Genomic DNA, 144,179 nt, shown 5'->3' with positions numbered 1-144,179 from the left:
ACAATAGAGTAGTTCAGCAAAACCACATTGCGGCTCCTTGCTTAGAGAGAGGCAGAGCACCTTTGGTGGTTCCCTGCTTGGAACACTAGACGTGCTGGGAGGTGGGTGGAGTTCATAATATATATATATATATATATATATAAGAGCGGGACAGTTCCAGGATAAGTGGTTCAGTAGGTCAGTCTGACAGGAGGTCAGTGAGAGAGGAAGCCACTCGGGAGGAGTGGGGATCCCTGGAAGCGGGATGGAGGAAGGAGTGCTGCAGCTGTCTCAGAGACCTGAGCCAGCTGGCACGGGAAAGGAAAGAAGGACATTGAACTGAAGCCTGAGCTTCCGTAGAAGGGAAAAGACAAGCACGGAACGTAGGAGTAAAAGGGAACACAGAGGACGTGGGTTAGAGGAAGAACCCAGCCTAGAAGTTCTAAGCGCAAGGCTGGGACCCGGTCCCCGAGGTTGTATGGACACTAATGGTTCTGCAGCAGACACCGGTGGAGTAGTGGGCTGTAAATGCACTACTCCCATCTAAGATTTGGGGCACAACAGCAACTGAATAGAGAGCCAGGACTCTGGAGAAGGGAGTCCCCGAGAGAGGCTACAGCTGTCTGCCATACAAGTAGAGTTGTTAAGAACATCTGACAGGAGGAACTCGAGAGTACATCGGTACTGGAGCTCTTCACACCTTAAGGCGCAATAGAGGAGTTGTTCAGGAGAGGTACATGTTGGCGGAGTGTTGGAGAGGAGAATCCTGACTTGCCCGGGAGGTTGATTGAGTCTCTGCCCCAGAGGACATGGCACGGAGGCAAGCACCAGTGTGTGCCATGGACTGTGAGTAAAGCTTTGGAACTGCAAGCCCTGGTGTCTTCCATTCATTTGTGCGCTAACACCGTCAGCACCGCTACATCTGGGTACCAGCATTCCTCTCACCTCCTGCGCCTATTCTCATCTATTGCCATTGCACTGCACTGGGGTTACAACTTCACCTGTGGGGAGCTATACCATCTATGCTGCAACACACCGTCAGCCCCAGAGGATCTGCACGCAGCGTTGGCTTAACATCTTGCTTGCCAAACACCACAGGTGGCGTCACGAACTATCACATAAACTATATCACAAACCACCACGGACCGGGTCACAGCTGCCGTGACACATCCCACTGACACCGGCCCGGTACCGAGTACCCCACAGCCCTGAGAGGGCGACCCAGATGCCTTTGCCCAAAAAGCTCTACTTTTGTCTCATCTGACCAGAGAACATTCTTCCAAAACGTTTTAGGCTTTTTCAGGTAAGTTTTGGCAAACTCCAGACTGGCTTTTTATGTCTCGGGGTAAGAAGTGGGGTCTTCCTGGGTCTCCTACCATACAGTCCCTTTTCATTCAGACGCCGACGGAAAGTACGGGTGACACTGTTGTACCCTCGGACTGCAGGGCAGCTTGAACTTGTTTGGATGTTAGTCGAGGTTCTTTATCCAACATACGCACAATCTTGCGTTGAAATCTCTTGTCAATTTTTCTTTTCCGTCCACATCTAGGGAGGTTAGCCACAGTGCCATGGGCTTTAAACTTCTTGATGACACTGCGCACGGTAGACACAGGAACATTCAGGTCTTTGGAGATGGACTTGTAGCCTTGAGATTGCTCATGCTTCCTCACAATTTGGTTTCTCAAGTCCTCAGACAGTTCTTTGGTCTTCTTTCTTTTCTCCATGCTCAATGTGGTACACACAAAGACACAGGACAGAGGTTGAGTCAACTTTAATCCATGTCAACTGGCTGCAAGTGTGATTTAGTTATTGCCAACACCTGTTAGGTGCCACAGGTAAGTTACAGGTGCTGTTAATTACACAAATTAGAGAAACATCACATGATTTTTCGAACAGTGCCAGTACTTTTGTCCACCCTCTTTTTTATGTTTGGTGTGGAATTATATCCATGTCAACTGGCTGCAAGTGTGATTTAGTTATTGCCAACACCTGTTAGGTGCCACAGGTAAGTTACAGGTGCTGTTAATTACACAAATTGGAGAAGCATCACATGATTTTTCGAACAGTGCCAGTACTTTTGTCCACCCTCTTTTCTATGTTTGGTGTGGAATTATATCCAATTTGGCTTTAAGACAATTCTTTTTGTGTTTTTTCATTTAAGACAAATTAAATGAAGATAATAATACCAAAGAATTTGTGTTTGCAATCATTTTCAGGAAGAAACTGCGTATTATCTGACAAAATTGCAGGGGTGTCAATACTTTTGGCCACAACTGTAAATACAGCTCAAAAAAATAAAGGGACCATTAAACTACCACATCGTAGATATCACTGAATTAAATATTCCAGTTGCTAATCTTTATTCATTACATAGAGGAATGCGTTGAGAACAATAAAACATAAAAATTATAAATATAAATCAAAAGTAATATTCCATGGAGGTCGGGATTTGGAATCATACTCAAAATCAAACTGAAAAATGAAATTACAGGCTGATTCAACTTCAGTGGAAATGCCTCATGACAAGGAAAAGATGCTCAGTATTGTATGTGGCCTCCACGTGCCTGTATGACCCCCCTACAACATCTGGGCATTCTCCTAATAAAGCAGTGGATGTTCTTCTGAGGGATCTCCTACTAGATCTGGATTAAAGCATCAGTCAACTCCTTGGCAGTTTGTGGTGCAACGTGGCATTGGTGGATGGAACGAGACCTGATGTCCCAGTTGTGCTCAATTGGATGCAGGTGTGGGGAATGGGCAGGACAGTGCATAGCATCAATGCCTTAATCATGCAGGGACTGCTGACACACTTCAGCCACATGAGGCCTAGCATTTTCATGGATCGCAAGGAACGCAGAGCCCATTGCACCTGCATATGGTCTCACAATGGGTCTGAGGATATCATGCCGGTACCTAATGGCAGTCAGGGTGTCTCTGGCACATGGAGGGGTTTGAGGCCATCCAAAGAAATGCCTCCCCACACCATTACTGACCCACTGCCAAACCGATCATGCTGGAGGATGTTGCAGGCAGAAAAACGTTCTCCACAGCGTCTCCAGACTCTGTCATGTCTGTCACATGTGTTCAGTGTGAACCTGCTCTCATCCGTGAAAAGCACAAGGCGTCAATGTCGAATCTGAAAATCATGGTGTTATATATATAATAATTGTTCTCTGACAAATGCCAATCACTCTGCACGGTATTGGGCAGTAAGCACAACACACACTTGAGGAGGTCGGGCCCTCATACCACCCTCATGGAGTTTGTTTCTGACTGACCAGATACATGGATGTTGGTGACCTGCTGGAGGTCATTTTGCAGGGCTCTGGCACTGCTACTCCTGTTCTTCCTTGCACAAAGGAGGAGGTAGCGGTCTTGCTGGGTTATTGCCCTCCTACAGCTCCCTCCTCGTCTTCTGGTGTACTGGACTGTCTCCTGGTATCTGCTTCATGCTCTGGACTCTGTGCTGACAGACACAGGTACCCTTCTTGCCACAGCTCACATTGATGTGCCCTTCTGGATGAGCTGCACTGTCTGAGCAACCTCTGTTGATTTTAGGCACCACCTCGTACAGTACAGTACCTCTAGGGGTGAGAGCAATGAAAAATAATGCAAAAGTGACCAAAAAGGATGAGAACAGAGAAATGGTCTGTGGTCACCCCTGCAGAACCACTTCTTTCAAGGGGTTGTCTTGCTAATTACCGATCATTTCTACTCATTGTCTGTTCTATTTGCACAACAGCAGGATAAATTGATACACAATCGTTGTTACTTCATAACTGGACAGGTTGATTTCACAGAAGTGTGATTGACTTGGAGTTACACTGTGTTGTTTGAGTGTTCCCTTTATTTTTTTTTGAGCAGTGTATGTACACACATGAGCACACATAGCCAGTATGTATTTATCTATGTCATTAGTAGTTGAATATGGCCCCAACAATCAGCTCCTCGGCTTCACTTCTCACTGACAGTTGGATTTATTCCTGCAACATCAGAGTTAGATAATGATGATAAGACATCTTGCAGTTGCATTTCAGCCTCTCTGCTCACCCATCTATAGTGCTGAATGGTAGCGGATTCATAATATCACAACCTGAGGTTACATGATTACTGGCCCCTTCCAGATCACTTGCAGTAGTAAGTGACCAGAGCGCTTATCAACATTTATTAAATCCTCATTCAAACGTCCATTTTAATTCTGCATACAAGAAAAAATCTGAGCGTTTTTCATCAATCCATCCGTATGTCCATTTTTACCATCACTGCCACATCCACTTCTGTAGTATGTAAAAAAAATCCAAGCTTCTGCCACTCTGTAGAAAACAGAGATCACTCAGGTGACAGATGGCATTGGTTTCTGTCCATTTTTTTTTTACTCATCCATTTATATGAATGAACAAGTTAAACAGGCTTGTGTTTTTTTTTCTTTATTTGTGGACCCTTGCCCTACAAAATAACATGAAAATGTGAACAACCCCATAGAAAAGGGCACACAATATATAAATGGGTTGTCTGTTCTTAGGGATCAAGTCTGCAATCACTAGATGTAAGGCTGTGTGCACACGCTGCGGATTAGGTGCGGATTCATCAGCGCGGATTTTGTAAAATCCGCAGGTGAAACCGCAGGTCAAAATACCTGCGGTTTTACCTGCGGATTGCTCTGCGGTTTTTCATCTCCTCAATGGAGGAGATGGCAAACCGCAGGAGAATCCGCAGAAAGAATTGACATGTCAATTCTTTCTGCGGATTGAAAACCGCAGATAATCCGCGCGGAAAATTCCGCACCGTCTGCACTGCGGTTTTTGATTCCCATAGGGAATCATGGTACTGTACACCGCAGCAAAAACTGCTGCGGGTCCGCAGCGGCCAAAACCGCTGCGGAACCGCAGCAAAATCCGCAGCGTGTGCACACAGCCTAAGCCTCACATTGTGCTGTGTGCTGTGAGGATTCTTCAGCGCCGGGAGCAGTGGGCGCGTGATTGCAGACATGTGATTTGCATAGACGCAGTCACGTGCAAACTAGACATGTGCGGTCTCACTCAATGCAAGTGAATTGCGTGACATCCGATACATCTAGTCAGAATGTGGACGGAAGTATGCAAATCACATACTTGAGATCACATGAACACTCGCTCGCTGCACCATAAAATCCTGACAACGTGCACTGTGCACGATATAAGAATTTCCAAGTCTGCAGTTGCAAAGAGTGACTGCAGACTTGTACCCTAAGGTCGGACCACATAGAGTGACTGTTAGGAACAGCGGAACGCACTAAATAAAAATAATAAAGTGCGTTCGCCGCTCGGGGTCCACCGTGCAGTAGGTGATATAACTGCTGCTAAGTGGTGGCAGGAGCAATATGGCGGAAATGCACACAGGGTTAAACTTCACCCAGGTGCGCAGAGCAATCTCAGTTAAACTCACAGAGATGCCAAAAGTACAAACACAAAAGGCTGAGCCTGTTGTAGTCACAGAACTCAGTAAAAAACGCACACACGGTATAAGGTCACAGGAGTAGCCCAAGACGGCGGCACTACATCCGCCTAGACCTACCGTGTGCGCGTCGTTGCAACTGCGAACGCAAAGGAGGCTGCTACTGCAGCGCGGCGTGGGCACTGCCGCTAAACGACAAAGGCGAGGCGCAAGCACAATGTTGGAGGCTAGCAGCTGTGGAAGCAGAGGAGCGCTGGCGCTGTTTCTAACTCAGTCCCTATCCACATGCGTAATATCAAAGGGAAGGGGTTTCAAATGAGTCCGTCACCAGAATCATGCATCCGTCTTCACACACACAGCAGCAAGTAAGTCTATACTAGCGCAGTTGGGTCGCCCTCCCAGGGCCGTGGGGTACTCGGTACCGGGCCGGAGTCAGGGGGAATGTGTCACAGCAGCGGTGACCCGGTCCGTGGCCCTGGGCGCCCAAAGATCAATGGGAGTTTGTAATGTAGTTTAAGTGGAATTGAATAGTTTGTGACGCCACCTGTGGTGTTCGACAAGTGAGATGTTAGGCCGACGCTGCATGCGGATCCTCTGGGGCTGGTGGTGTGCTGCAGCATAGATGGTGTAGCTCCCCACAGGTAAAGCTGTAGCCCCAGGGTCGTGTAGTTGCAATGGATGAGGAGAGGCGCAAGCAGTGTAAAGGATGGTACCCAGGTGTAGCGGTGCTGAGCGGGTTGGCGCAAGAATGAATGGAGGACACCGGGGCTTGTAGTTCCAAGGCTTTACTCACAGTCTGCGGTACACAAGGGTGCCTGCCTCCGGGCCGTGTCCTCCGGGTCAGAGACTCAGTCAACCTCCAGGCAAGATGGAACGCTCCCCTCCAACGCTCCGCCAACATGTACCTTTCTGAACGACTCCTCTATAGCGCCTTAAAGTGTGAAGATCTCCTAGTACTGAGTTACACTGGAGTTCCTCCTGACTGATGTTCCCAAGAACTCTACTCGTACGGCAGACAGCTGTAGCCTGCTTCGGGGACTCCCTTCTCCTGAGTCCCGGCTCTCTATCCAGTTGCTCTTGTGCCCCAAGTCTTAGATGGGAGTAGTGCATTTACAGTCAACTACTCCACCGGTGTCTGCTGCAGAACCATAAGTGTCCATACAACCTCGGGGACAGGGCCCCGGCCTTGCGCTGAGAACCTATTGGCAGGGCTCCTCTTCTAACCCACGTCCTCTCTGTTCTCCTTACTCCTTCGTTCCATACTTGTCTTTCTCTCTCTTATGGAAGCTTAGGTTTCAGTTCTACGTCTTTCTCCTTTTCCTTTCCCGTGCCAGCTGGCTCAGATCACTGAGGCAGCTGCAGCACTCCTTCCTCCATCCCTTCTTCCAGGGATCCTCACTCCTGTCTGAGTGACTTCCTACCCGACTGACCTTCTGTCAGACTGACCTGTCATCCTACACTTTCCCACTCTTTTATGTATCTTAACTCCACCCACCTCCCAGCACATCCATTTTTCCAAGCAGGGAACCACCAAAGGTGCTCTGCTACTCTCTAAGCACTGAGCCGCAATGTGGCTGTGCAGAACTACCTTGTTGCGTGGGGTGCGAGTGTTGGAGTGAGGAAAGGAGTTCCCACCTTACCTGGACGGTGGGGCACTACATCTTAGGAGAAGGTGCAGTACCTCTGTGGCGACTGAGCCTCAGAGCGCCACACATGGCGGAACAGCCATGCACGCCTTTTATAGCAGCCAGGACCTTCTGCACGTTTCCAGATCTCTGAGATGGACCAATGACAACTGGAGTGGGACCTGAGCACATGACTCCCGATCTCCAATGGGAGAGCGTCCCATGAGCATGCCCAGTAAGAGAACAGAAGGACTTAGCCTCAGGAGAGATTTGCTGCAAGGCAATCTCCTCTGCAGTGAATAAATAGGAGGAGAGTGCAGAATGTGAGGATCTGGATCCCTGCTGAGTAAACGCAGAAATCCGACTCCTAACATTACCCCCCCTCCTAGGGCCTCCCCCTCTCTGAGCCTTACGATCCACCAGCTTGTGCCCATAAGTGGCATATGCCTCAGACTCGTCCGCAGGCAAGTATGATGTCCCGGTAGGTGACAGAGAGACCCGGGACACGTGGAAGGCCTCAGGGGTGGCAAGATCGCCAGGTTTGAGAAGGGACCTGTGGGAGACAGCGGGAGCGGAAGTTAAAGTGGAATGCCACCGTGTGTCGGCAGGCATCTCCGCTCTTCGCTTAAGGAGGCTATTCCGAGTACACAAAATGCGCAGGCCCGAATATATTTTTTAACATCCCGAGCCCTGTGCGGCCACCAGTAAGACCCTGCCATTAGTTTTGTGGTCTGCATATAGCCACAGTGACCACCCCTCCTGGACGTGTGTGCCCAGGCAAGAGCCTTCGGCCGAAGGTGGGGAGGAACAAGGGTCTTACCCGGCGGTACAGAATTTGGCCGTTGCGGGGCACTGTTGTTCTGAGACACCACGTGTAGACAAATATGACCGCAACTGGATTCTTGTGCCGGACACGCCTGAAGAACGGCGCGAGACACCTCCATGGGCTCTGGGGGTGGAACCTCTGGCTCGGGTAGTTCCAGAGGCTCAAAAAAATTGGGAGCCGGAGTAACCTTCCGTTTGGATTGAGAACGCTCCATACCGCGCTCCGGAAAACAAAGGTCAATGCGGGTGGAAATGGCAATCAGCTCTTCCAAACTGGCAGGAACCTCTCTAATGGAGAGAGCATCTTTAACGTGCTCCGCCAAACCTCTCCAAAACACAGGGATGAGGGCTTTATCGGACCACTCCAACTCGGAAGCCAGTGTCTGAAAACGGATGGCATACTGACTAACCGAGAGAGCACCCTGAGTCAAAGCAAGAAGCTGAAGAGAGGTATCGTGCGTGACCCGTGGACCGAGGAAGACCTGCTTAATAGCTGTTAGAAAGTGAGCAGCGGTCTGGACCTCTGGGTCACCACGCTCCCATAGTTGCGTAGCCCACTCCAACCCCACCTTGGCCCATTCCGTAGGGAATCGCGCAGCCAGTAACTCCAGCTGAATGGAGCACTGGCTGATGAAACCCCTACAGGAGGCGCCATCGCCAGAAAATTTATCGGGCAACGGGAGGCGGGTAACTGTCGGCGCGGGGGAAGACGTGGACATACGGGAAACCACGTCTGTGATTGCCTTTACAGCAGCTTCGGTGAATTGTGCAGCTGAGAGAGCCCTCTCAAGAGTGGCCAGCCGGCCCTCAAGCTACCGAATACACTGTAACAGTTGCTGCTGTTCTGCCATCACTAGCCAGACCCTGGCGCTAGTATAATGTTAGGAACGGCGGAACGCACTAAATAAAAATAATAATAATAAAGTGCGTAGGCCGCTCGGGGTCCACGTGCAGTAGGTGATATAACCTCTGCTAAGTGGTGGCAGGAGCAATATGGCGGAAATGCACACAGGGTTAAACTTCACCCAGGTGCGCAGAGCAATCTCAGTTAAACTCACAGAGATGCCAAAAGTACAAGCACAAATGGCTGAGCCTGTTGTAGTCACAGTACTCAGTAAAAAACGCACACACGGTATAAGGTCACAGGGGTAGCCCAAGATGGCAGCACTACGTCCGTCTAGACCTACCGTGTGCGCGGCGTTGTAACTGCAAGCGCAAAGGAGGCTGCTACTGCAGCGCGGCGTGGGTACTGCCGCTAAATGACAAATAATAATAATAATAAATTTTATTTCTATAGCGCCGACATATTCCGCAGCACTTTTACATTTCAGAGGGGACTTGTACAGACAATAGACATTACAGCATAACAATAATCACATAGATCATAACAGATACCAAGAGGAATGAGGGCCCTGCTCGCAAGCTTACAGTCTATGAGGAAAAAAGGGAGACACAAAAGGTGGGTGGTAACAGTTGCCCTGATTGTATGGACCAGCCATAATGTTAAATGTGTAACAGTACAGATGTAGAGGGCTAATGGATGCATAAAGCATGTGGGAACATAATGCGGGGAACCTGGTTATGGTAAAAACTTTTGGCTGTGCCACATATACATGTTAGGAGTCAGATTTCTACCTCTTCTATGTTGAAATCTGGACCCTTACATTCTGCAGTCTCCTGCGTTGCTGCAGCGGAGGGTGCCCTGCGGCAACTCTCTCCAGAGGCTAAGTCCTCTGTTCCCTCAACTGAGCATGCTCACGGGACGAGCTCCCATTGGAGTTCGGGAGTCAGGTGCTCAGGTCCTGTGTCGAATCCTAATGGCTCCTCTTGGAGCCTTGGAGATTTCCGGAAGGTTCCGTTTGGTATAAAAAGTGCGCATGACTGTTCCGCCATGCGCTAGTATTTCATACTTGCTGCTGTATGTATGTTGATGGATGCTTGGACTGGCGACTGACTTATTAAGAAACCCCTTCCCTCTGATATTACGATTGTGTGAGTGTTTGGGATCTGGCCAGTAGCAGCGCCTGCGCCAGCGCGCTTATGCTCCATCTACCTCAGCATCTAGCATCCAGCATCGCGCTTGCAATATAGCGGTGCCTTATTTGCGGCTCAGTTCACGCCGCGCTGCAGTTGCACTACTGCCGGGCGTTCGCGATTGCGACGCCACGCACCTTATTTTATGGTAGGTCTAGATGGAGTAGTCCTGCTGTCTAAGGCTACTCCTGTGACTCTTAATACCGTGTCTGCCTCGCTGAGAGTCTGTGACCTTGAACAGACTCAGCGTTTTGTATTTGCTTTTTGCCTGCAGCTCTGTGAGCACAACAGAGCTTGCCTCAGTGCACATAGGGTGCAGTTCAACCCTGTGCATATTTCCGCCATAGTGCTCTGCCTCTCTTAGCAGCGGTTTTTCCATCCACCGCACGGTGGACCCTGAGTGGCGAAGGCACTTTATTTATTTTTTATTTAGTGTCTTCCGCCACTCCTAACAGTACATTAGATTAGGTTAATGTGTTGAGGCGGTAGGCCAGTCTGAATAAATGCATTTTCAGGGCACGCTTAAAATTCTGGGGATTGGGGACTAATCGTATTGACCTGGGAAGTGCATTCCAAAGAATTGGCGCAGCACGTGTATAGTCTTGGAGACGGGAGTGGGAGGTTCTGATTATTGAGGATGCTAACCTCAGGTCATCAGCAGAACGGAGTGCGCGGGTAGGATGGTATACTGAAACAAGGGAGGAGATGTAGGGTGGTGCTGAGCCATGAAGAGCTTTATGGGTGAGGGTAATAAGTTTGTACTGGATTCTGGAGTGGATGGGTAGCCAGTGTAATGACTGGCGCAAGGTAGAGGCATCGGTGTAACGATTGGTGAGGAATATGATCCTGGCAGCAGCATTCAAGACAGATTGGAGGGGGGAGAGTTTGGTAAGAGGGAGACCGATTAGAAGGGAGTTACAATAGTCGAGACGAGAATGAATAAGAGAAACAGTCAGAGTTTTTGCGGAGTCAAAAGTAAGAAAAGATCGAATTCTAGAAATGTTTTTGAGGTGTAGATAACAAGAGCGAGCCAGTGATTGTATGTGGGGGACAAAGGAAAGCTCGGAGTCAAGTATGACCCCAAGACAGCGGGCATGTTGCTGGGGAGTAATAGTGGAACCACACATGGAAATGGCAATGTCGGGTATAGGTACATTAGTAGCGGGAGGAAACACAAGCAGTTCAGTGTTTGACAGGTTCAGTTTCAGATATAGTGAGGACATGATGTTAGTCACAGCGTTTAGACAATCGCCGGTGTTTTCTAGAAAGGCTGGCGTGATGTCAGGAGAAGAAGCATATAATTGGGTGTCGTCAGCATAGAGATGGTACTGGAAACCAAATCTACTGATTGTTTGACCAATAGGGGCAGTATACAGAGAGAAGAGGAGGGGGCCTAGGACTGATCCTTGAGGAACCCCTACAGTAAGGGGAAGATGAGAGGAGGAGGAGCCAGCAAAAGATACAGTAAAGGAGCGGTCAGAGAGATAGCAGGAGAACCAGGAGAGAACGGTGTCCTTGAGGCCAATGGACATTTGTGAGGAGGAGCTGATGATCCACAGTGTCGAATGCTGCAGAGAGATCCAAGAGAATTAGCATGGAGTAATGACCATTTGATTTACCTGTTAGTAGATCATTAGAGACTTTAGTGAGGGCAGTTTCAGTAGAGTGTAAAGAGCGGAAACTGGATTGGAGAGGGTCGAGAAGAGAGTTATCAAAGAGATAGCGGATAAGACGGGAGTGGACTAGGCGTTCCAGGAGTTTAGAGATGAAGGGAAGATTAGAGACAGGTCTATAGTTAGCGGCACATTTTTGGTCAAGGGATGGTTTTTTAAGTAGTGGATGTATGACGGCATGCTTAAATGAGGAGGGAAAGATACCAGAAGAGAGAGAGGTTAAATATTTTAGTTAGGTGAGGTGTGACAGCAGGGGAAAGGGGCTGGAGTAGATGTGACGGAAATGGGTCACTGGTGCAAGTGGTTGGGCGAGAAGATGCAAGGAGCCTGCTTACTTCTTCTTCTGTGACTGGTTCAAAATCAGAGAGTGAGCTAGATGCAGTGGGGGAGGGAGGACAGTGCATGGTATGAGGTGATTGGGAGATAATTTCCTGTCGGATCTGGTCAATTTTTTCTTTGAAGTAATTGGCCAGATCGTCAGCTCGAAGCTCCGTGGTTGGGGCCTGTACTCTTAGGTTGAGTAGAGAATGAAAAGTTTCAAAGAGACGTTTAGGGTTATTGGACAGTGAAGTGGTGAGGGTGTTAGAATCATAGAATCGTAGAGTTGGAAGGGACCTCCTGGGCCATCTGGTCCAACCCCCTGCTCAAAGCAGGATTCGCTAAATCATCCCAGTCAGATGTCTGTCCAGCCTCTGTTTGAAGACTTCCATTGAAGGAGAACTCACCACTTCTCGTGGCAGCCTGTTCCACTCATTGATCACTCTAACTGTCAAAAAGTTTTTTCTAATATCTAATCTGTGTCTCTTCCCATTCAGTTTCATCCCATTGCTTCTAGTCTTTCCTTGTGCAAATGAGAATAAAGTTGATCCTTCTACAATGTGACAGCCCTTTAGATATTTGTAGACAGCTATTAAGTCTCCTCTCAGTCTTCTCTTTTGCAAACTAAACATTCCCAAATCCTGCAACCTTTCCTCATAAGACAGGGTTTGCAGACCGGTCACCATTCTGGTCGCTCTTTTCTGAACTTGCTCCAGTTTGTTGATGTCTTTTTTAAAATGTGGTGCCCAAAACTGGACACAATATTCCAGATGAGGTCTGACCAAAGAGGAGTAGAGGGAAATAATGACTTCACGTGATCTAGACTGTATGCTTCTGTTAATACATCCTAGAATTGCATTTGCCTTTTTTGCTGCTGCATCACACTGTTGACTCATATTCAGTCTGTGATCTATTAGTATACCCAAGTCTTTTTCACATGTGCTGTCACTTAGCCCTATTCCTCCCATTCTATATATGCTTTTTTCATTTTTATTGCCCAGATGTAGTACTTTGCATTTCTCCCTGTTAAAAACCATTCTGTTAGTTGCTGCCCACTTCTCCAGTTTATTTAAATCTTTTTGAATCCTCTCTCTCTCTTCTCTAGTATTAGCTATCCCTCCTAGCTTTGTGTCATCAGCAAATTTAATCAGTTTACCCTCAATTCCTTCATCTAAATCGTTGATAAAGATGTTGAACAATACAGGGCCCAGGACAGAGCCCTGTGGTACCCCACTTGAGACATTCTTCCAACTGGATGTGCAGCCATTTACGACCACTCTTTGGGTCCGATCACTAAGCCAGTTATGAATCCACCTAACAGTTGCCTTGTCCATTCCATACTTAGTCATTTTTTCAATAAGGATTGTATGAGAGACTTTGTCAAATGCTTTGCTGAAGTCAAGATATACTATATCTACAGCATTTCCTTGATCCACCCAATCAGTGATACCGTCATAGAAGGAAATTAAGTTAGTCTGACATGACTTATTAGTTAGAAACCCATGCTGACTCTGTTTAATCACTTCATTCTTATCCAGGTATTGACATACATGTTGTTTAATAATTTGTTCAAAGATCTTTCCTGGTATAGAAGTCAGACTCACCGGCCTATAGTTGCCTGGGTCCACCTTCTTCCCCTTTTTGAAGATAGGAACAACATTTGCTCTTCTCCAGTCTTCTGGCACTTCTCCTGTTCTCCAAGAATTTTCAAAGATTATGGAGAGGGGTTCAAAAATTTCTTCTGCTATCTCCTTCAGTACTCTGGGGTGTAATTCATCTGGACCTGGAGACTTGAATTCATTTAGGTTAGCTAAGTGTTTCCTCACTATCTTTCTGTTTATAGATATCCTGGATTCTTCTATTCCCTTAATAGGACAGTGAATAACAGTTGATGTTGCATTTCCTTTCTGAGAGAAAACAGATGCAAAATAGGAATTTAAAAGTTCAGCCTTCTCAACATCCTGTCTTACCATTTCATCATTTTCATCCTGTAAAAATCCTATAGCATCTTTGACTTTTCTTTTACTTTTGACATATCCCCAAAATCCTTTATTATTGCTTTTGACATCTCTTGCAAGCCTCAGTTCATTTTCAGCTTTAGCTAATCTGATTTGTGCCCTGCAGGTTCTGCAGACAGCATTATATTCTTCTTTAGATATGCCTCCCTCTTTCCATTTTATAAACATTTTTTTCTTCCTTTTTAGCATGTGCTTAAGTTCTGTGTTCATCCATCCTGGTTTCCTTAAATGCTTCCTATTCTTCCCTCTTTTCGGAATTGTTTACAACTGTGCTTTGAGAATTTCATTTTTCAAGATTTCCCATCCTTCCTGGACATTTTTGTCTTTAAGGATATCCAGCCATTGGATCCCTCCAATTCTCTTTCTGAATCCCTTAAAATCTGCCTTTCTGAAATCTAACCTTGACGTCAGAGTCTTCACAGGTCTTCCACCTCTAGTTATCCAAAATTCTAAAATAGCATGGTCGCTACCTCCTAGGGTCCCAGCCACTTTTACCTCCTCAACCATTTCCTCCCTGTTTATAAGGATTAGATCCAAGGTAGCAGTTCCCCTTGTTTTCTCCCCTACCTTTTGGAAGATAAAGTTGTCAGCAAGAGAGGATAAGAATTTCCTTGACCTGTTAGTTTTGCCTGAGAGAGATTCCCAACAAATGTCTGGATAGTTGAAATCTCCCATGACAACTATGTCATATTTTTTGGAGAACTTGGCCATCTGATGCATAAAGAGTTCATCTATATCTTCGGCTTGCACAGGCGGCCTGTAGTAAATGCCTACAATGGTGTCCTTTCCATTGTTCCGTCCTTGTATTCTTACCCAAACAGTTTCCACAGAACTCCCAGTCTCTGAAGCTTCAATCTCTGTGCAGATATACGCGTTTCGAACATACAATGCGACACCCCCTCCTCGTTTATCAAGTCTGTTTCTTGCAAATAAGTTGTATCCTTCTAGTCTTGTATTCCAATCATGTGTATTGTCCCACCAAGTTTCAGTGATTCCAATTACATCATATTTCTTTTCCTGTGTTAGTAGTTCCAATTCTCCTTGTTTGTTGCCCATGCTTTGTGCATTAGTATAGAAACATTTTAGTTTGTGATTGGTTTCTCTTTCTCCAATATTTTTATTAATTAGATTCTTTCGTCTTTGTTCTTCCTTTCCACTTCTAATAGCAGAGTTCTCAATAGCATTTGTCAGGTGTATGGCTTTTTCTGGTCTTTTGCTTCCCTTCCCATGTTGTTCTAGTTTAAAGCTCTCCTTACAAGTGTAGCAAGGCGACTTCCAAATACATGCTTTCCAGTCTTCGTAAGGTGCACCCCATCTCTAGCAAGTAGTCCATCGTATAAGTAGTTCACTCCGTGATCCAGAAATCCAAATCGTTGCTGACGGCACCATCGACGTAGCCAGGTCGATGTTGAAATAGGTTTGTTTTGTGAGGTGAAGGGCAGTGTTGTATGTTCGAAGCATAAACTTATAATGGATGAAATCTTCAGGTAGGTTGGATTTTCTCCACAGACGGTCGGTGCACCTGGAGCACCGCTGCAGGAAACGTGTTTGCAGGGTGTGCCAGGTGTTATGAATGAGTCACCGAAGGAGGAAAAAACAAAAATACAAGCTAAGTCCAGAAAACCGGAGAGGTTGGTAGCTATCGGATTGCAGACCCCTGATCCTATTCACCACAACTAACAGTAGCTGTGGGGGGGTTCCTACGGTGCCCTAGACCCCTCGTTCACAGCCAGAGAACTAAATAAGCCTAAAGAAAGAAAGGGGAAATCTAAACTGCCCCAGAGCAGACCCCAAAGCAATAGACAGCCCCCAACATGTATTATCGGTGAAAAGCAGATGAAAACACAAACACAGACAGAAAGACAGGTTGAGCAAACGATGGGGCCCAACTAACTAAATAGGAAAGGACAGAAAAGATGCTGACTGCAATCTGCAAAAAACCCTGCCAAAAATGTCCCAACCGTCTGATAGGGAAAAAGGCCCTGAAGTCGCTAGACTTCAAAATCACTATATCAGCACTCAGGTATATTCTGAAAACAGAGCAAAGAGATAAACTGATCAGAGACAAAAATGGAGCTCAGCCCATCCCAACAAAGGCAGGCTGAACACAAAACACGAAGCAAACAGACAAAATCTCATGGAAAAAGAGAGCAAAAACTTAGCTTTCAGTAGACAGGACTAACTGGTTTGCAAGAGCTCAGAGCAGAAAGGATCACCAGCACCCCTGTAGGGCGTCGGCTGCCTTATATCCACTCAGTGATTCCGGGTGTCCAATCAGGCTCCACCTGTTCAGATGACAGGTTCTTCTCAACCCAATCAATTTCACTACCTCTCTTCACCAGCAGAGGGAGTTCATCAGACATCAACGGTGAAGGGGAAAATGAACTCACAACAGCCAGGGTTGTCGCAGTCTGTGTTGTGGTGTTCTATGTATAGGAAGAGCAAATTCATCCAGGGCACTTTGAAGTGTTTCATTGTAATGCTTCAATGCAGAATCAGGACATGAGAGGGAGGAGATAGGGTCCAATGAAGACTGCAAGTTCTTCATAAGTTTCTGGGTGTTAATGGCCTGTATGTTTCTATAAATATGGACAGTGGGGGTGACCTGAGCAGCCTGGCAGTTCTTGATAGAGAATGAAAGAAGGTTGTGGTCAGAGAGCGGGAGAGGGGAGTTTGCAAAATCATCCACTGCACAAAGCCAAGAGAAGACCAAGTCGAGGGAGTTTCCGTCTTCATGCGTTGGAGAATTAGTAAGCTGCAAAAGGCCAAATGAGGAGGTTAGAGATAAAAGGTGAGTTGCAGATGGGGAGAGGGGAAGAGCAATGGGGATGTTGAAATCGCCCATGATGATGGTAGGGATGTCACAGGAGAGAAAATGTGGAAGCCAAGTGGCAAAATGATCCAGGAACTGATGGGAGGGGCCGGGAGGACGATATACCACCGCCACTCGCATGGAGAAGGGGGTATAGAGTCTGACGGCATGGACCTCAAAAGAAGAGAAGACAAGTGAGGGTACTTGAGGGATAACCTGAAAGGTACATTTTGATGATAGGAGCAGACCAACGCCTCCACCTGCTCTATTGTCTAATCTTGGAGTATGAGAGAAGTGTAGTCCACCATATGAAAGAGCAGCAGCAGCGGAAGTGTCTGACTGCTGGATCCAGGTTTCAGTAAGAGCCAGGAAGTTAAGAGAATAAGAAAGGAAAAAGTCATGAATGAAGGAGAGTTTGTTACACACTGAGTGAGAATTCCAAAGGGCACAATTAATAGAGACAGATGGCAGGCAGGGAATATTGATAAGATTAGAGGGGTTTCTGAGTGTAGCAGTTGGGGGGTTTGACTTTCTATAACATGGGGGACCAGGGTTGGGAGCAATGTCTCCTGCGACTAGGAGAAGGAGGATAGAAAGAGTGAGCAGATGGTTAAGTGATTTGTGAGAGCGTCTCTGATGTTGAATGGTGGGACTGAATGGATCTGTGCTGTGTAGCAATGTGAAAAGAGCGTGAGTGCTATACATAGGAGAGGAAAGGAGTAAGGGGCCAATATGGATGAAGTGTAGAGAGTTAATACCAGGGCGGTGGATATGTGTAAATGCAGCGGCCAAGATATAAATTAGACAAATGCATATGGTAAATATTTGGGGTTGCCCAAATGTACAGGGAATAGATTTATTTATTTGTCTTACCTATCTCCTGCCCTGTCTAACTGCCATGTTATAACTGCCAGCATACTTTGATTACATGTACATAAATGCCCCCCCGCATAAATGCCTTCCCCAGGCTAGATCTGAATTTCTAGAAGGCCACTTCTAAGATCTTCCTTTTTCTTTTTTCTCTCCTTACTCCTTAGCAATCAATCAAACTAAGTTACGACAGCAGGACACAATAAATGTATTTAGCAGATAAACAAGTGTCCAGGCCTACATGGATCATAATCCTCTTTGAAAAGTTACTTGACCTCAATAGCATAAGGGGACAAGCAGGGTGAGTTGAAATAACTATATACCATTATATATGCTGCAAAGATGAATGATAGAGGTTGGACACATGCAGGATTCAGTGAAGTTGCTGGACAAAGGCAAGGCGTAAGAGCAATGTCAGACGCTAGCAGCTGTGGAAGCAGAGGAGCGCTGGCGCTGTTTCTTTCTCAGTCCCTATCCACATGCGTAATATCAAAGGGAAGGGGTTTCAAATGAGTCAGTCACCAGAATCATGCATCCGTCTTCACTAGGGTGACCGGATCTCATATGGGGGGGAAAAAATGTCAGAATCTTGTTCGTCTGGACCCCACAAAACGATTCCCCTTTCCAGATATTGAGAGAGCCAAAATTTGAGCTCGATCAAACGACGTTAACCCGTGCCGCTCGTCGCTCAAAGTTTGAAAAAATCCAAATTGAGGTATTTTAAGATTTAGGTATTTTGCATAGTCTGTTAGACTATAAAGAATGTGACAACAGCATTGCAGAAATAGCCCTGACCAAATTTTCGAACCATTTGTGGTATTTGAATGCAGAGTTGGTGGGATTATCGTTTTTTGAGCAATTTATTAGCCATTAACAACTTTTCATTGTCTGTAATGGTGGGATCAAAAAACGATAATCCCACCAACTCTGCATTCAAATACCACAAATGGTTCGAAAATTTGGTCAGGGCTATTTCTGCAATGTTGTTGTCACATTCTTTATAGTCTAACAGACTATGCAAAATACCTAAATCTTAAAATACCTCAATTTGGATTTTTTCAAACTTTGAGCGACGAGCGGCACGGGTTAACGTCGTTTGATCGAGCTCAAATTTTGGCTATCTCAATATCTGGAAAGGGGAATCGTTTTGTGGGGTCCAGACGGACAAAATTGCGACATCGATTTTTTGCGGTCACCCTAGTCTTCACACACAGCAGCAAGTAAGTCTATACTAGCGCATGCACGCTTCCAGATCTCTGAGATGGACCAATGAGAACTGGAGCGGGACCTGAACACATGACTCCCGATTTCCAATGGGAGATCGTCCCATGAGCATGCCCAGTAAGAGAACAGAAGGACTTAGCCTCAGGAGAGATTTGCTGCAAGGCAATCTCCTCTGCAATCTCCTCTGCAGTGGATAAATAGGAGGAGAGTGCAGAATGTGAGGATCTGAATCCCTGCTGAGTAAACGCAGAAATCCAACTCCTAACAGTGACTGAAGACTTGTACCTTAAGGTTGGACGACATAGAGTGACTACAAACTTGTACCCCACAGTCGGACCACATAGAGTGACTGCAGACTTGTACCCCACGGTCAGACCACAGAGTGACTGCAGACTTGTACCCCACAGTCAGACAACATAGAGTGAATGCAGAATTGTACCCTAAGGTTGCACCACATAGTGACTGAAGACATGTACCCCACGGTCAGACCACATAAAGTGACTGCAGACTTGTATCCCATGGTCAGACCATAGAGTGACTGTGGGTCGCCCTCCCAGGGCTGCGGGGTACTCGGTACCGGGCCAGTATCAGTGGGATGTGTCACAGTGGCGGTGACCCGAACCATGGCCCTGGGTGCCCCAAGTAATAGGAAGATGTGAATGGTTTGAATGTTATTAAATGAATAGTTCGTGACGTCACCTGTGGTGTTCGGCAAGGGAGGTGTTAAACCGACGCTGCAGACAGATCCTCTGGGACAGATGGTGTAGTGCAGCAAGGATGGTATAGCCCTCCACAGGCAGGGCTGTTGTCCCAGGGCAGTGTAGATGTGGAGACACTTAGATGGTGTAGTGTTTGACGCAGGTGGATGTAGCAGTGCCAGGCGGACGGACGCAGTAAGGAATGGAGGACACCAGGGTATGTAGTTCCAAAGCTTTACTCACAGTCTGTAGTGCCCGCTTCTGTGCCGTGTCCTCCGGGTCAGGGACTCAGTCAACCTCCAGGCAAGATGGAATGCTCCCTTCCACATTCCTCCAACTTATGTGCCTTTCCTGAATGTCTCCTCTAAAGCACGTTAAGTGTGAAGATCTCCTAGTACTGTGTTACACTGGAGTTCCTCCTGACAGATGTTCCCAAGAACTCTACTTGCACGGCAGACAGCTGTAGCTTACTTCGGGGACTCTCTACTCCTAAGTCCCGGCTCTCTATCCGTGTTGCTGTTGTGCCCTCAAGTCTTAGATGGGAGTAGTGCATTTACAGCCCACTACTCCACCGGTGTCTGCTGCAGAACCATTAGTGTCCATACAACCTCGGGGACCGGGCCCCGGCCTTGCGCTTAGAACTTCTAGGCAGGGTTCTTCCTCTAACCCACGTCCTCTGTGTTCCCTTTTACTCCTACGTTCCGTGCTTGTCTTTTCCCTTCTATGGAAGCTCAGGCTTCAGTTCAATGTCCTTCTCATTCTTTCCTTTCCCGTGCCAGCTGGCTCAGGTCACTGAGGCAGCTGCAGCACTCCTTCCTCCATCCCTCTTCCAGGGATCCCCACTCCTCCCGAGTGGCTTCCTCTCTCACTGACCTCCTGTCATACTGACCTACTGAACCACTTATCCTGGAACTGTCCCGCTCTTATATATATATTCTGAACTCCACCCACCTCCCAGCACGTCTAGTGTTCCAAGCAGCGAACCACCAAAGGTGCTCTGCCTCTCTCTAAGCAAGGAGCCGCAATGTGGTTTTGCTGAACTACTCTATTGTGTGGGGTGCGAGTGTTGGCGAGTGGTCAGGAGCCTCCAACTTACCTGGACGGTGGGGCACCACACCTTAGGAGAAGGTGCAGTACCTCTGTGGCGACTGAGCCTCAGGGGCACCACATACCCCCCCATTAAACACAGCATGTCCGCGGGCTGCAAGGCAAACAAAGTTGACAGTACAGGAACATAGAAATTTTTTTATAATGCTGAACAAACATTTCTTATACTAAACTTCCCAATGTGAGAGGCACTCATTCTTGAACGTTACCAACAATTATTAATTAACTATCTAAATTTCTAAGTCAAAAGTGCAATTTTTCCATATAATACTTTATTCAAAGTGCTATTATCTGTTACTCTCTATCACTTCAGTATTCTTCATCAACACATTTCTTTTCACTCTCTAGTGCACATTTTCTACTTTCGCTCAACTCTGAGTGATAACCGTGATGCAACATATACATTTCAATTCTTTATTCAAATCTATCATCTCTGTATCAAAACTTTTCTAATTCTATATAAAAGCCATTTCCTAGTTACCAATACTCTTATAAAACACATCATCATCAAATACTTCACATTAAAACTTTTCAATAATTCTTGTAAGTGCTGGACACCGCTCCCAGCCGGGATCTCTTGCAGTGTCCTTTGATTGGAGTCATGCTCCAAATGAGGTAGACTTAATCTTCGCAAAGTGTCTATATGTAAATCCAAAAGAGGGCACCTAAAGAGGTGCAACTATTTACACACACAGTTTTTGGATCACTCCAAGTTCATGATCGCTCAGTTCAAGTGTAAAGGCTGCCAATAAACAGGGCAACTCTGGAAAAACAAAAACAAACCATGATGGTCAAAAATAGAACAAAAGGCACAACGGTGCAAATAAACCCTCCTGGGTAACGAGAGTTACTAGTACAGGCTGTCATGATCCAGCATGGATCTGACAGTTTAAATGGATAAGGCCGGTTTCACATTTGCGCTTTATAGCGCAGCGACGGCCTGCGCACGGCCGCCGCTAAGCCCTGCCCCCTGCCCGCCCCATCCGGTTATCGCCGCCTACTAGCGCACATGGACGCTTGCGATCTGCGCACCCTATCTTTAGCATAGGGTGCGCAGATCGTGCGCTGGCCGTGCGCTAGCAGGATTTTGCCGTGCGCTGCGCACTTTTGAAGGCGCGCCCGTGTGCGCTGAACGCAGCATGTTGCATTTCAGCGTGCACGGCGCACCATCAAAAGTGCGCAGCGCACAGCAAAATCCTGCTAGCGCACGGCCAGCGCACGATCTGCGCACCCTATGCTAACGATAGGGTGCGCAGATCGCAAGCGTCCATGTGCGCTAGTAGGCGGCGATGACCGGATGGGGCGGGCAGGGAACCGGCAGGGGGCGGGGCTTAGCGGCGGCCGTGCGCAGGCCGTCGCTGCGCTATAAAGCGCAAATGTGAAACCGGCCTAAGTGAACTTTTTTTCCTTTGGCTAGGTGCCAAAGTGATGTGACTGCCCCCGGTGGCCATTAGAATTATTACACGTGGTGTCGTTCATTCTAAGTTGCCCCGGTGGTGGTGAGTGGTAGTGCACTTTAGTTTCTTTGGTTTAGTGCACGTAATTATAAATCAGGTGTGAGGCTCTTTAAAAGAGAGCCAGGTGTGTTCAATCACTGTTGGTGATATTGTGTGTTAGTCATTCACAAGGAAGCCTGGGTGAATGAAGGAGCTGAACATGAGTCCTGCGCAGCCCAGCCAGAGGGGACGAGTGGCAGCTAGGTGGTCTGCAAGAAGGGCTGGCATGGCGTGGTGGAGTCACAGTTTATGGTGTCGGCAGGAGGTGTTTGCATGGCTTGGTGGAGTGGCGACGATGGCGAGAGTTGCACTCAGCATGCTTGACTTTTTGGGCAGAAGCTGAACTCATCATTGGGACTCTGTTACTGGACTGCTGCAATTGGTGGTGGACTCTGCTCCAAGGCTGCACTATGGGGATGGATCCGATTATGGTGATGGATCCGGGTGGAGGAGAAGATGCACACAGGTGGTGGGCTCTGTTGCTAGGAGCGTATGCAACAGAGCAAAGCTAAGTGGTGTTTCCCGTTTTGTCATCTTTCCTCATGTGTGTTTTAGTGCAGTGGTGGGATTAGTTTCCGCATCGACCAATTCCCTAGTGAGGGTTTAGGTACAGGGCGAGCTAGGGTTTTTAGGTTCCTGTTGCGCGCCCGGTGAGGAACCGGCATAGGGAACGTTAGGAGTGCAGGGACACTGGCTCATGGGAGCTCAGGAGGTCTCCACTTCCCTATTCCCTATCGCAGGGCCCACCATTGTTAATGTTACCCAGGTTTCCCTTTATTATTTAAATTCACCTTACTGGAGGCGGGGTTTCCAGATAACGTGTAATACCTAAATTCGCCAGTTGGAGGCGGCGTATCCAGCTGCACATTTTATTATTTAAATTCGCCCCACTGGAGGCGCTGTATCCAGGGTCACGGGTGTCTTATGGGTTCGCCTTGCGGTACTCGCTGCATCCAGACACACGTGACCGTGACACAGGCAACTAATGCTGATCCCCTCCTGGGGTTCTGGAAGCTGCTAATTGGGAACTGCTACCAGATGTAATACTTTGGGTGTCTTCATCCTGTTGCTGGTTGCTTGTTAATTCCAGAGCTCCGGTGCGTGGCCTAGCACCGAGGGATGCCGCAGCTTGTTGGCTCTGATAGGCGACTACGTGGGGATTCGGCAGCCAAGGGATCCCGAGGTCACTATTCCAAAGCGACCTAGACGCATCCAATTCCCGAAGATGCCGAATTGTGCGTGCCTGTTCCAGCCGTACCCTTCTCAGTAGGGACCTCCTCCACCTCCCCATCTCCGACAGTACAGTGCCCCCAGCTGACTCTTCCAACTGCCCTATTTCGAGTTCCCGCAAGCCTGCCTCTGACAACGTGAAGTCGGAGGGCAACCCATTAGGAGGGCCGGGGTATATACCTGGTACCTCCTGGCGATGCGGTCCCTACTCCGGTGCAGGCATAGTGGCAGTGGACGTTGCTTGGTGGAACACCGGGGACGGCGGTGGAGCTAACGGCGTCTCCGGGTCCGCGGGGGTCTCTGTAGGGACCTACGCAGCCGCATCAGGTCCGGACGGGGACTTCTCTTCCGCTGCTTCAGCTCCCTGTGCCGTGAACAACTCCTCCGGTAGTAGCGGCAGGGAGGGAACAAAGTACGCTGCCGATGACATGGCAGCGGTTCTAGGCTCCACAGGGTCTGCCTGGAAGAGGTCCGGTGCAGCAGCGGCGGGTACCAATGTCGCGGGTACTGCAGGTGTAGGACCCTCTTGGGCGCGCTGCAGATTCAAGGTCCATAGCGTTTCCTGCCTCAGTTGCAGGCGGTGCGTCAGCTGGGCAATTTCGTCCTCCAGCTGCTGACGGTTCATCTCTGCTACCGGATTGGAGCCTTCAGCCATGGCGCCGGGGAGATCCACTTCCCCGCGATCCGCAGGCCTCTTTCCCTCTCTCTCCAAGATGGCGCTCTGGCGTTCTTCTCCCTCCTCTCTCGGCCCCTTTCCTGCCACTGGCTTCTGCCCCTCCTTCCGGGGGGCGGCGTCTTCTTCCAGCGCCTCCATACCAAGCCAGTATATGAACCCCTCGGGGGGTGGGCCATGTTGCTGTTACATAGTAATTCAGGCAGGGGAGGCCCAAGACTGTTCGCGGTCTTTTCCTAGGACCTCCCATCTCGTCACGCCCTTCTTCTCCACGCCAACGGCCATTTTTATTGTTCATTTCACAGTCTATTAAATTGGGTCTTCTGCACATTCTAAAAAGTTTTAAGTCCAACAAATCCTAGGCGCACAGAACCCGATGGCATCGGGTCTCGTCATCCTGTTCGTGACGCCAAGTTGGGTCGCCCTCCCAGGGCTGCGGGGTACTCGGTACTGGGCCGGTATCCGTGGGATGTGTCACAGTGGTGGTGACCCGGACCGTGGCCCTGGGCGCCCCAAGTAATAGGAAGATGTGAATGGTTTGAATGTTATTAAATGAATAGTTTGTGACGCCACCTGTGGTGTTCGGCAAGGTAGGTGTTAAGCCGACGCTGCAGACAGATCCTCTCGGACAGATGGTGTGGTGCAGCAATGATGTTATAGTCCTCCACAGGCAGGGCTGTTGTCCCAGGTCAGTGTAGATGTGGAGACACTTAGATGGTGTAGTGTCCGACGCAGGGGATGTAGCAGTGCCAGGCAGACAGACGCAGGAAGAAACGGAGGACACCAGGGCATGTAGTTCCAAAGCTTTACTCACAGTCTGTAGTGCCCGCTTCTGTGCCGTGTCCTCCGGGTCAGGGACTCAGTCAACCTCCAGGCAAGATGGAATGCTCCCTTCCACACTCCGCCAACTTATGTGCCTTTCCTCTATAGCGCCTTAAGTGTGAAGATCTCCTAGTACTGTGTTACACTGGAGTTCCTCCTGACAGATGTTCCCAAGAACTCTACTTGCACGGCAGACAGCTGTAGCCTGCTTCGGGGACTCTCTACTCCTATGTCCCGGCTCTCTATCCGTGTTGCTGTTGTGCCCTCAAGTCTTAGATGGGTGTAGTGCATTTACAGCCAACTACTCCACCGGTGTCTGCTGCAGAACCATAAGTGTCCATACAACCTCGGGGACCGGGCCCCAGCCTTGCGCTGAGAACCTATAGGCAGGGTTCCTCTTCCGACCCACAACTCCTCTCTGTTCTCTCTACTCCTCTTTCCTATGGAAGCTTAGGTTGCAGTTCTACGTCTTTCTCCTTCTGTTCCTTTCCCGTGCCAGCTGGCTCAGATCACTGAGGCAGCTGCAGCACTCCTTCTTCTCTCCCTCTTCTAGGGATCTCCTTCCTCTCAGACCCGTCCTCAGACTCTCCTGACTGACTGTCCAGACTCCCCTCAGACTGACCTCCAAACTGATCTGTAATTCTAAACCTTCCCAACCTTTTATATGGATCTCAACTCCACCCACCTCCCAGCATATCCAGTGTTCCATGCAGGGAACCACCAAGGCACTCCTAATGTCTAGGAGGAGAGAGACACCTCAATGTGGTTGTGCAGAACTACCCTGTCGTGTGGGGTGCGAGTGTTGGAGTGTGGAAAGAAGTTCCCAACCTACCTAGTTGGTGGGGCACTACACCTTAGGAGAAGCTGCAGTACCTCTGTGGCGACTGAGCCTCAGGGGCGCCACACATCAACATAGAGTTTACAGGAGAAAAAAAGAGGCATGCAAAGAAAAAAACACGGTCCCTACAGTCAAACATGGCGGAGGTTCCCTAATGTTTTGGGGTTGCTTTGCTGCCTCTGGCACTGGACTGCTTGACCGGGTGCATGGCAATATGAAGTCTGAAGACTACCAACAAATTTTGCAGCATAATGTAGGGCCCAGTGTGAGAAAGCTGGGTCTCCCTCAGAGGTCATGGGTCTTCCAGCAGGACAATGACCCAAAACACACTTCAAAAAGCACTATAAAATGGTTTGAGAGAAAGCACTGGAGACTTCATTGGCCAGCAATGAGTCCAGACCTGAATCCCATAGAACACCTGTGGAGATATCTAAAAATGGCAGTTTGGAGAAGGCACCGTTCTAATATCAGGGACCTGGAGCAGTTTGCCAAAGAAGAATGGTCTAAAATTCCGGCAGAGCATTGTAAGAAACTCATTGATGGCTACCGGAAGCGGTTGGTCTCAGTTATTTTGGCTAAAGATTGTGCAACCAAGTATTAGGCTGAGGGTGCCAATACTTTTGTCTGGCCCATTTTTTGAGTTTTGTGTGAAATGATCAATGTTTTGCTTCATTCTCTTTTATGTTTTTTCATTTAAGACAAATTAAATGAAGATAATAATACCAAAGAATTTGTGTTTGCAATCATTTTCAGGAAGAAACTGAGTATTATCTGACAAAATTGCAGGGGTGTCAATACTTTTTGCCACAACTGTATATATATATATATATACACACACACACACACATTGTATATATCCATATAACCATGTTATATATGGGGATGGACGCAGTACCGTTCAATAGTGTCGATCAGAAATTAAACAATGGCATTGTCATGCTCGCCATGTCTGTTATGTCCGCCATGTCTGTTTTGCCTGATGACCCTGGAGCGGTGTGCATGCGCATCTCATGTCTGCTATCCTGCTTGTTCCCTAGAGCAGTGTGCACACTCACCTCATGTCTGCTGAGCTGCAAGATGCCTGCGTTTCTGCTTTGCCTTCTGCAATCATCTCGTCATGTCTGAAACCCTGATCATGTGTCTTTCCTAGGATCCTGCACTGTCTGGTTCTGCAATCATCTCGTCATGTCTGAAACCTTGATCGTGTGACAATTCCTAAGATCCTGCACTGTCTGGTTCTGTGATCATCTCATCATGTCTGAAACCCTGATCATGTGACTGCGCTCTGTAATCCTGGAGCATCTGAACTAGGAAGTTCTCCCCTGGTCCTGACCCGGAAGAGGAGGTGCTACGCCCTATATTAGACCGCCCCTTCCTATGCTCAGGGACTGAGTCTTGTGTGGTGTCCCTGCATGGCTGCTTGGTCTGTGGGGCGCTCCCTCTATTCTGTGCCCTTGCACTCTGCTCTGTCGTGCGTCTCTGCACACGCTCCGTGCTCATACTCCATCTCTTGTCCCGTGCCTTGTCTTATGTTTGTCTGTTGTGCCATCTTCGTCCTTATCCTGCTTGGACTTGTAGTCCTTCTGTTATTCTCTGCCTTGCCTGTTTTCGCTATGCCTTGTTTCGTACCTTGCCTTGCTCTGCCTTGTTCCTCCCTATGGTCTTAGTCTTTGCTTGCTCTGCCTCGCTCTCTCCTATGGTGCTCTGTAGTGCTCCCTGGCACACGCACCATTCCTCCTCTCTTTCCGTTTGTGCTCTTTTCCATGTCTAGTCCCAAGGCTCTGCCTTGGCCCGGCTCTGGGATTCGGCCTACGCTCCGCTGCTAGACTCTTTCCTATTATGCTCTCTTGCACGTTCCTAGGCTAGTCCCAAGGTTCTCCCTTGGCCCGGCTCTGGGTTTTGGCCTATGCTCCGCTGCTAGCTCTGTTCTTGCTCTGACCTGATTCCGTGTTTCTGCCTATGCTTCCGTCCCTGGTTCCGTACTCTGCCTAAGCTCTGCCTTGTTTCTCGTCTTGTCTTCCCTTGCTCTGTTTCTTCGTGTGCCCTTTGCATGCGCCTGGCCTTCCTAGCCTCCTGTTTGTGCCTCAGCCGTGCCCGCCCTAGCCGTGCCCGCCTGCTTGTGCCTCAGCCATGCTCGTCGGTCAGTGACAGCTGTGTCGCCTGCCATGCCTCAGCCGGGTTCGCTGGAGTCTTGCCCGGCTGTCAGTGCCGCAGCCCGATCAGCTAGCCAGTGCCCCAGCCGTGCCCTCTGTGCTCCCTTGCACTTCACGCTGTTTCCGCACTGTGCTCTGCGTGCTCTCTAAAGCACGCGCAGGCCCTCGCCTGCCCATGGCATACCTCCCCGTGCTTCTGTAAAAGTACGCGCAGGCCTTGCCATGTCCCCTGTCATGCCCTCTTGCACGCACGGGCCCTAACCTTGTCCTGGAACCCTGGCCCTGGCGTGCCTCTCTGCACGCGCTGGACTCTGCCTCGCCTGACCCTGGCATGCCTCTCTGCACGCGCAGGACTCTGTCTAGTACCTTGTGCCTTGGCGTGTCGCTACACACGCACTCTGTCTTACCTTGTGCTTTGGCGTGTCTCTACACAAGCAGCCTGTCTCGTTTTGTGAACCCTGGCGTGTCCCCTACAAACGCACCTAGCCTTGCACCTAGCCTTGGACCTTGGTGTGTTCCCTAGCACTCACCATGCCTGGATATCTGACGTGCCTCCTTGCCTGGACCCCGGTTTGCCTGCCGGATTCCCGGAACCTGCCGATCGCTGCCAGAGATCGTAAGCTGGATGACTGCGGCCTGATGTCCGCAGCCTGATGCCTTGATCATGTCGATCGTTGCCAGCGGTCCGGAGTCCGATGCCATTGTGCCTTTACCTGTACCTAGGTGTGCCACCTGGCACGTACCATGCTATGGACCTTAGCGTGCCAAAGCACTTTGCACGTTTTGCTTGTTCTCACGTTTTTACACTGAATGTGATCCTGAAGATCTTAATGAAGATACCTTGCACTTACCTCTTGTCTTGTTTCCTGCCTGTCCCTGGTCGTCAGACACTCCCGTAGTGTCCCCCTGAGCCGGCCGTCTGGTCCCAGCAGTCGTGGTGGCTCACCCCCTTGGTCTTGCCCCTGACACTCCCTGTACAGGGGGTGGGTTCTCACTAGGTCAGCTCGCCCTAGGTGGGTGGGTGCCACGGCCCAGAGGGTCCACTCTAAAAAGGAAAATGGGCTCAGCAGAAGCTGAGTCCGTCACAGGCATGTTCCCAGATAGATAAAATACAGCAGAATTTTCAGTGCAGATTTGCACTCTTAAATACTAGTAAAATGGATGAGATTTTAAGAAATGTCATCTATGCACCGCAGAAAAAAAATATTATTACGTACGTTAGTATATTTCATGGTCCACAGAAACAGCCTCAATGCCAGGTCTGGAGGCTGGTCTCATGGACATAAGGCCGTAAGTCCAGATCAAGAAACCAGCCTCCAGACTAGACATTGTGGGGTGAATATACAGACTGTGAAAAATGGTGTGAACTCAGCCTTAAATGGTTTGTCCAGGCCTTATATACTGCACATATATCTAAATCAGTAGGGGCCTAGTGTGGGAGGAACGGCCCCCGTCGAGTGTTTGGGCCGGAAACAGAGGAGCCGTCATCTGGGTTCCGGGGGAACCGTTCCCGCGGGACAGGATTCGAGGACGGACCGTTGTAACAGACAGATGGGCTGGGGAGGAACCGGTAAAAAGGAGGCGGGGAATTCCCCAGACAATGAGTCAGCAGACCGGGACAGAGACAGCAGGACAGCGTGGGAGCGACTGCCAGCTAGAGCGACTCACCAGTGCCAGGGAGGACGCCCACTGAGGATTCCAGAGGGACGGTATCCGGAGAACTGTCCGAGACTTGTTGCCCCGCTCCAGCCCTCGGCCACTGCGGCCCCAGTACAGCTCACGGCCGCTGTCGCCACCTCTCTGCCCGCGGCTGCGGCCTGCCCGCGGCCGCCTCTCCTGAGGCCGCAGCCTGTTCCCTGCTACCCGCGGCCGCCCTGCTCTCACCAGTGGCCGCGGCCAGCACCGCGCCATCGGCGGCCACCACTATCCCGCTCCGGTCCGCAGCAGGGGCCGGGCCTCTGCTGATCGCGGACTCCCCACCTCAGCCGTTAGCTGCGCAGGTGGCCTGTGACTCGCCACCATACATCGCTGCCGCCTGCTCCGGTCCGGGAGTTGCGGCCCATCCGTCCAAGGACTCCGCCGGGGCCTGTGGGACTCCAGTGTCCTTAGCGTGCCGGAGAGCGCGAAGACTTCGTCAACGTCTCAGCAACTGGGCCCAGCAACTACTCCGCCGAAGGACCTCCAGCCCGAACGGCGAGGGACGTCTGGACAGCTAAGTAGACTCTAGACTTAAGGATCCGTAGTTGGCCATACCGCGGCCCTATAGTGACCGGCTGTTGCCGGGAGTAGTCTTGTTCCACACAACTGTGCTTGCTTTAAAGCCCCTGCGTGGGCAACCTGTGTTACCCCTGTTTCGGTGATCAGGCCGTGACTGAGGAAAGTTCCCTCAAGTCTCATAAACGTTATTATAAAAAGCACCGGAGTTGTCTCGTGACTCGACACTGCATCCTGCATACCTGCTAGCACTACACTGAAACCAGGCATCCCTGGTCACTACATTGTATACAGAGCTGTGGTGCTCAAGAATCAAAAAAAATACATAATAATAGCAATATAGACTCCTCTCAGGATGCAACACATATGATATCCATTAGATATCACATTGTGATCTGGCAGATTCCTGTTAAGTGGCAGTAATAATATTTCGGCACTAGATGTCACTATGGAACATCTAAGGAATGTCATATCCTCCTACTACTAGAAAGGTTGTATATGCAATATAACTTCTTTCTTCTTCTCCACCAAGTATCCCCCCACCCCTCTAAAAAAAAAACAGAAAATTTAGAAAACAGCATTTTACACGCAAAATGACCTTACAGAGGCATGACAGTCACAATATCAGTTCAAAAGGAGTAAAAGGAGAGGAGACACTGCAATCAAGCACAAAAATGTGACTGGCTATATGACTCTCCAGGTCAGTACGATTACAATGATACCCAATTTACAAGTTATTTTAAATATTTAAGTGGTTAAAAAAATCAGAACCTTTTAACAGATTCAGACATATAAATAGCTATTTTTTTTTTCTTTAAATCTGACCTCCCTGGGATTTCAACCTCCAACCTGTATCATTGGAGGAAGCATCAAAATGCACATGCCACAGGATGCACTAACAAACCAGGGAATTTTCTGTAGTTGAAGGTGCATCACATTCCACTTCCTTACAGGCAGATTGTACTGGCACATAGAGATAAATCTCCATATATCAGTGCATTTCTATGTCCCTGTAGTCTAGAGATAAAATAAAATTCAGAGATTTTATTTCTTCCTATAAAATTACTAAATAAAAATAATGAAAAAGATTACAACAATTACATTTTCAATACAGGTGTGGGTCGCCCCGTCCCAGGGCTGTGGGGTACTCGGTACCAGGCCGGTGTCAGGGGAATGTGTCACAGCGGCGGTGACCCGGTCCGTGGCCCTGGGCGCCCAAATTAATGGTAGTTTGTAGTTAATGTAATTTAAGTGGAATAGAATAGTTCATGACGCCACCTGTGGTGTTTGGCAAGCAAGATGTTAAGCCAACGCTGCGTGCAGATCCTCTGGGGCTGATGGTGTGCAGCAGCATAGATGGTGTAGCTCCCCACAGCTGAAGCTGTAACCCCAGGACAGAGTAGTTGCAATAGATGAGAATAGGCGCAGGTGGTGTGAGGAATGTTGGTACCCAGATGTAGCGGTGCTGGCGGTGTTGGTGCACAATTGAATGGAGGACACCAGGGCTTGTAGTTCCAAAGCTTTACTCACAGTTCGTGGTACACACTGGTGCCTGCCTCCGTGCCGTGTCCTCCGGGGCAGAGACTCAATCAACCTCCCGGGCAAGTCAGGATTCTCCTCTCCAACACTCCGCCAACCTGAACAACTCCTCTATTGCGCCTTTTAGTGTGAAGAGCTCCAGTACCGTGGTACTCTGAAGTTCCTCCTGTCAGATGTTCCTAACAACTCTACAAGTATGACTGACAGCTGTAGCCTCTCTCCGGGACTCCCTTCTCCGGAGTCCTGGCTCTCTATTCAGTTGCTGTTGTGCCCCAAGTGTTAGATGGGAGTAGTGCATTTACAGCCAACTACTCCACCGGTGTCTGCTGCAGAACCATAAGTGTCCATACAACCTCAGAGACCGGGCCCCGGCCTTGCGCTGAGAACCTATAGGCAGGGTTCCTCTTCCAACCCACAACTCCTCTCTGTTCTCCTACTCCTTCGTTCCGCGCTGTTCCTTCTCTCTCTTATGGAAGCTTAGGTAGCAGTTCTTCGTCTTTCTCCTTCTGTTCCTTTCCCGTGCCAGCTGGCTCAGATCACTGAGGCAGCTGCAGCACTCCTTCCTCTCTCTCGGACCCGTCCTCAGACTCTCCTGACTGACTGACCTGTAATTCTAAACCTTCCCAACCTTTTATATGTCTCAACTCCACCCACCTCCCAGCACATCTCGTGTTACGAGCAAGGAACCACGAAAGGTGCTCTGCTACCCTCTAAGCATGGAGCCGCAATGTGGTCAGTGCTGAACTATCCTGTGTGTGGGGTGTAGGTGTTGGAGCGTGGAAAGGAGTTCCCAACTTACCTAGTTGGTGGGGCACTACACCTTAGGAGAAGGTGCAGTACCTCTGTGGCGACTGAGCCTCGGGGCGCCACATACCCCCCGTTAAACACAGCACGTCTGCGGGCTGCAAGACAACAAAGTTGACAGCAAAGAAACATACAAAAATTTTGTAATGCATAACAAACTTTTCTTATACTAATCTTCCTAGTATAGGAGGTATTCAGCTTGAACGTTACAAACAATTCTATCTTAAATTCTATTTAAAATGTTTAATTCTAAGTGCAATTCTCAATTCAAAGTGCTATCCTCTGTAACACATTTTTCTCTCATTTTCCTCTCTTTCTCTAGACGCAAGACGCTGACCGCAAGTACCTGGTCCGTCACCTGTCTACTTTCAATTCTTTATTCACATCACTCATCTCTAGATCAGACATTCCTAATTCTTCTATAAAAGCCATTTCTCAGTTATTAACACTCTTATAAAACACATTATCAAATACCGTATTTTTCGCTTTATAAGACGCTCCGGATTATAAGACGCACCCCAAATTTTGAGGAGAAAAATAGGAAAAAAACTTTTTATAATAAAATGGTGGTGCATCCTATAATCCATGCGTCTTATTGCTTACCAGGGGTGGTGATGGAGGAGGCCGGAGTGGAACATTGCTGCTGGGATGAGGGGGTGTTTTGATGTGCAGCGTGCCACTGCCGGTGTCTGATACTGCCGCCGCCCTCTGTCCCCTCATGCTTGCCACCAACGCCATTCTCTGTCCCCCGATGCCTGCTTGCCACCACCGCCGCATTCTGTCCCCCAGTGCTTGCCACCACTGCCGCGTTCTGTCCCCCGGTTCTTACCGCCGCTCTCTGTTCCCCGGTTCTTACCGCCACCGCCGCACTCCTGTCCCCCGGTGTTTGCCACCATCGCCGCGCTCTGTCCCGTTCAGCGTGGGGGGTCTCTGCCGCTCCATGCCTGCTTTCCTGTGGCTTTCCAGTGCTGAAATCTCATCTCCCGAGATTTCAGTGCCGAGATGTCCATCTGCGCATGCGCGGCGGCCATTTTCCAGGAAGAAAGACACAGGAAAGCAGGCATGGAGTGGCAGAGACCCCCCACGCTGAACGGGACAGAGTGCGGCGGAAGAAACTACCGGGGGACAGGAGCGCAAGAACCGGCAGACAGCGCAGCGGCAGCATTAGGGCACAGAGTGCCGCGGCAAGTACCCTCAGCGGCAGCGCAAAGGTATATCCTCTTTGTAAGACGCACCCCCTTTTCCCCCTCAATTTTGGGGGAAAAAAAGTGCATCTTACGAAGCGGAAAATACGGTACTTCACAGTAAAACATTCAACAGTTATTCTTGTAAGTGCTGGACACCGCTCCCAGCCGGGTTCTCTTGCAGTGTCCTTTGAGGTAGACATCATCTTCGAAAAGTGTCCATGCAAAACATTATCTTCGCAAAGTGTCCTTTTATAAAACATCATCTTTGCAAAGTGTCTTTTATATGTAAAACCAAGAAAGGGCACCTAAAGAGGTGCAACTATTTACAATAAAAGTTTTTGGATCACTCCAAGTTCATGATCGCTAGTTCAAAATTGAGGAATGCTGCCATTGCAAAAACTAGGCAACAAAAGTGCTACCAGAAAAACAAAAACATGATGAACAAAAAGGCACAACTGGTGCAAACAAACCCTCCTGGGTAACTAGATTTACAGTAAATTCTTAGTGCTGGTCCCCTCCTGGGGTTCTGGAAGCCGAACTGGAACTGCTACCAGGTGCGAGGTGCTCATTTGCCATTCTCAAGTACTCCTCTTCCCAAGGTGTCAGATTGGGGACTTTTGGTTTAAGCTGCCGGGCTGGAGCTGATGTAAGGGCAGCCGGGTTTCCAGGAGCAGGTGTGGCAACTGTGGGTGGAGGGACAGCAGGCCGCTTCACATTATATCTCTCCAGAAACTCCTCCGGGATGCGGCGGATATTCAGGGAGTACCACCCCCTGAGTCCCTCATGCCGGGTGAATGTCACATACTCCCCAGGTTGCAGGTTCCTGTCAGGATGCCCCCTACTCAGATGGGGCTCCACGTCCCGCCGGTTAAAGAACAGGTCGCTGATTATTTTGGGGTCTGCAATGAACCCGAACCCCTTCTCTTGGTTCACGTTCAGAACCTGCCCCCAGCCAAGTGTATCCCGGGGTCCATAATGGCCAGCACGGGCCCTCTCCTTCCGGGCCAGGTCCGGGCCCCGCACAACCATCTTTCTCTGCTCCCTCTCCCGATATTCAGCTGCCAGCTGCAGGATGGTGGCCTGACAGCTGGCCCAGTTCTCCTCTTCTTCCCGCTCTTCCCGGGACCTGCTCTCACCCACGGCACTAGCATTCCGATCCCAGACCAGATCCAGGACGACTATAACAACCCTGCTGGCATCACTGCATGGCCTCCCATCCCCCGCACACCAACTTACTTTCTGCTTCAAGCCATGCTGTGAATTCTGTCTGTTGCCAGCTCTGTGCCTCTGCTCTCCATGTTTCCTGACTGTGTGTACAGGGGGGCGGCGCCTGAACTCTCTGGTTCTTATGCAGTCAGGGTGCACCTGTGTAATATGTCCCTTACCAATCACCTAGAGCCCTTGACTATTTAGTTTCGCCACACCCACTGACCTTTGCCTGTGCAATGTCTAAACTCAGTTAGCTCCTTGCTGCTGAGCTAGCCAGGCCCTGTCCTATGTCTTGCCTTCTCTGAAGGCTCTTACTGCGTATTCCTGTGTCTTGGTACCTTGCCTAGCATTTCTCTGTCCGCCTGCCAGGAGGCAGACTATCCTGGCCCTTGAGTCTTGTTCCCAGTGCCTTGTCTGTTCTCTGTCCACCTGCCAGGAGGCAGAATATCCTGGTCCTTGTGTCTTTGTCCCTGTGTCTCTGTCTGAACTCAGTCTTACCTCTGTCTGTCAGTCTCCTTGTTTGTGGTTCCTTCTCTGCCGTGTCTTTCCTTGAGTCCTCCCTGTCTGTGCATCTGCACCCTTGCAGCTCTATCTGTGCATCTGCACCCTTGCAGCTCTGTCTGCACGGCTCCCTAGCCGCTCTGCCTGCTCGGCTCCCTAGCCGCTCTGCCTGCTCGGCTCCCTAGCCGCTCTGCCTGCCTGGCTCCCTAGCTGCTCTGCCTGCTCGGCTCCCTAGCGGCTCTGCCTGTTCGGCTCCCTAGCCGCTCTGCCTGCTCGGCTCCCTAGCCGCTCTGCCTGCCCTGCTCCCTAGCCGCTCTGCCTGCCCGGCTCCCTTGGAGCCCAGCCTACTCCGCACTCCTGCGGCTCTGCCTACTCCACACTCCTGCGGCTCCGCCTACCTGCACCTCCTGTGTGAACAGGTCCAAACCTGTTCCTTCATATTCCACTCCTTCCTGCCTATATCCAAACCTGCACCTCCTGTGTGAACAGGTCCAAACCTGTTCTCTCATATACCACGCCCGCTTGCCCAGTGTCTCCAAGCCGTGCCTGCTTGCCCAGTGTCTCCAAGCCGTGCCCGCTTGCCCAGTGTCTCCAAGCCGTGCCCGCTTGCCCAGTGTCTGCAAGCTGTACCCGCTTGCCCAGTGTCTCCAAGCCGTGCCCGCTTGCCCAGTGTGTGAAGAGCTCCAGTACCGTGGTACTCTGAAGTTCCTCCTGTCAGATGTTCCTAACAACTCTACTTGTATGACAGACAGCTGTAGCCTCTCTCCGGGACTCCCTTCTCCAGAGTCCTGGCTCTCTATTCAGTTGCTGTTGTGCCCAAAATCTTAGATGGGAGTAGTGCATTTACAGCCAACTACTCCACCGGTGTCTGCTGCAGAACCATAAGTGTCCATACAAACTCGGGGACCGGGCCCCGGCCTTGCGCTGAGAACCTATAGGCAGGGTTCCTCTTCCAACCCACAACTCCTCTCTGTTCTCCTACTCCTTCGTTCCGCGCTGTTCCTTCTCTCTCTTATGGAAGCTTAGGTAGCAGTTCTTTGTCTTTCTCCTTCTGTTTCTTTCCCGTGCCAGCTGGCTCAGATCACTGAGGCAGCTGCAGCACTCCTTCCTCTCTCTCGGACCCGTCCTCAGACTCTCCTGACTGACTGACCTGTAATTCTAAACCTTCCCAACCTTTTATATGTCTCAACTCCACCCACCTCCCAGCACATCTCGTGTTACGAAGCAAGGAACCACGAAAGGTGCTCTGCTACCCTCTAAGCATGGAGCCGCAATGTGGTCAGTGCTGAACTATCCTGTGTGTGGGGTGCAGGTGTTGGAGCGTGGAAAGGAGTTCCCAACTTACCTAGTTGGTGGGGCACTACACCTTAGGAGAAGGTGCAGTACCTCTGTGGCGACTGAGCCTCAGGGGCGCCACATACCCCCCGTTAAACACAGCACGTCCGCTGGCTGCAAGGCAACAAAGTACGGTATACAGCAAAGAAACATACAAAAATTTTGTAATGCATAACAAACTTTTCTTATACTAATCTTCCTAGTATAGGAGGTACTCATCTTGAACGTTACAAACAATTCTATCTTAAATTCTATCTAAAATTTTTAATTCTAAGTGCAATTCTCAGTTCAAAGTGCTATTCTCTGTAACACATTTTCTCTCATTTTCCTGCTCTAGTACACATTTATTTTTCTACTTTCACTGTCTCTTCTAGACGCAAGACGCTGACCGCAAGTACCTGGTCCATCACCTGTCTACTTTTAATTCTTTTTTCATGTCACTCATCTCTAGATCAGACATTCCTAATTCTTCTATAAAAGCCATTTCTCAGTTAAAACAAATTATCAAATACTTCACAGTAAAACAATCAACAGTTATTCTTGTAAGGTGCTGGACACCGCTCCCAGCCGGGATCTCTTGCAGTGTCCTTTAAGGTAGATATCATCTTCGAAAAGTGTCCATGCAAAAACATTATCTTCGCAAAGAGTCTCTATATGTAAAACCAAGAAAGGGCACCTAAAGAGGCGCAACTATTTACAATAAAAGTTTTTGGATCACTCCAAGTTCATGATCGCTAGTTCAAATTGGGAAAACGCTGCCAATCAAACAGGGCAACCAAAGTGCTGCCAGAAAAACAAAAACATGATAGCAAAACTAGAAAAAGGCACAACTGGTGCAAACAAACCCTTCTGGGTAACGAGATTTTTTGGAAAAGTTTTTAGCGGCTACCAGATTCAAGGTAATCGTTGGCCATCCTCAGGTATTCTTCCTCCCAAGGCGTCAATCCAGGGATCTTTGGTTTGGGCTGCCGAACTGAAGGTGATGCAAGAGCAGCCTGGTTCCTAGGATCGGGTACCTGAGCAGTCTGAGTGGCAAAGGTGGGTGGAGGGGCATCAATAGGTCTCTTTGGCTTGTACCTTTCAATAAACTCCTCCGGAATACGGCGGATATTCAGGGCGTACCACCCCCGGAGTCCCTCATGCCAGGTGAAGGTCACATACTCCCCAGGCTGCAGATCTCTATCAGGATGCCCCCTCCTCAGATGGAGCTCCACGCCCTGCCGGTTAAAGAACAGGTCGCTGATTCTTTTGGGGTCCGCAATAAATCCAAACCCCTTCTCTCGGTTTACATTCAGCACCTGCCCCCATCCAGCTGCATCCCGGGGATCATGATGCCCAGCATGGGCCCTCTTCTTCCGGGCCAGATCCGGGCCCAGCACAGCCTTCTTTCTCTGCTCCCTCTCCCGATAATCCGCTTCCAGCTGTCGAATGGTGTCCCGACATCCGGCCCAATTCTCTTCTTCCTCCTGCTCTTCCTGGGACCTGCTCTCACCCACGGCACCAGCATCCCGGTCCCAAACCAGATCCAGGACGACCTGGCCAGCCGCTGCAACTGTGGTACACCCCAGGGCCTTCTCAGGTGAAGGAACATCCGACATACCTGGGGCCTCCTGGCGGTGCGGCCTCTGCTCCGGTGCAGGTGGTGATGAAGCGGATGGTGGCTCCGGATCCGCAGGGGTCTCTGCAGGGACCTGCGCAGCCGCGTCAGGTCCGGGCGGGAGCTCCGCTTCCACTCCCGGGTCCTCTGGTAACTCCTTCGGGCAGGCGGCACCTAGCCGTACAGTCAGGGTAGAAGTATAGATCAGCGCTGCCCGGGGACAGTCCGGTGTGGTAGCGGCAGGTACCGATGGAGAGGGTACCGCTGGTGTAGGCCCCGCCGGGGCGCGTTGCCGTCTCAGCTTCTCTAAGGCTTCCTTCCTCAGCTGCAGACTGGCTGTCAATTCAGCTATTTCAGCTTCTAGTTGCTGGCGGTTCATTCCGGAGTTCGGGTTGGAGCCGTCAGCCATGGCGCCAGGGAGATCCGTTTCCCCGCGCTCTGCAGGCCTCCTTCCCTCACTCTCCAAAATGGCGTTCCGGCGTTCTTCTTCCTGCCTCGGCCCCTTTCCCGCCACTGACTTCTGCCCCTCCTTCCGGGGGCGGCGTCTTCTTCCAGCGCCTCCATGCCAAGCCAGTATACGAACCTCTCGGGGGGTGAACCATGTCGCTGTCACATAGTAATTCAGACAGGGAAGGCCCAATACTCTTCGCGGTCTTTTCCTAGGACCTCCCATCTCTTCACGCCCTTCTTCTCCGCACCAGCGGCCATTTCTAATGTCCATTTTACAGTCTATTAAATTAGGTCTTCTGCACATTCTCAAAAGTTCAAAGTCTCACAAATTTCAGGCGGACAGAACCCGATGGCATCGGGTCTCATCATCCTGTTCGTGACGCCAAAATTGGGTCGCCCTCACACCCAGGGCAGCGGGGTACTCGGTACCGGGCCGGTGTCAGGGGGATGTGTCACAGCAGCAGTGACCCGGTCCGTGGCCCTGGGCACCCAATATCAATGGCGGTGATGTTAATAGTGTAATAGTTTATATGGATAGTTCGTGACGCCACTCGTGGTGTTTAGCAAGTAACTTGTTGAGCCAACGCTGCATGCAGATCCACTGAGACTGATGGTGTGGTGCAGCAAAGATGGTGTAGCTCCCCACAGGTGGAGCTGAAGTCCCAGGGCAGTGTAGGTGCAATGGATGAGGAGTGGCGCAGAATGGTATAGATGCTGGTACCCAGATGTAGCGGTGCTGAAGGTGTTAGCGGTGAATGAATGGAGGACACCAGGGCTTGTAGTTTCGAAGCTTAAGGCTGTGTTCACACACAGCGTTTTTTCAGCGGTTTTTACCGCAGTTTTCACTATAAAACCGCTATAAAACCGCTAAAATAAAGCTTCCCAGTCATTTCTATGCATTTTGCACTTTTTGTGCACATTGATGCGTTTTTTCACCGCGAAAAACCGCATCGCGGTAAAAAACGCAGCATGCTCATTAATTTTGCGGATTTTTCTGCGGTTTTGGCATCTTCCATGCGGTTTGAAACCGCTGCGGAAAAAAACGCATCAAAAACGCATCAAAACCGCGCAAAAAACGCCATGGAAAAATAGGTGCGGTTTCTGGGAAGGGATTCAGGTTTTTGAGCAGAAATTTTCTGCAACGTGTGCACTTAGCCTTACTCACAGTTCGTGGTACCCACTGGTGCCTGCCTCTGTGCCGTGTCCTCCGGGGTAGAGACTGAATCAACCTCCCGGGCAAATCAGGGTTCTCCTCTCCAACACTCCGCCAACATGTGCCTTTCCTGAACGACTCCTCTATTGTGCCTTTTAGTGTGAAGAACTCCAGTACCGTGGTTACTCTGAAGTTCCTCCTGTCAGATGTTCCTAGAACCTTACTTGTATGACAGACAGCTGTAGCCCGATCAGGGACCTCCTGGATCCCGGCTCTCTATCAATGTTGCTGTTGTGTCCCAAGTCTTAGATGGGAGTAGTGCATTTACAGCCAACTACTCCAGCGGTGTCTGCTGCAGAACCATAAGTGTCCATACAACCTCGGGGACCGGGCCCCGGCCTTGCGCTGAGAACCTATAGGCAGGGTTCCTCTTCCAACCCACAACTCCTCTCTGTTCTCCTACCCCTTCGTTCCACGCTGTTCCTTCTCTCTCTTATGGAAGCTTAGGTTGCAGTTCTACGTCTTTCTCCTTCTCTTCTCTTTCCCGTACCAGCTGGCTCAGATCACTGAGGCAGCTGCAGCACTCTTTCTAACCTGAACTCAAACTGAACTCAAAACTAACTTCAGAACTGAACTCCTCTCGCCTGACCTGTCAGAGTGACCTGCAATTCTAAACCTTCCCACTCTTTTATAGGGATCTCCACTCCACCCACCACACAGCACATCTCGTGTTACGAAGCAAGGAATCACCAGAGGTGCTCTGCTACCCTCTAAGCATGAGCCGCAATGTGATCAGTGCTGAACTATCCTGTGTGTGGGATGCAGGTGTGGAGTGAGGAAAGGAGTTCCCAACTTACCTAGGCGGTGGGGCACTACACCTTAGGAGAAGGTGCAGTACCTCTGTGGCGACTGAGCCTCAGGGGCGCCACACGTGGACGCGGGCGGGAGGATGTCAGGATCGCCGCGTCTGACAGGTAAGTAGCGACCCCTGCTGTGTCGCTGGTGAGATCTGCCTGTGTGGCAGCTCACTAGCGACCACTTAGCGATGCACCAGCGATCCATATCGTTGTCAGGATCGCTGGTGCATCGCTAAGTGTAACGGTACCCTAAAAGCGCCAACTCCTTTGGAATAGAAAAATACAGATTAGGCAATACAACACAATCCAATAGACCACAAAAATACTTACATTCTCTGGGCAAGAACCGGTCTCAAAAATGCCAGCATGCGGTGGTATTTATATTTTCTGATCCTTGCTCCAGAACCACTGGGAACCCGGGTCTCCTGACGAAGGTCCTTGTTGAAGCGATCCTTCATTGAACGCCGACGTGTTTTGACTTTGAGCACTGTAAAAAAAAAAATAAAAAAAAAATGTTTAGACAATGCACTTTTGGCCGGGATCACACAAGTGTGTGTGATGAGAGAAACTCTGCATTGTTTCGACGCATTACTTCCGCAAACAACCGTATAAGTTTCTAGGCGGCAAATTGACGCCTCCAAAATTTCAACATGTTGTGTATACCGCAACCAGCCGCAGACGACAAAACGACGCATGCGTCGTGTTTACCAAACCCAGCCACAGACGACATGTGATTGGATGCTTTTTGCCACGTTTGACGACGCGTGCGTCGTCAAACGTGGCAAAAAGCATCCAATCACATGTACCTGCGCCCCCAATGTTAAAGGTAGGAAAACAAGACGCATGCGGTAGAAAGGCTGCAGACACAACTGCAAATGTGAAAACAGCCTAACACGTATGTGTTTTATATGAACATGTGAAGGGGGCCTAACAGTGTTGGTGGAATATTTCAGGATTGGGGGCCCCATTTTGAATTTTGCCTAGGGCCCCATTTTGTCTAAAACCAGCCCTGGACCTGGACCTAGGGAAAGGGAGTAACACACTGGACCTGGAGAGAGGGAGTAAATAATAGGACCATGGGAGATGGAGTAAATCGCTGGACTTTTGGAAAGGGAGTAAAGATCTGGACCCGGGGAGAGGGAGTAACACCTGGACCTGGGGAGAGGGAGTAACACCTGGACCTGGGGAGAGGGAGTAACACCTGGACCTGGGGAGAGGGAGTAACATAATGGACCTGGGAGAGGGAGTAACACACTGGACCTGGGAAGAGGGAGTAAGGCCCTGGGTCTAGGGAAAGGAAGTAACACCTGGACCTGGGGAGTAAACTTGTGGAAAGGGAGTAAAGATCTGGACTTGGGGAGAGGGAATAACACCTGGACCTGGGGAGGGGATAGGGAATAACACCTGGACCTGGGGAGAGGGAGTAAATAACTGGACCTGGGGAGAGGGAGTAACACAGTGGACCTGTGGAAAGGGAGTGAAGATCTGGACCTGGGAAGAGGGAGTAAGGCTGTGAACCTAGGGAAAGGGAGGAACACACTGGACCTCGGGAGATTGGATAAAGCGCTGAACTTGTGGAAAGGGAGTAAAGATCTGGACCTGTTGAGAGGGTGTAACACATGGCCCCGGGGGAGAGGGAGTAAATAACAGGACCTTGGGAGATGGAGTAAAGTGCTGGACTTGTGGAAAGGGAGTAAAGATCTGGACCCGGGGAGAGGGATTTTCCAAAATAGAAAAGCCCGTTTATAGCGCATCTGTCATCAGATTTCACCAGGTAATTAAGGCTTGTTCACACATTGAGATGGAGGAGCGCAGTAATGCGGCTGAATCTGCACCAACATGCCGGTCGTCGCAGGTTGATTCCTAAGTCGCATACAGCTTTGCAGATAAAGAGTATTTTTCCACATGACTATTAGTTATAATGTGCAGGATATGTAGTACAAGCACTAAATGGGTTAAATACAGTATTCTGCAAGTGTCTGTGAAGGGAGGAGGAGAGGAGGCGTGGACTGAGGGATGCCAACACGTCTCCACGTGGCGCTGACACAGCTGGCTGACGGCTGCAGGTGAGAGCGAGAACCCCCCGAGGAAGAGGGAGAACCCTAAGAGGAGGCCGGGACGGCGCAGTTCACACAAGTAAGTTTATATACCGACCGCACATAACGGCACTTTTTTTTCAATCCACTCCCCCCCCCACCCAAAAAAAAAAAAAGTTTCTGCAAATATTATGATAATCGCCATCTTATACTTTACGGTAAAAGTTTTTAATGTGTTCAGATTGTAATCTTCAAAATTCAATGTCCAAAGATTTTTTTTGCATAAAGTCTGTTAAACAACAACCCAGAGCTCAACTTCCAGGACCGTTGTGAGTGTGACATACGGATACGAGAACGACAAAGGAATAAATAAATCCCGTAGATAATCGCAAATCCTGTTGTTTTTGGCTATTAAGGTTTGTTCACACGTTGCATTTCTGCAACAGAAAGAAAAACAAGCAGCAAACTAAATCAGATTTCTGAAATCTGATGCAGATTTTTTTTTTTAAACAGTTCCCCATCTGCAGCTTGTCAGTCATTTTTCAAGAGTTTTTTGCAAACAAATGGGGCAAAACACATCTAAAATCGTGCGAAACATGAGCCAAAAAAGCATGAAAAACACGAAAAAAGCATCAAAATGGGTTTATTTTACACCGAGTTTTTCCTGCCAAGTGACGCGTTTCTGGTGCAGAAATGTCTGCTGCAAAAACTCAATGCGTGCACGTATCCTTGGTGTTTCCTTTAGGCTATGTGCCCATGCTAGCGTTTTAAAATTGATAGAAAACCGGACTTCTTCCCAGAAAACGCAGGGTTTTTTTCCGCTCGTTCTTGATGCGTTTTTTTCCACGCGTCTCCTGGACTCATAGGAAACAGCTAAAAACGCGGACATAAGCGGAAAATAATGAGCATGTTGCGTTTTCAGCCGCTAAGCGTTTCCTATGCTGGAAAAAAAACGCATCAACTGGCACAAAAAGGCCAAAATGCCTTAAAATTAATGGGATGCTTCTTTTAAGCGTTTCTGAAGCGTCTGATCCGGCACAAACGCTTCAAAAACGCTTAAAAAAATCACAACGTGGGCATACAGCCTTACTTGCACTTCAGAAAGTAGCAGGCCAATTAATTCTCCTACCTGGCATCCTATACCTGATTCCGGAGCCTTCTTTCCAGGCCTTATCTGTACTACGTCACTCGAATATCACAGCACCTTCCAAAATGCAGAAATTGCCATATAATTTGAGTACATCCAAATGGGACTGATTTTTCTGCTGCCAAATTGGTCAGATTGTGGTGCAGAAATTCTGCAGATTTCACATTTCTGTGAAATTCACAGTAATAATCTGCAGGAAAAGTTGACACATTGCAGATTTTAAATCTACAGCGCAAGTCAATTCTTTGCAGCAGATTTTCTACGTAGATTTCATATGAGTTTTCTGCAAGCAAGGGTGCCTCAGAGTTCTCTGTAAGCAAGGGTGCAACAGAGAAAAAAATGTGTCTTGAATAAGTATTAGGCTATGTGCACACGCTGCAGATTCACCTGCGGGTTTTTCCGCGCTGATCCGCAGGTAAAGTGATCTGCGGTTTTCCAGCGTTTTGGTCTGCGGTTTTGCCCTGCGGTTTCACACCTCTACTATGTTAGAGGTGTGAAACCACTGCGGAATCCACCCAAACAATTGACATGCTGCGGTTTGTAAACCGCAGCAAAACCGCACGGAAAAAACCGCAGCGTGAGCACAGCGGTTTTGAAATGCCATTGGATAACATGATACTGTACCATGTCTGCGGAACTGCTGCGTTTCTGCAGGGCCAAAACCGCTGCGGAAACGCAGCAGAATCCGCAACGTGTGCACATAGCCTAAATGAGCTGAATGTATATCGTAGAGAGGAGCATTTAGCTGAAATCCTCCCCTTCTATGAGACAGAAAAAATATATATATAATTCCAAAGTGAGCTTCCGTTAGCTGGCTTGGCTTCCCTTGGCAAAAGACCCATGATAATTGGGGACCCTTGTTGGAGTCAGGGATGCATTCTCATATCAACATTGTTTTTCTTTTGCTCCTGTGCCTCTCCATTCCTGAGATATGGCCCTATCTGAAAATAGTCTTTTAGCCAAGTGGAAGTGGTCATTAGCATATCTAATAAGGACTACGCCCAATTGGATAACAAGACTAGACTTTACAAAAAAGTCACATTTTCTGCTAAAATGTTGCAAACTTTGGGGGGCGTGGCTAACAGCCGAAGGAGCAGGATGTGCTGATCAGAGCTCCTCTCATCCCAACTACAATCCAGCCATTTCTAAACCCCCTATAGCCCATCCACTCTCACTTGGGGCTGTGGTGACTTGGAGGAGACCCGTGGGGTGACCCCTGCCCGCTGCGGTCGCATCCAGGCCCGTGGATTGAGGCGGACGCCTGCGGCCTACTTGCAGGCCTGGGACCTGGCGGAGGTGCATCTGGCCCGCCGCTGACCTGGGAGCCCGGAGATTTCCTTCCCGTGACTGGAACCCTGACGACGGGGAGAAACAATCGCTTACCCCTCTCCATCCCCCAACTGGACTGCGGTGAGAGCCTGCGTGGGACCACTTGGTGAGCCAGGAGAGAACGCGGTGTCTTCTGAGGCCTGCACTTCCGGCGAGACCGCGACCTGGAGCGAGCGGCCCACCGGCAACGCTGATAGCGGGAAGCGCGGTTGTAGCGCTGAGGAGGTAACACTGGAGGGGGCACTAATAAGCTAATACCCGGAGACGGGTGACTCACTGGGGATACGGGGGTACCCGGAGATCCCCCCGGGCTATGCGTATATAATACAGCCCCTTGCGTGCCATAATACAGCCCCTTTACAACCTCCTTCTAAATAGCAGAAGCCCTATAGAGCTGATATAACCCTAATTTCAGCCAGATCCCAGGATTGGGGGACTATTTTCTCTCTGATTTTAATGCAGCAGAAAAGAGAAAGTAAAAATCTGTATGACTGGGTACTATATTCATCTCTGCCTCATGGTACATATAAAGGAATGGGGCTGCACCTGCTGACCGCTTAGTGCTACTGCACGAATTCTATTCCTTCAGTTTTTCATATGGTAAAAATCAAGTATATTTAATGTCCAAGCGGTGTCCATAGCTCATTTGTATAGATATAAAAGCACCGATATAGGATTGTACAAGCTCACATCAGAAATACGCTGGTGCATAGTTGTGGATTACAAAAATTCCCCCATAACCTGATAAAATTCAACACAGAGGACATGGGCGGCCCTGATAAACTATGATCATGGTGCACTAGGACCGCCACCACGGGCACAAACACGCACTCAAATGTATAATTAAACTCCATGATTTGAAATGCAGAACACAGGAGGTCTCTAAGCAATGCGTCCCAAAAAATCCACTGCATCTGAAATCAATACTCGATCGATCACACATTTACTGTCCCAACGTACAAAACCGGCAAGTCACATCATGTCAGCATCACAATCAACCTCATTGAGTTCTAGAAGTCCCCCTCAGAGGTCACAACAAACTGACCCGACTGTTTCAGCAAATATGATTTCAATGACAATGGAGGACCTACTGGCTACCATTCAGAAGACATTCCGAGCTGAACTTTCTTCTGCTGTGGACAATTTTACACAACAAATCCAAGATATTGCCCAAAGAACCAATGATCTAGAGAAAAGAATGGACAATACCATTACAGGAGCAAGATGCTAGAGTTGAATTCCTAGAGCTTAAATGTGAGGACTTGGAAAATCGCTCATGACGGGTTAATATTAGAATTAAGGGGCTACCAGAAAGCAATACTAATTTAATGGAAACTGCCTCGAACCTCTTCGGTGCTCTCCTACCTCGGACCCTGCCACTTTACGAATAACCAGAATTCATAGAGCATTGGGGGGACCTAAACCGGATGCTTCACCAAGGGACAATGTCCTTAAAATGCACCATGAAGAATCTAGAGACCTGATCCTGACTGCAGCTCGTAAAATACATAAGCTACCAGGGGTCCCAGATACTGTTTCTGTTTCCTGACATCTGCCCGGCGACTTTGCTGAGGAGAAGAGCCATGAAAGATATAACAATGGCTCTAATCAATGCAAACATCAAATATAGATGGGGATTCCCACATGCATTAATCTTCTCACATGGTAACACTACCTATTCGCCAAAAAATCAAGAAGAAGGTAAAAAGGCACCAGAAAAAGCGGCTATCCCGGTGCTGGATTCAGGAGCATTACCACAGAGACAAAGACCTCGCAGAAACTGGATTGAAGTCCGCCATGCAAGGCCCAGCAGACGACAGCACAACTGTTAATTTGCTACCTGAGGCCTTTGTAGAGGCATGTGCTAATATCGACCCAAAGAGTAGTTAAAAAAAAAGTCAAGACATTGTTCTGACGTTACTGTTAATTAACACCCGTTATAGAGAGTTTTAAAATATGTTATTTTCCTTCTGTTTTAGAGTGCTGTGCCCTTGGAGTATTCATGCTACTCCACCTTGGGATATTGCTGTCTCAGGTCCTACTGATAATGGACCGACACGCTTTAGCCCACAAACTGGTTATTGGTTGTAACTAGTGTTGAGCATTCCGATACCGCAAGTATCGGGTATCGGCCGATACTTGCTGTATCGGAATTCCGATACCGACTTCCGATATTTTTTCAATATCGGAAGTCGGCATCGGAATCGGAAGTTCAAAGTTGATTGACAGCCTGACGTCATCATGATGCGCGGTGTGTGCGCATCATGATGCGCCATCATTTCGGGCCTTCCGGGGGTCTCTGCCTGCCTGCCGGGGGGCTGTGCCGGCCTGCCGGTGGGCTGTGTGGACTGCCCGGGGTCTGTACCGGCCTGCCGGGGGGGCTGTGCCGGCCTGCCGGTAGTCTGTGCACCCTGTGGGGGTCTGTACCGGCCTGCCGGGGGGCTGTGCCGGCCTGCCGGTGGTCTGTGCACCCTGTGGGGGTCTGTACCGGCCTGCCGGGGGGCTGTGCCGGCCTGCCGGGGGGCTGTGCTGATGTCCGGGGGTCTGTGCAAGCATCGTCCGATGGGACTACAAGTCCCATCTGGCGATGCCTGCTACCATGACAGTGATTGACACATTAGCCAATGATGGGACAGTAGTAGTCCCATCATCCGGCTAATGTGTTAAATGTTAAAAAAAAAAATACTACATACATACTACATACATACTACATGCATGCTACATACATACTACATGCTACATACATACTACATACATACTACATGCATGCTACATACATACTACATGCTACATACATACTACATATATACTACATACATACTACATACATACTACATGCTACATACATACTACATATATACTACATGCATGCTACATACATACTACATGCTACATACATACTACATACATACTACATGCATACTACATGCTACATACATACTACATATATACTACATGCATGCTACATACATACTGCATGCTACATGCATGCTACATACATACTACATGCTACATACATACCACATATATACTACATACATACTACATACAATACATTCATACAATACATACATAGACATACAGTACATATAACATAGAGTAACATACTTACCAATACTTGTCACATTGTTCCCCGAAGCCATTGTCTTTTACGGAATAAATATTAACATAACAAACCACAAAAATACTCACCCACGATCCGAAGCAGTCCACGAGTGTGTCCCACGACGATCTTGGGTAGAGAACTGCAGCATCAGCTGTTGCTGCCGTTCTGTACGGGCTGCAGGAATCCAATGACGGAAGGTAGGTATCCTTCCGCACTGTATTCCTCCGCCACTTAAAAAAAAAAAAGTCCCTAGTCTCACTTTATGCCATTGCTGCGTGGGAATTTCTCAAAAGTGCGCAGCGCAGGTCAAAGCGCAACTAGCGCACGACCTGCGCACGATCTGCGCACCCTATGCTAAAGATAGGGTGCGCCGATCGCAGGCGCCGCTGTGCGCTAGGAGGCGGCGATACAAGCAAGGGGCGGGCACGCCGGGCAGAGAGCCGGCTCGGGGGCGGAGCTACCCCCAGCCGTGCGTGCGCTTAAAAAGCGCTAATGTGAAACCACCCTAAACGCACTCCCCCAAAAGAAATTCATGAAACGCTGGTTTTTGTTCATTTTGCGTCCCAAAAATCGGAATAAAAAGCGATCAAAAAATGTCACGTGCCCAAAAATGGTACCAATAAAAACGTCAACTCGTCCCGCAAAAAATAAGACCTCACATGACTCGGTGGGTCAAAATACAGAAAAATTATAGCTCTCAATATGTGGTGATGCAAAAACTATTTTTACAATAAAAAGCGTCTTTTAGCGTGCGACAGCTGCCAAACATAAAAGCCGCCATAAATAGTAAATCAAACCCCCCGTTATCACCCCCTTAGTTAGGGAAAAATAATAAAATAAAAAAAATGTATTTATTTCCATTTTTCCATTAGGGCTAGGGTTGGGGTTAGGGTTAGGGCTAGGGTTAGGGTTAGGGATAGGGCTGAGATTAGGGTTAGGGGTGTGTTGGGGTTCGGGTTGGAGTTAGAATTGGGGGTTTCCACTGTTTGGGCACATCAGGGGCTCTCCAAATGCAACATTGCGTCTGATCTCAATTCCAGCCAATTCTGAGTTGAAAAAGTCAAATGGTGCTCCTTCCCTTCCAAGCTCTGCCATGCTCCCAAACAGTGTTTTACCCCCACATGTAGGGTATCAGCCTACTCAGGACAAATTGCAAAACAATTTTTGGGGTCCAATTTCTCCTGTTACCCTTAGGAAAATAAAAAATTGGGGGCAAAAATATCATTTTTGTGGAAAAAAATGATTTTTTTATTTTCACGTCCGAGCATTATAAACTTCTGTGAAGCACTTGGCGGTTCAAAGTGCTCACCACACATCTAGATAAGTTCCGTGGGGGGTCTAGTGTCCAAAATGGGGTCACTTGTGGGGAGTTTCAATAGTTTAGGTACATCAGGGGCTCTCCAAACGCACATGACACCCGCAGACCATTCCATCAAAGTCTGCATTCCAAAACGTCACTGCTTCCCTTCCGAGCCCCGACGTGTGTCCATACAGTAGTTTTCTCCCACATGTGGGGCGTCAGCGTACTCATGACAAATTGCAAAACAACTTTTGGGGTCCAATTTCTCCTGTTACCCTTGGGAAAATAAAAAAATTGGGGACTAATTGATCATGTTTGTGGAAAAAATACGATTTTTTTATTTTCATGCCCTGGCATTATAAACTTCTGTGAAGCCCTTGGGGGTTCAAAGTGCTCACCTCACATCTAGATAAGTTCCTTAGGGAGTCTAGTTTTCAAAATGGGGTAATTTGTGGGGGGTTTCCACTGTTTAGGTACATTAGGGGCTCTCCAAAGGCAACATGACACCCGCAGAACATTCCCTCAAAGTCTGCATTCCAAAACGTCACTGCTTCCCTTCCGAGCCCCGACGTGTGTCCATACAGTAGTTTTCTCCCACATGTGGGGCGTCAGCGTACTCAGGACAAATTGGACAACAACTTTTGGGGTCCAATTTCTCCTGTTACCCTTGGGAAAATAAAAAAATTGGGGACTAATTGATCATGTTTGTGGAAAAAATACGATTTTTTTATTTTCATGCCCTGTCATTATAAACTTCTGTGAAGCACTGGGAGGTTCAAAGTGCTCACCACACATCTAGATAAGTTCCTTGGGGGGTCTAGTTTCCAAAATGGTGTCATTTGTGGGGGGATTCCACTGTTTAGGTACATCAGGGGTTTTCCAATCGCGACATGGTGTCTGATCTCAATTCCAGCCAAAAACGTCAAATGGCGCTGCTTCCCTTCCGAGCTCTGCCATACTCCCAAATAGTGGTTTACCCCCACATGCGGGGTATCAGCGTACTCAGGACAAATTGCACAATAACTTTTAGGGTCCTGTTACCCTTGGAAAAATAAGAATTGAGGGTGAAAAGATCATTTTTGTGGAAAAAATATGATTTTTTAATTGTACGGCTGTATGTTATAAACTTCTGTGAAGCCCTTGGGGGTTCAAAGTTCTCACCACACATCTAGATAAGTTCCTTAGGGGGTCTAGTTTCCAAAATGGTGTCATTTGTGGGGGGTTTCCACTGTTTTGGTACATCAGGGGTTTTCCAATCGCGACATGGTGTCTGATCTCAATTCCAGCCAAAAACGTCAAATGGCGCTGCTTCCCTTCCAAGCTCTGCCATGCGCCCAAATAGTGGTTTACCCCCACATGTGGGGTATCAGCGTACTCAGGACAAATTGCACAATAACTTTTACGGTCCTGTTACCCTTGGGAAAATAAAAATTGGGGTGAAAAGATCATTTTTGTGGAAAAAAATATGATTTTTTAATTGTACCGCTGTACGTTATAAACTTCTGTAAAGCCCTTGTGGGTTCAAAGTTCTCACTACATATCTAGATAAGTTCCTTGGGGGGTCTAGTTTCCAAAATGGGGTCACTTGTAGGGGGTTTCCACTGTTTAGGTACATCAGGGACTCTCCAAACGTGACATGGCGTCCGATCTGAATTCCAGCCAATTTTGCATTGAAAAAGTCAAACGGCGCTCCTTCCATTCTGAGCTCTGCCATGCGCCGAAACAGTCGTTCCCCCCCCCACAAATCAGGTATCAGCGTACTCAGGACAAATTGCACAATAACTTTTGCAGTCCAATTTCTCCTGTTACCCTTGGTAAAATAAAAAAAAATTGAACCTGAAGTATTTTTTTTGTGAAAAAAAGTTAGATGTTCATTTTTTTTTAAATATTCAAAAAAATTCCTGTGACGCACCTAAAGGGTTAATAAACTTCTTGAATGTGGTTTTGAGCACCTTAAGGGGTGCAGTTTTTAGAATGGTGTCACTTTTGGGTATTTTCTATCATATAGACCCCTCAAAGTGGCTTCAAATGTGATGTGGTCCTAAAAATAAAATGGTGTTGTAAAAATGAGAAATCGCTGGTCAACTTTTAACCCTTATAACTTCCTAACAAAAAAAAATTTTGGTTCCAAATTTGTGCTGATGTAAAGTAAACATGGGGGAAATGTTAGTTATCAAGTTTTTTGTGTGCCGTATCTCTGTGATTTAAGGGCATAAAAATTCAAAGTTGGAAAATTGCGAAATTTTCCAAATTTTTGCCAAATTTCCATTTTTTTCACAAATAAACGCAAGTTATTTGAATGAAATTTTACCACTAACATGAAGTACAATATGTCACGAGAAAACAATGTCAGAATCACCAGGATCCATGGAAGCGTTCCAGAGTTATGACCTCATAAAGGTACAGTGGTCAGAATTGTAAAAATTGGCCCGGTCATGAACGTGCAAACCACCCTTGGGGGTGAAGGGGTTAAAGACACAGAGGGCAGATATATAATCCTCTGGGGTAAGGTGCAGGAGAAACTAGCTTGCTTGGTTAGTTATTACGCACCCACAAGACCATTGAATCAATTGCAAGCTCACTGAACTTCGTTCCATACAACAATATCATATGGGGGGAGATTTCAACTTGACCATAGATGCAACACTTGACAGCTCTAATAATAAGAGATCTGACATATCACAGAAAGAAAAACTGTACTTAAAGCTATTCTCCAAGCTCATAACTTGGTTGATACATGGAGAGAAACTCACCGAAAAACAAGAGGTTATACCTACTTTTCTAGAGTCTACCGTTCATATTCCAGGATAGACTGGATTATTACTAACTCAGAAAATATACATTCACTGTCGTACTCTAGACATATCCCCTCTTCATGGTCTGACCATGATAGTGTACTCTATGTGTTTAAATTTGACCTAGCAACCTCGCGACTCTATAAATGGAGATTAAACGGATCCTTATTATCGGACCCCCAAACGAGATCATTAGTTGAACGCGAACTTAAAACCTTCTTTCTCTCGAACATTACTCCTGATGTGTCTGTGGGTAACGTGTGGATGGCCCACAAAAAATACATCACGGGTATATTTATTTGGATCGCCTACCAAAAAAAGAGAGACCGTCTCCAAGAACAAATATCACTTGAAAATGAGCTTCTTAAATTAGAAATTGCCAACCAATCGTGCCTCTCATTATACCTAACCAAACGAATATATGATTTAAAATTGCAATTAAACACTTTATTAGCTACTCGTACTGAAAGAGCAATACGGTGGACACAAGCAACATTTTATCGGTTTTCCAACAAAATGGATCGAATGCTTGCAAGAAAATTAAAGCAAACAGAGAGATTAAACTCTGTCTTCTCTATAAAAGACGAGCAGTCCCAAACTACTTTTAACCCAAACAGGATTTACAAAACATTCCAAAATTATTATCAAAAGCTGTACACTGATAATACGAATTTCTCTTTGCCCAAACTAAATGACTTTCTGTCTAATGTCCCCCTACCCTCTTTAACCCCGACTTACGCTACAACACTACACTCTCCTATCTCTGAGGAGGAAATTGCCTCTACTATCAAATATCTAAAAATTGGGCAGGCCCCAGGCCCTGATGGGCTAACGGCCCTATATTATAAAAATTTTTCGACGATACTGACTAAACATATCCAAGCATACTGTAATAGCATGTTAACAGGTCAGCCAATGCCACCAGAATTCTATACTGCACATATTGCAGTTATTCCAAAGCAACAGAGGGATCCTTTACTTACCAAGATCTACAGACCTATTTCTCTATTAAATCTAGACCTTAAGATATTCTCGTCCATAATAGCCAATAGGATCAATAAATGTTTACCCAGCCTCATTCACAAAGATCAGGTCGGATTTATCCCAAATTTTCCATTTTTTACAAAAATTAACTGCAAACTCAGTGGACTCTAAACCAACATCTTATGAACTAAAATGTCTATATGACCCGTTGGGAAATGGTCTTATATCCCATCTTTACTCTCCATAACCCAAAAAAAATTAGGCAATAACAACATTGCTGCATGAGAATATTTAACTAGAAAGGAAAAAAAATAGGTGAGCTCCATCAACAAAATTAATGCTAAAAGATAACACTCACATTTCTTCAGAATGTTTTCCAATCATAGAAATATTCCACCATGACAGGCAAAGCTACCTCACGGCTTTCAGACAGATATTACCTGTCTGTAGAACAGAGAATATTTAACCATGCTATACTGGAAAGGATTAAAAAACAAAACTCACTTGTTAAGACATAGAGAGAGCGTGATATTCTGAAGGCTGGTCGCCTTGATTTGTTACTATAGATTGCTAGCGAAAAAGGTGACTACTTCACTAAGGCCAGCACGCCTTTCCTAGGCATTAGCAAGTGAGTATTGTATTTTCATCCTTTGACTTTACAGTATAGCGCGTTTAAATATTCTCTTTTGTACACACATGTAATATCTGTCTGAAAGGCGTGAGGTAGCCTTGCCTGTCATGATGGATTCTTAATATGATTGGAAAACATTGTTAAAAAATTAGAATGTTAAATTTTGTAACAAAGTTTGGTGATGGAGAACACCTGTTTTTTCCTTTGTATTTGGAGCACCAGTTAAACCCCACTGGACATCTACGGCCATCAGACTTATAAATCCTCATAGGTTGGGGAAGGGGAACGTGGAGGAGCAGCCTGTGGGTGCTGCTGGACACTGTGGCCAACATCGCCCTGTGTGGGGCCATACTGTTGCCCATGATGTGGGAATTGTCCTGCCTCCTGGGACTGTTGGGGATACTGGCCAGAGTAATGATGATGGGGAGGGGCATCTTGTTGGCTGTGGTAGGCACGAGGCTCATACCCACCAAGATAGCCAGATCGTCCCCAACCAGATTGGGACCAGCCTCCAACACTGGGTGGGTACAAGTGGTCATATTGGTGGGGTTGGCTAGAGGCTGACATTTGTGGCTGCTGAATAGAAGGTTGGGTAGTGGGAGGAAGGGGGTGAGGTGTAGGCCCACGTATTAGAGGATGTTCGGACCCTGCTTGAGCAAGCATCTGTGTGGATGGTCTCATGCGCATTAGGTTTCTAGGGGAGAGCTGCCACCTCTCCAGATATTCGAAAAGCTCATATGGGGTATTGGGGGGGGGGTGCTTGCATCAAGCAGGATCTGAAAACATCCCCTAATACGGAGCCTGACCTCACGGGTAAGGGCACGGAGATAAAGGGTGAGGCTACGTGAGTAGGCATCCTCCCCATCATCTGTAGTTACTCTTGATAAATAATTTAGCACCCCTGTGTCCACATTGGTCCTGCTCTCTTGAACAGTGACCTGGCGCCTTCTTCGTGTTCGCCGGGATGTAACAGCAGCCTGTGGGGATCCCCTGATCTGGCCAGTTGGGCTGCTGCTCAAGTTGCCCGGATCTTCCAGGATGGGTGATGGGGCAGCAGCAGACCGTCCTGGTGGTGTTGTGTGTTGGGCAGCCAATGGGTTGTCCTGTGATGCCTCATCTTCTGCCATCCTTCTTGTAGGGGGAGAAGATGGGCCAGCCACCTCATCCCCTACAGGATCTATTATGGGCTCTGTCTCTGAGGCCGTTCCTCGATCCGTATGGTTGGATTGAGTTCTGTTATGAAATAGAACAGAGGCAAAAATACATCAATATTTTTGGCCCTGTAAAGTATTTGTGTAATGTGGTGTGAGGTATCTACTTACGGTCTCAGATCCAGAATTGGGTTGAGGAAGGAGAGCCGGTCATAATAGATGTATTTCCTTTTTACATATCCAGCATCCCCACTCCTGGACCGCTGCTGGCGTTCCCGGCGGTACTGGTCCCGGATGCTTCGCCAGCGTTTCATCACATCTTCCACTGCAATGTGACAGGAAATATTGTCAAATTCACATATTTGATAGGTCACATTTGCTACCAGTAGTCTAGGCATGGGGCCTTCTGGGGTGTGCTTTCTACCCATGGTGGCATATCTAATTGGGCAGATACACAGGGTCTCTTTAGCTACACTTAATAATTGTTTTGTCTAGGAGGATGAGGAGCTTGTGGCCTAACCCCAAATTATGGCTGTGTGAATCCACGTGTCACATCCAAATCTAACGGCTTCATGAGGCAAAAAGTACATGCACAGGAAGGGGGGGTGCTGAATCTATATTCCTTTTTTGTTGCGCGCTAAGGTTACTCATGTTTTGCGTTGTACTTACGAATTTTATGCTGCTCCTCACGTGGTCAGTCACCAAAATCATGGTACATCTGGCGACAGATGCGCCACCATGACGCCTCCATTCTTGCCCGGTTTGCATAATTGGCATCGCGTTGGTCCCAGATTTCGGGACGCTCCTGCATCAGGACAATGAGCATCTCCACATTTATGTAAGTGGACGCCAAGCTGCTGCTGTACTCCGTGGAGGCGTACTTCCGGGACGTCTGGAGCGCTTTTTGAGCTCATTTGCATTTCTAGGCTTCCTGATGATGGATTGGCCCATTTCCTGTCACCAGCCAAAAGACCCGCGTATTGCTCGCAGGTCACACGTCTGGTCCGTATGTAATCCATATTTTTTGCGCACCCATAGACTTGCATTGGCGTACTACGGCCGTAGTACGCTGACAATTGGTACGGAGCGTAGGATACGGAGGAGAAATATACGCCTGGTGCGAGTGACCCCATAGAGAATCATTTGTCCGTGTGTAATGCGTGCTTTTAGCGCCTCTCACTCGGCCGTATTCCTCGCCAGTGTGACCCCGGCCTTATAGTTATTATCACTGTTGAACATAGGACATGAAACAAATGTTCCACTATTTCGCATCGACTCATTTCTTAATAACAGCACTCATTGTCCATCCCACCCTCTTTCCCCCTTCCCCATTAACCCTAACTTAGTTGTGTTAAGAGTGTTATTCTATAGTTTTATAAAGCTAAGGCTATGATAATAAGGATATTGTATATTTTTCCTGCGAGGGGACCCTTGTGCTTTGATATCAATGTCTTTCATGTTAAAAGATATTCATGTTTTTAATAAAATCGTTGAAACTAAAATGTTGCAAACTTTGAGTATAAAAAAAAAAAAAAAAAATCACATTTGCCCCAAAAAAAAAAATCAGGAGTAAATTTTTGCCACTTTTTTTTTTTTTTTAAACTAAAGCTGGTGTCACACATAGCAACTTACCAGCGATCCTGACAACGATATCAACGTGTCAGGATCGCTGGTAAGTCGCTTTGTGATCGCTGGTGAGCTGTCAAACAGACAGCTTCACCAGCGATCACCACAGCGATGCCGAGCGCGCGGCATTGCTGTGTTCGTTAGCGCTGATGCCATATTCATGTCAAAAATAGAATTAAAATAAAAAATATTGTTATTCTCACCTTCCAACGTCCCACGCAGCATTCCCGCCTCTCTCCACGCTCCGGTCCCAGTAATCCTTAGCGAGAAATACCGCAATGACGTCTGTTCTCGCGGGATCGTGAAGTCTCGCGGTCATTCTTGCAAAGGATTACTGGGACCGGGAGCGTGGAGAGAGGCGGTAAGACTGCGCGGGACGCCGGAAGGTAAGAATAACAATATTTTTTTATTTTTTTTATTATTTTACAGCTGATCGCTGGTCTCCCGCCTGTCACACGCAGTGATGCATGCTGGTCAGCGGGAGATCAGCGACGAAAAAAATGTCCAGAGGTTTCTTGCAGCGAGGGGGGCCGGTCGCTGATTGCTGTCACACACAGAGATCTTGCTGGTGAGATCGCTGTTGTGTCACAAAAGTTGTGACTCAGCAGCGATCTCGCTAGCGAGATTGCTATGTGTGACGGGGCCTTAAATATATAGTTTAATTGATGAATTAGTTAAAAACACTTGAAAAGACAAAAAGAGACATGGTGATATCTGATCATAGTCCTATATCTCTAGACTTAGCTGACGCACATCAGAAAGGGACGGACTATCCATGGCGATTTCCAGGAAACATGACAAAAGAGTAAGATTTTGTGAAACGGATGGGGGAATGGTGGACAGAGTTTGCAATGTATAATGAGGAGCACAAACCTAACCCTAGATTATATTGGGAAACAGCGAAGGTGGTGATAAGGGGAAACATCATGGCTTACACGCAGAGAATAAAAAAACGAATAAAAGAGCAGTACTTAGCAGCAAGCAGCGAAGTTAGGAGCACCTATACAAAATATAAGAACTCACTACTGGATGAGGATAAAGATAATTGTATGCGGGCCCAAAAAAATTTTGAAGAATGGGCGGAAAAAAGAGAGCAATTATATAGAAATCACTGGGAGGTAGAATTAAATAGGTATGGTGACAAAGCAGGGAGAATACTGGCTAATTTGGCTAGGGGAAGATATGTGGGTACATCTATAATGGCAATTAGAGATAAAAAAGGACAACAACTGACTAATCCCAAAGATATAAACAGAGTGCTGGGCAAATTCTATGCTAGGTTATACAAGGATGAGGATCATCAAGATGTAGCAGGGGAGACATGGCTGGGTAGAGTTGATATCCCTAAACTTACGGAGGAGGAATTACAGGATTTAAATGGTTGCATCACGGAGGAAGAAATTAGTATGGCAATAAAAGGACTGGGGGCCAATAAGGCTCCAGGGCCCAATGGATTTAATGGTTCATTTTATAAGGCGCTGAGTGAGAAAATAGTTCCCACGCTTAAAGATTTCTATAATCACATTTTGCAAGGGGAAGCTATGTCAGAAGGGATGAATATGGCCTACATAAAGCTTCTCCCGAAGGGAGGGAAGGATTTGGAAGACCCTTCGGGATATAGACGTACATCATTAATAAATCAAGATAATGGCAGACAGGCTGGCTAGGATACTGCCTAGATTGATATCAAAGCAACAAACAGGTTTTGTGAAGGGAAGATCAGCCGTTACTAATAGAAGAAAAGCCATGTTATTGCTAGACAAGATTAGAGGGAAGCATTTGGATAAGGGAGAGGATCCAGCTATGGTCACACTGGACGCAGAAAAAGCGTTCGATAATGTGAGGTGGCCATGGTTGGGTCAAGTGTTGGATAAAATAAATCTGGTAGGTCCGTTTAGACAATTTTTGGCGGTACTATATCAGAATCCCAAAGCAAGGGTATACACGCCGGGGTTTCTCTCAGATGCCTTCGAGCTGAAAAAGGGAACGAGGCAGGGGTGCCCGCTGTCCCCCTTACTGTTTAATTTGGCGATAGAACCTATGTTGAAATATTTAAGTGATTGCAGTTCCTACAAAGGGATAAAGGTGGGAAATGAGACAGTCAAAAATGCCCTATTTGCAGATGACATAATTCTGTTCATGAACAACCCAGAGGAAGATCTCCCTATGTTGCTGCTTGAAGTTGAAAAGTTTGGAAAATTCTCGGGCTTTCGTTTAAATAAGTCTAAATGTGAGATTCTGTTCATGAGGAGTGAGGTAAAACGTGGCCAGGAGAGTAATATAATGGGTATCCCGAAAGTGACAACATCAATAAAGTACTTGGGAATTTATTTGGGGAGAACGCCGAAACAGATTTATGATCTCAATTATAAGCCTATCATAGACAAAATAGAGGAGTTGGAGAGGTGGGGAAATCTACCCCTCTCGTTGTTAGGTCGCTGCCACCTAATCAAGATGACAAGCTTTGCGAGATTACTGTACCCAATGCAAACTATCGCAATGTTAATTCGTCACGCAGATGTTCTCAGATTAAACAGGGCCTTTTCTAAATTCATCTGGAGGGGTAAAACAGCGAGATTGGCTATAAGAACTCTAATGCACCCAAAGCAGGGAGGGGGAGTGGGATTTCCAAATATTAGGGGATATAATTTATTGTGTTTAATGAGGAATGTAATAGACTGGATTAAAAAAATGGGGCAATATACAGACTACAAATTGGAAACGGAATTTTGTGGTTTGTGGGACCTGACGGCGCTGCTACATACGCCGCTGTCACACATACCACCAAACATTAAATATTCGGTAATATGTAAATATACCATTGCCACATGGAAGGCAGTGAGAAAATAACTAAAAATGTCGTGAAGAGTGTCAAAACACCTGAATCCTTGGGCATTTCCTGCCTTTAGATTAGGAAGAGAAAATAAATTATACACAGAGTGGTTGGGGAAAGGTATACAGACGTTAGAGAACTTACTACATCAACAAGAAGGCCGCTGGTTGACGGGATTGGAAGTGATAGACAAATTTGAGCTACCGAGATTTCATTTGATGTTATATAGTCAATTAAAGCATTATGTATTAGACCTCCTTCAGGATGTGAGGAAGGAAATCGATTCAGAAATATGGGAGGACTTGGTTACCAAAGACATTGGAGAAATATCTATCATCTCAATATATGGGATGCTGAGGGACATATTACGCCCTTCAGGGAAGGGCAAAATATTTCACAAATGGGAAAAACATATACATGATGAAGAACTTGAGCATAAGGCTACCTTCACACATCAGGTTTTCGGCGTCAGGCGCGTTCCGGCGTCGTGCCGGAGCGCCGGATCCGGCAAATGTTTTGTAAAACCGGATGTGACGGATCCGGTTTTCTGCCGGATCCGTCTTGCGCTTGATAGCCAAAACCGGATCCGTCTCATCCGGTTCATCCGTTTTTCGATCCGTTTTTCGACGGATTACGCCGGATCCGGTTTTTAAAATCGCCCCTTGTGGCCTTCCGAAAGGGATTGGCTACTGAAAAACTATATATAGCGTGTTCCTACAGCCCTTCTTTGACAGGTTGTAGAGGAGAAAGTGCAGGTTGGAGAGAAGAGCAAGTTACTGGCGAAGATGGATGTTGTGATTGGAAATATTTTGAAGAATTTGGCGGATTTTACAGCGAGGCGAATCGTTTGAGGGTGATTGTTCTGAAGAAGGAGAGAGCGAGACAGCAGCGCATCAGGCATCGTAGACGACGTTTGTGGATCCACCCCATCACAGCCATGAGAATGACGCGTGGGGTCTATTCTACACTCTGCATGGACCTTAGACGAAACCCGGATACATTTTTTGGATATGTTCGGATGAAAATGGAGAATTTTGATTACTTGGTGGAGCGCATTGCACACCTCATAAGAAAATCGGACACCTATTGCCGCTTCTCTGTTTCACCCGCAGAGCATCTGATGGTGACTTTAAGGTAAGCCACATTTATTGGATATGCTCGCATCAGAGCACACTTTCACTACAATCTTGTTGGTGGTAGTTTGCATCTCCGAGTGTTATAGCTAAGTTTTGGTATGTAATGCTCTGATTTTAAACTAATTGATTGTTTTTTAATTCCCCACAGATTTCTTGCAACTGGAGAATCCCTTTCGTCACTGCATTTCCAGTACAGACTCGGGATTTCCACCATATCTGGAATAGTGAAGTACACATGCCGTGCACTGTGGGACTCCTTAGCTGAAGAGTTTTTACCAGAGCCCACAACAGAGAGGTGGATTGAAATTTCAGAAAAGTTTCAACAGATATGTCAGTTTCCGAACTGCTTGGGCGCTGTGGACGGGAAACATATCCGCATTGTAAAGCCAGCCGGATTGGGATCGGAATATTTCAATTACAAGAAATATTTTTCAATTGTCCTCATGGCCATCGCTGACGCGGAATACAAATTTATTGCTGTTGATATTGGGGCCTATGGCCGCTCCAATGACTCTCAAGTTTTCAAACTGTCTGCCATGGGGCGTAAACTGTATGGAAACACCTTCCAGTTCCCACCCCCTAGACCGCTGCCGCAAACATCTGGTCCACCTATGCCATTTGTCTGTGTAGGGGATGAAGCCTTCCAGCTGTCAGAACACCTTTTGAAACCGTACGGTAGCAGAGGATTGTCAAGAACAAAATGCATTTTTAATTACCGCCTCACAAGAGCAAGAAGAATGGTTGAATGTACCTTTGGTATTCTGACAGCCAAATGGCGGGTCCTATTGACTGCGATCAACCTCAAGACAGAAACTGTGGACGAGGTGATCAAAGCTTGCGTGGTACTCCACAATTTTGTTATCTGCAAGGAACCCATTTCCATTGAGGACACCTCTGAAGAAACCACCTTGCAAGATTACCATGACATTACCACTAGAAGTTCTGTGACGATTTCAGTAATGAGGGACAATTTTGCACTATACTTTATGTCACCTCAAGGCAGAGTACACTGGCAGGATGACAGAGTGTGAAAGATTTGTGCCCTTAACCAAACTTGTGTACCTTCTGTACCAACAGTATATACCTTTGCCAACCAAAGTTGTTGTCATGGTCTTAATATTTTTACCTTTAGGCCACAGGTGTGTACCTGGTTGTGTTTTATGCAAAGTATTTCACCTTTTAACAAAAGTTGTGTACATTGTTAGGAAATCACCAACAATAAACACAACTTTTTAGGTGAAATACTTTGCTTCAAACACAACCAGGAACACAACTGTGGCAAAAAGCTAAAATTTACCCACAGTTATATACCTGGTTTTGAATACCTTTTTACCTTTGAAATACCCTGTATTTAACCTTTTTTTTAAACATATTTCGCCGCAGAAAGAAATGACAGACAACCATTGTAAAACGATATTTTAACTTTTATTTAAAATATTTTTTTTTTTTTGTAAAATGTTTTTAAAGTGAAAAAAAATTTTTTAATAAAGGTTTTAAACCAAATGGCCATTTTTATTAAAAAACACACATTACAAATCTGTGTAGTGTGGGGTGGAAATACTGCTGGAGGGGCTGCGGGACACTTCGACACTGGGAGTGTGGAGAGAGGACTGGGATCGTGGTGGGGAAGGAACAGTTAGAGGTGAAGGTGTGGAAAAAGCTACAGAATGGGTGGACATGTGGGAGGCAGAAGAGGTGGTGGGCGGTGGAGTGGAGGGTTGGGCAGGGACTGTAGGAGCAGATGATGTTGATGGCAAGTTGTATGGGGAAGGAGTTTGGTACGGGGAAGGAGTTTGGAACAGGGCAGGTTGCTGGAAGTGGGGAGGTTGCTGGTACTGGGGAGGTTGCTGGTACTGGGGAGGTTGCTGGTACTGGGGAGGTGGCTGGTATGTAATAGGAGGGGGAGGATGGAAAGTGGCTGGAGGGGGTGCAGGTGGAGGAACTACTGGGGTGGGAGGAGGAGGTTGGGAGGTAACGTGCTGGAGAGCACCGTGGCATGAATGCATTACATGCATCTGCTGGGTAGGAGAGAGCGTTTCCATGCGCTCCACAACAGACCTGAAAAAGGTGTGGTTTGGCGAAGATCTTGCTTCTGAATGCATGGTTTGCAGAAGTGTCTTCACCTCCAGAATGCTGGAGTTGATCTGCTGAAAGCCTGCGGAGATTTGCTATGACAAGACTTTTAGACAGTTCTGGAAAGATGCATTCAGATGCAAGAACTCTGGCGCATAAGTCTTTTCCTGACCCCTCTGCCGCTGCCGCAAAGTACCCGCAGGTGTACTAGAGGTGGCAGGAGCAGAAGGGTGGAGTAAAGGGAAAGCGATCTCCTCACCAGCAGCTTCATGTAATGTAGGCGGCCACGATGCTCCTGTGCTGGTGGATGGGACAGATGGGTCGAATGTGTGGGAAGGCTGGAAAGGTGCAGATGTACCGGGGCGGTCGAAGTGTCCCTCGGTGCCCGTCTCCTCAGGGATCGCCTCAGAAGGGTCCAATCGTGCAGGCTCCCGAGTGCTGCTCACCGTGCTGTGGAATAAAGAGAAAAAAAAACAATTAAAATAGTGACATGGCGTGGCCCTGGCTGAAAAAAAATTGTTACATCTAAACATTTTTTTTTCACATGTGGTGTGTAATATTTACCTTGTGGTGACCATTGTATCCCGGAGGAACGACAGGGCTCGTGCGTACTTGTACTTGCTCCTGCGTCCTCCAGATCCACTCGGGGCCCGCATCTCTTTATTGAACTCCTTCTTGAAACGATCGCTCACAGACCGCCACCGCTTCACAATTCTGTCCCCTGAAACGAGAAAGGACAAAGTGGTTAGTATACAACATCAGTGTTTCCCAAACTCCAGTCCTCATGGTCCCCAGGGGTCATGTTTTCAGGATTTCCATAGTAAATAGAAATCCTGAACACATGATCCGTGGGGACCACGAGGACTGGAGTTCGGGAAACACTGGTTTACATCAAGCAACCGGTACTATATATACTTACGCTCTTTAATCTGGGCCCGAGCATCGAGGTCCTCCCAGCGGCCCACAAGGAGCGAACAGATTTCCTCCCAGAGTCGTCGGGTAACAATCAGGTCAGCATGGCGGCGGTCAGCCATATTCCATAGCGGCTCCCTTTCTCTGACGAGATCGATGAGGTGGTCCACATCAATTCCTCCATCCTCACCGTCCGAGTCGGGAGCACGCTGTGAAGGCTGTTAAAGTAAAATAGCAAAATTAGTCACCACACTTAAGACATGAAATAAAAAGTGTACCAAAATTTAACTTAAATATTATACTTACACGCTGGTGACCGCCGCGTTGCTGTCGCCGACGACCCTGGGAGGCACTGCGAGGACCTCTTGGCCGAGCACCAGATTGGGAAGACTAGAGAAAAAAAGAAAAAAATGTATGTGTTTGGATGTTGGCATTTGTTTGCTGTGTGTGGTCTGCAGTACATTGTTTTCTATGTGTTGTGTGTAGTGTGATGTTGTGTTTCTGCGTTTGATGCAAAAAACTTACCAATTGTGAGCCCACTCCAGGTGTCTGTCCACCCCTTCCTTCTTCTTCTGGGAGCTCCTCTTCAGCTTGTGATTCCTGTTTTGAAATAAAAGGCAATGAATAGACATATGTTACAGAGATGATGGATTTTGGAAATAAAAACTTACCGTCAAACGCTGACGATGCGAGGGAGGGCTCCCAGAAGAAGATGTGCTGTCATGTTGCTGGCCAGACTCCATGGCTGTGGGTGGTGCTGCTGCTGCCAGTGCTGCCAGTGCTGCTGCTGCATCTCTTGGGCGGCTGTTGAATAAAGAGAAACAAAGGGCCAATGAATATCTTGATATTCCATGGCCCTAGTTTTGAGGAATGGGGGATTTGATAATTACCGTCTCTCATCTGCTGCTGGACTCCCCTACCGTTATTCAGCATGTTCCCTTTGCTGCTCCATTTGGGGTGGTGGTGGTGCTGATGGTGCTGCAGTGGTCTCCTGCCTTCTCCTGCACCTGGTTGCTGTCTTGGGTGGCATGTTGGGTGTGGCTGAGGGTCCCACTGTCATGCTTTTATATATGTGTGCTGTGGGCAGAGCTACTGAGCATGCTCAGACCCAAAAAACCAGATCCGGCGCATTGCGGCGCTCATAGACTTTCGTTGTGTGAAAAAGCCGGATTGCGACACATTGCCGGATCCGGGGAAAACCGGATGAAACGCATGGCCATCCGGCGCGATCCGGCGCAAATGCAAGTCAATGGGGGGGAAACCGGATCCAGCATTGCATTTCGCCGGATCCGGTTTTTGTCAAAAGTGCCGGATCGCGCCTGACGGGGAAAACCTGATGTGTGAAAGAGGCCTAAGATTCTGTGAGGCTGGGAATTGGTAAGAAAGCATATAATCAATGAACAATGGAGAGATAGTCAGTTCAGACTAATGCATAAAACAATATGTGGCCTCAATATACCTCCGACTCCGCAGAATCCTGATAGGCAGATGTGGCGCCCCGAGGCTCAGTCACCACAGAGGTACTGCACCTTCTCCTAAGGTGTAGTGCCCCACCTACTAGGTAAGTTGGGAACTCCTTTCCACACTCCAACACCTGCACCCACACACAGGATAGTTCAGCAATGGACCAGATTGCGGCTCCATGCTTAGAGGGTAGCAGAGCACCTTTCGTGGGTCCTTGCTTCGTAACACGAGATGTGCTGGGAGGTGGGTGGAGTTAGATATAAAAGAGTGGGAAGGTTTAGAATTACAGATCAGTCTGGAGGAGAGGCTGAGAGCAGGCTGACAGGAGGCCAGCCTGAGGGAAGCTCAAGGCGGAGGAAGGCAGTCAGTCAGGCGAGGCTGAGGACTGGTCTTAGTGGAACGAGCTCCCTAGGAGAGTAAGAGAGGAAAGAGTGCTGCAGCTGTCTCTGTGATCTGAGCCAGCTGGCACTAGGAAAGGAACAGAAGGAGAAAGACGTAGAACTGCAACCTAAGCTTCCATAAGAGAGAAAAGGAACAGCGCGGAACGAAGGAGTAGGAGAACAGAGAGGGTTGGAAGAGGAACCCTGCCTATAGGTTCTCAGCGCAAGGCCGGGGCCCGATCCCCGAGGTTGTATGGACACTTATGGTTCTGCAGCAGACACCGGTGGAGTAGTTGGCTGTAAATGCATTACTCCCATCCAAGACTTGGGACACAACAGCAACATGGATAGAGAGCCGGGATCCAGGAGGTCCCTGAGCAGGCTACAGCTGTCTGTCATACAAGAAGAGTTGTTAGGAACATCTGACAGGAGGACCTTCAGAGTAACCACGGTACTGGAGCTCTTCACACTAAAGGCGCAATAGAGGAGTCGTTCAGGAAAGGTACATGTTGGCGGAGTGTTGGAGAGGAGAAGCCTAACTTGCCCGGGAGGTTGATTGCGTCTCTGCCCCGGAGGACACGGCATGGAAGCGGGTACCAGTGGTTACCAAGAACTGTGAGTAAAGCGTTGAAACTGCAAGCCCTGGTGTCCTCCAGCGTCCACCAGCACTGCTACATCCCCTGCGCCGGACACTACACCATCAAAGTGTCCCCACATCTACCCTGCCCTGGGACAACAGCCCTGTGGAGGGCTATACCACTATTGCTGCAATCCACCATCTGTCCCAGAGAATCTGTCTGCAGCGTCGGCTCAACATCTCCCTTGCCGAACACCACAGGTGGCGTCACGAACTATTCAATTCCATTAACCACACACCACCATTGATATTGGGCGCCCAGGGCCACGGACCGGGTCACAGCTGCCATGATACTTTCCCCCCCGACACCGGCCCGGTACCGAGTACCCCACAGCCCTGGGACGGAGGGCGACCCACAGACAAGTTGCCCAAAAAGTACAATGCCCAAAACAGACACAGAACATGGATTGTGGTCATGTCCCAGGACACAAGAACTCTTGTTAAAAGTTCAGGATATGTATCTGAATATATGTGGGATATGGGTAGAAGTAGATCCATTGTGATGGGTGTTTTCGCTTTACGACGGGTAAAACAAGAGGGGGACGGTTACATGACTTGTTTCACACCATTGCAATGGTGACAAAACGTCTAATTCTGCAACACTGGCTAGCTAAAACACTCCCAGGGATAAAAGAGATCAAGGAAGGTTTAACATCGGTCTTATTTTTGGAAAAAAGAGAAACAGAAAGAAATAAAGATAAAATGACGAAATTTTTTTTAAAAAAAATGGAGAGTGTTTATCAGTGGCGTAGCAACTGTTTGTGGCGCCCGGGACGGTCGAAAAATTTGCCGCCCCTTTGGTCGTTGATAATCCGGAAGCATCTGAAGAGCCCACACTACACTCAAAGATCTAATTTTTAGTCTGCTACTAACTCTGCTGTTATTATTTCTAAATTTCTAGACTTTCATCTTCATAAGTACCAAGTACACCTGTCCTGCTCCTATTCTAAATAATATAGACAAAGAAACAAAATCGTCTCACCCCTACCTGGCTTTATAAGGTTCTTACAAGAATCATCCCGTGCCTAAACTACACAGACAAATGTGCGATTGTCAAAATCAAGAGCAAATTCTCTTACAAATTACTTATTGGCTTACAAATACTGAGGTAATATAGTGACCAAACACTGAATGTATGAATGTGGCTAAAGTTGATAAAAAATGGGAATGGGATCATTCAGACATCATTTTTTCATGGATGTGTTCTACCTGTGTTTTTCACTGATAGAACTTGTACCTATGATAGCCTATGGGGTTGTTCACATAAACTGGGTCATTTTTAGAATGAGTGGTGCACCTTAAAACATAAAGACATGTCCAAATTTTGATCCGAGTCACAGATCAGACTTGCCAATGCAAGGCTTTAAGTCTCCTCATCTCGACATGCTTAGCATGTCATTCTCCGCAAGGAGAAATGATACTTCTTGGATATAGGAACAATGTAAAAAATAATTGATCCACTGCATCAGGCAAGATTTTTTTTTGTTCCAAAAACTGATACATAATGGAACCCAGACAGACCCCATAATGAGCAAAGGGGCGTCTCTGCTTACATTTACATCGGTTATGCAACAGATCCATTTATGACATTATCCTGTTTGACTGTTCCAAAAAATGTAGCAGAAAACAGGGCAGTGTGAACTGCAGTCTACCGCCTCACCATTCATTTTATGACCGTAGATGTAACTTTATGTATAAACTACAGCGCATGTAGGAAACAAGAATCTTGTAGAAAGGACATTACGGATCACAGACAAAGACATAGGATTCTTGTTAACATCAATATCTTTTTCAGTACCAGATTAAAAGTAGCAAAGTGTCTGCTCAGCAGCCATTAGTACAGAGGTGTATACATTACGTGCTGAGACTCCACGGCTGCTCCGTCCAGTGTGTACTATTCATGCGGACCTTATGTCGTCACAACGTTCAATGGCGTATAATAACGAGGATCTCATGGATTAGTGTAAACGTGGGGGGTCAGGGGGTATACATCAGCCCAGGATGACCTCGGCATGGGTGGATGCCCCTTTATGTCCCACACTCTGTAGTCATATGAGGGGCTGTGTTCCCCAGATATTGGCCTATTTGTGTGTGTAGTAGGGAGATCACTGATGTGGTTGTGTTCTCTGTACTGCACTGCAGAATATGTTGGCGCCATATAAGCAGCATACAGTAAATCCACCCGATTATGGCCAGTCTGTGTGTTATGCAGGGAGCTGCCAGCTCTTGGTGCTACTGACGTGCCTGCTGGAGCTGCACGGGGCAGAGGACAGTGCTGGGTCTCCGACGTGTGTTTGTGTTGTTCTTTCCTCTGTGTTAGAAGGAAATCCCTTGTATTACAACTTCCTGTGTTGCTGACCTGATCTGGACTTCTCTATCGCCCAGGGAGACACCATCCAGCCCATGGAGCCCAGTAAGCTGCCGGCCAATCCCGGCCAAGAAGACCGCTTACGTCATAAGCATGCGCCCGGTGCCCACAGGACAGGTCTTCTGCCAGTACTTCACAAAAAACACAAACATCCCGAATGGCACCCACCTGCCCTCGCCGCCAAAATCTGCTGCTACAGTGCTGCTGCACTGTGCCTCCGCGCTTCTCCCACAGAGGAGAGGAATTGCTGCCGCGCCGCCCCCACACACGTGCCGCCTGGGGCGGACCACCCTCCCCACGCTACGCCACTGGTGTTTATAGAAACGTCACTGACCACCAGAGAAATTCAAGACTTAGGCTAGGTTCACACGTAGCGGAACTCTCGCGGAAATTACAGCGAGAATTCCAGAATTCCATTCCGCGGGAAAATCGCATTTTAAATTCCTGTGATTTTCCCGCAGAAAAACTAGCATTTTCCAAGCGTAATTAGCTTGCAGAATTGCTAGCGTTTTCCAAGCGATCTGTAGCATCGCTTGGAGAACTGATTGACAGGTTGGTCACACTGTCAAACATAGTGTTTGACGAGTGTGACCAACTTTTTACTATTGAGGCCGCCTATGCGGCATCAATAGTAAAAGATAGAATGTAAAAATAATAATAATAAAAAAAATATTGTTATTCTCACCTTCCGACGTCTCGCGCAGCCTTCCCGCCTCTCTCCACGCTCCCGGTCCCAGTAATCCTTTGCGACAATTACCGCGATGACGTCGCGCGAATGACCGCGAGACTTCTCGATCCCGCGAGAACAGACGTCATCGCTCGCAAAGGCTTACTGGGACCGGGAGCGTGGAGAGAAGCGGGAAGGCTGCGCGGGACGCCGGAAGGTGAGAATAACAATATTTTTTATTTTAAATTCTATTTTTCACAGGGATATGGTACCCAGAGCCCAGAGGACAGTCTCCTCTCCTCCGGTCCGTGGGTACCATCCGCAATTGTTCTGCTTACTTTTCGCATGGTGTGCACAGCCACATGCGGGAAGTAAGCGGAACAATGCATTCCTATGGGTGCGGGATCGCCGCGATTCCGCAAAATTAATGAGCATGCTGCGTTTTTTACCGCGAAGCGATTCCGCCGCGGTAAAAACCGCAGCATTAGCACAGCATTGCGGAATCCCATAGGAATGCATGGGATGCTTATTTTTTGTGTTTTCGCTGCAAAATCGCACGGTTAAAACCGCCGCGGAAACGCAAAAAAAGCCATGTGTGAACTCAGCCTTAATGAGCGCCTTTGTGGATTCGGATTGGTATCTATTAGTGGATTTGAGTGGTAATCTGGGTAAACTGAAATGTGTTATATGAGCTATATGGAGGATAAGGTGGAACTGGAGATAAGGTGTCTGATTTCAGTCAATGTAATCTATGAAAATGTGGACGTAAGGGGGTTTGATAATTTTATATTTGTTAAGTTTATTTTTGCTTCTATTCATGCTTAGGTGATAAGCATGTTTAAATATGTTCTTTGTAACAATTCAATGCAACGTTTATAACTTGTAATATGCAACTTCATTACAAAATCAGTAAAAATGTTTAAAAAAAAAAGAAACGACAAAAAGAGTAAAAACAAGAGAAAGCATATAAAATATAGGGACATAGTAGAAGAAAAATGAAGCAAACGTGAAAAACAGGCGCAAAAAAAAAAATCATCAAAAACTAAACAAAAAAGGGCCCAAATCCAACAATGAATCTGCGCATTGTGTATCACTGAATAAGAATCCTGACAAATCCTGTAGGAACTATAATGGCAGCTGTATATTATTAACCTTCTTTTTGGAAATATATTGGACTTTGGCATGTGATGGTTGTACTTCTTGGCACCCTGTGCACGTCTTGCAGAGGGCCAATGGGGTGACAGAGGAAGCTTTCTCCATCTGTCTAACCACTTTAATGCTGTGGTCACTGCTAAACGAGCAGGATCTGAGCTATCTCTGATCCCGGCCATTATTGTAGGAGCCTGGATATATATTACTATACCTCTTGAGCTACTACTGATCCAGCATTACTGTACCAGGAACTAACTACCTACCGGTCTATGCTATGTTTTGATACGCATAATTTTTGGAGAATGCAGAAAAACCTGCTAGGTAATGGGATGGATATATTTTATATACATTAATAAGATGCCATCTCATTATATAACTAAAATGAGGAAAAAAATTCCCAGCAAGGGGTGTGGGAATGATTAATTGTATGAATCAGCAGAGCTGGGGACGCTGAATGAAGGTTTGGACCTTTTTTTTGGCCATCCATGGTGTCCATCTTTTTGGCTGGACATAATAGTGTGGTAGGTAAGCCCTAGATGAAGCAGCCAAAGTGAAACCAACCACAGACAACCCCTCTAATATGATAAACCATCGATTTACACACGTCTGCTCACTTCCTCTGCTAGAAATGTTCCCATTACATGTGGAAATTCAAAAGAACGGCCATAGAGCTAAAAAATGGACGACCCAAGTCATCCAGCTAACTTGTTAGTGGCTCTTATATGTTTTTTTGGGAAGTGGGGTGGAAAGTACGCTTCTATGAAATCCATATATCGTAATGTAGGTTGAACACATTGAGAACACTATATTAAATAGATCTGGAACCAAATGAGGCTGGTGTACATACTATGAAATCCATGTGTGTATCAAAAGAAGTCCCAGAGAGAGATTATGAATTCAAGAGTATTACTTGGACAAACCCATAGGGTCTCATGTAAAATAAACAGACTATATATTCACCTCTCAGACCGGTGCTGTCCCAGCGATGTGGGTGCCGTGTCTGCTGGTGCTTGCAGTCCATCTGCAGCCCTGGCGGATCGAAGCGCTGTCCTGCACTTGTCTGCAATGCAGATATGACTGGTCCCATTTTTCCTACGGCCATTTGAACTTGACCTAATGTTAAGGGCGTCGTATAAATCGGACCATTGTGCTCGGACTGGCCGACGGCTCTGTTGACCCGAACATGGCAGCTTTATAGAAATATAGTAAGCTGTCACGCTCGGGTGGTGACTGCCACCGGCCAGTCTGTACATTGCAGTCCATAAGTCCCATAACCACCATGGTATCACTGGGACCAATCTATGACCTGTACATGGAGTGTATGAGTGATAAATCGGGCACATTCGTGCCCCGCGGCCTCTGTGTACATAAGGCTGCAGCGTTAGTTACTATTATTTTTTTATTTGATGTTCTACTGTAATAAAGCAAATAGAATGAAGGTTTTGCTTGTACTGCGATCTGCGCTGAGCGATAAGTAAATGTTCTCTAAGGTCACTTTTTCTCAGATTTGCCAGCTCCTCTAACTGGGCGTCAGTAAGAAAACTGATGACGTTGAGAAGGTCACAGCTACGATCTAGACTCTGCAGCTCCTAACTCAGTGCGACAGATCTACTAATCCTGAGCAAAATGTATCATGACTGCCTGATAGATCTGCCTAGAAGTTACTTTATCTTGCGCTTCTTGGTATCTCTCATGCTGCAGGGACGCGGGTTTTGTGTGAGCAGAGATGGAGGCTTTAGGGTGTGTGCAGACGTTGCAGTTTTTGCTGCGGATCCACAGCGGATTTGGTCCTGCGGATCCACAGCAGTTTCCATGCGGCTTACAGTACCATGTAAACCTATGGAAAACCAAATCCGCTGTGCACATGCTGCAGAAAATTCAGCGCAGGTTCGCTGCGGTTTATTTTCCTCAGCATGTCACTTCTTTTTTGCGGAACCGCAGCTGCATTCTACGGTCCGGGACACTCTCTCTCTCCACTGCTAAAACGCACTAGATCCTGCATCAAATCCGCTGAACAAAAACTAGGAAACCACAGGAATATTTCACCCTGCGGTTTCTCTGCGGAAAAAGCCGCAGCAAAAACCGCAACGTGTGAACACACCCTTAGACACATATATTTGCGTGGTCCGGGTGTGGGGTAATTCACTTTTTAGGGTGAGGAGAATGCCACCTTTTATTCTAGGCGGCAGTGACTCCTGTCAGCAATGGTGTAACTAAGGTCCAATGGGCCCGATGTAAGATTTGGACCTAGGGCTCCCCCCTATCCTGATATATATATATATATATATATTACCCCTAATTCTGATATACTGTATATGTATGTTCCACTTCCTGGTTCATTCCTAGAATTTATATCCCCCATCCTGGTATATGTGCCCCTTATTCTGTCTCCATCCTGGTATATATAGCACCCATCCTGGTATATATGTCCCTTATCCTGCGGCCATCCTGGAATATATGTCCCTTTTCCTGGGCCCCATCCTGGTATATATATCTCCCATCCTGGTATATATGTCCCTTATCTTGGCATATCCGTCCCTTATTATATATGTCCCTTATTCTAGGCCCATCCTGGTATGCAGGCCCCTTATCCTGGACCCCATCCTAGTATATATCTCCCATCCTGGAATATATGTCCCTTATCCTGGGCCCCGTCCTAGTATATATGTACCTAATCCTGGTATATACAGTTGTGGCCAAAAGTATTGACACCCCTGCAATTCTGTCAGATAATACTCAGTTTCATCCTGAAAATGATTGCAAACACAAATTCTTTGGTATTATTATCTTTATTTAATTTGTCTTAAATGAAAAAACACAAAAGAGAATGAAGCAAAAAGCAAAACATTGATTATTTCACACAAAACTCCAAAAATGGGCCAGACAAAAGTATTGGCACCCTCATCCTAATACTTGGTTGCACAACCTTTAGCCAAAATAACTGCGACCAACAGCTTCCGGTAACCATCAATGAGTTTCTTACAATGCTCTGCTGGAATTTTAGACCATTCTTCTTTGGCAAACTGCTCCAGGTCCCTGATATTTGAAGGGTGCCTTCTCCAAACTGCCATTTTTAGATCTCTCCACAGGTGTTCTATGGGATTCAGGTCTGGACTCATTGCTGGCCACCTTAGAAGTCTCCAGTGCTTTCTCTCAAACCATTTTCTAGTGCTTTTTGAAGTGTGTTTTGGGTCATTGTCCTGCTGGAAGACCCATGACCTCTGAGGGAGACCCAGCTTTCTCACACTGGGCCCTATATTATGCTGCAAAATTTGTTGGTAGTCTTCAGACTTCATAATGCCATGCACACGGTCAAGCAGTCCAGTGCCAGAGGCAGCAAAGCAACCCCAAAACATCAGGGAACCTCCGCCATGTTTGACTGTAGGGACCGTGTTCTTTTCTTTGAATGCCTCTTTTTTTCTCCTGTAAACTCTATGTTGATGCCTTTGCCCAAAAAGCTCTACTTTTGTCTCATCTGACCAGAGCACATTCTTCCAAAACGTTTTAGGCTTTTTCAGGTAAGTTTTGGCAAAATCCAGCCTGGCTTTTTTATGTCTCGGGGTAAGAAGTGGGGTCTTCCTGGGTCTCATACCATACAGTCCCTTTTCATTCAGACGCCGACGGATAGTACGGGTTGACACTGTTGTACCCTCGGACTGCAGGGCAGCTTGAACTTGTTTGGATGTTAGTCGAGGTTCTTTATCCAACATCCGCACAATCTTGCATTGAAATCTCTTGTCAATTTTTCTTTTCAGTCCACACCTAGGGAGGTTAGCCACAGTGCCATGGGCTTTAAACTTCTTGATGACACTGCGCACGGTAGACACAGGAACATTCAGGTCTTTGGAGATGGACTTGTAGCCTTGAGATTGCTCATGCTTCCTCACAATTTGGTTTCTCAAGTCCTCAGACAGTTCTTTGGTCTTCTTTCTTTTCTCCATGCTCAATGTGGTACACACAAGGACACAGGACAGAGGTTGAGTCAACTTTAATCCATGTCAACTGGCTGCAAGTGTGATTTAGTTATTGCCAACACCTGTTAGGTGCCATAGGTAAGTTACAGGTGCTGTTAATTACACAAATTAGAGAAGCATCACATGATTTTTCGAACACTGCCAATACTTTTGTCCACCCTCTTTTTTATGTTTGGTGTGGAATTATATCCAATTTGGCTTTAGGACAATTCTTTTTGTGTTTTTTCATTTAAGACAAATTAAATGAAGATAATAATACCAAAGAATTTGTGTTTGCAATCATTTTCAGGAAGAAACTGAGTATTATCTGACAGAATTGCAGGGGTGTCAATACTTTTGGCCACAACTGTATATATCTCCCATCTTGGTATATATGTCCCTTATCCTGGGCCCCATCCTGGTATATATATATCTCCCATCTTGGTATATATGTCCCTTATCCTGGACCCCATCCTGGTATATACTGGTATATCTCCCATCCTGGTATATATGTCCCTTAGCCTGGCATATCTGTCCCATATTATATTTGTTCCTTATATATGCCCCATCCTGGTATATACTCTACACATCCCCTATCCTGGTATATATGTCCTCTATCCTGGTATATATATCCTCTATCCTGGTATATATGTGTCACGAAGTGACTGTCCTAGCATGACATGACCCAACGATTGGTCGGTCACCGAACAGCAAAACACACAAGGGAACACCAGGGACACAATAACAGCAGTAGGCCCTGTCGATATGGAACAGACACCTCCTGCACTCACCTAAGGATGTGCCCTCATCTCTCTATTGTCCCTATATGGATTCTTTCACCCCGTCGCCGATCAGGATACCTAATCCCTCACTTGCCCTGCTCCTATCCCTAAATAGGGAACTGGCAGGTGAGCACACTGGTCCCACTACTGTACTAATGTAACAGAAAGGAAAGGAAAGACAGACACCACAGGGAATGTGGAACAAAATACAACACAGCTTTCTCTGCTGCAAAGCACTGCACAGCAGAGTAAGGCACCAGACCGCAGCATTCAGCTGAAGCACCACTGCACCAGAAAGCTCCTGCCTCCAGATCGGTTGGCCTCCAGAAGGACCTGAATAACCCACATCAGCAGACCCCTCAGCAATGCAATTACACCAGCAGGCTAGTGGGGGGGGGATTTGGGGGACTGACATTACCCCCCGATGGCCTGAAGGGAAAAAAGTTTTAATCTGCCACAGATCCAAAAATGGATCGTGATAGTACCCCCCTTTCAATGAGGGGCCTCTGGACCCTCAAAACTGGACCTCACCAGAAAACAATCTATGGTGAGGACGCCTCGTCCACCAGAGTTCACCAAATCTCCAGAGCGCCGATCTGGGGAATGGGTTGTGAAACTGCATTACTGGGGGAAATTCCAGCTGGAAAGTCCCCGGGCTAATAATGGCCAACACCCGATACGGCCCGATCACCCAAGAACTCCAGGCCCCAGCAGCACACTTCCACCAGATGTTTTTGGTGGACATCCACACATACTCACCCACACACAGGTCTGGACCTGAACGTTTATTGCCACACAAACGTTTGCCACAAGAATGGTGAACTCTTCGAAGAACTGACAACAGAGGCGTCCACCTGTGTCACCACACTCACACCCCCACAATGCTCAGAGTGAACAACCACCCTCCCCTGACCCCTCCTCCTAAGAGGACTCCGACACACAGGGTTAGCTTGTGGAGAGGGTTGAGACTTGCCGCTACTCCCTGGCAGCATCTCTGCTGCCCCCACTGGAGAAGACGGGGACGTTTGTAGAAAGACGGCAGAGACAGTAGCCCCGGGAAGCAGCCCTCACAGGACTGATCCCAGCTGACTACTTCCCTGGATCGCCAATCTATGACCGGGTTGTGTCTTTTCAACCAAGGGAGGCCTAAAATGATGGATGTTGGCATTCCCGCCAAGACGTAGCATGACAGGGACTCTTCATAATGAGTCCCTATACGCAGGTGTATATCATTTACGACTTGTGTCACCCTTCCCTGGCTGAGTGGGACACAGTCAATGGCCTGGACGCTTAGGGGTTTTGCTAGCGTCCTACACCTCAGGCCATGGGTCTGGACAAAGTGAATATCCACCAGATTGACACCTGCTCCACTGTCCACAAGCACCGGTATACCCTCAGTTACTCCACCAACCACCACTTCAGCAGACAGGGTACACTGAGGGGAAAAAAATGGAGGAAATATACACTCCCTGGTCGCTTCCCTCCACAAGACCAGGGGAATCGGCTTCTTAGATGGTACTACTTTGGCATGAGCTGGGCAGACCTCGATAAAACGCTCGGTCTGCCCACAGAAAAACATGCCCCCACACTGTCATGATCCAGGTTGGATCTGACAGATTAAATGCACAAAGTAACCTTTTTTTTTCCTTTGGCTGTGTGCCAAAGGTGGTTTTGCCCCGGTGGCCATTAGGGTCATTGCACTGTGTTGGTTTCAGTTGTAGTTTTCCCCCCCCGGTGGCCATTAGGGTCATTGCACTCTAGTTACCTTAGTTTGTGCACGTGTTTATGTAACAGGTGTGATTGCTCTATAAAAGAGTGTCAGGTGTGTCAATCACTGTTGGTGATAGTTCCTCATTTGCAAGCAAGCCTGGGTGAAGAATGGAGCTGAAGGAGAGTCACGGGCAGCTCAGTGAGAGTCCTGGAGTAGCAGCTATGGTGTCTGCAAGGAGGGCTGGCATGGCTTGGTGGAGTGTCAGCTATGGTGTCTGCAAGGAAGGGTGGCATTGCTTGGTGGAGTGGCGGCTATGGTGTAGAACTGCACTCAGGATGCTGGACTCAGTTGCTGGAAAGCTGGACTCAAAATGTTGGACTCTTTGGCAGAAAAGCTGGACTCATTTGCTGGACTCTGTTTCTGGACAGCTGCACGCAGGTGGTGGACTCTGTTTGCTCCAAGGTTGCACTATGGTGTTGGATCCGGTCGGAGGAAAAGATGCACGCAGGTGGTGGGCTCTGTTGCTGGGAGCATAAGCAACAGAGCAAAGCTAAGTGGTGTTCCCCTGTTTTGTCACTTTTCCTTATGTGTGTTTAGTGCAGTGGTGGGATTAGCTTCCGTACCAACCATTTCCCTAGTGAGGGTTTAGGTGCATGGCGAGTCAGGGTTTTTAGGTTCCTGATCGGCGCCTGGTGCGGAACCGGCCTAGGGAACGTTAGGAGTGTAGAGACACTGACTCAGGGGAGTGCAGGAGGTCTCCACTTCCCCGTTCCCTATCGCAGGGCCACCATTGTTATTGTTACCCAGGTTTTCCCGATCCCCTTTGTCTGGTTGTATTTGTTACCGGCCTGCGGGCGGCGTCACACTGGACAATTACACGTGCTGTGACACACACCATGGCTAACTGCAGGTAACCCTGTTTGGGAACCAACTCCTCTCACCTGCATGAGTTCGTCTACCTGCACCGGTGTGTCCTCCTCCCTAGCAAGGACTACAGGGGGCATATTTGTGGTATGCCTCTCCCTGAAGCATCTATCCACCCAGATAGCGAAGGACATGGTGGCCTCCAATTATCTGGGGGCGGCGTACTGCACCAGAGTATCCTGCAACCTTGGGGACAGACCCTGAAAAAAATGATTCCTAAGGACAGGGTCATTCCACAGTGTGTCAGTGGCCCACCTCCTGAACTCTGAGCAGTACTCCTCAGCCGGCCCTCCTGCTTGATCTTACAGAGTGGAGGTTCCACCAGGGAGACGCCATCAGGATCTCCATACACCAGTGCCAGAACCACGAAAAACTCGTTCACTGACCGTAGTGATGTTGAATCGACCGGCAAGGAGAAGGCCCAGGATTGGGAATCACCCTTAAGAAGGGATATGATGATTCCCACCCGTTGTTCCTCACTCCCTGCTGAACGAGGGCAGAGCCTGAAGTACAAATTGCAGACCTCCTGAAAAAAAAATGTATCTCTCCCTCCTGAAAACCTGTCAGGGAGAGATGTTTTGGGTTCTGGTTGAGCCTGCACCTGAGCCGAGGCCCAGAACCCCACCAACTGCTGCAGCTGCTGCACCACCTCACCTTGCAGCACCTTAAGCTCATTGGGGAGGGTCTGAAGCAGTTATGCAAAGGCCTGCATTTGGGGCATGGCTCACCAGAAAAAAAAATGTTTTGGTTGGTTATAATGTCACAAAGTGACTGTCCTAGCGTGACACAACCCAACTCTTGGTCGGTGACCAAACGGTAAAACACACAAGGGAACACCAGGGACACAATAACAGCGGTAGGCCCTGTCGATAGGGAACAGGGGAATGGATACCTCTTGCTCTCACTTAAGGATGTGCCCTGATCTCTCTATTGTCCCTATATGGGTTCTTCCACCCCATCGCCGACCAGGATACCTAATAACTCACTTGCCCTGCTCCTATCCCTAAGTAGGGAACTGGCAGGTGAGCACACTGGTCCCACCGCTGCACTCATCCAACAAAAAGGAAAGGAAAGACAGAAACCACAGGGAAAGGGGAACAAAAATACAACACTTAGCTTTCTCTGCTGCAATGCACTGCACAGCAGAGTAAGGCTACTTTCACACATCAGGTTTTCGGCGTCAGGCGCGATCCGGCGTCGTGCCGGAATGCCTGATCCGGCAAATGTTTTGTAAAACCTGAAGTGCCGGATCCGGTTTTCTGCCGGATCCGTCTTGTTCTTGACAGACAAAACCGGATCCGTCTCATCCGGTTCATCCGTTTTTCTATCCGTTTTTCGACGGATTACGCCGGATCCGGTTTTTAAAATTGACCCTTGTGGCTACTGGAAAACTAGATATAGCATGTTCCTACAGCCCTTCTTTGACAGGTTGTAGAGAAGAAAGTGCAGGTTGGAGAGAAGCGCAAGTTACTGGCGAAGATGGATGTTGTCATTGGAAATATTACCACTAGAAGTTCTGTGACGGTTTCAGGGACAATTTTCCACTATACTTTATGTCACCTCAAGGCAGAGTACACTGGGATGACAGAGTGTGAAAGATTTGTGCCCTAAACTTGTGTACCTTCTGGACCAACAGTATATACCTTTGCCAACCAAAGTTGGCTATCTTGTCATGGTCTTACTATTTTTACCTTTAGGCCACAGATGTGTACCTGGTTGTGTTTTATGCAAAGTATTTCACCTTTTAACAAAAGTTGTGTACATTGTTAGGAAATCACCAACAATAAACACAACTTTTTAGGTGAAATACTTTGCTTCAAACACAACCAGGAACACAACTGTGGCAAAAAGCTAAAATTTACCCACAGTTATATACCTGGTTTTGAATACCTTTTTACCTTTGAAATACCCTGTATTTAACCTTTTTTTAAAACATAGTTCGCCTCAGAAAGAAATGACAGACAACCATTGTGAAACGATAATTTAACTTTTATTTAAATTTTTTTTTTTTTTATGTTTTTAAAGTGCAAAAAACTTTTTTAATAAAGGTTTTAAACCCAATGGGCATTTTTATTACAAAAAAAAAACATTACAACTCTGTGTACTGTGGGGTGGAAATACTGCTGGAGGGGCTGCGGGACACTTCGACACTGGGTGTGTGGAGAGAGGACTGGGATCGTGGTGGGGAAGGAACAGTTAGAGGTGAAGGTGTGGAAAAAGCTACAGAATGGGTGGACATGTGGGAGGCAGAAGAGGTGGTGGGCGGTGGAGTGGAGGGTTGGGCAGGGACTGTAGGAGCAGATGATGTTGATGGAAAGTTGTATGGGGAAGGAGTTTGGTACGGGGAAGGAGTTTGGTACGGGGCAGGTTGCTGGAAGTGGGGAGATGTCTGGTACTGGTGAGGTTGCTGGTATGTAATAGGAGGGGGAGGATGGAAAGTGGCTGGAGGGGGTGCAGATGTAATAGGAGGGGGAGGATGGAAAGTGGCTGGAGGGGGTGCAGATGTAATAGGAGGGGGAGGATGGAAAGTGGCTGGAGGGGGTGCAGGTGGAGGAACTACAGTGGTGGGAGGTGGAGGTTGGGAGGTAACCTGCTGTAGAGCACCGTGGCACGAATGCATTACATGCATCTGCTGGGTAGGAGATAGCGTTTCCATGCGCTCCACAACAGACCTGAAAAAGGTGTGGTTTGGCGAAGATCTTGCTTCTGAATGCATGGTTTGCAGAAGTGTCTTCACCTCCAGATTGCTGGAGTTGATCTGCTGAAAGCCTGCGGAGATTTGCTCTGACAAGACTTTGAGACAGTTCTGGAAAGATGCATTCAGATGCAAGAACTCTTGCGCATAACTCTTTTCCTGACCCCTCTGCCGCAGCCGCCCAGTACCCGCAGGTGTACTAGAGGTGGCAGGGGCAGAAGGGTGGGGTAAAGGGAAATCGATCTCCTCACCAGCAGCTTCATGTAATGTAGGCGGCCACGATGCTCCTGTGCTGGTGGATGGGACAGATGGGTCGAATGTGTGGGAAGGCTGGGAAGGTGCAGATGTACCGGGGCGGTCGAAGTGTCCCTCGGTGCCGGTCTCCTCAGGGATCGCCTCAGAAGGGTCCAATCGTGCAGGCTCCCGAGTGCTGCTCACCGTGCTGTGGAATAAAGAGAAAAAAAAACAATTAAAATACTGACATGGTATGGCCCTGGCTGAAAAAAAAAGTTACATCTAACATTTTTTTCACATGTGGTGTGTAATATTTACCTTCTGGTGAGCATTGTTTCCCGGAGGAACGACAGGGCTTCTGCGTACTTGTACTTGCTCCTGCGTCCTCCAGATCCACTCGGGGCCCGCATCTCTTTATTGAACTCCTTCTTGAAACGATCCCTCACAGACCGCCACCGATTCACAATTCTGTTCCCTGAAACGAGAAAGGAGTGGTTAGTATACAACATCAGTGTTTCACAAACTCCAGTCCTCATGGTCCCCAGGGGTCATGTTTTCAGGATTTCCATAGTAAATAGAAATCCTGAACACATGATCCGTGGGGACCACGAGGACTGGAGTTCGGGAAACACTGGTTTACATCAAGCAACCGGTACTGTATATACTTACGCTCTTTAATCTGGGCCCGAGCTTCGAGGTCCTCCCAGCGGCCCACAAGGAGAGAACAGATTTCCTCCCAGAGTCGTCGGGTAACGATAAGGTCAGCGTGGCGGCGGTCAGCCATATTCCAGAGCGGCTCCCTTTCTCTGACGAGATCGATGAGGCGGTCCACATCGAGTCCTCCATCCTCACCGTCAGAGTCGGGAGCACGCTGTGAAGGCTGTTAAAGAAAAAGATAAAAATAACATAATTAGCCTCCACAAAAGAAATGAAATAAAAAGTGCAAAAAAAAAGCAAAAATATTTATACTTACACGCTGGTGACCGCCGCGTTGCTGTCGCCGACGACCCTGGGAGGCACTGCGAGGACCTCTTGGCCGAGCACCAGATTGGGAAGACTAGAGAAGAAAACAAAAAATGTTATGTCTTTGGATGTAGGCATTTGTTTGCTGTGTGTGGTCTGCAGAACATTGTTTTCTATGTGTTGTGTGTAGTGTGATGTTGTGTTTCTGCGTTTGATGCAAAAAACTTACCAATTGTGAGCCCACTCCAGGTGTCTGTCCACCCCTTCCTTCTTCTTCTGGGAGCTCCTCTTCATATTGTGATTCCTGTTTTGAAATAAAAGGCAATGAATAGACATATATTACAGAGATGATGGATTTTGGAAATAAAAACTTACCGTCAAACGCTGACGATGCGAGGGAGGGCTCCCAGAAGAAGATGTGCTGTCCTGTTGATGGCCAGACTCCATGGCTGTTGGTATTGCTGCTGCCAGTGATGCCATTTCTGCTGCTGCTGCTGCTGCTGCATCTCTTTGGCGGCTGTTGAATAAAGAGAAACAAAGGGACAATGAATATCTTGATATTCCATGGCCCTAGTTTGGAGGAATGGGGGATTTGATAATTACCGTCTCTCATCTGCTGCTGGCCTCCCCTCCTCAGCATGTTCTATTTGCTGCTCCATTTGGGGTGGTGGTGGTGCTGATGGTGCTGCAGTGGTCTCCTGCCTTCTCCTGCTTCGCTTGGTTGCTTTCTTGGGTGGCATGTTGGGTGTGGCTGTGGGTCCCACTGTCTTGCTTTTATATATGTCTTGTGGGCAGAGCTACTGAGTATGCTCAGACCAAAAAACCGGATCCGGCGCATTGCGGCGCTCATAGGCTTTCATTGTGTGAAAAAGCCGGACGCGCCGGATCCGGCGTGTCCGGCTTTTTCGGCGGAGACAAAAAACGTTACAGTAGACGTTTTTTCCAGACGCCGGATCGCGACACATTGCGACACATTGCCGGATCCGGCGAAAACCGGATGAAACGCATGGCCATCCGGCGCAAATGCAAGTCAATGGGGGGGGAAACCGGATCCGGCATTGCATTTCGCCGGATCCGGTTTCTGTCAAAAGCGCCGGATCGCGCCTGACGGCGAAAACCTGATGTGTGAAAGAGGCCTAAGGCACCAGATCACAGCATTCAGCTGAAGCACCACTGCACCAGAAAGCTCCTGTTTCCAGCTCAGTTGGGCTCCACAAGGACCTGTATAACCAACCTTTTAAGGATGGTGGGAGTGATCACCACCCACATCAGCTGACCCAGCAGCAATGCAATTACACCAGCAGGCCGGGGGGGGCAGAAAAAAGTGTTTATCTGCCACAGATCCAAAAATGGATTGTGACAATATGTCCCTTACCCTGGGCCCCATCCTGGTATATACAGTATGTCCCACATCCTGGTATATATGTCTCTTATACTGGGCCCCATCCTGGTATATACTGTATGTCCCCCATCCTGGTATATATCTTCCTGTTCTGCCACTGTTCTTTAATGCATAGAAATCACAAACATTATACACCTCTTCCCTCCACTCCCCCGTGGCATCCTCTTCTGAAGCTGGCAGCTGACTTCAGCGTGCAAGCGACGGTAGTGCGTTACAACATCACTGCCATCATGCGCGTCACATGCACGTCAATGTCAGCTGTTGGCCTCTAATTGGCCAGCAGCCTGTATTGCCGTGCACGGACCAGATGGGTCTCTGCGCCACATTACCCTTCAGCTAAATGTGCATACCAGGACACACATCAGGATAAGTTTGTGCTTGCATCAGCGGGCCCCTGACCCACATGGATCTGATTGCGACCTCTGTGACAGCGGTTGTTACGCCCCTGACTGTCAGCAACACAAGTCCTCGGGGAAGGCCGCAAGTCAAGGTATCAGAGCTGAAGTGAGCAAGAGCAGGGAAATATATTATGTGTGATACGGTCACCAGTGACACCTTTCTCCCCATCATCCCTGATCCAGCATGTTATCCTTTGATTTGGGAAGTTGTCTCTAGAGGTTGCGGTATGTCACGGTATCAGATGCATCTACATCCTTAGGTAAGAATATTATTGGCACTACTATTGATTAATGTGTTACATGGAATCTGCAAAAAAAATAGTGCGGCACATTCTCTGCATTTCTATTATTAGATTCAATTTTAATAAACAATTAAAAAAATCTTTCTGATCTTGTGAATGAGAAAGTTTTTCGTAACAGGGTGGCACGGTGGCTCAGTGGTTAGCGCTGCAGCCTTGCATTGCTGGGGTCCTGGGTTCGAATCCCACCAAGGACAACATCTGCAAGGAAGCTTGTATGTTCTCCCTGTGTTTGCATGGGTTTCCTCCCACATTCTAAAGACATAGGGAATTTAGATTGTGAGCCCCATCAGGGACAGTGATGATAATGCGTGCAAACTGTAAAATACTGTAAACTGTGGAATATGTTAGCGCTATATAAAGATTGACTATTATTATAACTATAATAAGAGTTGCGTGTTTTTACCTATTTACAGTCATATGTAAAAGTTTGGGCACCCCTATTAATGTTAACCTTTTTTCTTTATAACAATTTTGGTTTTTGCAACAGCTGTTTCATATATCTAATAACTGATGGACTCAGTTATATTTCTGGATTCAAATGAGGTTTATTGTACTAACAGAAAATGTGCAATCTGCATTTAAACAAAATTTGACTGGTGCAAAAGTATGGGCACCCTTATCATTTTCTTGATTTGAACACTCCTAACTACTTTTTACTGACTTCCTGAAGCACTAAATTGGTTTTGTAACCTCATTGGGCTTTGAACTTCATAGCCAGGTGTATCAAATCATGAGAAAAGGTATTTAAGGTGGCCACTTGCAAGTAGTTCTCCTATTTGATTCTCCTATGAAAAGTGGCATCATGGGCTCCTCAAAACAACTCTCAAATGATCTGAAAACAACATAGCTTTTCAGGGGAAGGATACAAAAAGTTGTCTCAGAGATTTAACCAGTCAGTTTCCACTGTGAGGAACATAGTAAGGAAATGGAAAAACACAGGTACAGTTCTTGTTAAGCCCAGAAGTGGCAGGCCAAGAAAAATATCAGAAAGGCAGAGAAGAAGAATGGTGGGAACAGTCAAGGACAATCCACAGACCACCTCCAAAGACCTGCAGCATCATCTTGCTGCAGATGGTGTCACTGTGCATCGGTCAACAATACAGCGCACTTTGCACAAGGAGAAACTGTATGGGAGAGTGATGCGAAAGAAGCCGTTTCTGCAAGCACGCCACAAACAGAGTCGCCTGAGGTATGCAAAAGCACATTTGGACAAGCCAGTTACATTTTGGAAGAAGGTCCTGTGAACTGATGAAACAAAGATTGAGTTGTTTGGTCATACAAAAAGGCGTTATGCATGCGCTGTATTGTTGACCGATGCACAGTGACACCATCTGCAGCAAGATGATGCTGCAGGTCTTTGGAGGTGGTCTGTGGATTGTCCTTGACTGTTCTCACCATTCTTCTTCTCTGCCTTTCTGATATTTTTCTTGGCCTGCCACTTCTGGGCTTAACAAGAACTGTACCTGTGTTCTTCCATTTCCTTACTATGTTCCTCACAGTGGAAACTGACAGGTTAAATCTCTGAGACAACTTTTTGTATCCTTCCCCTGAAAAGCTATGTTGAATAATCTTTGTTTTCAGATCATTTGAGAGTTGTTTTGAGGAGCCCATGATGCCACTCTTCATAGGAGAATCAAATAGGAGAACTACTTGCAAGTGGCCACTTGAAATACCTTTTCTCATGATTTGATACACCTGGCTATGAAGTTCAAAGCTCAATGAGGTTACAAAACCAATTCAGCGCTTCAGGAAGTCAGTAAAAAATAGTTGGGAGTGTTCAAATCAAGAAAATGATAAGGGTGCCCATACTTTTGCACTGGTCAAATTTTGTTTAAATGCAGATTGCACATTTTCTGTTAGTACAATAAACCTCATTTGAATCCAGAAATATAACTGAGTCCATCAGTTATTAGATATATGAAACTGAAATAGCTGTTGCAAAAAACAAAATTGTTATAAAGAAAAAAGGTTAACATTAATAGGGGTGCCCAAACTTTTACATATGACTGTAATATAATGACAAGTCGTCCATGTTTGGGCATTTTTATTCTTACTTAATCTAAAAATCATTTAAAATCATTAACATTTTGCATCATTTCATATTTATGGCCTTTGTGTTGCACTGTCTGTTTCTGGGTTCCAAATGAGTGAACTGAGAATCCTTCAGTGAGCTCGTTCTGAGGCTATGTGCACACGGTGCGGATTCTGCTGCGGATCCGCAGCGGATTTGGCCCTGCGGATCCGCAGCAGAACTGCAGGTGATGTACAGTACCATTCTAGCCTATGGAAAATTGAAACCGCTGTGCAGATGGTGCGGATTTTTCCACGCAGGTTTGCCTGCGGTTTCAAATCCGCAGAAAGAATTGACATGTCATTCTTTTCTGCGGATTCCCATCTCCTCCATTGTGGAGGTGATAAACCGCAGGGCAAAACCGCAGGCTAATCCGCAGGTAAACTGCAGGTCTTTTGACCTGCGGATTGTGCAAAATTCGTGGGTGAATCCGCACTGTGTGCACATAGCCTGACTGTCTCTTTCTGAGCTCCTTTCAGTTGATTTATGACAGACCACCTCAAAGTTGGTCGCGTAGGGTCTGTAAAAGCCAAGCGGTGCAGCATTTTAAATGAAACCCATTGCAAATATATGATTTTTAACCCCCAAATACATGCATTTATGTCCACACCCCTTCAAATCTAATTAATATTGATAGGAGCTTGATTAATGGGCTGGAATGAAGGGATAAAACTGTCTCTGTAACCATCCAGGTGTCACAGCCCTGTAACTAGATCTCATGTCAAAAACAAAAAAAAGAAAGACACCTCAGAGCTCCAGAGTGACACACGGCTAAGTTTAGGGTGAGGACTCATCCTCCAATAAGATTTGGCTGATGCAATACTGTGTGAGTGAGCGGGCGCCATCTTTCTGGAGACCACAGAGCACAGCTTGCAATGGGAATGTGCACACCAAAATGGCGGCTTCTCTGGAGAAAAACTGTGCGCGCCGGTCCTCTAGTGTTTGTGGTGAATCTTCCACGCGTGTTCGGTTCTAGTGACATTTATTCTGCGGGTTTTATAATCAGCTCTGCTAATAATAACGGTATGTATCCTGCTGGTACAGACGGACAGGGGCGGGAGAAACCGACGGCAGATACTGTCAAGGGGGTAACTGTCAGCCAGAGCCTACTGTCTGTCATAGAAAGCACGTGGAGGCGGGACACAGCTGAAGGGGAGAGCAGCAATGCCGGAGGTTTATAAAAAGAGTCTAAATGAAAAACTGAATTTTATGTCCAAAGTAACCAATCACAGCCCGGCTTATATCTTTTCAGAGCTGAATTCCCAATGAAAGCTGCATCGTGATTGGTTGCTAGGGGGCAGTAAGGCTTTATTTGTTGCTAGGGGCAATAATGGCAGCTTTTCTGTTAGTGTCATGGTTTTTGGGTTATATGACGTTTTTGTGATGCGGCAATGCAGGTGTCACTCAGTACGAGTGGTCACTTGTCTCAGAGCGCCGCTGTTGCTAAGGCGTGTAATAAACTTATTACGTCATGTTTAATATGCGGTAAAAATAATATGGCAGCCAGATCATCCGGGTCAGTATCGTTACAGGGAACCCAAAATTGTAGCATTTTTGTACTTTAGTGGTTAATAAAACTGTGCCACTAATTTCAAAGACCCGTGATGTCTTTATTTGTCGCTTGAACTTTCTGAGCCTTTGCGTTTCGTGTGCGAGCTGACATTTTTATTGATACTCTTTCGGGATGCATACAGCGTTTTGTTTGCTTCATATTACATTTTAATTCCATTTTTAAGGGAGACCAAAGAACAATAAGTCTGGCATTTTTTTTTCTCTATTCAGATTTTTACTTACAATTTAAATAATTGTATTTTTAGAATTTTATATATTGTCTTCCTCTTCAGTATTTAACGTACAATTTAATTTTATGTGTTTTTTTTTTTTTAGAATTTTATATATTCTCTTTTTTCAGTATTTAGTGTACAGTTTAATTTTTTTTAGAATTTTATGTATTTTTTTTCTCTTTTCAGTATTTAACGTACAGTTTTATAATTTTATATTTTGATACGTTGGACTTTACGATTTGACGGTATCGAATGTGTTTTTTCTTTTTTTTAATTATATGTTCGAACTGGGAAAAGGGAAGTGATTTAAAGGGGGTTTTCTCAAGTTTGGAAATAATCCAGTATCCATGAGATGGGGAATAACTCCATGATTGCTGGTGGGCTCTTACCGCTGATACCAGCAATTATCGCCGTGTGAATGGAGTGGCTGTCAATCTTGCGCGCTGACATGTAGCAGTACTGTTGCTTATACAGTGCCTTTCAGGACATGCTGGGAGTTGTAGTTTAACAGCTTCATTATTGTGATTCCAGTATACTGTACAATAGGAACCTTTATTTCCATCCCAGGATCCTGCCGCCATCCATGGTGGGCCCCAGACAAGGTCGCTCGGTCCTGTAATCTGTATGTGGCCTGTAATGGAGGCTGCGGAAATGGTTCTGAAATGTTAGCAAATCCCTACATTTCAAGCTGGAGCTTTGTGAAAGGAAATCGAGAGTTCTGCCCCAGTGATTTGGGACGTGCTGGGAGTTAGATGGTTTACAAGAAGTGCAGGTAGGGCTTTGTCTCTATAGGAAGTGGGGTGGGCCTTTTCTCTATAGGAAGTGGGGGGGATCCTTTATTATAGGAAGTGGGGGCGTGCCTTTTTCTCTATAGGAAGTGGGGGTGGGCCTTTTCTCTATAGGAAGTGGGGGCGTGCCTTTTTCTCTATAGGAAGTGGGGGCGGGCCATTATTATAGGAAGTGGGGGCGTGCCTTTTTCTCTATAGGAAGTGGGGGCGTGCCTTTTTCTCTATAGGAAGTGGGGGTGGGCCTTTTTCTCTATAGGAAGTGGGGGCGTGCCTTTTCTCTATAGGAAGTGGGGGCGTGCCTTTTCTCTATAGGAAGTGGGGGCGTGCCTTTTCTCTATAGGAAGTGGGGGCGGGCCTTTTCTCTATAGGAAGTGGGGGGCGTGCCTTTTTCTCTATAGGAAGTGGGGTGGGCCTTTTCTCTATAGGAAGTGGGGGCGGGCCTTTTTCTCTATAGGAAGTGGGGGTGGGCCTTTTCTCTATAGGAAGTGGGGGTGGGCCTTTTCTCTATAGGAAGTGGGGGCGGGCCTTTTTCTCTATAGGAAGTGGGGGCGGGCCTTTTCTCTATAGGAAGTGGGGGCGGGCCTTTTCTCTATAGGAAGTGGGGGCGTGCCTTTTTCTCTATAGGAAGTGGGGGCGGGCCTTTTCTCTATAGGAAGTGGGGGGCGTGCCTTTTTCTCTATAGGAAGTGGGGTGGGCCTTTTCTCTATAGGAAGTGGGGGCGGGCCTTTTCTCTATAGGAAGTGGGGGCATGCCTTTTCTCTATAGGAAGTGGGGGCGGGCCTTTTTCTCTATAGGAAGTGGGGTGGGCCTTTTCTCTATAGGAAGTGGGGGCGGGCCTTTTTCTCTATAGGAAGTGGGGGCGGGCCTTTTTCTCTATAGGAAGTGGGGGCGGGCCTTTTCTCTATAGGAAGTGGGGGCGTGCCTTTTTCTCTATAGGAAGTGGGGTGGGCCTTTTCTCTATAGGAAGTGGGGGCGGGCCTTTTTCTCTATAGGAAGTGGGGTGGGCCTTTTCTCTATAGGAAGTGGGGGTGGGCCTTTTCTCTATAGGAAGTGGGGGCGGGCCTTTTTCTCTATAGGAAGTGGGGGCGGGCCTTTTCTCTATAGGAAGTGGGGGCGTGCCTTTTTCTCTATAGGAAGTGGGGTGGGCCTTTTCTCTATAGGAAGTGGGGGCGGGCCTTTATTATAGGAAGTGGGGGCGTGCCTTTTTCTCTATAGGAAGTAGGGGCCTGGCTTTGTTTCTATAGGAAGTGGGGGTGGGGCTTTGTCTCTATAGGAAGTGGGGGCGGGGCTTTGTCTCTATAGGAAGTGGGGGTGGGGCTTTGACTATAGGAAGTGGGGGCGGGGATTTGTTTGTAGGAAGTGGGGATGGGGCTTTGTCTCCCTACAGAAGGTGAGGGAGGGGCTTTGACTCTATAGGAAGTGGGGGCGGGGCTTTATATGTCTATAGGGATTAGGGGCAGTGTTTTGCCTCTAGAAAAGTGGGATGGGGCTTTGTCTCTAGAAAGTGGGGGTGTGACTTTATATGTCTATAGGGATTGGGGCGGAGCTTTGTCCCTATAGGAAGTGGGGGTGGGGCTTTATATGTCTATAGGGATTAGGGGTGGGGCTTTGTCGCTCTACATGAAAGTGGATCAGGGCAAGATTGTCTCTACAGGAAGTGAAGGTGGGCCTTTGTCTCTGCACCTGCTTCCATCAGCCACATTGCCAACAAGCATAACAGAGGCAGGTTTTTACTTCAGGACAAGTAAATCTTCAGATGACAGCTGGTACAATGCATTCTGGTATCTACAAGAAAGGATGTTCCGGTGCCTATAGTGCTGGCAGAATTAACACAGTGGGCAGTTATGGGTGGTTTTTATTGGGATCCTGATGCTTAACATACACCAAATTCTTGGAAAAAGCTCCACGTGATCACAGCCTTAGAAGTATCATAACTTTAGGAGTGACTCTCACCTCGCTGATACAGTGCTGTGCAAATCAATTGGGACAAAGCATTTTTTAAGTAAAATCGTAAGTTGGTTAGGCCTGTTTCACACTTCAGTTTTTTGTTTCAGTCAAAATCCGCCAAAATGGCGGAAAGCGGATCCGTTGCTAAAGTGATGTGAACGGATGCCACCGGACCGGTTTTTTGACGGATCCGATGAGAATAAGAATTTTAAAGGGACCGTAGGCCCGGGGGGGGGGAGAGAGAATTTTTTCCGTCCGCCAGAAATGATTTCAGGATTAAATTGCCGGTTGACTTCCTTCCTCCGAGCATGCGCACTCTAAAATGCGGATCCTGCAGCACAAAAAAGTTGCACGGTCCGTCCGGGCATGTCGGCGGACGCAAAAAATTTGGCGGATCCGCAAAAAAAACGGATCCAACGGATGGCCATCCGTCAAGATCCGCCGGTAATGCATCTCAATGGGGAAAAAACCGGATCCGCCAAAAAAATGGCGGATCCGTTTTTTTGAAAAACGGCGGATTTTGACTGATGGTCAAAAACGGAAGTGTGAAACAGGCCTTACCAGTCAGTGATTCAAACCAGTTTTAACTGATTTGAACAGGCACTCACACCTGTTCAAAGCAGTTAAAACTGGTTTGAATCACTGACTGGTAACCAACTTACAATTTTTCTTAAAAAATGCTTTGTCCCAATTGATTCGCACAGCACTGTATTTGACAACGGCATGAAAATAAACACAACAAACGGGAGGGTGGTACCGGGAAGCGAAATAGCAGCTTAGCTTATGGCTTTGATCAGTAATGACCAGGTCTGGATGGGAAATATGTAGTCGGTGTGTGCACCTCAGACGCGGAGTCGGGAGATTACAGACCGTCTCTTGCCACCCGCATTTTTCATCCATTTATAGCAGGATTATTTTTTATCTCTTTTGAATAATTTAGCAAAGTTCAGTGCTTTCTACATGAAGACCCGGCACTTTCATGCATTTTTATAAAAGGCTCAGGGTGTGTGCACACTTTGCGGATTCTGCTGCGGATCGCAGCGGTTTTGGTCCTGCGGATCCGCAGCAGTTTTTGCTGCGGTGTACAGTACCATTCTAACCTATGTAAAATGAAAACCGCAGTACAGACACTGTGGTTAAAACCGCAGCATGTCAATTCTTTGTGCGGATTCTGCTGCGGTTTGGCACCTGCTCCATGGCAGGTGTCAAACCGCAGGGGAAAACCGCAGGCTAAACCGCAGATAAACTGCAGGTCTTTTGACCTGCGGATTTACCTGCGGTTTTCATCAAATCCCTAATAATTTTAATAGTAATTGTGCAATACATAATTTACCCTGCGGTGGCGCTGGTGGGATAGAAACGTCTGCGTCATCGTCCCCCCAACACCCTGTGATCATCCTATTATGAAGGGACCTTTCAGACACAGTAGAAAGCCCCTTTCTGCATCAGTAGGGATAGGCAGGTTCTTTCCGTAGTATTTTAATGATTAGGTGGTTTTGGCTGTGTCCAGGGGCGTTGTGTCTTAGGTAAACAAGATATATTTTGTATTGTTGGAAACAGCAAGGCGCGCTCCACTCGGCTTTCTCCAGGAGAAGAACCGTAGGGAATGTATGGAGCAGGGGATCGAGGGTGCGCACCTCCGCTCCCTTCAACCTGCTTTCTTCATGGACATCGGGTACCTTCTGGCGTAATGTCACGCCTGTATTCAGGATTATGTGGTCCCCCTGTATCTTACGTCTCACGTTATATATTCTCCACCGCTGTGCCGTGGGCAAATTCCCTGTAAATTATCGTTCACGAGGACGGCGTAAATCGCTGCAGATAATCATATTCCACATTGTACGCGGATTACAGACTTCATGCCAGCAGTGGACGTGTTATAACACGCCGAAGAAGAGGAAGGATCAGTCCCGGTGGAATTTTATACATTCAGGTCAGGTTGGATTTTTAGATCACGTTTCGTAAAAATGCAAATTATTATTATTATTTTTTTTTTCCTATTTTTTTTTAAACCTCTCTATCGGTGGTCTCAGCCATTCATTCAGACATTTAAAAAGAAGATCTGTAGATGTTCAAGATCATTCCCAGCCAGGCCCCTTCCTTCGTACGAGTTGAAGACTCTCCCGGTGGCGATGCCACTCGTGGATATTCACTGTCCACTACGTAGAGGAGTAAACGTACGCCTCCGCTTTGTGACCACAGCTTCCGAATTGTAGAGATGTACCTAATGGACGGGAATCTCTGGAGGACACAAAACATTCAACCTTTTTGATATCCATAGGTACCATGCAAAGCTTCATTTCCCCTCTGGGAGCGCTGTAGGGAAATTGAGCACGGATTGTTGGAGATCCAAAGCCGTGGACTTGTTTTGGAGGAACTTTCTTAATAACTAACAATATCGGGAAGGAAACGTCTGCATCTGTAATCCTCAGGAAATGTGTGGCCACATACAGGAGGTGTAATCATGTGCCCACCGGGCGCACGCTTCTCCATTCATGTACCGCTGAGCCATCTCGGGTAATTGACTCTCTCGGTACTTTTCAGATGTCAGACAATTCATGCAGCGGTCGCCCTCCGCTCCCGGGGGTCTCTTCTCCTTTTTTGGGTAACCTGCCGTCCCTGTTCCTTCTCTTCCTCTTTTTTTTATTGTTGCATGTTTCTTCGTCACGTGGAGCGACCATGCTTTTATCAGAAGGCGGGAAAACGAGAGCGTCCATGCTGGAGGAATCCAGAGAGTGGTAGTCCTGGATCTAACAGTCCTGACAAGTACCAGACTCACTGTTTGCTTGTGGTGCAGTCATAGTGACTAGGGGGTATAATTTGGCATCTTGGGGTTGCATGCAATTTTTTTTCCACCAGTTTGAGCACCTCTCCAATTTATGCAAAGTGAAACGTGCGGCAAATTTACAAAAACTCTGATTTTAAAAATTCTTTTTTGCATCCACGTGTAACATACAGAGCGTTTATCTATTTTCTTTTTCTTTTTTTTTAAATACTTTGTGTATTTGAAATATATACATTTCTTCTAAAAACACTTAGAAGGGATTGTTGACCAAATGGAATATGTGTGAGTAAATGTAAATATATGCATTTTACCAGTCCCCTTGTATTAACCAAGGTGAGCCTACCTGAGAGACAGTTTTCTGGCATCAGTGCAGTGTGTGAAGGGGGGCTGGCAGTTCATTTCAACAGTTAAAGATTTTTTTCCCCATCTTTATAGATGGGTATTGTCGATAGGGTTTGTAAATACGGATAATATTGCAATTTACTGCTTGTTAAAATTTGCAGCCATTCTTGAGATATGAACACTTTTCTTTTGTTTACAGCTCGTTGCCTTGGTGACCGACCACTGCTGCTAGACAGCCACACATGTGCAGTGCTTACAAGCTCCTCTCTTAAGCTTTGTAAGCGCTGCTTTTAAAGCTGGCCAGGATCTCTCTTGGTAGCCTATTCCAAGCTAGAGAGCAGCAGTGGTCGGGTCTCCCAGGCGATGAGCTGTAAAGAAAAGATTTCTATTAGGTAATTTCATAGCGACTCCACAAAATCCTGCAAGTATCGAACCTGACGTCTTCCTCTTAGTGCTTAGATCAAGGACTGTAACTGCGGAGGAGGTCATCACTCCTCCAGACGTCGGAATGTGAACCTACTATCGGCTATCGAGTCAGCAATGAATCTGTCGCCTAATTACGAGGCCGATCTCTGGATTTTTGCCACGGATTTTCCATTTAAGCTGCCACAGTTCTAGGTAGAGATAAACCTGTCATCTCCATCAGAAGATTGGCTGCAGCGTTGTGACCTCAGGACTGCAGACAGTAAGCCTGTGTGCCCACGTTCAGGATTTTTTGCGTTTTTTTCGCTTTTTCCCCTGCAAAAACGCTTAAACGCATACATTAAGCATCCCATTATTAGAATGCATTCTGCAATTTTTGTGCCCATGCTGCATTTTTTTCTGCCAAAAAAAAAGGCATCGCGAAAAAGAACGCAGCGTGTTCATTAATTTTGCTGAAAATCTGCGGATTTGCCACTATGTTCATTGTATTAGGATGCTCCGGAAAAAAACACGATAAATCCGCAAAACAAAAACCGCGATAAAAACGCCAAAAAAATGCGGATTTCCTGTGAAGGAGTCTGGTTTGGCTCAGGAAAATTCTGCTTACGTGGGCACATAGCCTAACAGACACCGGGCGCATCTTCAGAGACTCAGGACAATTTGCGCCTCAGGAGAGGGTTTTTTTCCCCCGAAAGTGGAAAACCCCTTTAATTCTAGATTCAATTAATAGTATTGGGGTCCTTTTACACTCGGGTCCGCATCGGGCCAATGCTCATGTGGACCTGCGACCGTTTAGGGTTGGTGCACACGAATGTCTTACAGACGGTATTTGCCGTCGTTCTCGTGGCGCTCCGTCTTGATTTTTTTACTTTTTTTTTTTTCTTGACCGTATAGTGGAATCTGCCTGAAGAACGGATCGGTCCCTTCTTTTAGAACGTACGAAAACATGGAAGTTGTTTCGACACTGCGGCGCTCGTGTTAATTCTAGTGATGAGCGAAAGTGGTCGGATGCGGTGTTATCCGCCATGCTCGGGGCTAACTGAGGGTCTACGGAGCGCTCGAAAAATATCTCGCGACTGCATGTTTCACAGCTGTCCTCACAAATAAGCAATCCTTGCATGTGTTGTGACTGTCAAACAGCTGCGAGACTTGCAGCCGCGGGGACTCAAACATATTTTTTCGAGCACGGTTGTCCCCCTACCTTCAGCTTTGTCCAGCATGTTCGGGGTCGTACTTTTGGAGGCCTCCGGGCCCCGACCCATCAGATGCCATGTATGACGTCTTTTGTATTCAATGTCATTTAGAAGGTAAAGGGGTTAAATTGACAGAAAATGTTCTGTCTAGTATTTCCATGGAGGCGTGGGGACACACACCTCCCGAGACGTGGAGCTGGTTTGCTCAGATGCACAGAGGAGGGGTTACTGCTTGTCTGGAGTCACCGGCTGAGGAGAAGGTAGGGTTAGGACAGCGTGGCGGTGGTTGGGACAGCTGAATGCCCTCCTGTATGTGGCCGGGACGGGTGGGATTCATGGTGCAGCCGTCACCGGTTATATTTGCCCCGTCCCAGCGTTAGAACACAAGGTGCATGGCGTCGTATCTGGAGCAGGCGGCGGATCGGCCCCATGTATTGGCTTCTTATAGAAGTCTTACTGGGATTATTGGGGTGCGAGTCAGTGGGTAGCAGCCAAAAATGGTCGGATCTGATGCGGTTGTCACTATTCCTCCCCCTTATGCAGTTGGAAGACAAGTTTTGTATATTACTTTTCACTCACTGGTTCGGGCCGAGCAAAATAATGAGGGTTTAGTGTCCCCCTTTAAATTGCATGGAGTGATGGTCCCACTGATTACGTGTGGGACATAAATGGCCAGGTACAGCACTCACTATCGTCGTGCCATAGACTGCACCACACCGTAGGGGAGGACGTGGGGCCCCATCTGTAGGGGGGGTCTCAGCACTCACACCTCCTCTAAAGTTAACACATGCCACCCATTCTGTAGGTATAATATACATATTGATAGATGGCGTACCCCTTTTACCACTACCTGGATTCTGATGGCCGTGGTGCTTGAATGGGGACCCCACCACCTTTGTGCTCCTACGGAGCTTCCTAAGAAATTGTCATTTTGTCTATTTAATGGATATAGAACAAGAAATTGTGACATCGCAGGTTCAGGTCCCCTATGGGGGGACCTAAAAATAAAGTGCGGAGTAAACAAAAATTTATAAAATGTAAAAAAAAATCCCACAAGTTTGAATCACCCCCCCCCCCCCCAAAAAAAAGAGAAAAAAAAGGATTTTCGGTATCACTGCATCCGTAAAAGTCCAACCGATCAAAATGTAAAACTATTTAATCTGCACGATAAACTCCGTAAAACGGAACAATCGAAAAGCCAGAATTGCTGTTTTTTGACACCGTAAAAAATAAATGGCGGAATTGCATTTTTTTTTTCACAATTTTAGCGCAGTTTCTCCCCCCCTTTTTTTTTTTTTTTTTTACATTCCACTTTATGGTAAAATAAACGGGATGATTCAAAAGGCTCTTCTCGCAGAAAACAAGCCTTCCTACCAACCATGTCTCTTAGAAAAATATAAAGTTCTGGCTCTTGGAAGAAGGGGAGGAAAAAGAGAATAAACCCGAAAGATTGGCCGCGTCAAAGTGGATAAGTACTCGTATTTTTCAGTTTGTTTGTTTTTTTTATATGATACTTTTACCATTGTTTCAATGACCATCCGATAATCCAGAATATCTGATAATCCGGCATTTTTCTGTATTATTTTTTTTTTTCTGATATTTGACTTTACAGCACTCGCGTTATAAGAGGAGCTATATTCGTGGAGCGGAGAATAAGACTCTGCCAGGCTTAGAGAACAAAACGATCAGGCATGAAAATTCGACATGCCCCATCTTTGTTTTTTTCCAAACATGATCTGTCATTCAGGGGAGATTTTTTTTTTTTCTTATTACAAGAATAGTCCTTGTGCTCCCGGATTTGTCATCTCCATTTACGTCAGAGCTGGAAGAAGCCGCCGGCAGATTTGGCTGCTGAGACTTTTGGTCCGCTTTCCGCATATAAAACACTGTAGTTGCGTCACAATTAATAGGCTTACCGGGTCTGAGATAATACGGCACCTAGTACACAACCGCAATACCCATGGCAAGTTTTAAGCTAATGCCACCTTTGTCATCTTGCAATAAACCAGTAACTGTGACTGTAAGGAAACTTGGCCAATATCCTTCTATTGAGCAAGAAAATCCTTTTTTTTTTTTTTTTTTTTTACTTTTGTAGCATTAATGCTCATAGAATTTTTTTCCCCTTTATTTTTCTTAAATTTTTTCCCTTTTTTATTTATTTTTTTATTTCCTTTTTATCCTTTATTCAGTTATATAACATTTTAACAAAATAATTGCACACTTGGCTTTGGTGTGCCGACTGAGCTGAGATCTTAAGAACCACGGTCAGAAAGATGAGAGGAGTACAGCGAAGAAGGCGATACTCGTGCATGCGAGGGGTTAAGTTGAGAAACGCCTCTCCAAATGCCAGAGATGTGGCTTTATGGCTGGCTGGCAATAATGGGTGTAGTTGTACTTTTCAGTTTTGCATTTCATCAAAAATGAATAGTCTGCAGCTCCCCTGCACATGTAAGTGTATCCATGGTAACACAACAAGCCAGCACTGTCTATTTGGACCCTACAGTCACGCTCCTCCCATCAGACTACTGCTTCTTGCTGATCTGTTCCATATTTTTTATGCGTTACATGTGCAATCTGACTACATGGGGTTTGTTTGTAGTCTGTTACCGTGGAAACACAAGTTTAGTTGATACAGTGAGACCAGAGTTCTAGTACAGAACGACTTTCCTTTTTTTTTTTTTTTTTTGCACAGGGCTCTTTACAGGAGCTCGCTATAGGTGACAGATGAGTGAAAAAAAAAATCAGTGAGCTTCTAATCATTTTTCTTATTTTTTTGCAGGTTTTGAAGCGAAAGACCCTGTAGCGCCATTACCAGACACTACATTATAGTGACACCACCCAATGGAAAAATCCCTAAATGAATTAGAGGGCAGCGTCACAGGGGAGTCCAGCCGTGATCTGCTACCAGAGCCCACCTCCCGCCCCACGTGGGGCAGTAAAGTGCAGTACATCCTTGCCCAGGTCGGCTTCTCTGTGGGTTTAGGAAATGTCTGGCGGTTTCCTTACCTATGTCACCAGAATGGAGGAGGTAAGATCTGCGACATTTTCTATGGTTCGTCTCACAGCCCAGTCCCAAAAATGCCTTATTAGATAAAAGTCATCCGGACCCAACGGTACCAGCCGACCACCTGCTGTGGAAGGGGCCTCCCGAATCTCCCACATGCTGTGGAAGGGGGGCTCCCGAATCTCCCACCTGCTGTGGAAGGGGGCCTCCCGAATCTCCCACCTGCTGTGGTAGGGGGGCTCCCGAATCTCCCACATGCTGTGGAAGGGGGCTCCCGAATCTCCCACCTGCTGTGGTAGGGGGGCTCCCGAATCTCCCACCTGCTGTGGAAGGGGGGCTCCCGAATCTCTCACATGCTGTGGTAGGGGGGCTCCCGAATCTCCCACTTGCTGTGGTGGGGGGGCTCCCGAATCTCCCATCTGCTGTGGAAGGGGGCCTCCCGAATCTCCCACATGCTGTGGAAGGGGGGCTCCCGAATCTCCCACATGCTGTGGAAGGGGGGCTCCCGAATCTCCCACCTGCTGTGGTAGGGGGGCTCCTGAATCTCCCACATGCTGTGGAAGGGGGCTTCCGAATCTTCCACATGCACAGGAAGGGGGGCTCCCGAATCTCCCCCAAAGGTTTGGACCCTCGGAATTCAAGGGAAGTGTGACTTTAATTTACAGTAAACTGCCGGGAAGGTTTTATTTTAAGCGCGCCACGCGCACACACATCAGATGTCAGCTGAATGATTGCCTGGCTGACGGTTATCTCTCCCAACTTCCCCATACACAAGCACGTGGCATCTAGTAAGGAGCAGGTTGTCCTCCACCCGTACACTCCTTTATTGGCTTACACTATCTGGTGCTCCCTTCCCGGGCATTTTTGCCATGTGAGGCGTGTAATATATCCGGGGTTACTACAGGTCAGATACACCAGGCTCCTGAATAGATATACTAGATATATTCCCGGTCGATCAGGGCTGTGTAATGGAGAGGCTTCTAGCGCCATTTCTCTGCCCACTTTCCTGGCTATGTTGCTTCCCTCTTACCGTTAGCTGGAACAGCCCATTATATATGTGGTCATTCACTAGTGGGCAGAATTCAAGCGGCTGGTCTTGGAACTTGTAAAAGCCCCACATCACTGATCATTGTGGTTCAGCCGTGCAAAAAAAATGTGTGTTTGTGTGTGTGTATATATATATATATATATATATATATATATATATATATTTATTTGCACACCTATTTCAAATTTATATTTACTTATTTATATTTATTTATTCACATACACACATAAAATATATATATATATATATATATATATATATATATATATATATAAATAATAGGAAATATATAAATTTTTATTCATTTACATATATCTAATATATATTTACTTTTAAATATGTGTAAACATAAATAAGTAAATGTATAAAACCTAAATTAAAAAATGTGTGTAATTAAATATATATTCTTTTTTATACACACACACACATATATCTATATCGGACTATCTATCTATATATCTATCTATCTGTGTATATAAAAAGAAAATATATATTTACACACACCATATTTTTAATTTATATTTTATATATTTACTTATTTAAATGTATATTTATACATAATTTTTTTTTTATAAATTTACACGCACGCACGCACGCACACACATACATATATACACTGTGTGTGTGTGTGTATATATAACTATATACACATGTACATTGTTTATTAGTTTCACAGCCTCTTTGTTTCCTGCCACATTCAACTTTGTTGTGGTCTGTTGTTGTAAATTAGAGAAAAAGATAGATATGAGTTATACACTCCCTGCCTGATTGCGATAGCGAGCTCACTGATTCTCAGTGAACTCACTTTGCAGCAAGCACTGACTGCAGTACAGAGGCTATAGGCCGGGGTCACACTACGGACGAGTGAGAGGCGCTAAAAGCACGCATTACACACGGACAAATTATTCTCTATGGGTCCCTCACACCAGCCGTATATTTCTCTGGCGTATTCTACAGTCCGTGCCAATCGCAGCACGGATTTGATTGTAAGGTGACATTAACCCTTTGTTAGATTAACCCATTCGCCACCGCTACAGGGCAATGGGAAGCCCACACATTTTTTAGCAATGAATTAACCCCTTAAAATAACAACTACAACTCCCAAATTTTGCACTCAAACCCTCATCTAATTATTAGTCAGGGACATATTAAAAAACATGAAATGAAATGCTTTACTGAATGTAAACCATGTGTCATTTCATGTCGGGTTGGGGAAGGATTTGATAGAAGCCGGCAACTTAATTAGTGGCTATTCTGCTATGAGGAACTCTGTGAAATATATATATATATATATATATATATATATATATATATATATATATATATAATAATAAATTTCCGCAGCACTTTACATTTCAGAGGGGACTTGTACAAACAATATACATTACAGCATAACAATAATCACATAGATCATAACAGATACCAAGAGGAATGAGGGCCCTGCTCGCAAGCTTACAATCTATATCTATATATGTATATATGTTTGTCTCAATGATGTGTGTGTGTGTGTGTGTGTGTGTGTGTGTATATATATATATATATATATATATATATATGCATTCTATGTGTCTATATCTATTCTTTGGTTTGTGTTATAAACCCTGTCATAGGGCTCCATTATACACTCACTGGCCACTTTATTAGGTACCCCATGCTAGTAACGGGTTGGACCCCCTTTTGCCTTCAGAACTGCCTCAATTCTTCGTGGCAGAGATTCAACAAGGTGCTGGAAGCATTCCTCAGAGATTTTGGACCATATTGACATGATGGCATCACACAGTTGGCGCAGATTTGTCGGCTGCACATCCCTGATGCGAATCTCCCGTTCCACCACATCCCAAAGATGCTCTATTGGATTGAGATCTGGTGACTGAGGAGGCCATTTGAGTACAGTGAACTCATTGTCATGTTCAAGAAACCAATCTGAGATGATTCGAGCTTTATGACATGGCGCATTATCCTGCTGAAAGTAGCCATCAGATGCCTGTTCTTAGCTGAGAGGAGTGGTACCCAGTGTGGTCTTCTGCTGCTGTAGCCCATCTGCCTCAAAGTTCGACGCACTGTGCGTTCAGAGATGCTCTTCTGCCTACCTTGGTTGTAACGGGTGGCAATTTGAGTCACTGTTGCCTTTCTATCAGCTCGAACCAGTCTGCCCATTCTCCTCTGACCTCTGGCATCAACAAGGCATTTCCGGCCACAGAACTGCCGCTCACTGGATTTTTTTTCTTTTTCGGACCATTCTCTGTAAACCCTAGAGATGGTTGTGCGTGAAAATCCCAGTAGATCAGCAGTTTCTGAAATTCTCAGACCAGCCCATCTGGCACCAACAATCATGCCACGTTCAAAGGCACTCAAATCACCTTTCTTCCCCATACTGATGCTCGGTTTGAACTGCAGGAGATTGTCTTGACCATGTCTACATGCCTAAATGCACTGAGTTGCCGCCATGTGATTGGCTGATTAGAAATTAAGTCTTAACACACAGTTGGACAGGTGTACCTAATAAAGTGGCCAGTGAGTGTATGTCCATTTTGCATGGCGGCGAGAAAATCTCGCCATACGGATTACATACGGATGCTTACATGTGCAAAATACGCGACCACACCTTGCTTACGGATGACATACGGAGCACTATTTAGGGGTCATTCATCCGTATTACGCCTGTAAACTATGGACCGTATTTTGCGTCGGTTAGTGAGACACCGGCCATAGAAGGCAAACAGTGCAACAGTTTTAATGAAACCCAATTGCAAAAATGATTTTTAGTCCCAAATACATGCATTTAAGAAAAAAAAGTCACTTAAAGGTAGACAATTCCTGTAAGGATGGTCTGATGACTGATGCTTTGCTGTGATGATGCCATTGTGTCCTTGTCTTGCAGGCGCCTTCTTGTTGCTGTACTTCCTGTTACTCCTCCTCATCGGCATCCCCCTCTTCTTCTTGGAGCTGGCTGCCGGGCAGAGTATTCGGCAGGGAAGCATTGGGGTCTGGAAGCACATTAACCCACGATTAGCTGGGATTGGCTTTGCTAGCTGCGTGGTAAGTCACAACCATAGAAATATAAATTCTGGATCCAGTCGTTCTGTCCGTGGTTCAGAAGATCATGATCCTGACCCCCGCAATCTCCTCTGATCGGTCATACTTCAACACTCTTCAAAGTCAACTGCTTAGTGACAACCAATATGGCTTCCCTTCCTATTGTTGCGTTTGCTGAAAAAAAGCTAAAAGTTTATTTTCACCAAGACAACCGCTACGAGACGAGCAGATGATTGAAGGGGGTTTATATTCTTTACCCCCTAGCGATCAGCAGGGAAGGCTGCAGCTCTCCGCTCTCTTGCACTGCAGCGCCACCTGGAGGGGATATGTGGTATTACATGATGGCTATTCAAATGAATGCAAGTCATATAAGAGATGGGTCTGCCTTGTTAGTCACACATAGAAGTGTTAGGGTATTATGATAATCACCTAATAAGTATGGGTGCCCCCTGAAGTTTCCTCAGCAGCAGATGTTACATTTCAACATTGTAAAATGCCCGATTGTTTGCTATCACTAGAGATAAAGGGGGTCTGGCAGTGACATATCTCCACTCTTCCCAGTTTGAGCAAAAACACACTCAGCCCGATGGTGAATGGTCGGCTGATGGCGATCTGAGTTATGTCATTGTGTCGCTGCTCTATCCCAATGGCAGAAAGAAGGGCCGGACGTGTTAAATTAGCGGTTTTCCCCACTTGGTAGCTCGTGGTGTCGATCACCTACAATGAAGGGTAACGTATCGATAACTGCCTTTGTCTTCCTCTCTTTTCTTAGGTTTGTTCCTTTGTGGCCCTTTACTACAATGTCATCATCGGATGGAGTCTGTTCTACATGTTCAATTCTTTCCAGTACCCACTGCCATGGGAAAATTGCCCGTCCCTTGGCAACGATACACACGCAGGTACGTACTGATAGGAGAGAGTACCGTGAGTCCAAAGTTTATTTTAAAGGGGTTGCCCACTTTCTAGTCAAAATTTTTCTACAACCGTCATTGCCCGCAAACATTAAACTCAACACCTTCCAATTCTGTAGGAATAATGATGGCGCCGGTCACATGTTTTTACCCATGCGGCACGTCTCTGGCTGCCTCCCCGCCTTAGTCTACTTGAGCAAGTACTAAAAAAGGATATTTTTCTGCCTATACCTATGTATGCAAGAAACGTGGCATTAGTTAGGGGTAGAAATGAGGAAATATATTTGCAGGACCCTGGCCCTGTATTCTGTGGCTAATGTCATGTGTGATGATGTTAATGTTGCGCCATATCAAAAAGCAAAATTTGAGAATACTCCTCCCCCATTAGTTGTTACAGAATAGCGTCATATGCTGTTCATGAAATAAATAATCCTGTAAAACAGATCCAATAAGTAATGGTTCTGCCTGGGGTAGGAGAGTCCAGGATACATGACTGGACCCCACAGATCCAGATATTGAGGGTAGTGGGAGATCAATACAAGTCTCAACTTTCATGTTTTTGGGTGGCAATTGCATCTCCAACACTTCAGGCTATAAACTTCTCACTGCTTATGTCAATATCTATTGTAGAACCCGAGTGTACCAAGAGTTCGGCCACCACGTACTTCTGGTACCGGAAGGCTCTGGATGTCACCGACTCCATAGGGGCCTCCGAAATGAACTGGCCAATGACCGGATGTCTGTTCTTCGCCTGGTTTCTCGTGTGCGGAGGGATGATCAAAGGAATTAAGTCTTCTGGGAAAGTAAGAGGAGAGATCTGCTCAGATTCTGGATGTAGTGCAAATTTAACCCCTTCACATATGAGGTACATGTACGCCATCATGTGCCTTTAACAGCGGCAGGTGGAATGGACCTCCTCCCATGGCTGTTAACAGCGTCATTTAGCACACCTCGGCAGGGGGGTGTGTCATTCCACACACCCAACATCGCGCACATTATGTGATCACAGGGCGCTGATTGGTGGTCATGACATCTGAAGGTCTGCTGAAGACCCCCTTGCCTGTCATTGCAATATCCTGTGGAAGCCGGAGTTTATAGGAGATATTTCTGCTACATATGGCAGTGCTGAAGCGCTGCTAATGTATAGCACAGGACATTGGATGATCGCAGCTTCAAGTCCCCTAAGGGGACTATTAAATATAGTGAAAAGTAAGATAAAGAAAAGTTTTTAAAAATATGAAAAAAAAACACAAGTTCAACCCCCCCCCTGTGCCCCATTAAAAATAAAACTATTAAAAAATATACACATTTGGTATCGCTGCTTTCGTAAAACTCTTATCTAACAAAATATAAAATAAATTAATCTAATTGGTAAACTGAGTAACAAGAAAAATATTAAAAAACACCAAAACGGCGTTTTTTGGGAAAATGCTATGAGAGACTATCAAAAAATTCTTACCTACCCCAAAATGTTAAATGTAAAAAAAAAAAAAAAAAGCCCTCACCCAGCCCATGATCCTGAAAAATGAAATTGTTACAGGTCTCGGAAAATGGCGGCAAAAGCAAAAATTGTTGCATGCATGTTTAGTATGTGTGTACTGTGAGTGACCTGGAGAATCATATTGCCGGGTCAGTTTTACTGTACAGTGAACATGGTAAATAGAAAAAGAAAAAAGTGTGAAATTGCCCTTTCTTTTTTTTTTTTCTTTTTGCAATTTCAACGTATTTGGAATTTTTTTTCCTGCTTTCCAATACATCACATGATTAAAATGCATAGTGTCATTCAAAAGTACAACTTGTCCCGCAAAAATAAAGCCCTCATATGTCTTTGGGGACGGAAAAGTAAAAGAGTTATGGCTCTTGGAAGAAGAGGAGGAAAAAAAACGAAGATGCAAAAAAAAAAATGGCGGCTTGACGTGGTTAATCCTCAATGTTACATGACCTAAGGAGCAAAGACTTTTTCTCAGTATCGCAGGTGAAAAAATTGAAGAGAAAAAAAAGAATAATAATAAATGAGAAATATATATATACAGTGGGTACGGAAAGTATTCAGACCCCTTTAAATTTGTCACTCTTTGTTTCATTGCAGCCATTTGGTAAATTCAAAAAAGTTCATTTTGTTCTCATTAATGTATACTCTGCACCCCATCTTGACTGAAAAAAAACAGAAATGTAGAAAATTTTGCAAATTTATTAAAAAAGAAAAACTGAAGCGTGAAAAATTTAAAGGGGTCTGAATACTTTCCGTACCCACTGTATAAACTGCTGCTCTGTTGAGAGCAAGTAGGTCTCTGGCAGCAGCGGTCCATGACTGGCACCTGGTACAACAAACCGGTTGTTGCCTCTGTTAGCAACTACATGCCTTTTTTTTTTTTTTTTTTTTGAAGTCCCGGATACCACCTTTAAATGCCTCAGTCGGAGGTCGACAGCAGCATTTACGGTGTTAACGGCATCGATCAGAGCTCTTACATCCACATAGTAGCTGTGTAGCACAGACAGTATCTGCCGTGTATGGTCCGGGCTCAGCTCCAGTATGTCCGATGTCAGGATGTGGTTGAAGGGGTTGTCCACAAACATCGATCACCTGTCTTCAGGATAGCTCTCGATCAGGCGTATGTACACAGTCCGTCACACTGTGTAGTCCCCGTTCCTGGGTCCTGCAGAGCATCTCCTATTATTAGGATACACGTACGGTAGATTATATGCACTGATGGAGATTTCAATTTGATCTTTGTGTTTTTTCCAGGTGATGTACTTCAGCTCAATCTTTCCCTACGTTGTCCTGGCCTGCTTCCTCGTCCGCGGACTTCTTCTGGACGGTGCCCTGGACGGGATTCGAATCATGTTTACACCAAAGGTGCGCCACTCTCTATTCTAGTGAATGAGTCTGCGGTGCGTTACCACCTGGGGAGACCCACGGCGGCTGCTAAAGAAAGAACAAGTCAGACCCCTTTCTTCTTATTTTGTAAAGTGTAAACTCACTTTCGTCTTTTTTCTTCTTAGCTGGAAATCTGGGGAAACATACAAGTTTGGCGACAGGCGGCCACCCAGGTCTTCTTTGCTTTAGGCCTCGGATTTGGAAGCGTGATCGCCTACTCCAGCTACAACGATCGGCAGAACAATTGCCACTTCGATGCCATCTTGGTATCTTTTATCAACTTCATGACCTCCATACTGGCGACGTTGGTCGTCTTTGCCGTCCTGGGATTTCGCGCAAATGATATTACTGAGCAATGTTTTTTGGCGTAAGTGGTCTGTTGTGATTCAAGGAAACTGAACCTGCCACCTGTCAGTCTCAGCAGGACCCGCTAATGCATATGGGGGGGGGTCTCGCATCTCTGGCGGCCATTGGAGCAAATAACAGCTGATATGTGAGGGGGTGCCGGATAGGGATATGTCATTAATACCTGCTGACCAGACAAGCCCTTTAGCATCCAGTTGTATTAAATCCAGCAAATTATGACAGAGCGGCATGGCTCTGTATAGCCATTGTCTCCACTGCACAACTTCCGCACTGCGGGGTCCAACGTTACCCCACATACAAAGTCACAAGCCAGCTGGGAGGGGGGAATGGCTGGATTATTGTCGTACCAAAGGACACGTTGGGTAGCTGTCTGTCAAACGATCTTTTGGCCAGTAGCTGTCTCCCCCCGACTACCCCTACACAGGAGCTTTCCTTTGATCTCTAGGAAGAGACTCCTCTTGCGGCAGCTTCTCTCCGGGAAGAAAAAGTGATTTAGCTATTGCAAATCCAAAGAGCCGGACGCTTCTCTTATCCCGACATCGTCTGGAAGGGAGAGTCAGAGGCCCCCCCCGCATATACGTCAGCCGATGGTCCTCATACTTTGTCCTCGAATGTTCAGATGGTTCAATCCCTTTCCTAATCACCCAACATCACATCGACTTTACACCCCCCCACCCCGGTAAGACAATAGCTCGCCTCCCACAGGACCACCCGGTGTCAGTGACCACGCGGCTGCTGCCTCCTCTGATATTGACAGCCATACTAATAGCCCCCCAGGGATGATTTGTACCTCTTCGTCAGACCCTTTATCCAGGGAAGCATAATCCTACTCGCCTGTGGGTAGATCCGGCTCCCATTGTCTGCCAGCTTCTGTATTGATGGATGATGGGAGTGATAGTTTGCAGTTACTTGTTTTATCGTACGCACTTTTATCACGGTTCTCTCATTTTTCAGAAACCAAGAGAAGATCAGAGAATTGCTGAAGGTCGGCGTTTTCTTTAACTTTTCCGTACCATTAGAGAACCTGACCAGCACGGAGTACAGCGACTGGTACACGAGGGAGGACAACGTGACCGGCCTGGCAGAGTACGGCATCACTAATTGCCGGGTCGAAGATGAGATGAACAAGGTGTGAGACTTCTCCGTGTAGTATCCGTTACCACTTTTTTCCTTCTTAATATAAACTTTTCATACTTTCTCTTTTTCTTTGCAGGGTGTAGAAGGGACCGGCCTGGCGTTCATCGCCTTCACCGAAGCAATGACCCGTTTTCCCGCCTCCCCATTTTGGTCGTTATTGTTTTTCCTTATGTTACTGAACTTGGGTCTCAGCACCATGTTTGGAAACATGCAAGGAATAATCACCCCGCTGCTCGACAACTTCTCTTTTTTACGCAAGAGGAAAACCCTATTCACAAGTGAGAACATTCTTTATGTTGTGTCATCGTATTCGACAATGTGGTGTACGGCGATCATCACCATTCACTGATGCCCCTGTCTGTTACAGCTCAGATGGGTTATGCTGCCATATTAAACCCCTGAGACCTCTACAAATCACTAGACCGATCCCTTTACTTTTATTAAAAAAAGCAAATGATGATTCGGGGTAGTGACAGCAAGCAGTTAGTTACCGTATTCAATTTCCAAGTAACGCGTTTCAAAAAGCTTGGAGTTCAAAACGTCTTTTATTGGTGATCAATTAAACAAAAGCAGTTGAATCCCAACACTGACGATTTCGAATATGGCTCTTTTTAAAGGGTGAGAACTAGTTGTCCTTCATTTTGATGATTGGTCAGGGGTCCTGGCATTGGGACCACCACAGTCAGTAAGTGGTGGCGTATAATAATGAGCTTTGACCTAATTTTAACCAACCATTGACATAGAGAGATATCAGAAGTTGCCCTTTGCAGTGGTCCGGTAGCTGAGACCCCCCTATATGGGACTCCCTCTGCATAACCCATAAATTCTGTTCTTTCCTTCATTCCCTTTGTGTTTCTTACTCTCTTCAGTTTTCTGCTGTGTATGCGGTTTCCTGATCGGACTGATCTTCGTTCAGCGATCCGGATCCTATTTCGTCTCCATGTTCGACGACTATTCGGCCACCCTGCCTCTCATCCTTGTGGTTATAGCTGAGAACGTGGCCGTGGCCTGGGTGTACGGGGCGGACAGGTACCCTTTCTTTATCCTATTGTCAGATCACTCATTTTGGACGCGCACTGAATGCCGTATGTTACTTGTATTCCTGGGATCCAGTCGATCATCAAGGCATAGTGGCTGCTGATCAATCATGGCTCCTGAAAAGGCTAAAATTGTGACGCCAGTGTGATCACAACCTGACCTTTATCCTTTAGCTGCACTCCAGTTCCTCCTACCTGCCTGTAGATTAGCACTTGGCCACCAGGTGGCGACTTTTTAATATCTAAATGCCAAAACTGAGCATAGTCCATGCAAGGCCTCTGTACTACATGTCGTGTAATTTCCCAAGTGGTTGCCACAGTGGAAACAAAAAAAAAATCCTTTATGGTGTATACACATAAATATCATTATTCTATTTACTGAGATTTTTTTTTTTTTGACTAGTCAATAGAGTAGAGATAACGCAAGTTCTCCTTTCCTGACAACATCCGAACAGCATTTTCCCCATTTATCTCATCAATCATAAGATCGAGGGGAGTATTTTTTAGTAAACTGTAATTTGAGACTAATTTTTTCTTACTTAAAGTGATTGTCCATCTTTGGGGACAATTTGTTTTTCTTACGTAAATGCATGCAAATGGGGCTAAAAATCATTTTTGCTATTGGGTTTCATTAAAAAATGTTGCACCTTTTGCCGCCTATAGCCGCTGTATTACACTGTATATTGCTGGCTGCAGAATGAGGTAACAGGGTTGGCCACTAGAACATGCCCAGTAGTCTCCTCCACTAGAAAAGCAGTTTTATCATGTGAGGTTTCCAATTGGGCAAGACTGACGGACAGGTCTGGTCACATGCTCCACCCTCGGCAGCCATTTTTGGACTGGAGATCTGTAGTCTGTGCGGAAAAAGCTTCACTAACGAGTAGGAGACTCTGTCATACCTATATATATTAATAAGCGTCACATGTCCTCAACATATCTGTTAAAATAAAGATAATGTGGCCGACCATGTCACCTCCTTCTGCAGCCAGCAATGAGCAGTGCAATACAGCGGCCACAGGAGGCAAATGATGCAAAATGTTTAATAACATCTAATTGCGAAAAATGATTTGTGGCCCCAATTACATGCATTTAAGTAAAAAAAAAAAAAAGTCAACAACCCCCCTTTAAATGCATGTATTTTAGCTTAAAAAACAATTGTCTCCCTGTTGAAATGTTATCATTTAACTCATTGTTAGGGATTTAGATTCCTGTTACAAGAAAATGTAAAGATGAAGAATATCGTAACTTCTTAGATAAACAAGGTGCGACGGAAGGTTGGACATTCACATGGACGTGTGATTATTAATTTTTTTTTTAATATTTTTTCATCTGTCTTCAGGTTTATGGATGACATTGAGGGAATGCTGGGCTACCGTCCTTGGCGGCTGTACAAGTACATGTGGCAGTATTTCAGCATCCTGGCCATGATCGGTCTCCTACTCGCCAGTTTGATCAGGATGTGTATCGAATACCCCAAATACCAGGCCTGGAACATGGAGAAGGTATGATGACCGTGCCATGCTTTCCACTATTCAGCCCCCTTCTCATTCCCATTCATGACCTTTTTGGAAAGGCAAATGGCAGATGACATCCCGCCCGAAGGCCAGAGGTGTATCTAGTCTTTCCGGCGCCTGGGGCGAGAATTCAGTTTGACGCCCCCCCACCAAACGGTTTGAGTATTCTTCATGCGATCAATCATTTGTATGCGTTTTGCACACTTAGTCACGTACCGAAGAGCTGCTCTCCCTAATTCTCTCAATGTTCAGTGAAAAACTGAGACAATCCGGAAGAGAAGCTCGATGTCACAGGACCATACGTATGAAAATCGCATATAATTGGAGTGGCCATGTGATGACTGCTGGATCCTGCAAACAGAGCTGAATTCTGACAGTGAGGATATTACACACTGCCAGGATTGGCTGCAGGGCTTCATTTTATAATTAAAGGGCTCGTCCAGGTTTGAGATGAAAGTCTGCAGTCACTCTATGTGACTGAAGGCTTATGAATTCTAACAACACGAGCACTGCACACTTTTAGGATTTTCCCTTGTGGCAAGAGTGGACGGTCGTGTCAGCACAAGTATGAGATTTAGTTAACAAGAACTGACATTTCGGAAACACATATAGATATGTAGTCAACACTCACTGGAACTATTAGAGCAACTCCCTAAAAATCATATTATCCTACAAAGAACCAGAAAGGAGCAATAGCCCTTCAGAAGAATAAGGTAAACTGAGTCAAGATAATAAAGATAATTTTTATATTTTATCTAAGTTATCCAAATAACGCTCACATAAATAGTATGGGCATAAATAGCCCCAAGTACAATAACAAGAAGAGAATTAAAGAGTTGAAGGAACCAGACAGCACTGATCATTCTGGACCTCTCATACTCATAAATATGAAAATATGCACTGAGCACACCAATAAATGTATAGGTCGACCTCCAGGAAACAGGATACAAACTAGCTTAAATCCTAAACCAGTCCATGTGGACATATGGTATGCATGGCAAACAGTACCCATAGCTGCCCGAGACTAAAGTGCCGCTCATAGTGCATACTTACCCATGTGGGACAGAGGAACAAGACTGAATTGTGCACGCCGAAGCCCTGATGCGCGTTTTGCTTGATTTTGCTTTCTCGGGGGTCTTCTGGCCACATTCCTACTAGACATGTCTGGCCTCACTCAATTCATTTTCCATGCATGTCTAATCGGAATGTGACCACATGTATGCAAATCGCGCACTTGTGGTTTCATGAGCTGCCACTCTCATTGCTGGCACTAGAGAATCCTGACAGCTTGCAGTACGCACTGTGAGAATTCAGAAGTCTGCAGTCACATAAAATGACTGTAGACTCATCACAAACTTGGCTAAGCCCTTTAATGCTCCTAACATAAATAAAAACATAGTAACCCTTTAACTTGTTGGACGTCACAACACTTTAACATAGCCATGTATCATGTAATCTTACAAGTTATGGATTGTTGCATGTGCACATAATCAGAACCAATAACAGCACAAGAATCTATCACCAGAACCACCATTAGTACTGAAATACATCCGTATAACCACCATCAATACAGAAACACAGCATCACAACCCTCATCAATACAGAAATTCATCATCAACCACCAGCAGTACAGAAGTTCATCCGTATTACCCCCATCAGTACAGAAACACAGCATCAAAACCCTCCATCTGTACAAGAGTACATCACCATGACCACCATTAGTATATGAATTCAGCACCAGAACTACCATCAGTACATGGTACATCAATTGTAATGTCAGGTCAGATCCATATACATTTTCTATGGCATGAAATGATAACTTCCACTACGTCCTTAACAATGGTAAGAAGATACTGGGAGTTGTTGCTATCAGTCATCTTCAGGCTGCGGACCATACAGGAACCACAGTACTTATGAGAATTAGTCAGTATGACAAAAAAACATTTACACCCAGGTACCTGATAGATGACGTCTCTGGAGTCTTCTCCAGTCTTGTGCAGCACATCCCCACACCATGCCCTTAAAGATAGCAGTGTCATTAATTATAATGCTCCTGAATGAAAATATCTGCCCTACACAGAGCCCCTAAGTAAATAATTGCCCTCACTATATTCCCTGCATTAAATATGACCCCCACACTCTCCCTTTTATGGTACGTGCTCTCCACACTGCCCCATCCTTTCCCTACTGGGCCCCTCTTCACACTGTTCTCTCTTTTCCATTCTTGGTCCCCTCTTCACACTGTCCTCTCGCACTGTGCCCCTCCCCATAAGGCCCAGTCTCTATCATACTGTAACCCCTCATCACACTCCCCCCTCCTTGGTTTACTGTACCCTCCTGGCTGTGCCCTTACACTGTCCTCCCCCCACTACTCAGTCTCTATTCTGTGTGCACCCACACTTTTCTCCCCTCATACTGTCTCCTCACACATTTCCCCCTCCTTCCTCATACTGTCTTTTCTCACATCCCCCCTGCCCCCCATGCTGTGTCTTTATACATTCCCCCATCACTTCTCATACTGTGTCTTCAGCTCCACTGGAGCACTTACCACCAACGTTGTTTGCGCCGCTGCAGCGTCGTCAAGTGACGCCAGCAGTGTAATCACGCTGACCTGGCCGAGAGCTTCAATTGCCCTAGATTCTGAAAGACACAAGTACAGTTGATCACTGGGTGGTGGTTCAATGCACTTTCTCTGAAAGCCGGCTCAGAGAACTGCCAACTCCCAGTCCGGGGGACGGCCAGATGCAGCTGTCGGAGACACACCTCGGATCGCCACATTAGGTAGCCCGACAGTGCCACCCTGCCAGCACCGCCCGGGGCATGTGCCCACCCCCTCTCCCTAGATATTCCTCTGCGAAGGACCAGGACCATTATGCGACCAAAGTTGGTGCTCGTATTTTGGATCAAGAAATATATTCTTTTTTTTTATGGACTGAAAACAGCCGGTGTTGGAGATGACACTGGTTCTGGATGTTTAACCTCTTAGATGCTCTGGATAATAGCGACCACGGCATCTAAATGGTTAAAACAGAGGGAAGGGGCTTTCTTCATCCACCTTGGATGTCACATGAAGGCTGAGGATTGGTGTTACAAAGCCATTATTAATGAATGTTTTGTTTTGTTTTGGTTTTTAGGCTGCTGAAGAGAAGTTGGAGTATCCCCCGTGGGCGCTGGGCATGCTGATCAGCTTGATGATATTGGCTTCCCTGCCCATCCCATGGGTGCTCCTGAATCAGTCGGTGCAAGACTGGTTAAAGAAGAGGTCAAAGACGTACGAGCAGTGCGAGTATGCACCAGGTTGCACAGTCGACGAAGGACTGGACGCGATTACAGAGGGCACACCAAGGTGCGGCAATGGCTACCTACACGTGGAGATGGAAGATTTGGCCGAGAGTGGCCAGCTGCTGACCGACGGAGATGAGGAGGACAATGACAACGTAACAGGCTAAACACATGGCAAAGGCAGGGAAACTATGGGAATTAGGACTTAGATCATGATCACTGAAGCACCTTTACATGATTTCCAATCATTCAAGTGGTGACTGGCGGACAAGCCGGCTTTGTCTACCCCGGGATTATCGATCAAAGGCTCCCGCAGGGGAAATCGGTGCCACTTTGAAAATCAGACTCTGCCAATCACCCAGAGGTCGGCTCCTGCTCGGCCTCAGCTGCTGGCGTGGTTATTTGCAGTTCCTACCTCTCCCAAGATTAGATCCGGGGAATGGGATGTTACTATATGAAATGGCGAACACTCGGCACTTTTCACTTGCCAGTCACGTTATTGGAGAAGCTTTTCCAGATCTAATCTATTGACTTTTTTATCTTGGTAATGTTACTGATCCTACGAGGAAGGGACCTCCCTGTTACAACATCTTGTATTGCACCGTATGTTATATATATATATATATATATATATATATATATATATATATATATATATATATATATATATATATATATATATTTTTTTTTTTTTTTTTTTTTTTAAGAATTGGCGAAAGAAGTGACATTATTATTATTTCTTTTTAAGTGCTTGAAAGACAATACTGAAGAACAAACGGATTACAGATACTCGCCAAACCGGAAGATTGCGGTACCAAATGGACCTGTAGATATTATTATTTATGGCTTTTAGGTGTAAATAGTGTGTCCTTTTTTATCATGCTGTAAGGTTTTCTTATTTTATTCGTCTCAAAGTCCTCCCTTCCACGTACAGCGCTCGCCCAGGTCTGTATTGTATAACCGGGATCCTCAGTTCTGCACTAAGAGACACCATACTCCGCTAAGCTAAGGAGCCCATGTGCGTAGATATGTGTCCGGTCTGTACATCGGGGTCCAAACTTGGACCGTGGCGATCTATAAAATACACACATGATGTCTTCCAATCTCATCATTGGGGAAAATGCATTAATGGTGTATTCGCATGCGGCAGATTTGTTGCAGAAATTTCCGCTACTCTCCCATTCAGTTGGACTAATGGATGCTGACATTTCTGCAGGAAGTTTGGCGTGTGTGAATTTACCCCAGAGAATGGGGTCATCCTCTCTTTTTCAGCAACTCGTTGCATTCCTAAAGGTGCCAAGTCTGTGGGACTTGTGGACAAGTCGCTGTGCCCGGTGCCCCTCACTGTAAACTGTCCACATATGACTGGGATGTAATGTGCATTTTTTTAAAATAAATAATTATGTGTTTTGAAGCTTCGTTGAGTCGCTATATAGCAGATTTATAAATTCCCGAAAACATAATTGTACACAAAGTTTTGGAAGACTCTTTCACATCCGATTTTTCCACATGCGAGAAAAACCGACAGTTTGGTCCGAGTGTCATCCGTTTATCTCATCCGTGGAGAAATTAAAAAATATATTTTCTTCACCATTCTGACAGTCCGGGAAAATTGAACCACAATCGGATGTCGTCCAAGTGCGATCTGATTATTATTATTTATTTTTTTACGGGTCCATTGAATTGCATTACCGATTTTGATCTGACCCTTAGATTAAAATCAGACATGTCTCCGCAATTTTCAACTGACCTCTGGGCCCACAAAAAAAAATCACAGACATTTGAATGACCTCCATGGACTTATCACCGGCACAAGTGCTGTCCATGAAAAACATGGCTGGCAGCCGTATGTGAAAATCGGACGTCTGAATGAGCCCCATGTGGGTTTTCTTTGTACAGCGTTGAGTAAGGCATCATTCAGACACTAGTGATTTCTCGCGTAAAAACATGGACCGTTGTTCAGCAGTGTTTCAGAGCGATTTTCATCAGGATTTTTTTTTTCTGTGTTTACAATCGATGATTTTTCATGTATGAAAAAAAAAATGCATGAACAGAGCGGTGAATGGTCCCATAGACTCACTATGGAGCGCACGCACCGCACTGTCCGCGTACCGCACTGCTAATGCGCCAGCTGCGGCCTTCAGGGTGTTTTTATTTTTTTACCAATCCCTCGAGGTGTTGGGGACCCCCACCAATCAGCAAGATTATACAGCACCTATGATATAGAAAACATTTTGCAAAATGAGTTACCTTAACCCCCTTAAGGACACAACTATTTTTCATTTTTTTAACATTTTTTTTTACCTCTCCTATTCAAAATCTGTAACTTTTCTTCTAGTTTCTTTTAGTTTTTCATAGCCATACGAGGGCTTTTTTTTATTTTATAATTGCAAGACGACTTGTAGTTTTCAATGACTCCATTCAGTTCACTATATAATATACTAAAAAACTGAAAAAAATTCCATATGGGATGAAAAAAAAAGCGCAATTTCACCTTTTTTTCTATCGTTCTATGTGCACAAAAAAAGAAACCCGATTCAGCCATTATTTGTTTATTTATTTGGGGTGGGTGTGGGGGATGTGTTTACTGCATTTATTGTACAGTAAATAATTACCCCGCTATATGATTCTGCAGGTTAGTACAATTTCAACATTACAAAATATAATTTAAAGAGGAATAAAATAAGTCCATCCTCCTTAATTGTGAGTTTTTGGGTCACCACACTTCCCTAAAAAAAAAAAAAATTGTTCTGATTGTTTCTCATTGTACATTACATTGCCTGGCTAAAAATAAGCTAGCAATGTTATGGGTCTTGGAAAATGGCAAAACTAAGTTTAAAAAAAAAAAATAAAAATTTCACCACTTTAAAAAAAAAAAAAAAAATCCATGCAAGTTTGTTATCGCCAGACTCAAACTTAAGCCGGGGTCACACCTGCAAGTATGATGTGAGAAACTTGTGTGAGTCTCTCGCATCAATACCCGGCGCTGCTGCCGACACTCGGGACCGGAGTGTGTAGCTGCATGTATTTCTATGCAGCCACACACTCCGGTCCGAGTGCCGGCGGCAGTGCCGGGTATTGATACGAGACACTCACACAAGTTTCTCACATCACACTCGCAAGTGTGACCCCGGCCTTAGCTGGAACATCATAGGTTATTTTTATCGTACAATGAATCTCATAAAAAATCCTGGCCAAATTGCTTTTTGTTTCACCTTTTCATCACACTTGATTCCCACCTCCCCCCAGTTTTCCAGTACATTGTATGATAAAATGAATGATGTCAATCAAAAGTATAGCTTGTCCATGCAAAAAATTGAGCAATTACACGGCTGTGTCGATGGAGGAACAATAATTTTGACCTTTGTGCAGCTTTGCAGGTTATCACAACATTCTTTAATCTGCAGGAAGTCATTGGATTACATCACCAGCTATAAACCTCCCTCCGGGCAGCGGATGTGCTCTATAAAAGTAGGAACGGGAAGGTTAACACCATTTAAAAATCAGATCAATGGATGAAATTCATCACGAAGGCAACTTTTGAAGTCCAATTTCCTTGTGGCTGCCTTTCCACAATTGGAGTTAAATTTATGCCTCCATGATGTTTGATAAAATAGGAGCGACATTTCGTTCTCATCGACTAAGGCTTGGAGATCCGCTTATGACTTTTGGAAAGGGATCCTCTATTCTTGGATGAATAAGACATCCAGTGAAGCTCTGTAGGGTGGGAACTTGGTCGTCCTAGAGAGGGGCCCATTCACGGGGAGTCTTTTGGGGCTTGATAAATGTTAGCTCAATGTCCGGCCATTGTTGTGTCTAGGACAAAAGCGGGACTCTTTGCTGAAGTGGATACACCTCCATTCTAGCCTCCATTGCTCCATTCTGGCCACTGGTGTCCATTTGGAGGCCACTTGGGAAACAACATGAAGAGGTGAACATCACACCGGTCCTACTCCCGGTATGGGATGGCATAATGTACGGTAGCTGGACCCCTCTAGTCTTCATTGGTGGAACCAGTAGTGCGGCTATTTTTCCAAAGTGTTCCGAAAGCCATTTATCAATGTGACAACCCCTTGCCACATGTTGCTGGCACTACTTGTGAGCTGCCTGTGTGTCCTAATTGTGTTTTCATGGCTACAGCATCTACAGACTCTTCTATTGAGACGTCATTACACAGGAGCTGCCAGCAGAGCATCTTGATGATTTGCCCAAATGGATTCAGTGGTAGAACCTTCTTTATACCCAAATGGATTCAGTGGTAGAACCTTCTTTATACGACCATTAATGACCTCAGTGATATCAGCCAAGGCTGGAAGTGCCGGGATTTCTTCACGTGGCGCTCATGCTCCAGACTGAATAAATTGAGAAGTTTGGGCCATTTTTTTGCATATCATTCACAACTCTTATCTATTCTGTGATTTCCACGACTTTTCTTTGATGCTACAATTTCAATGTTGAGGAGTGAATTGAATAATGTTGTTTTTAATGTGATGCAAGGTCTCATTCAAAACTAGAGTATTATTATTATGGAAAGTTGTGTCCTGATATTGATTCGTCAATGACTGTGACCAGTTCTGGAGCACGGCGTCGCCATCTGGGGTCTGTGTGACGTGAACAGTGACCAAAGAGTGCACGTTATATCCATTGTGTTGTAAAGCCTGCCCACAGCCGTATCACTGTGCACGCCTCCATGTGCAGGTTACTGGAATCAACAGTCTAGAAATGTTTCTATATGCTGTTCTTCTCTACACGGAACATTTCTGATAAGTGGCGCACAGTCTCCTGTGTATTCGGTTTCTGCACCAAACCACATACTTGTTTTCTATACCGTGTATGTTGCCTATCAGGAAGGAGAATAATGGTATGACTCATCTTCAGACCCATACATTACATTTGCACCTTTTTTTTCTTTTGGTTTTGTTTTTGGTGTTTGTCATCTGTTGTTTTTCATTGCGTCTTTTTTTCCTTATAATTAGCACTTTGCATATCATCACTTTTTTTTTTTTTTTCTTCGTTTGTCATCGTGTTTGGGGTTTGAAGATGTTTTCGACTGATTCATCAATTGCAACTTTTTTAAAAGTTGCTACATTTTTAATCGTGTTCTCCTCTAGAGCGATTTTATGTATGTCTGACTTTTTTTATTTTCGAATATCGGCTAAAAAAATTAGTTAAAAAGGTCCATGACGTGGACATTTTTTATTTTTGGGGGGTTGTAGATGTCTTCAACTAATTCATACATTGCAACTTTTTACAAAATTTCTACATTTTTGACCAAGCCCCCTTGAGCCATTTTATGTACGTCTGACTTTTTTTTTCCTCAATTACAGAAGAATTTGTAACTTTTTGCTTTAAAAAGTTTGTTAAAAAAGCTAATGACAAAAACAGAGCAATTTGATATCTTGGGGTATATAGATGTTCTCGGCTGATTCATCCATTGCAACTTTTTTAAAAGTTTCTACAGTTTTTGACCAAGTCACCCCAAGAGTAATTTTATGCACATCTGACTTTTTTTTTAATTGCAGCACAAAAATGCGACTTTTGACTCTAATTTACAAAAAGAGCATTTTTTAATTTTTCCCGGTGCTGGGTATAAAAATGGTAATCACAAAAACAGAATCTTTGTTATTTCAGCGTTTACAGACATTCTTGGCTGATTCACCCAATTCAACTTTTCTAAATTTCACAACTGTCCTCCCGTCACCCCCAAGATTGATTTTTATGTACATCTGACTTTTTTTTCCAATTCCAGTGGAACATGCAACTTTTTTCTGCCAAAAAATTGTTCCAAATTAATGAAAATAATTTTTGATTTTTGTGCAACATTCATGAACTGCATGCACCATTTGGAAGAATTCGGCACAAAATACATCAGCGATTACTAAGAGACAAAAATAACAAAAGTGACTTTAAAAGAAAAATGCAAATGATAAATGGACCCTAAAAATAAAAAAAACACAACTTAGGAGTTTGGTGCATTTCTCACTAGGTCCTTAGATGAACCTCGCCTTGGAGACTACGACACCGCTTTGGCCCATTCTTGTCAACTTTTTGAAGTGTCCAGGTGGGCGATTTTGTGGTACAAAAAGCCAGGCACAGTAGCAAAATTTTGCATCACTACTCCCTTAATTGTCATGTCCTTGTTTGCTGCCCTGCGTCTGGTCACCAGGGCGCATTCCAAAAGATGAAACGTCTCGGTGCTATGTACAGAAACCCTTCTGGAAGTGCTTGTCGCTTGAGGAAAAATTCTGCGGAAAGATGGAAATTCCTGACCACCGCTTGTAACGTTGAGTAAATGGGGGATTTTATTTTTTTCCCAATTGGAAGTCCAAAAAGTTTTCGCCTTCCAAGTAATTGCGTAAAGAAAAATGAAAAGTATTCATCTCACGTTACCGGCGTTAATTTATAATCCTGTCCGGCGAGCAGCTGATTTACTATATATATGTAAGGAGTAGACAGTTAATGCATTTTTCAGTACATTTTTCACGTTCCCTTGTATAACTGTCAATCAGGAAGGCAAGCCCGGACGGTAGCAGCCGTATATTTAGCTACTTATGGATCTAATTCACGGCTCGCTATGTTTATAGGCTGTGCAGCTGTTGGTATGCAGACTCGTGTGACGCGGATGAAAATCTCAGAGGTCGATCTGTTTACGGAGCTTCCACAACCGCTCGCTTGTTTTGCCTTTTCTGTAGGATATACATATAACATTTCTTTTAATCTGGCATCTGATGGTTCAGAAAATCTAATAATCCTGGACTTTTTTGAAGCAAAGAACTTCATGATAAAAAGTAATGGTGGCCATACTCTGCACAAACTAGACTATTAAGATAGAAACAAGGTCCTGGAAAACTTAAAAAAAAAACAATTAAAAAGACCTTTCTACTATGTACAAACTTATGTCAATACCATGAAAAGGTGGCTAAAGGGTCCAATGGGATCAGATAGCATTACAAAGGGGAAGGGAAGTGGAGCTAGCCATATATTGGTCTCACCCACTTTCCTTACCGTGCTGCGGGTTAGGCACCCTATTACTGCGATGTCGCGCCCTGCTCCTCGTCACCTCTCCCTCTCTTACCCTATGTGTAAACACCCAAAAATTGTGTGATGAGGGGACAATAATTGTGAAAATAACAATGATACCAATGTAAATAAAATGTTTCACATCCCCAAAAAAGCCACCAGTAGATGGTAAAAACATCAGTAGAGCTACTTTTCATCACCGTTTCAATATTCATGTAAGCTAGATCATTTCATATAACTTGTGATGATCTGACTTGTTGACTCTGATATTTTGACTTGGCGTCCACCTCTTGGCTTCTGAATGGATGGACGGACTTCATGTCGTAGTCTTCCAACTGTCATGGCGCTCACATGATGTAGTTTGGCAATTTTCTTGGCCGATAGACCGCTATCGATGAGCGGGATGATGCGGTTTCTCTTTTCTTGCGAAATCTTCATGGCTGCTCCTCGATTCGGACCAGTGACCTTTCACTTTCACTTGGGAATCAACCTAATAATACACTGAATTATTAGAGATTGTGAGAACAGGTGATAATTTGTAGTATTCAGGAAGAAAGTTTTCCACCTTCAGGAGCATAACAGTAACAATGCAGCAACATGGCAGGAATCTGCGTAACTAACCATATACTAAATGGATGCAAGTAAAATTTATGTACAGTATGAGAAAGCCAAGATGACTGTTTATAAAATGATGGTGGTCTCACGTTTGTAGCCGTAGTGGATGGTGAGATATGGAGCCTGAAATTCAGAAGTTTAGAATATCATTACCCTTTTGCTCTCCAGTGCATACCAATGAGCCGTTGCAGCACATAAAGCTGTGTAGCCTTAGACCAGTAGGGTGCCCGTGTTGACCCTTGTCCACCATCAAATGTGCCTTTAATGGGCAAATGAGCATCAGAACTGGACCAGTACAGGTGGGTGGAAGGGTTTGATTAAATACATTTTCTTTTCTATAATGTGGGGGGCAGTGTGCGTGGGAATCGTTTACCTAGAGAAGAGAGGCACCAGTGTGCACCATTGAAAGAAGACAAGCCATTCTCTGGGCAATGTTCTTATGGAAACCTTAAGTCCTTGCTTTCTGCGGATGTGACACGTACCTAATTATTGTGCAAACCAAGTACCCCTCTTTATTGCAGCAATACTGACCTCATTCAACAGGATAATGCCTTTTGCCATATTCAAAAAATGTCAAGGAATGGAGAGAGGAACTAGACAAGAGTTTGAGGTGATGGCTTGTCTCTTACAATGGACCACTTTGGGTTAGGTACCAACCGCTGCTTACCAGGAACACCCCAGATGGGCCGTTTTGGAGATACTCTGAACTCAGATTTTTACATTTACCCATTTATCTACAATTTCCTGACGTTTTTAATATATACTGTATTTTTTCCCTTACTCACGGGATTATGTGTCATTCTTATGTAACAGGACCTAGATTAGCTGTGGGGCAATAGTATCATGCAGCAGAGGAAAATAAACTCTTCATCGCTTGTGAATGAGAACATGTCTTTGGTCTCTGTTGTTTAGATGAATTTCTGCCAATGCGTCATGCATCATTCCTGAATGATCTACAGGGATGAGGAAAAATGACTCCTCTCGTAGTACACATACAGCACGATCATAAAAGACATTTTTACTTCTCAATTTTTTCATTGTGAACATTGATTTTCTAATATACAGTGGGGAAAAAAGTTTTTAGTCAGCCACTAATTGTGCAAGTTCTTCCACTTAAAAAGATGAGAGAGGCCTGTAATTGACATCATAGGTAGACCGCAACTATGAGAGTCAAAATGAGAAAACAAATCCAGAAAATCACCTTGTCTGATTTCGCAAGATTTATTTTGAAAATTATGGTGAAAAAAGTATTTGTTCACCCAAATACATGCAAGATTTCTGTCTCTCACAGACTTGTAACTTCTTTAAGAGGCTCCTCTGTCCTCCACTCTTTACCTGTAGTAATGGCACCTGTTTGTACTTATCAGTATAAAAGACACCTGTCCACAACTTCAAACAATCACACTCCAAACTCCACTATGGTGAAGACCAAAGAGCTGTCGAAGGACTCCAGAAACAAAACTGTAGCCCTGCACCAGGCTGGGAAGACTGAATCTGCAATAGGCAAGCAGCTTGGTGTGGTGAAATCAACTGTGGGAGCAATAATAAGAAAATGGCAGACATACAAGAACACTGATAATCTTCCTCATTCTGGGACTTGACGCAAGATCTCACCCCGTGAGGTCAAAATGATCACAAGAACGATGCACAAAAATCCCAGGACCACACAGGGGGACCTAGTGAATTACCTGCATAGAGCTGGGACCACCGTAGCAAAGGCTGCCATCAGTAACACACTATACAGCCAGGGATTCAGATCCTGCAGTGTCCCCCTGCTTAACCCAGGACATGTTCAGGCCCGTTTGAACTTTGCTAGAGAGCATTTGGAATATTCAGAAGAGTATTGGGAGAATGTCATATGGTCTGATGAAACCAAAGTAGAACTGTTTGGTAGAAACAAAACTCGTTGTGTTTGGAGGAGACAGAATGCTGAGTTGCATACGAAGAAAACAATACCTACTGTGAAGCATGGGGGTGGCAACATCATGCTTTGGGGCTGTTTCTCTGCAAAGGGACCAGGACAACTGGCGTGTACATGAAAGAATGAGTGGGAGCCATGTATTGTGAGATTTTGAGTGCAAACCTCCTTCCATCAGCAAGGGCATTAAAGATGAAACATGGATGGGTCTTTCAGCATGATAATGATCCCAAGCACACCACCAGGGCAACAAAGGAGTGGCTTCGTAAGAAGAATATGAAGGTCATTTGAATGGTATAAGTTTGAACAGAGCAGGTCAGATATGACATCATTTGAAGTGACATATTTAAAGTGATACATGAGAAATATACCAGACTGATAAACCATGGTATATTCTCCTTCATGCTGCCATGTCCTGATTCATCTGCTTTCATCCACAGGTATGTCTGCTGAATGCTCACTGAACCCCTGAACCCTCATGCATTGTTCACCATCTGTTTTTAATTGGTATGTCTGCTGAATACTCACTGAACCCCTGAACCCTCATGTATTGTTCACCCTCTGTTTTTAAATGGTATGTCTGCTGAATGCTCACTGAACCCCTGAACCCTCATGCATTGTTCACCCTCTGTTTTTAATTGGTATGTCTGCTGAATACTCACTGAACTCCTGAACCCCCATGCATTGTTCAACCTCTGTTTTTAATTGGTATGTCTGCACTGTTTTTTCCCCTGACTTTAATTCCATGTATCATACTTCAAATTGTATGCATATTGATATACCCATGCTCCTCACACCTTCCATCCTTCCAACTTATCCCACCTCTTTCTTCAACTTTGATGCTAGTCAAATGTCCCATTAACTGCAATCTGTTATTTGCTCCCTGCTGTGAACCGACCTCCAGCCCCCTTCTCCTCCTCCCTCACTCACCTGGCTTCATTTCATGGACATTTGAATGGTATAAGTGTGAACAAAGCAGGTCAGATATGCCTGTCATGCCCGCCATGTCTGCTATGCCTGTCATGCCTGCCATGTCTGGTATGCCGCATGACTCCTGGAGCAGTGTGCACGTGCACTGAACTCTCATGCCCGTTATGTCTCATGCTGCAAGATGTCTGGAAGCAGTGTGCACACGCACCTCGTGACTGTTGTGCTGCAAGATGCCTGGAGCAGTGTGCACGCGTGCCTCATCTCATGGCTGCCTGCCATTGCCAGTGCACATGTGTGTTTTACCTCATGGCTATACGTGTGACCAGCCGTCTCTGCTCTGCCTGCAGCAATCCTCTCTGTGTTCCTGGAGCCCCTGATTATGTGACCTTTCCTATGTTCCAGCACTGTCTGATCCAGCTATTCTCTCTGTGATCCTGGAGCCCCTGATCATGTGACCTTTCCTATGTTCCAGCACAGCCTGATCCAGTAATGCTCTCTATGGTCTTGGAGGACTTGCCAATGTGACCCTCTCTATGATCCTGGAGGATTGAACCGGAAGTCCTCTCCTGGTCCTGACCTGGAAGTGTAGGTGCTAATGCCCTATATCAGACCGCCCCTTCCTATGGTCGGGGCCTGAGTATTGTGTTGCTTCCCTGCATGGCTGCTTGGTCTGCTCGGTCGCTCCCTGTATTCTGTGCCCATGCACTCTGCCCTGTCGTGCGTCTCTGCACACGCTCTGTGCTTGTATTCTGCCTCTTGTCCTGTGCCATGTCTTGTGTTTATCCTTTTTGCCATGTTTTTTCTCTGTCTTGCTTTGACTTGTAGTCCTTCCTGTGTTCACTGCCTTTGCCTGCTTTGCCATGTCTTGCCTTTGCTATGCTTTGCCTTGTAGTCCTTCCTGTGTTCTCTGCCTTTGCCTGCTTTGCCATCTCTTGCCTTTGCTATGCTTTTCCTTGTAGTCCTTCCTGTGTTCTCTGCCTTGCCTGCTTTGCCATGTCTTGCCTTTGCTATGCTTTACCTTGTAGTCCTTCCTATATTCTCTGTCTTTGCTTGTTCTTCCTTGCTCTGACCTGTGGTGCCTCCTGGCACACGTACCATTCCTCCTCTCTTACCTATGGTGCTCTGTGGTGCCTCCTGGCACACGCACCATTCCTCCTCTCTTACCTATGGTGCTCTGTTGTGCCTCCTGGCACACGCACCATTCCTCCTCTCTTACCTATGGTGCTCTGTTGTGCCCCTGGCACATGCACCATTCCTGTTCTATGACCTTTTGTGCTCTCTTGCACATTTCGGGGCTAGCCTCAAGGTTCCCCGTTGACCCGGCTCTGGGCTTCAGCCTACGCTCCGCTGCTAGCTCTGTTCTCGCTCTGACCTGACTCTGTGTTTCTGCCTATGTTCTGCTCCTTGCCCTGTACCTTGTCTTACCTTGTTTCTCGCCTTGCTTTGCTTTGTTTCTTCGTGTGCCCTTTGCATGTGCCTGGCCTTCCTAGCCTCCTGTCTGTGCCTCAGTCGTGCCCGCCCTAGCCGTGCCCGCCTGCTTGTGCCTCAGCCGTGCTTGTCGGCCAGTGAAAGCTGTGTCGCCTGTTATGCCTCAGCCGGGGTCGCTGGAGTCTTGCCCGTCTGTCTGTGCCACAGCCCGACCAGCTAGCCAGTGTCCCAGCCGTGCTCTGTGTGCTTCCTTGCACCCATGCTGTCTCTGCACTGTACTTTGCGTGCTCCTCTAATAGCACGCGCAGGCCCTAGCCTGCTCCTTGGCATACCTCCCCGTGTTTCTGTAAAAGTACGCGCAGGTCTTGCCATGTACCCTGTCGTGCCCTCTTGCACGCACATGCCCTAGCCTATACCCTGTCATGCCCTCTTGCATGCACAGGCCCTAGCTTGTACCCTGTCGTGCCTCTTGCACGCACGGGCCCTAGCCTGTACCCTGGCGTGCCTCCTAGCACGCGCAGGCCCTTGCCTTAGCCTGAACCCTGGCGTGTCTCTTAGCACGCACCCTGACTTGACCCTGACCCTGGCATGTCCTTCGGCACGCGCAGGACCTTGCCTTGAACCTGACCCTGGCATGTCCCTCGGCACGCGCAGGACCTTGCCTTGGACCCTGGCGAGTCCCTACACACGCACCTTGTCTTGTATCTTTGACCTTGAACCCTGGCGTGTCCCCTACACGCGCACCATGTCTGGTTCTTTGCACGTTGAACCTGGTGTGTCCCCTACACACGCACCTTGCCTTGCACCTTGCCCTGGACCCTGGTGTGCCCCTAGCACGCACCCTGCCTGGAATCTTGCCTTGGACCTCGGCGTGTTCCCTAGCACGCACCATGTCTGGAGATCTGTCGTGCCTCCTTGCCTGTACCCTGGTTTGCCTGCTGGATTCCCGGAACCTGCCATCACTGCCAGAGATCGTAAACATGAAGACTACGGCCTGATGTCTGGAGCTGGTGTCCGCAGCCTAATGCCCTGATCCTTGCCAGCTGTCCGGAGTCCGATGCCATCGTGTCCTTGCCGGTAACCGGGCTTACCTTCTGGCACGTACCATGCCATGGACCTTGGCGTGCCACGCACGCACCTTGCTGTGTTTGCCTGTTATCACGTTTTGCACTTAATGTTATCCTGAATTTGCCTTAATGAAGATACCTTGAATTCACGTATTGTCTTGTCTTGTTTCCTGCACGTCCTTTGTCGTCAGACACTCGTACCTAGTGTCTACTTGAGCCGGCCGTCTGGTTCCAGCAGTCGTGGTGGCTCACCCCGTTGGTCTTGCCCCTGACACTCCCTGTATAGGGGGTGGTTCCTCACAAGGTCAGCTCGCCCTAGGTGGGTGGGTGCCACGACCCAGAGGGTCCACTCTAAAGAAATTGACTCAGCGTAAGGTGACTCCGTCACAATGACCTTGGTCAGATGTGACACCATTTGAAGTGATACATGAGAAATATACCAGAAATAGTCCAGAAATCGGTCAGACGGTAAGACTATCCACTGCTTTCTTACATTACTTGCTCTTTTTTTTTTTTACTCCGCTCTTTAACCATGTTCACATTTGCCATCACTGTTTTTGCTCCACTAATCTTCTCTCTCCTTCGCTATCCCCAAACCCCTCCACCTTCGATCCAAATAACTATCTCCCCCTTTCTCTTACCCCCCACCTTGCTTTATCTGCAGACATACTCCTTAACCTCAAACCTCTCCTACTAAAATACAATACAATACGATCACTCTCCTTCACCCACCTGCTTTCCCTTTCTCTGCTTCTTCTCACTGCTGGCGACATATCCCCCAATCCTGGCCCCCCCTGCCTCATACATCCCACTAATCCCCACCCCTATCTTTCTCACACTAAGACAAACTACCGCAATCCCTCACACTTAAAACCTGTGCCACTGACCCCTTCCCTCCCGCACCCTCTTTCTGGAGCACTTTGGAATGCTCGCTCCATCTGCCACGACCTCTTTACCTCCCGCAACCTTTCCTTCCTGGCCCTCACTAAGACCTGGCTGACACCCCCTGACACGGCCTCCCTGGCCGCACTGAGTTATGGCGGCCTCCACTTTACCCACACTCCTCGCCCTGGCAACACAAAAGGTCCTTTCTAAAAACTGCTCCTTCAACCCTATCCAACCCCCACCCTTCCTTCTTTCGAGGTTCACTCTGTCTGTATTTATTCTCCCTCTAATCTCCAAACGGCTGTCATATACCGACCACCGGGCTCAGCCACTGCCTTCATTGACTAATTCTCCACCTGGCTCCTCCACTTTCTCTCTGCTGACATCCCCACCATCATCATGGGGGACTTCAACATCCCCATTGACACCCCCCCAGCCAGAAGCCTCCAAACTCCTGTCACTTACCTCATCCTTTGGACTTACTCAGTGGTCCTCCACAGCCACTCACACAGATGGACATACATTAGACCTCATCTTCACCCGCCTCTGTTCCCTATCTAATCTCACAACCTCTCCCTTCCTCCTATCTGACCACCATCTACTCACCTTCTCATCCTTGTCCTTCTCGCACACCTAGACATCCACAGACTCTCAGACTCTCTTCTACCTCTGTCCTCCATATCTTCACTCCACAACACAGACAGTGCCACCGCTTTCTACAACGCCACCCTCACATCAGCCATAGACTCAGTTGCTCCTCTCATGCATGGCAAAGTGCGACAAACCAATAGGCAACCCTGGCACAACAACCTCACCAAAAACCTTCGACAAGCATCCAGGGTCGTGGAGCAGCGTTGGAAGAAAACACGCCTGCCAGATGACTTCACTGCTTTCAAACCAGCTACACTTGCCTTTAAATCAGCCCTCACCTCTGCTAAACAGACCTATTTCACAAACTTTGTCTCATCATTATCCCACAACCCAAAACAACTGTTCAGCACATTCAACTCTCTCCTCCGCCCACCACTGCCACCTCCAACTCCTCTCATCTCTGCTGAGGACTTTGCCACCTACTTCAAAAACAAAATTGACCAAACAAGGCAAACCTTTACATTTCCACCACCCCAACCACTCCACATACCAGACCTCTGCCCTTCTCTAATAACCTCTCTCTCCAACATCACTGAAGCAGAGCTTACTCATCTCCTTTCCAAATCACGCCTCACCACCTGTGCAATTGACCCCATCCCTTCCCACCTGCTCCCCAACCTCACTAACATGATCATTCCAGCCCTAACCCATCTCTTCAACCTATCCCTAACTTCTGGTACCTTCCCCTCTGCCTTCAAACATGCCACCATAACACCCATCCTCAAAAAATCAAACCTTGACCCAACAGCTATGCCCAGCTATCGCCCCATATCACTGCTCCCGTTTGTTTCCAAACTCCTTGAACAGCATGTCCATGCTCAACTTTCCTCCCACCTCTCATCTAACTCCCTCCTTGACATCCTGCAATCTGGCTTCCGCCCCCACCACTCCACTGAAACTGCCCTGACCAAAATTACTAATGACTTACTTACAGCCAAAGCTAACAGACAGTTCTCCATCCTCCTCCTTCTTGACCTGTCCTCTGCCTTTGACACAGTTGACCACTGCCTACTGCTACAGATTCTTTCTTCCCTTGGCATCAAAGACCTTGCCCTGTTCTGGATTTCCTCATACCTTTGTGACCGCACATTTAGCGTTTCCCACTCCCACACTACCTCCTCATCCCGCCCCCTCTCTGTTGGTGTCCCCCAAGGCCCTGTCCTGGGGCCCCTACTTTTTTCCATCTATACTCTTGACCTAGGACAACTCATAAAGTCCCATGGCTTCCAGTACCACCTGTATGCAGATGACACTCAGATCTACCTCTCTGGCCCAGATGTCACCTCTCTGCTGTCCAGAATCCTGGAGTGTCTATCAGCCATATCCTCCTTTTTCACCTCTCGCTTCCTAAAACTCAACATAGACAAAACTGAACTCATTATCTTTCCTCCATCTCACGTATCTTCCCTATCCAATCTATCTATTATGGTAAACGGCATCACGCTCTCTCCCGCTCCTGAAATCCGCTGCCTCGGAGATACTCTCGACTCTGCCCTGTCCTTCAAACCACACGTCCAATCTCTTGCCACCTCCTGTCGCCTCCAACTCAAAAATATTTCCAAAATCCGTCCCTTCCTCAGTCCTCAATCTACTAAAACTCTTGTACATGCCCTCATCATCTCCCGCCTTGACTACTGCAACACTCTCCTCTGTGGCCTCCCTGCTAACTCTTGCACCACTCCAGTCTGTCCTCAATTCTGCTGCCCAACTAATCCACCTCTCTCCTCGCTACTCCATCTCCCCCCTCTGCAAATCCCTCCACTGGCTCCCAATTCCCCAACTAATACAGTTCAAACTACTAACACTGACCTACAAAGCCATCCACAACCTTTCCCCTCCCTATATCTCTGAACTAATGTCCCAATATCTTCCCTCACGTAATCTTCGATCCTCCCAAGACCTCCTACTCTCTTCCACACTTATTCGTTCCTCACACAACCGCCTCCAAGATTTCTCTCGAATATCCCCTATCCTCTGGAATGCCATGTCTCAACATGTCCGATTATCCACCACCCTCGGATCCTTCAAACAGAACCTGAAAACCCATCTTTTCAGGAAAGCATACAGCCTGCAATGACCATTCTGTCACCTCACCACCGCCTGAGCTGCCGCCTCATCACCACCAGAGCTGCTTCACCCCCGACCTTCTGTCTCTTCCCCACTATCTCATAGAATGTAAGTCCGCAAGGACAGGGTCCCCTCCCCTCTGTACCAGTCTGTCATTGTAAATTTGTTTACTGTTAACGATATCTATAACTTTGCATGTAACCTCCCCTCTCATGTACAGCACCATGGAATTAATGGCGCTATATAAATAAATAATAATAATAATAATAATAATAATTAAAAAAAAAAAAAGGTCCTGGAGTGGCAGGACCTTTTTTTTTTTTTTAATTATTATTATTATTATTATTATTTATTTATATAGCGCCATTAATTCCATGGTGCTGTACATGAGAGGGGAGGTTACATGCAAAGTCTCCAGATCTCAACCCCATAGAAAACCTTTGGAGGGATTTGAAAGTCCGTGTTGCCCAGCGACAGGCCCAAAACATCACTGCTCTAGAGAAGATCAGCATGGAGGAATGGGCCAAGATACCACCAACAGTGTGTGCCAACCTTGTGAAGACTTACAGAAAACATTTGACCTCTGTCATTGCCAACAAAGGATATAGTATAACAAAATACTGAGAAGAACTTTTGTTAATGAACAAATACTTATCTTCCACCATAATTTGCAAAATAAATCTTGCCAAATCAGACAAGGTGATTTTCTGGATTTGTTTTCTCATTTTGACTCTCATAGTTGTGGTCTACCTATGGTGTCAATTACAGGCCTCTCTCATGTTTTTAAGTGGGAGAACTTGCACAATTGGTGGCTGACTAAATCCTTTTTTCCCCACTGTATATATAAAAGCAAAACCTAGAGAGTGCTTAATTTGTGAAAAAAATTGCAATGGATCAAAAGTAAAAGAAACTCAATTAAAAGGGCATCGTTGTGCATTTTATATATTGACCGAAGCCCCCCCCACACACACACACAATAAATAGCCGTACGCCAAACCATTGCTCAACCCAGCTCTCACTTCTGAGTGCCCCATAAACTGGAACATTTGGCCCCGGCGATCGCTCCTGTGTTTTCTATGAGTGAGCTGCTGTCAGACAGCTTATGTCGTAGAGAACTAAAGGATCAACCATTGGAAATCCAACATGCTGGAACGGGAGGACCCCCCATGCATATTAGGCCATCGGACGAGCCCTTTGATATTGGCCACAGCTGAAGGAAGAAGTGGGAGGAGAAATGCTGCAAGAAAAAAAATAAAATGTTGAAATTTTGAAAAAAATACAATTTGTGAAACCGCCATTTTCCCCCATATTTGCAATGTTTACTTAACGTGCCCTGCACCGACTGTTACTGTCCAATAAGGGCTGCGAGATGCCAGTGTGAAACACATAGATTCTCTTTTGGTCTCTGAATCTATGGACCCAAATCATTATTGGATTTGTGCCATTTTTTATCAAATTTTTGTTTTTTTTTTAGCCTGCTTTTGATTTGCGACATTTTTTTTTTTAAAGTATTTTAACTGTGTCTGCTCTTTTGATTCTTTTTATATGCACCAATATGGGTGTGTTTTTTTATTTCAAATTATTTTCTGCCTATTTATCACTTGCACCTTTTCAAAAAGTCACTCATTTTTTGGGCTAAATTTTATGTACTCCAGTTTTTTTTTATTTGCGCAGAAATTTTAGCAAACAAATAACAAAAAGCTTAGGCACGCAAAGTGGTATTTATCAGCTGTTGCTCTGTTGTCGCTATGAGGGTATTGAGTTCTGTAATCTCCTTCTGCAAGAAATCAATGGTCAGTATCATGGGCGGACATACCGCCGGTTCAACCGGTGCGTTTCACACGGGCCCATAGGCTCCAGGGTGCCCCTGCAGGGCGGCTAACGAGGAGGGCTCTCTGGATATTTTCTCCGGGCCCGAGGCTCCGGGGGCCCCTGGCCAGATTGCCCTCATGTGCAACAGTCTTGCAGCGAGGGGCAGGGAGCGATCCAAGCAGCTCCGCTGCCTGCAAGAGAAAATTGCAAGTATCCATCCATCCTGCTTCCTACCCGCCGTCTGTGACACAGAGGAGCTTGCCGCTGAATGACGTCATAATTCAGCGGCCGCTGCTGTAGCAGAGCGAAGAAGCACGGCCGCGGGTGATGCTGCAGACAGGTGAGAGCGGAGAGAGGTGGCATGGTGTCTGTGTGAGTGTGTGTGTGATTGTGTGTGTGTGTGTTAGTGAGTGTGTGTGAGTGTGTGTGTATGTATGTCTGTGTGTGTCTGTGTGTGTGTAGGTGGAGCTGTCTGGCCCTGGAGGAGAAGGTCAACCGTCAATGATGGGGGCATGAGGAGAAGGCAGTGATGGGGAGAGAAGGCCATGATGCCTGGGCCCTGGGGTGATGGGAGAAGGTCATGATGGGGTGATGGGAGAAGGCCATGATGGGGTGATGGAGAGAAGACATTAATGGGATCATGGGAGTGATGGTGAGAAGACAATGATGGCAGTGATGGAGAAGGCCATGATGGGGTGATGGGGAGAGGGGAGTGATGGGGAGAGGGTTAATGATGGGGTGATGGAGAAGGCAATGATGGGAGTGATTTGGAGAATGCAATAATGGGAGTGATGGGGAGAAGGCAATGATGGGGTTATGGGAGAAGGCCATGATGGGGTGATGGGGAGAAAGCCATGATGGGATGATGGGAAGAAGGCCATGATGGGGTGATGAGGAGGAGGCCATGATGGGGTGATGGGGAGGAGGCCATGATGGGGTGATGGTGAGGAGGCCGTGATGGGGAGAAGGCCATGATGGGGTGATGGGGAGAATGCCATGATGGGGAGGAGGCCAGGATGGAGTGATGGGGAGAAGGCCATGATGGGGTGATGGGGAGAAGGCAACGATGGGGAGAAGGCAATGATGGGGTGATGGGGAGGAGGCCATGATGGGGTGATGGGGAGAAAGCCATGATGAGGTGATGGGGAGAAGACCACGATGGGGAGAAGGCCATGTTGGGGTGATGGGAGAAGGCCATGATGGGGAGAAGGCAATGATGGGGGTGATGGAGAGGGCAATGATGGGGTGGTGGGGGAAAAAGAAATGATGATGGGGGTGGGGGAGAATGCAATGATAGTGGTGGTGGAAAGGGCAGTAATCGGGGTGGTGGAGGAAGAAATGATGGAGGTGGTGGAATGGGCAATGATGGGGTGGTGGGGGGAGAAAGCAAAGATATTTGTGGGGGAGAAGAAAATGATGGAGGTGGTGAAGAGGGCAATGATGGGGTGGGGGAGAGGACAATAATGGGTTGCGAGGGGAGGAGGACAATGAGGGGTTTGGGGGATTGGGATGGGAGGAAGGGGGACTTATAATGGCCTTAGGAATAGGGGGAGGTGGAGGAAGACATTATTATCGCTTATTATGTCTAACACAGTCCCTTAGTATATACATTAGTGTACGTACTTATTATGTGTAACAAAGTCCCTTAGTATATAGTGTACTCACTAATTCTGTATAACACCATCTTTAGTCACATAGTTTCCTCTTTTATTATGTATAACACCGTCCCCTATTACGTACCATCCTCTCTAGTTATATATGGTGCCATCCCTTATTATATAGCTTCCTCTGCTGTTATGTATAGTGCTGTCTCTTACTTAGTGTATTCTTGTTAATTTTGTTATTCACAGCACCCTCTTTTATTACATAGTCCCCTCTCTTTTTACATATAAATTGACTGCTGATCGAGGAGCCGGTGACTAAACTACCAGTCCATCAGCTCCTCCATTAGAAAGGACGCTTTTGCATGCTCCATCAGCCATCACTGCATTATACAGCTAACAAGACAGGACGGTATGTAATAAAAAACGGGGCTCTATATAATCCAATATGTAAGGGACGGTACTGTACATGACAAGAGAGGGCACTGTATAATAGGGGACGACAATATACATAATAAAGTAGACTATGTAATATATATACATGTATGTGTGTGTGGCTATATATATATATATATGTACAGTATATATATATACACACACACATGTAGCTTTGACGCCATGAAAGGAGGGGGGTCCAGACACAGTTCTTGCACAGGGGCCCCAAGCTGTCAGTGTCCGCCCCTGGTCATTATGATTATGTCCATTGAACATTTATTGAGGATAGCCTCAAATTTAGTACAATAGTCTGTATTCTCCTGAAAGAGGGTTGGTCTTTAGGGGACCCTCAGACCCCTAGGGATACGCTGGACTTTATGGTATTCTGCTAGTGTTACGCAATGTAGATCCAAGGTCGAGAGTCTGCTGAGGTCCTTCTCGAAGTCTCGAGTCCGTATTTCTTCCGTGGACGTATGTAGAAAAGAACCTGGAGTGGTAACCTTCGAGATGATGTTAGAAGCCTCCTCCGGGTTAATTGATAATGTTGAAAAAGACATTTATCAATCAGGAGCAGCTGCTTTAATTATTTGTATATATTTCCATACAGATTCTGCTTGAAAAAGGCATGCTTATGCCGAAACATTGCAGAAGATAATCTGTCTTTCTATTGAGTTTTCCTTATTTTTGCCTTTTTGTATGGTGGTGGTATTTGCCTCGTTGTTCTACATTGGACAACAAATTTTCATTTGAGTGCCCAAGCTTTTTGTTATTTGATTGCTACTTACATACCATGGAGCGCCACCTCTGGAGTTCAGTGAACACCCCTTATGTTCTCCAACGAAATTTTAGCAAAGCCAGACATCGCGGCACTGAGCCCGTAGGTACCGCAGCACTGAGCACATAGGTACCGCGGCACTGAGCCCATAGGTACTGCAGTACTCGTAGTGCACGTAGACTGCACAGCACTGAGCCTGTAGACGCCGCCTTACTGAGCTCGTAGCCATCGCGGCACTGAGCCCATAGGCACTGCGGCTCTGAGCTCGTGGGCTCCACGGCACTGAGCTGGTAGGCACAGTGGCACTGAGCTCGTAGCTACTGTGGCACTGAGCTCGTAGGCTCCACAGCACTGAGCTTGTAGGTTTCACGGCACCGAGCCTGTAGGCACTGTGGCACTGAGCTCGTAGGCACCGCGGCACTGAGCCCGTAGGCACCGCGGCACTGAGCCCGTAGATACTGCAGCACTGAGCCCATAGGCACCGCGGCACTGATCCAGTAGGCACCGCTGATGATAGAGAAGCTTCCAATCCAACATTACTGGTGCTGTTTCAGCAAATCGTAGTAACACTGGTTGTCCAGCTAAATACAGTATATTGGTTTTATTGGGGATTACAACCAGACTTCTGGATTATCAGATTGCCACATATGGGATTTTTATTGTTTGTCACGACTCAAAAAGGATCCCTCGGACAGACTTGGCACAAGCCATTGCATTTAGCGGGTCTCAGACACCCCCTTCCCTTCACCCTTTAACCCTATACAGTGATCTAAACTTACAACACGGCCATCGGTGTGAGTAGTTGCTGGTCATAGGAGCGAGTTTCAGGTAGGAGTGGCCGGGTCACCAACTCAAGTATCAAAAACAAGGAGCAAAATTAAAGAATAGTCAGGGGGAATAAATAGTGCCAAATAGCTAAGATTTGTCAAAGCAAAAAGACCAGGGCTAAGGGAGTCAAAGAATGAGATAAAGACAGGATCACACAGTCATAGGAGGTAAAATAATATTCAGCAACTCTCAGCCAATTGCAGGACGTTTCAATAGGGTGTTGTGTTGCCATATTGGTCATATCAGGTGATTAAGTGTGGCAGAAAGGCAAACAGCCTGGCTGGGTGGAAACACAATCACAATCACCAGCAATACAGATACTTAGTTGAATGGCGAGTGCGCAGCCTTGTGCTACTACTAATTGCAAAGACGGCACCGACATCATCTAAGAATGCTGCCATCTCACCCGCCAGCTGCTCTCAAAGACAGTGCAGTGGCGTATGGCGACAGAGGCAGGGTCAGGTATAGTCTCCCGTACACAGTTGCCGATTTCAGTGGGACCAAGTGTTAATCTATCCTATGTGTATGGGGGTCCTCTCTCCTGACAGAAGACTTCAGGGAAAAGAATGGTTGGGCATGTTGCATTTTACATGCCTGATCTTTTTATTCTCACCACTTTCATAGGTGTCTGTTAACAGCTTTTTCCTCTCGTTCCATGGAGAACACACGCATTCTTGGCTTGGCTAAATTTGTATTTGTAGGGTGGTGGAGTATGGGAAATAGGCCTGTCAGATGAAGTCAATGTAAAACCAGTACTGGTGCAAGTCGCTAAAAGTGGACAGTGACCGCAATGTGATGGTCAGTCAGAGAAACCAACCCTAAGGCCGGGATCACACATGCGAGGAATACGGCTGAGTCTCGCATGTTAATGTCCGGCACTGCCGCCGGCACTCGGGTCGGAACATGCGGCCGCATAGCAATGCATGGAGCCACATGCTCCGCTCCTGAGTGCCAGCAGTAGTCCCAGGTATTAACTTGCGAGACTCGGTTGTATTCCTCGCATATGTGATCCCTGCCTAAGAGATAAGAAGTAATCTGAGAACAATCCAATCATTGGGCTGTACCCGCCTACTATTGCTGGGCCTCACTGACACTCCCCCCGTAGGAGAGACCAAATATAATTCGCGTTGACTACTTAGTTGCGGTTTCGTCCAGTATATTCCTTTGTGGCCTTTGGCCACGCTGCTGGTAACAACTTGTCTCATATAACGAGCAGTAGTAACCAATAAACTGCATGATATATATGAATGGGAAACTTGTCAGACAGGTTTTGGGCATGCAGAGTTTCCCTCTGTCTCCTCCGCAGCTTGTCTCTTCACTTGTTGGCTATAGAATTAGAGGAAAATGTAGAAGACTGGAAAGGATATAAAAAGTAATTAGACAGAGAATGTTGGGGTTGTGGGGGTTTAAGAGCTCTGATAATGACCCCGATTCAATCTCAGGGTCCTTGGTTGAAAGATTCACAGTGGGCCTCTTGAAGGACTGTTCTTCCTCTGTTCACCAAACTAACCTCACGTTTCAAAGGGTTATTCCCATTTTTAGAAGTCACTGTGGCGCCCCCAGGGGTATGGTCGCCACAGTGGCTTTGCCTTCCTCCTGGGGAGGGTAATGCCAGGCTTAGAGGCAGGGCAGTTTCTAGGGAATTTTGCCAACAGGGCGAACATCGAAAAAGCGCCCCCCCCGAACATTAACATGCTGAATACTTTAGATAAACTTAGATGAACGTGTCTTACCTTTGCATCAATCCAATCCTCGAAGGCATCACCCCCCGATATTACACACAAAGACAGCAGGCTAAGAGTGGCGCCCCTGAGGCTTCAGTTGCCACAGAGGTACTGCACCTTCTCCTAAGGTGTGGTACCCCACCATCCAGGTAGGGTGGGAACTCCCTTTCACATTTCAACACCTGCACCCCACACACAGGATAGTTCAGCAGGGACCCATCCATGCTTTATGCTGGAAAGGTCATAGGGTGCCTTTTGTGGTCCCTGGCTTCGTAACACGAGAGGTGCTGGGGAGGCGGGTGGAGTTAGCTATAAAAGAGAGTGAAGGTGTAGGATTTCAGGGCAGTCTGGGGTGAGTCCCAGAGAAGGAGGTCAGTCAGACGAGGGTCTGAGAGAGAGAGAGAGAGAGAGAGAGCAGGCTGACAGCAGGTCACCCATAAAGGAGAGGTACCGACCTATACCCCCAACACAATACCAATGTGCTAAGAGTATGGTGAGAGAGATGAAGGAAGCAGGCGTTATCAGAGACAGTTGTAGCCCCTGGGCAGCTCCCATAGTTTTTGTAAAGAAAAAGGATGGTACTATGAGAATGTGTGTTGATTACAGGAAAATTAACAGCATTACACATAAAGACGCCTACCCACTACCTAGACTTGAGGTATTATTAGCTGCACTTAAAACTGCTAACTACTTTTCCACCTTAGATCTCACTAGTGGGTATTGGCAGGTTCCTGTGGCAGAGGCAGACAAGGAGAAAACAGCATTTACCACTCCAATGGGTCTCTGTGAGTTCAATTATATGCCATTCGGGCTCTGCACAGCCCCAGGAACATTTCAAAGGCTGATGGAGTGCTGCCTGGGACACATGAACTTTGAGACGGTCCTGTTGTACCTGGATGATATCATTGTTTTCTCCAAAACCTATGAAGATCATCTGGAACACCTGGCTGAAGTGTTTGACGCTTTGTCCAATTTTGGCCTGAAGGTGAAGCCCTCCAAGTGCCACCTCCTGAAGCCCAAGGTGCAGTACCTCGGTCATGTGGTCAGTGCAGAAGGTGTGGCACCAGATCCTGATAAGGTCACAGTCATTCGGGACTGGCCGAAGCCCAGCAACCTTCATGAAGTACGTCAATTCCTTGGACTGGTAGGCTACTACCGAAGATTCATCAAAGGCTTTACTGAAATAGCCACCCCTATGCAAAATCTTCTGGTGGGGCAGTCCAAGAAGAACAAACAGAAAAATTCCACCTTTGAATGGACTAAAGAGTTGGAAAGGTCCTTCACCAGATTGAATATGGCTCTCACAGGAGATGAAGTTCTGGCCTACCCAGATTATGACAAACCCTTTGTGCTGTACACTGATGCCAGCAACGTGGGACTAGGAGCAGTACTGTCGCAGGTACAGAATGGGAAAGAAAGAGTGATAACCAGCGCCAGCAGGAAGCTGCGTCCCACTGAAAGGAACCCTGACAACTACAGTTCTTTCAAGCTGGAGTTCCTTGCCATAGTCTGGGCTGTCACCGAAAGGTTCAAACATTACCTAGCCTCCGCCAAGTTCACTATCTTCACGGACAACAGCCCGTTGGCGCACTTGGACACTGCAAAACTAGGTGCACTGGAACAGCGATGGATGACTCGGCTATCTAACTATGAGTTTACCATCAAGTACCGGGCAGGGCACAAGAATGCCAATGCTGATGCGCTGTCCAGAATGCCTAACCTACCAGATGCAGGAGAAGACCATGAGGCTCTTGAAGAAATAGAGTTACCTCCCTTCCACCGGCCACTTGCGGCCCAGCATGCTCAAGGAGTGAGAAACAGACGGTCTGGCTTGAAGGAGGTCACCCTGAATCCATTGCCCCATCATGACTGGGCAGAAACACAAGATAGTGACCCTGCAGTCCGCCTGGTGAAGGAGCTACTGTCCCAAGCTGACTCACGCCCAGAGTCGGATGCTCCTGAAGAAACCCAGCAGTTGTGGAAGGAGAGAGGCCGGCTGTTCATTTATGAAGGAAAACTGTGTCGGAGGAGTATCAATGCCCGTACTCAAGAGCTGGTCTGGCAGGTGGTAGTCCCAAAGAGAGAGGCATCAATGGTCCTAGAGGCATACCATAATGGAGCTGGACATTTTGGATGGAAGAAATTGGAAGCATTGCTCCGGGAGAGGTTCTACTGGGCTGGTATGAGGAAAGCCATTGAGAGGTGGTGCCGGGAGTGTGGACAATGTAACCTGCACAGAAAGGATCGAAACAGCCAGAGAGCTCCTCTACAGCCAATCATCACCAAACAGCCCCTTGAGTTGGTAGCCCTGGACCATGTGAAGCTGGTTCCAAGCCGGTCAGGCTACATTTATGCTCTTACCATTGTGGACCACTACTCAAGATTCCTGGTAGTTGTGCCTGTCAAAGATCAGACAGCCAGGACAGCAGCCAGAGCATTCCAACAGCACTTCTGTAGACCGCATGGATATCCTGAAAGAGTGCTTACAGATCAAGGTCCAGCTTTCGAGGCAGAAGTGTTCCAGGAATTCTGTAACTTTTATGGTTGTAAGAAGATCCGGACAACACCGTACCACCCACAGACCAAAGGCATGTGTGAGAAGATGAACCAGGTAGTGATTGACCTACTGAAGACTTTGCCCTTGGAGGAGAGGAATCTGTGGCCAGAGAAGTTGCCAGATCTGGTGGACCGCTACAACCATATTCCAGTAAATTCCACCAACTATACCCCAGCCTACTTAATGAGAGCAAGACCTGGTAAACTGCCTATTGATTTGGACATGGGAGTCCTTACGCCCAAAGTAACGTCACCAGATGCTGACTGGGATACAGAAAGACAACAAAAGTACAGAAGAGTTCAAGAATGCGTGGAAAAGAGTCTAACCCAGGCAAGACAAAAGCAGGAAAAGCTTTACAATCAAAATGCACCTGCCGTTCCTTTGTCGCCGGGAGAACAAGTCTTAAAAAGGAAGAGAAGATTACACAAATTGGATGATCAATGGGAAGCTGAACCTTATACCATTTTGCCTTCAAACTTTGATAATACCAAGGTATGCCTTATTAGTAGAGTTGAGCGACTTTTGGTTTTTTAGGGTCGCGTTTCGTTTCGTGAAACCCGACTTTTCCAAAAGTCGGGTCGAGCAAGATCGTCCGATTACAGGGAAAAGTCGGGGTCGTCCCGAAACACGAAACCCAATGTAAATCAATGGGGAATAAAAGTCGGCAGTGAGAGGAGGACAGGAAACACACCTACAGTGCCCATTTGAATGCCAAAAGCATCAATTCTTCTTACTTAAGCTTGTCAACCTTAATTAACTTCATAATATAAGTTACGCACTGAAAAATGGGGGTTATTTGGCTAAAGTTGTGGGGGGGGAGGGCTGGCTGCAGGTTTTCATGTGCCCTGGGCGAAAGAGCGCCCCTTTAACACATACCACAACTCATCATGCTCCGATACGGCAGAGAAATAGCGGTATAGTACAATGAAAAATACCTCACTTTTTACATCTCATGACGAGGCCCATCTATTTCTCCATACAGAATCATTGGTCCCATATAATGTTTGAAACAGTATATGATGAGCTCCACATAATGCTACAGTATATGTTGGTCCCCATGGATGAAGCTCCACTGTCTTATGGGCCCAAATAATGCTCCAAACATAATGGGCCCCATTTCTAAAGCTCTAGTGTATAATGGGCCCTGTAAATGCTGCTCCAGTGTCTGATGTCCACCTTTGGAATGTTCCAGTGTATGGTGGGCCCCATCTATCATTCTCCAGAGTATAGTGCTCCCCAAAAATTGCTGTCCCAACATTGAAAACAATCAAATAAGTCTCCTCGCTAGGGAATCCCTGTACTTGTCTGGACAGGTGCTGTAGCTTGCTTAACAGCTCACCAGCCGTTCTCACGCCCAGTATGGATTGCACGTGATTGCACAAAGGTTAGAAAGGGTACCGTATCCCTGGATAACATGTATGGATAGCGTACACATTCAAAATATATGTCTATACAGCATGAGGCAGGCTCAGACGGTGTTAGGCCCAGTATGAATTGCACGTCATTGCACAAAGGTTAGAAAGGGTACCGTATCCCTGGATAACATGTATGGATAGCGTACACATTCAAAATATATGTCTATACAGCATGAGGCAGGCTCAGACGGTGTTAGGCCCAGTATGGATTGCACGTGATTGCACAAAGGTTAGAAAGGGTACCGTATCCCCGGATAACATGTATGGATAGCGTACACATTCAAAATATATGTCTATACAGCATGAGGCAGGCTCAGACGGTGTTAGGCCCAGTATGGATTGCAAGTGATTGCACAAAGGTTAGAAAGGGTACCGTATCCCCGGATAACATGTATGGATAGCGTACACATTCAAAATATATGTCTATACAGCATGAGGCAGGCTCAGACGGTGTTAGGCCCAGTATGGATTGCACGTGATTGCACAAAGGTTAGAAAGGGTACCGTATCCCTGGATAACATGTATGGATAGCGTACACATTCAAAATATATGTCTATACAGCATGAGGCAGGCTCAGACGGTGTTAGGCCCAGTATGGATTGCACGTGATTGCACAAAGGTTAGAAAGGGTACCGTATCCCCGGATAACATGTATGGATAGCGTACACATTCAAAATATATGTCTATACAGCATGAGGCAGGCTCAGACGGTGTTAGGCCCAGTATGGATTGCACGTGATTGCACAAAGGTTAGAAAGGGTACCGTATCCCTGGATAACATGTATGGATAGCGTACACATTCAAAATATATGTCTATACAGCATGAGGCAGGCTCAGACGGTGTTAGGCCCAGTATGGATTGCACGTGATTGCACAAAGGTTAGAAAGGGTACCGTATCCCTGGATAACATGTATGGATAGCGTACACATTCAAAATATATGTCTATACAGCATGAGGCAGGCTCAGACGGTGTTAGGCCCAGTATGGATTGCACGTGATTGCACAAAGGTTAGAAAGGGTACCGTATCCCTGGATAACATGTATGGATAGCGTACACATTCAAAATATATGTCTATACAGCATGAGGCAGGCTCAGACGGTGTTAGGCCCAGTATGGATTGCACGTCATTGCACAAAGGTTTGAAAGGGTACCGTATCCCCGGATAACATGTATGGATAGCGTACACATTCAAAATATATGTCTATACAGCATGAGGCAGGCTCAGATGGTGTTAGGCCCAGTATGGATTGCACGTGATTGCACAAAGGTTAGAAAGGGTACCGTATCCCCGGGTAACATGTACGGATAGCGTACACATTCAAAATATATGTCTATACAGCATGAGGCAGGCTCAGACGGTGTTAGGCCCAGTATGGATTGCACGTGATTGCACAAAGGTTAGAAAGGGTACCGTATCCCCGGATAACATGTATGGATAGCGTACACATTCAAAATATATGTCTATACAGCATGAGGCAGGCTCAGACGGTGTTAGGCCCAGTATGGATTGCACGTCATTGCACAAAGGTTAGAAAGGGTACCGTATCCCTGGATAACATGTATGGATAGCGTACACATTCAAAATATATGTCTATACAGCATGAGGCAGGCTCAGACGGTGTTAGGCCCAGTATGGATTGCACGTCATTGCACAAAGGTTAGAAAGGGTACCGTATCCCCGGATAACATGTATGGATAGCGTACACATTCAAAATATATGTCTATACAGCATGAGGCAGGCTCAGACGGTGTTAGGCCCAGTATGGATTGCACGTGATTGCACAAAGGTTAGAAAGGGTACCGTATCCCCGGATAACATGTATGGATAGCGTACACATTCAAAATATATGTCTATACAGCATGAGGCAGGCTCAGATGGTGTTAGGCCCAGTATGGATTGCACGTGATTGCACAAAGGTTAGAAAGGGTACCGTATCCCTGGATAACATGTATGGATAGCGTACACATTCAAAATATATGTCTATACAGCATGAGGCAGGCTCAGACGGTGTTAGGCCCAGTATGGATTGCACGTGATTGCACAAAGGTTAGAAAGGGTACCGTATCCCCGGATAACATGTATGGATAGCGTACACATTCAAAATATATGTCTATACAGCATGAGGCAGGCTCAGACGGTGTTAGGCCCAGTATGGATTGCACGTGATTGCACAAAGGTTAGAAAGGGTACCGTATCCCTGGATAACATGTATGGATAGCGTACACATTCAAAATATATGTCTATACAGCATGAGGCAGGCTCAGACGGTGTTAGGCCCAGTATGGATTGCACGTGATTGCACAAAGGTTAGAAAGGGTACCGTATCCCTGGATAACATGTATGGATAGCGTACACATTCAAAATATATGTCTATACAGCATGAGGCAGGCTCAGACGGTGTTAGGCCCAGTATGGATTGCACGTCATTGCACAAAGGTTAGAAAGGGTACCGTATCCCCGGATAACATGTATGGATAGCGTACACATTCAAAATATATGTCTATACAGCATGAGGCAGGCTCAGATGGTGTTAGGCCCAGTATGGATTGCACGTGATTGCACAAAGGTTAGAAAGGGTACCGTATCCCCGGGTAACATGTACGGATAGCGTACACATTCAAAATATATGTCTATACAGCATGAGGCAGGCTCAGACGGTGTTAGGCCCAGTATGGATTGCACGTGATTGCACAAAGGTTAGAAAGGGTACCGTATCCCTGGATAACATGTATGGATAGCGTACACATTCAAAATATATGTCTCAGGAGGCAGGCTCAGACGGTGTCAGGCACAGTATGGATTTGACGGCCCAGATTACACAGCGGAGGAGCAGGGAGAGGTAAAGATTGCAAATGCTGGGGCCCTGCCCAAGCAAGGGGGGCCCACTCTTGGGCGTCGGTACTGGCACTGGGCCCCTCATAGTACAGCGGTGTGTCTGACGGCGGGTGTGCACCACCACCGTCAGAGACACTTGATTGCACTATGAGGGACCCTGTGCCAGTGCCCGCGCCCAAGAGTCGGCCTACCCACCTGTCCAGGGCAACAGCACTCGCACGGTGTCGTGCGCTAGGTGGTTACCCCGGCCATGGGGGGGGGAGGCAGCACAGTTAGGGAGTTTTAGAAAGTGGCATATGTTG

General features: G+C 46.6%; 1 protein-coding gene across 7 annotated transcripts; it reads left to right on the top strand.

Moving 5' to 3' along the window:
• The first annotated feature begins 42,654 nt into the window (after positions 1–42,654).
• LOC141085493 (sodium-dependent neutral amino acid transporter B(0)AT2-like) lies at positions 42,655–114,725 on the top strand. 7 transcript variants are annotated; one of them, XM_073570897.1, is made up of 12 exons: positions 42,655–42,810; positions 97,878–98,126; positions 102,032–102,189; positions 102,959–103,085; positions 103,728–103,900; positions 105,844–105,954; positions 106,101–106,342; positions 107,296–107,470; positions 107,555–107,756; positions 108,348–108,507; positions 109,855–110,017; positions 113,164–114,725. In XM_073570897.1, the coding sequence occupies exons 2-12, from the start codon at positions 97,940–97,942 to the stop codon at positions 113,476–113,478; spliced, it is 2,013 nt and encodes a 670-aa protein (XP_073426998.1). In that variant the 5' UTR covers positions 42,655–42,810; positions 97,878–97,939; the 3' UTR covers positions 113,479–114,725. The 7 variants fall into 7 exon arrangements, with proteins under 7 accessions (XP_073426998.1, XP_073427000.1, XP_073426997.1 ...); XM_073570899.1 differs by lacking the exon at positions 42,655–42,810 and adding an exon at positions 45,051–45,411; XM_073570896.1 differs by lacking the exon at positions 42,655–42,810 and adding an exon at positions 86,709–86,859.
• Positions 114,726–144,179: the final 29,454 nt, after the last annotated feature.

The sequence above is a fragment of the Dendrobates tinctorius genome, unplaced genomic scaffold (assembly GCF_039654945.1).
Source record: "Dendrobates tinctorius isolate UK_male_01 unplaced genomic scaffold, ASM3965494v1 ptg000028l, whole genome shotgun sequence".
NCBI lineage: Eukaryota > Metazoa > Chordata > Amphibia > Anura > Dendrobatidae > Dendrobates > Dendrobates tinctorius.
This window is presented reverse-complemented; position numbering and strand designations above follow the sequence as displayed.

Bases quoted from the DNA above. Each gene is read 5' to 3' on its own strand.
- LOC141085493 (XM_073570897.1), top strand. From the start codon at position 97,940: ATGGAAAAATCCCTAAATGAATTAGAGGGCAGCGTCACAGGGGAGTCC. The intron at 102,190-102,958 runs GTAAGTCACAAC...CTCTTTTCTTAG, and splicing joins TTGGCTTTGCTAGCTGCGTG to GTTTGTTCCTTTGTGGCCCT. The intron at 110,018-113,163 runs GTATGATGACCG...TTTGGTTTTTAG, and splicing joins AGGCCTGGAACATGGAGAAG to GCTGCTGAAGAGAAGTTGGA.